We start from the raw sequence: 117,558 nt of genomic DNA, 5'->3' as shown, positions 1-117,558 counted from the left end.
TTTTCTCTTCTCTTTTTCCAACAAAATTTGAGTTATATCCTTTACAAATCACGTTTTTTTAATAATAAATTGAATAAGGTATTAAAAAAAATTATTTATTTATGTTATTATTGTTATAAATCTAAGATGCTAGACAATCATGAAGAAATATAAATTAAAATTATTAAAATAAAAAACAAGAAAAGACAGTAAATATTGATGATGATGAAGAAAATATTGATAAATTTTTTTTTACTAGATGACGAACTTAATAATAAAATTGGCTAAGATAAAGTTGATTATGTAGAATGATATATATGATAATAAAAATTTATTATTTTGGCTCATATGTGTCGTGTATTATCGCTTATGAGTTTAATCAATGTGAATTTAAATGTTATAAACATATGCTAATTTGATTTATTTAATTAATTTTGTTAAATATTATCACATAAGTGATATTAAATTAATTATTAGTTGAGTATGTTATAAATTTATAAATTTATAAATTTTATTAGATGTTTATATACTTATGATACACGATAAAAAAAAAAAAAAACTGATAGATGACAACTTTTCTAAAGGGTGCCAAGTTTTGTGGAAAAAATAGGGGACACGTTCTATGCGTGTTGATGACTATTTCTTCAGCTCTATGAGCAACTTGGATGACCTTTTTTAAGAAACATTGTAACATGCTCAGGTCAAAGAAGTTATGTATAAAAAAATACATATGCAAATAATTCCTGAAATGTAGCAAGTGTAAAAAAAAAACAAATAGATAATACAAAACAAAAAAAAAAGAAAAAAGAAGAAGAAGAGTTAGATAGTAGTCTTACTAGGGCAAGCTCCTTCTTCAATGTGAGAAAAACCTCACGCTTTCTCATCTGCCTCAAGTCGCTCATGTCCCCGGGCAGTAGAAGAGTTTACTCCAATGCGTCGGCCACGTAAACAACTATTCCGAGTAAGAATTTCTGATGGAGGCGTTGGCAGTTATAGCAGTTCCATCTAAGACCATGGTTGGAGACTAGATTGGAGCGAATATGGGAACCTGAACATCAACCCTCCTCTCCAGGGCTATTTGGGTTGTACAAGCCTGTTTGGCTCCTTGTTGGGGTTCGGCTTCTTTAGGAGGATGGCTTTTCCCCTTTCCACCACCTCCTTGCCCTTAGGTTGATCCCTTTTTCTTTTGTGATCAGCCGGGTTAGGGCGATGAGTTTGGGTGGGTGGAAAGGTGGGAAGTTTGGGTTGGGTGGCCTTCTCCAGCTCCTGACCTCCCACTTGAGACTCCATTAGATCTCGGAAGCTTTGTATGGTTTTGCGTTGGATTGGCATCACTTCCAAGATGGCAGGTTCTCCTTGTGGGTGGCTTGCTTGTTCTAGGGATGTGAGGTCGAGGTCACCGGCTGGACTTCCTGGGGAAGATGGTAGGTTGAAGACCTCAAAATCATCTTCAGAGTCTGAGATGTCAACTATTTCCTCATCTCCCTTGATGTTGGGTTGGGAGGAGGTAGCTTCACCAATCGTGTATCGAAGTGGAAGGGCTACTTTTGGAATGCCTTTTAGGATAGGATTGGTGGTGAGAGTGCCTTTTGGGATAGAATCGAGGAGGAGAAAACTCGGAACGGCAACGCTTATTCGGTGCAGGTGGGGGTCTTTGGCTTTTATAACGCACTTCGGCGCCTGGAAGCTTTTGGATATGGGGGTAAAGCCGAGAATTAAGTGCATTGCTAGGAGCTGATTGTCACTATGGACGAACACTTCGGCCTTCAATATCTTGTCTAAACTCGGTTGGTTGACGAGACTGAAGTTTGGAATAGTGGCATGTTTATTTGAAAAACCATTAAGAGAAAAAAAAAAAAGAATCATCATCAACAAAAATCAGTGTGAATCAAAGGAAAATTTATATATAGACAGAATAAAGAAAAAGAAAATGGGGTGATTTTGAAATAATCGACCTATACCTAAAGCCCCACCTGGTTCCCCTTCTCTCGTTGGGCAGGGGAGGCCATCGTGCCACTATCCTGATACGATCAAAAAGTCTTTTGTTAGGCCTTTGTTGGAACTAGAGAGGCATTGGATGAGCCTAACCTTGAGAAACCTAGACTTTCGGTAGTATCCCTGCCTTTTTAGGTGATGGAGGTTATAGATCCAGTTGACATCATGGTGGGTAAGCCCTAAACCCATTCTCTCATTAAGGGCATCTACGCAACCTAAAATTTTGAATATATTTAGGGCGCACTGGGTGGGAGCTAATCTATGAGCCCTAAGGTAATCCCTAGTGACTGTGCCATAGGAATTCTCATCCCTCTCTCTATGAAGGCAATCATTGGGATTACTACTTCTCCCTCTTGCCTTTTTTCGTGCCATTCCCCTTCCTTACAATATTTAATGGAGACTCCTGGTAGGATCCTATACAGGGCTTTAAAGCTCTCAATTCCCTCCTTGGAGTCTACTAAACAGGCGAATCTACCCATTCTTAAGAGAGGTTTAAAGGTACTAAGAAGATAGAGAGAAAGAAGAAGAGCCGAGGAGAAAAAGACTTAGAAAAATGAAAAGTGGATGAAAAAAATAAGTCAAAAGATTTATGAAGACTTACATGAAAAAGAAAACTCTTCTTGGACTGGCTTTTGGTAATTGTGAAGGCACGTATAGATTGGGTAAGTTTGCAGGTTCATTGTATGAGTGCTAAAAATGAGAGGAATGATTAATTTGGACAGTATTCATATCAAAGGGAAGTTACAAGCGAAAAATTCCCGCCTGGGTTCCAGCAAAATCCTTAGTTGTTGGATCCGCATTACGCTGTATAACGTGTGGAACATGGAGCTGTAAAAATTTAATGAAGACGTGTCTCATGTGTCAAAGCATCAAGAGCGTGCCTTGGGCAGTTAAAAAGGCACCTGCGTAGTTAGAGATGATGTATGACGAGTACGGAGTAATTATAGGGACATCGAAATCCTCCTTTCTTCCCGATGAGCCAAAAAGAAGAATCTTGAGGGCTATTGTGGGGGTGATAGGCCCAGGAGTACATATCTATGTATCTATTGGGCCAAAGGCCCAATCCAAGGACATTAAGTAGTTCGAGGACGGGAAAATATCTTCTTAAGAATTCGTGTTGGCAAGTAAAGAGGTAAAGTTTGATCAAGATCATCTGAGAAGGTGGTCCGAGGAGGAATACTTTCTTGGCTGAGCAAAGTTGAGGTAGGAAGGTGCAGTCTGCCACCCAGAAGCAACGTTTTAGGAAATCCTATAGGTAAGGATATATATTGTGAGAGCACAGGATAAGGAAAAGCTACGAAATATCTAAGAGAAAGCTACTACCACCATATTGAATGCTCTGCAGTTAACTCTCTGGCCTCATTAATGAGGAAGTGATGCCTGAACTGCAGTGTTTAGCCTTACAGCTACTTCCAAAGGTTTCAAGAATGTGCTGATGGGACAAGTATCCAAACGAACAATCTAATCCATACGTGGAGGCTAGAGAGAAGAGGAAGGATGGTATAAAAAGGAGAGGAGACACTTAGGATTGAGAATGGGGGAAGAAGGAGAGAAAAACACTATAGACTGAAGAACAATATTTGTAAGCTGTCATTAAGTAAGATATATAGAAGAACCAACTTCCTCGGATTGAGTCCAAGGACAATTTTCATTATATAAAACTACTTCATCTTTATTCTATGGTCATCTTAGCCCACAACAATTGACGTACAAACTCATTAGAACCTAAATTTTAAACTCATTCTCTCAAATTCATTGTATTAAGCTCTTTGGACCTATTCTCTTCCCTCTTTTGGGCTTAGGTACAAATTGTGTCACTACAATATAAATTTACTTGTATACGCTTGTTAAAAAATGACGGCCAATTAGAAGAAAAAAGTGACAAACAACCAAAAAAAAAAAAAAAGCAATCACCCAATTTGTTAAAAAAATATAAATCATGTTCCAAAAAAAAAAAATCAAGGTGTAAAATTCAAATTACTCGAATTATAAATCATGTTCCAAAAAAACTATCAATTCAAAATCCAATCATATCTACACAAATAAAATTTACTCAAACTATCAATTCAAAATCCAATCATATTTACTCAAATTACCTCAATTGTTATTTTTGGACAAAATCCAAATTATAATATTTCAGGGTGTAAAATTCAAAGACCCCAAACTTTAGGAGTGTTTTTCCTCCCATTTTAGCCTAAAAAATTTTAAATCAAAATTTTTTAGGAGATATATAGATGGTGGGGTAGGCATGATATTTGAACCTTAAACTTGGTACATCACAAAGGATGTCATTATAATTTGACTATTACTTGAATCTCAAACTCAATCATATCTTTACAAATATAATAAATAATTTTACTCAAATTACCTCAATTTGTCATTGAATAAGGGCTTGGGACCAAATCTGACCTGCCTACCCAACCAAAAAAAAAAAAAAAAACTGTTAATTGATTCCTTAACCTGATAACAAAGATTAATGATCATGGAGTGCATGCATATCATATATTCAAATTCTATTGTATTCTTAAAATAAATAATTTTGCTATAAAGGTCAGTTTTTTTTGTTTGAGAACCAATTTTTTGTTATAAAGGTAACATATACTTATCATCCTAGCTATAAGGCCTTTTTGTGTTTATATTTTTATCCGAATTGCATTCAGTTTTGGTTAGAAAAAATCCACTTAAATAAATTCAACCAGAATGGGTTTCGTATTATTTTGGCTGGAATAAGACTTAGGTACAGTACTTAGGTGTTATTTTTTAGGTTCTTCACTTAAGATTTTGCCATGTAGATTTTTTCTCATGAGATAAAAGTGTTTTAAAAGAAAAAAAAAATTAAGTAGTCACATGGTTGAATCTTAAGAGGGCAACCTAAGAAACGATACCTAAGGTATTATATCTAAATTTTGTCCTTTTTGCTTAGTCATCCAATTTTTATTCACAGATTACTTTAGCATAAATTTACAATAACTATTCATGGGAAATATAATAAATATTTTTAAAATAAAAGATTTGAAACTTTTTTTTTTTATGGATAATTTGATAATTGGTAAAGGGGGATTTAAACCTTTAACGTTTTCATCGAAAATACCAAAAAGTATTGGTTAGCTAATAATGTTTTCTCTATTCTACCAATAATGCAAACGTATAATGCAAATTAATTTAGTGCAAAGAAATCATTTCAGAGGCGCAATGTCATCTGGCCTGAGCTGTTTTTTTGGTTAATTGTTTGTTTGTTTGTTTTTTTTTTTTTTTCATTCCTAAATTTTTGTTCATGTAAACAAGTGTTTGAAATCATTAGCTAAAAATATGTGTTTCAAATCAACGGATTAAAAATGTGTACAGTTTCACAGCCAAATGTCCAAAACACATGCACTTCTATAACTTTTGTGCATTTCTTTCTTTTTGAAATGACTAGTGTGGGTTGCACGTGCAAGGCATGTGCTAGCCCTTTAGTGAGAGAATTAATATAAATTTTTTGTTGTTAAAGAAGTATGAAGTCATGTACTTAAATTTAAAATAGCTATTTGAATATCTATGTACTATGACAATTTCTTAGAACTTATTTATTAAATTTAATATCTACTCACCAAAAAATGCTACAAAGAATGATAATGAATCTCATCATTTTTCTACAATATTTAAATTTTCGCAATGAAAAATATTATATGCTACAAATTTTTGAAGATCTTCATTAATTTAAATATTTGCAATCATCTACAATAAAGATTTTGTTATTCATATTTCATTATTTATTATCTTATTTTATGAGTCTAACTACGGTGTTTAGCTTACTTTTTTTTTAATGAATATCCTTTTAAGTAGGAAAATAAATTAAAATAAGAACAAAATAATGAAACACATATGTCATCAAAGTTTTTATTAGATAAAATTATAAGTGTAGAAGATTTAAACCTAATAAATTAGTATTCTCTAGGTAACAAATAGAACACCATATATTATCATTCTAACTTTCCAAGCATGACTACTAGTCTACTATATAAAATTCAAAATATACAAAGAAATTTTTTGGGACATTAAAATTTAGTAGAAGTATATTAGACATTGCACAATGGAATATTTTAGGAATTATAAGATTTTGTTAGGGTTTAACTAAGAGAGAAACAATAGGAGTATATGCTAATTTACAAAATATAAATGATGAAATTATTCAACTTTACTTAAGGGGGGAATGCAACTACCCCGAACATAAAGGAGGAAAGTGTTACTTCGTCAATTTGTGTGTGTGTGTAAAACAATATGTGTGTGTGTGTGTGTGTGTGTGTGTGTGTGTGTGTGTGTGTTTTATTTTTATTTTTAAAAAAACTTGAAACAATGTGTAAAAAAAAATCAACCTAAAAAAATTATGCATTAAACAATGAATTTTAGTTCAACAAATTGAATAAACCAAAAAAGAAGTCTAGAAACATAACAACAAGTCACGATATTTTTACAATACCTTTATTTTTAGCTATTCTAGGTCCTAGTCTGATATTTTATTATTTTATTTTAAATTAATGTTATGTCCACAATATTTTCATAATAAATCTTAGGTGGTAAATTGCTATTGGTTTTAAATTAGGCTAACCACTTTTAACCGTGTATTTAAAATAAAATAAAATTCCAATTGAAGAAATCTATGCCTAAAACAATGAGTTTTGGCTTATTAAATTTGACTAAAAAAAGAAAAGAAAAAAAGCCTAGGAATACAACAAAATGTCGCACAAACAAGAAGTTTAGGAATATAACAAAACGTCACAACATTTTCGTAATATTTTTTATTTCCAGTTGTGGTGGGTCCCAGTTTGATATTTTATTATTTAATTTTTACATTCATAGCATTTTCACAACGAATCTTAGGTAAAAAATTATTACTTGCTTTAAAATTATGCATTAAAAAAAAGCAAAAAGACGATACAAGAAAATTGTGTGTGAAACGTATAGTGAATTTTGGCTCACCCAATTTGACTATATATACTAAAAAAGAAGTCTAAGAATATAACAAAATATTAAACATTTTTACAATACTTTTATTTTTAGGATCTGAATAGATATATTTTTATTTTATTTGAGAAAAATGCTATATCTACAACATTTTTAGAACAAATTATAAATGACAAGTTGTTATTGGTTTTAAATTGAACCCATTACTGATATCACTTTTTTATCCTTCAAAAATACCTTGTTACATAAAATTTGTTACAAAATTATTGTGAAAATGTTGTAGACATATCATTTCTTTTTATTTATTTTATTTTGATCTATAAGGAACTGAGATCTCGCGATCGTGAAAATATTGTAACAAAAAGAAGATGTTATAACATTTTCGTAATACATTTATTTTTAGTTGTGATTGTTCTCACTCTCTTATTTTATTATTTTATTTTGACCTTTAAAAATTTGGCACCTCAATAATTATGAAAATATTGTAAAAATTTGTTGCGTCAATGTAATTGTGTATGCATATATAATATTTAAAAGCACAAGCAAAACTAGCATATTGTGAAAAAAGGCCAATGAACCGTGCAAATTGTCAATAATTATAAAAATATTATAAGAATTGGTTAAATCAGTGTAACTGTATATACACATATAAATATTTAAAAGAAAAGACAAAAACAACATAACCAAAACTGGCGTACAATGGTTTGTGGGGAAAAAAAGAAGAAGCCTAATAAACAATGTTGTGAAAGTGTTACGAAAAATGTTGTGAATGTAACACTTCTTTTTTCTTAATACCTTTAGTTTTAGTTGTGGATGATTCTAGTATGATATTTTATTTTAACCTATAAGGAATTAATATATTAACAATTGCAAAAATATTGTGACAATTTACTGTGTTAGTTAACAATTTTATATATAAAAAAATAAAAAAGAGTGGACAGGATATTACCTGGGAAAAAGGCAGAGAAAAAAGAAAAGAAAGCAATGGAAAAAAAGAGAGCAATTGTTCAAAACTTGGGGAAAAAAAAGTGACTCACTAAACCAAAGCACTGTTATAGCTACAGTGTTACATTGCATGAGCGCATTTGCGCTTTTATTATAAAGAAATGGGCATTTAAGGTGTATAATCCAGCTTTTTCTCAAAAAGGAAAAAAAAGAAAAGAAGGTTTGTAATCCAGCACCATAGGTTTCTTAACTTTGTTATGACTTTATTGTTAATAATAAGGATAAATTATAAATTATACTCTATAATTTTGCCTATAAGTATTGCAATTTCAATTTCGTTCAATTTCATTCTCCGAATTTTATCTTTAATCAATTCAATTCTCCCATCCACTTTCATTAGAGAATTGTCATTAAGTGTCACAAAACCTTATAATTTTTCTTTTCTTCGAATTTTTTAAATTAAATATATCAATCTTTTTATTATCAAAAAATAGAAAACCTTGGAATCTGAACCAGTCATCAATAAAAATATGAATAATGAAGGATCAAGCAAAAACACAAATTAAATCAAAGACCACAACAAATATTATTGACAAAAGCTATAAAAAAAATGACCAAATTAAAACATAATTCCACCGTAAAATATTACAATAACTGTATTTTTACAATCGTATGCAACTAGTGGTAAAATCTTCAACGAATTTCGTCGCCATATATAATCGATTGTAGATGGCAATCTCAAACTCTACAACCAAACAAGTTCATAACACTTACAAGTGACATCAAACCTAATCCTAACTGTAACTAAGGGACAGGAAAATGTGGAATCCAGAGCTTCTCTCTACATGCAACTGAAATTTGCCCTTCCCCCTAAATGTCTGAATCTGTTTGCCTTTCCTTTGCTCTCAATTTGTTCTTAGTTTCCTCTCGCTTTCACTTGTAAGTCTTGCCTTCAAAACTTTAGTCTAGGTGGCGAGAGTCAATTGTGCACACTTTCATTTATTGACAAGCTACACGAATTTGAGTTTTTGTGGGTCTTTCGCTAGATTTTTAGCATTAGACTAGTTTAGCTAGTCTGATGCGAATGCTCTAATGGCTTGTAATAACGCTAGTTGAATTTATTTCTTTTGGAATTTGTCACTTTGGCTATACAAAGGATATCCTAAATGTGCTATCCTTGCGTCGGCTGGCACCCATACATGTTCCTTCTTTGATGTTGTCTCTTGCATACAAGCATGGATGAATTTTCAATTGTATCCACTATCTCATATTTATGGGGATAAAAGTATTATTTGACCCATAATCATCAAAATTTTATCGGGTTAATTATGAGATTTTTGTTTTTAAAATTAAATTAGGACTCTTTGCAATATAAAAAAGGGGAAATATTCTTTTCTAACATTTTTTTTTGAGAAACTATTCTTTTCTAACATGGGTCCCAAAACAAAACAAACGACTGCTTCTCTCTTTCTCTCTCTTAAATGTAGTCCTTTGTTCTAAAGGGTACGGCTTCTGTCCAGTGGCTAGTGTCCACTACTGGCCATTGGACTTGTTAGGATACAGACACATGTTCATGCCCGCATCACAATGTGTCTAGGGTCACTGACCACTGGACACAAGCTCCACCATATTCTAAATTATAATTTGTAACTTCTTTAGTTTGCACATTTTGGGTTTCGTTTAGTTCCAAAGCTTCAATTTTTTACTTATTAATTGAATTTCTCAATTTTCATCATGTTTCTAATGTAGTTCTTCATCCATTCGTCCAGTATACTCTACACTGTTAAATTCAATAAAACGACTCAACTTTGCAAATTTTTAACTTCCAAAACAATTTTATAAAAGCAAGAAACTAATTTTAAACATTTTGTGAAATACAAAAATTCATTTTCTGAAGAAAAGAAAAAAAAAAAAAAAAACCCAATGTCGGAACAAAAATTTATTTTGACGAAAAGAGACCCACTTCGGAATTTGATACTGGGGATTGCCCTGCCAGAGAGCAGAGAGCCCCTAATTCGAAACTAAGGAATACTATAGTTTTTCCATGGCTTCATTGAGAAATGATGCGTCCTCGCTGATTTCAATGGAGAAAGTAGAATAGGTTTTGTATTGGACAAGTCTAGCGAAATCGAAATTATCACCGATTTTTTCAACAAAACTGTGTTTGTGCTGTGGTGCGTCTCAGTAAGGTAAGTTTACGATAGAGTATATGAAATTTTTTGTAAAACTTTTGATGTCTAGCAGAATACACACACACACACATATATATATCGGCAGCCTTAGGAATTTTTATTAGAGTAGTCATTAAGAAATTTCAATTATAATTTATACATGATTTAGTAAAAACAAAAATTGTATATATTGACATTAACAAAAAAAAACACACAAATACATATAGTTTTACAATTTTCTTCTATAGTTCTACTAACAAAATGAAAAAACTAAAAGGTATTGATAAGAGATAAAATGAGAACTGAAAATGCTGAGATGAAAGTAATAAAGTTAAAAAGTCTGAAATAATAATAGAGAAAAAAATGAAGAAAGTGATAGAAAGAGTCAAAGGATAACGAATAATACCTACTACAATTATGAGCCAAGCCACTGAGGAGAGCAGAGCCGTTGTGACTGCAAAGTCAAGGAGAGTAGAGTTGTTGGCGTAACCAAGAAGAACACACAGCCATAATATCTCTTTTGGTGTTGTTTCTAAGGAAAAATGAAATTAGGGGTCATTTTTATGGAATGAGTCGACAAGTTACGAATTTGAATAATTATAAGTTTTTAATATTTTTTTTGAATGGGCATTTTGTTGAATATTTTGTTAATTTGTCGTTGTTTGAACTAATTTTGTTGTTATTTGGACAAATTTTTATTTTTGTTATTTGGGGTATTATTATTATTATTATTATTATTATTGTTTAAAGGGTTAAGGTTGGAGGACTAAATTGAATGAAAGTGAAGACAAATGGTTGAAATGAATTTTACAAAGTTAAATAATGTAATTTGTAATTTTGCTTAATTTTTACTAGGTTTTTGGATTTTTTTAATGTCAGGTCCAAAAACATTGTCTTTGTGGGAGTCACAAATAGGCAATTCTAACAGAGACTAACATGAAGATTGAATTGAATGAAGTTGAAACTGAGTCTACGAAGATGATTGAATTGAACAAAAGTGAAATCATAAAACTAAATTGAAATTTGTGTAAAGTTAGAGAATGTAATTTGCAATTTATCCTAAAAAAATTTTACAATTTGCATCATGAAATTTGGAAGCATTTTGATTTTCTCCCCTAAATATTACATATCGCTTTAATTCGAGCCTTTCCATTTAGTATTTATATCCTTTGATAAGGTGACCATTTAATACTATTTTAATTCACCTCATAATTCACCTCAAAATGAAGGAATTTTTTTTGAGAACGAAGATAGAAAAAAATGAAGGAAGGAATTTTAATGATCTAAAATTATGTCATTTTATTAATTAAAACCCCAGTCCATAATGTCAAAAACTTATAATGATGTCTCTTGAGTATGCTTTAACATAGATGTGAACTTTAGGGAATTGGAAACTCAACTGCCATTTTAGACAAGGAAGTCAATACCGTACCGGAGGCTGTACCGGTTTGGCCACCGGTACGATATATTTCGAATACCGGTCAATACCGGTGTACCGTTTCGGGTTTACCGCTATTTTATATATATATATATATAAACACACACACACACACACACGCCAAAATCTTTAGAACCATGTTTATAAACATATAATATTTCACTTATATTATAGTAAATATAAAAGTTTATTATAAAACATTACCTCAATTCAGAACAAATTATTCATAGTTTTAGACTTTAATATCAAATAAAAGAAAAAAAAAAACAATATAAAAAATAGAAAACTTAATTGTTCATTGCATACTAAGAAAACAAATAATACTAAGAAGTTAATGTAAATAAGTTACCATTATACCTTTACAAAAATTCAAAAATTACAAAACTAAAAAAAAAAGAAGCTTTTTTCTGTACCGGCCGGTACGCCCGGTACCGGCCGGTATTGCCCGAAATTGGCCGGTATGGCCGGTACGCGGCCGGTATGGCCGGTATTTTTTTCGGTACAATATAAAAGTGTACCGGTACCGATGCACTGGCCGGTACGGTATGTACCGGCTGGTACGGCCGGTACCGGTACGGTATCGACCACACTGATTTTAGATGGGTCAAATATTGGGTCTAATTGCTCTTAATATTGTCTTGCGTATGGTTTACATTGTGTCCAAGTGAGGTCGCTACCATTGTCAAATGCAAGTTTTAGATCTCTTTTACGAGTGCCAAGGCCCACGGTGACTGTAAGTGCACAATCGCACCTGGACCCAAAGACAATTACGGGCTCAGACCCAATGAGCCTTAAACAATGAAATTTGTAGAGTGTGGGCTTGAAATCTAGATCAAAAGTACTGAGAACTGAATGACAAGCTATGGTGTGCAAACACTTGTAAATAATGAATGATAATTGCTGATGGATCTCCTCGGACGTGAGCCGATGACTATTTTTGTATTATTTCTCTTTCTTTCTTAAAGATTACAATTCTTAATTTCTTTCTTGGTTACTGACTGATCCCCTTTTCTTTGGCCTTCACCCCCCTTAAATACTTCCTTTGCTGATGCTTTATCCACGTGTTGCTCAAACCCCCTCCCCTCTAGATATTTCTTCTCTTAGTGCCTTTGAATAGTGACCAGAAGTTTCAGTTCTACTGTTCAGGGGTCACTTCTCCATTAATGCGGCCAGGGAGGTAGGTGCAGAGTCTTTAATGCGGAGATGGCAGCCTTTGCTCTTGATATTTTTCTAACACCAGTGTATCTAGAAGGTTCAGGGTTTCTCCCTTTTAACCAACAGTCTTTCCAGAATTCTGCCTTGACCTTCGTAGTGAATCTCGGAGTTCTCTTGTGTCTGTCCGAGGAGAAACTCACCCTCGGATGTGTCCTCGGACCCTCGGCGTATGGGCCGATTCGCAGTGCTAACAAATTCTTAACTCAAGAACAGATCGGCCCTCCTTGCTAGAGCCCAAAGGCCCAAATGCCCACTTGGGTCCTTTTACTCCCCACAGTGACAATGTAGTTATCAGTGTCTAGTTACAAAAATATTTATTAGAACTATTTTTTTTTATATGTTTAAGATTTTATAGACATAACCATATTTAAATAATTCATTTAACCACAAATAGTTTAGATTTTAAGAATTTCCACATTGGAGTTACTAGCCTATTCTAACCTAAAATCAGTTATAATTCATTCTACGGTGAAATCAATTTTTAAATAACTCAACACCACTTCAGGCAAAAAATGAAATAAAAAACTTAAGCACTATATTCACTTTTAGATGTAGCGAATCTGAAATTTCATTATATAAATGAAGAAAATCTTTGAGAAGTTCGACACAGATTTCCACTAATCTCACTCAACTTTTAATTCAAACATTGAGGATTTTTTTATAATCCTCCAAATCACTAATCCTCAAAAGGATTTTACATAGATTTGTTACTAGCTCACTTTATTATATTACTATTACTCCATTAGCTACAACCACCAGGACGAAACCCAATCCTCCCTCCAACAACATCATATACCACCTCTAAACCTTTCTGTTGTTCATTCCCGAAAATGGCAATGTTGCTTGGCTTACTATTTCCAGCAAAGGCCAAACAAGCTTCCGTTTGGCTCAACATGACAAGTATTCCCACTTTGTCCAAATCCACGCTCACATCACCTTCGAAAAAAAAGCTTATGCTTGGAATTGAAACAGACTGGCTCTTGCTAAGGTCATAGCATGTATCGAATATTGGAACACTCGAGCTTGTCATTTGATAATTACGCATCATATCACGAAATTTCGTTCGCAATGCATTATAGGCTGCAGGTGGCAAACGTGTAATGACCGTCCCAGAGTCAATGATAGTACCCACAGTCGAAAAAACTGATGTGGGAATCGATAATCTTTGTCCGCCCACACTTATTCCAATCAAATTGAGGCCGTAGAATGATGGCCCTTGAGAAAGTGTTAACATAGGTGTGAATTTTATGGGACTCGAAACTTCATTTCCTTTTCCCAAAGTAAGGTATCCTGTTGAGCTAGTTGTGGAAGGTAGACAATAAGAGAAAAACTGACTGTACTTTTGAGCTGCCTGTTGCACAAGGGAAACTTGGCCGCGGCCGAGACCTAGCAACCCGGCAATGCCTTCGAAGAGGCCTTCATTGTCCTGGCCACAACCGAATATAAAATTGTCCACCACGTCTGATGTTATGGTTAGCCTTTCTTTGCTAAAGTATCCAGTTGTATTTGAATTATCCCCATATTGGACAAGGTATAAGCACTTCGAGTTGGAGCACTGCTGTGGGATTCCTATAGTACGAAATTCTCAAATTTACAATCGCTTAAAACAAGTGTATGTGTGATATCATCACTAGTATCATTTTCTTTTTCAATGACTGGGCAAGAACCTCTCCAATTTATTTTTAAAAAATGATTGGGAAACTACTAAATTCACTAGAGGAGTCTATATATCTTGCTACTTAATAATATTACATTAAATGAAGCAAAAAAAATCCATAAAAAGAAATTTCATCAAATTCATGTCTAAATCCCCAAACTTTGAAAATTCTAAATTCATCATTTTGTTACTATTATGTTAACCGGATAGAAAATACATTATGGGTAATTTATTTTAGACTAGATTGCAAACTACAGCTCTAAAGTTTGGAGGTGTTTGAATTTTACATCCTGAAATTATTTAAGAATTTGGATTTTACCCCATGAAATATGGGAGTGTTTGGATTTTATAGTAAAGTTTTAGAATTTTGATTTTATCCCTCAAAGTTTGGGAGTGTTTGAATTTTACCTCAAAAAATTTGGAGTTGTTTAGATTTTATACCTTAAAGTTTCAAAATTTGAATTTTATCCCATGAGGTTCCATTTTGTTTATATTAGCAGCTACTCCATCTATATTTTCTGTTAAGTGCCACATAAACTTGTTATACATATTTAGTTCATCTAATTAAATGATACCACATCATTTTTATTATGCCATGCCATGCCATTTTTAATTTTTTTAGGCTAGAAAAATGATGTGGCATCATTTTATTGAATAAACTAAACATGCATTGCAAGATTATGTGGCAATTAATGAAAAATATGGATGGAGGGACTGCTAATGCAAATGGAATAGAACTTTAAAGGTGAACCCAAATTCTAAAACTTTAGCTTGTAAAATCCAAGCCCCTTGAAATTTTGGGGAATAAAATTCAAATTCTGAAATATTAGGGTGTAAAATCTAAACTATCTAAACTTTAGAGAGTAAAATCAAATTCTAAAATTTCAGGAAGTAAAATCCAAACACTCCCAAACTTTAGAGATGTAGTTTATAAATTAGCCTTCACTCTAATAAGTAAACTTTATTAAACAAAGTAATTTATTTACTAAAATAGGTAGTAATAGCAATACCATTTCTATTTTGTTGAGTGAGATTGTGGTTTACCTGTGGCAGAAGTGAGTTGGGAGCACGAGGGTGTAGGACATGAAATGTTGGTGTAGGATGTAGATTTGGATGGATCAAAGATAGGGTCTACTTGGTTATAGCACTGTCCTGCACATGGTTCACACTGTGCCCAGGTGAGGTCGCTACCAGTGTCAAATGCGAGTGTTTGATCTGTTTTGGGAGTACCAAGGCCCACGGTGACAATGTAGTTACCTGTGCCGATGGTGAGACCAGAGTTAGCTGGAAGGGTGGTGGCTTGAGATTCTCTTAATTTGTTGCCATCTGAGTTCTTAGAAAACATGGAATGGATTGAGTTCACCCTGGATTGGTCTTGAAGGAGGATTTCAGTGTGATTAAGAATTTGTAATTGGTCTTTGTTGCTTTGAAAGCATGGGCCATATTTGTGTTTCACCGTTAAGGATGCCTCCCTGTTTGGACCTGAATACAACTTTAATAGGTTTTATAATACCTCAATCAAGATCACCTCTTAGCAAAGAGAGATTAATATAAACATTATAGCAAAAATAATATTAAAGTAAATAAGATCGACAACTAAGGGATTGTGACGAGAGATTGACAAACATGCTGAAGATCATTTAAATCAAGTAATTAGGATTAAGTACTAGTAAAGTGATGTAACTTACTTGAATCAAATTGAAGATCACAAATACGAGAGCCGAAATACAAATATTGAAGATGAACTACAAGGCTACACTAAGGAAATCGAATATAAGAATATTACTACTGCACTAATCCTACTTGTAGATGGAACTACAAACGTCCATAACTACCCAAGGAAGTAAGGAGTAGTTTTTTTTTTAATAATATTACAGCCTTCTTCTCAAAAAAAAAAAAAAAAAAATCTTTCTTTTTTTTTTTTGCTGAATAAAAAAAAAAACTCTTTCTTTTTTTTTTTTACTGAATAAAAAAAAAAAAAAACTCTCTCGTGCAATGAACAAGTGTCATTTCACATACATAGTAGCGTGGGATAACACACATACACAGAGGGCTCACTCAATTCATATGCATGGGTTGAAGTCAAAAAGCTATTGCTAGGCAGCCCTTTGTGGGATAAAGTAATGGCTGCCATTTAAATAAACATGGTGACAAATTTCAATTGTGATGGGCCACGCCTCAATAACCCAATGGACAAATTTCTCCTCCTGTCCAAACTTCTGTGAGGTTAGTGCTATTTTAAAGTTTTGAATCTAAAATCCATGGGTCTAATTTTTGTTAGGTTTCTACAATTGACTAAATTGCATCCCTCCTAAAATTATAGTTTTACAGGTGCTGTAACAATACAGGCCATAAAATCTTTTTTTTTTTTTTCTTTTTCTCATCTAGTTTTTTGCATTATAGGCATTGGCGGCTCCACATTAAAGGCAGAGTGGTCAAAAGACCACCCTAACCTAGAAAAATATAATTATTATATATAAATTTAAAATTTTACGATTTTTTATCTTTTAAAAAAAATTGTGACCACCTAAAGTTTTAGACTAAGGCTACAACTTCACTTAATTTTTTTTTTATTGGATATGAATTTTGACAAATCTACTGTGGGGAGTAAAAGGACCCAAATGGGCATATGGGCCTTTGGGCTGTAACATGGAGGGCCGACCTGCTCCAGGATTAACTCTATGAGTTGGCCCATACGTCGAGGGTCCGAGGATACGGCCGATGACGGACAAGCCCTAGAGAATTCAAAGTTTCATTATGAAGGTCAAAGCACAACTCTGGAAAGACCAGTGGTTAAAAGGGGACATCCTGAATCTTCTAGATGCACCAGTATTAAAGAAAATATCAAGAGTAAAGGCTGCCACCTCCGCATTAAAGGCTCTGCACCTACCTTCCTGGCCGCATTAATGGGGAGGTGACCCCTAAACAGTGAGGTGGAAACTTCTAGTCACTGTTCAAAATGTATTAGGGAAGGAAGTATAAAAGGGGGTAAAGGCCAAAGAAAAGGGGGGATCAGAAAACAAAGAAAGAAATTAAGAAATTGTAATATTAAAGGAAGAAAGAGAAATAACAAAGAAGTAGTCCTCAGCTTGAGTCCGAGGAGATCCATTTGTCATTGTCGTTCGTTATTTACTTGTGTTTATTTACAAAAGTCTGTTGTTAAGCTCCCAGTACTTCTAACCTAGGTTCTAAGCCCATACTCTACAAATTTTATTGTTTAAGGCTCATTGGGCCTGAGCCCGTAATTGTCTTTGGGTCCAGGTGCAATTGTGCACTTACATCTACCATTGGATTACATTTTCTTCTTATATCCTCTATGCTTGCGAAATTTCACTAAAATCAAAGATCAATGATTATGTCATCAATCAAATATTAAAATTTTGAGTTTTTGTAGCATAAAATTCTACATAAAAGATAAGTTTATGGACCGAATAGTAACATCCGATTGACATAAAATTTTATATGAGTTTTAAAAACATAAAGAACATGCAATTCAACGGTTAAATGTTCAAAATATATAGTTGTTTTAATTTATTTAGTAAGAGTTGTAGCCAAACTTTGTCCTTAAATTTTGATCCCTTAAAAATATTTTAGGTCCTTACAAACAAAAAGGAAAAGTATAAGAATAATTTTATTAAAGTAAAATTTTGAAAAAGATGTAACTTGCAACATTGAAAATAAGACTATCATGCAACAATTTCAAAATTAACTCGTACAAGAAAGTAATAAAACTTTATGTATTTTGGTTTTTTTTTTTGTCAATATATAAAGTTATATTTTTATTAAATTTTGTATAATTTAAATTTTATAATTACCTCTCTAAAAACAATTTCTAGAGTTGCCTTGATGATAGGAGGATCAACGATAATTACAATAATAGTAAAAAATGGCAATAATGACGACCGTGATGATGACAATGTTCGTATAATTATAATACAATTAGAGAGCTGAATTGCTGGAGAGAGAGAGAGAGAGAGAGAGAGAGAGAGAGAGAGAATTAAACCTTTGGCAGAAGCACTGCAAGTAGTTGATGGTAATAGAGAGGTGACTTGAACAGTATGAGTATGATGAAGGTGGTAGCTTTCTGTAGATTTTCTAACTTCATGGGCATAAAGGCAAAGAAAAGCAGAGAAACTATAGAGTATACATGTAAGGAAGGGGTAGATGCGACAAGCCATGATTTAGCCTTTTCGCTCAAAACCTTGTACTCCTTCAGTACCATTTATAGTGGTTTGGCCTGGAAATTAAGTGGATTCACATTCTGCCACTGCTAGGTTTGATTAGTCAATTGATTGAATTTAACTATATGGCTCTTAACTGATAGACTACTGATAGTGGCTCAAATGCCTCTTTTTTCTTTTGGTCTCGTTATTGTAATTATCACCGTGTAACCTGTTGAGAAAGGTAGGAAAAAATATTACAAGAGAAAGTCAGTACACGACATTCGTTTTCATACCACCCTTGTTTTGAGTTGTGTGGGACATCAAAGTAGCCTAAGTAGGTTGTTTTTTCATTTTAGTTTGACGAATGGTAACTGGTAAGTAATGGCGGGACCAAAGAGAGTGCGAAAGAGAGAAGATTGAGGCTTCTCTTTCACATCATATTAATATAAGACCCACACGTAACATTTTTTAAAGAGATGTCTTATGAGATAATTTTTGGGTGAAAGAGAGCAGTTGTTCCCTGAACTCCTCACAAATTCCAGTAAGAGAAAGAAAAGTCCATATTAAAGGTCTGTAGTACTATGAGGGTTGTGGACCTACTTAATTAGATAAGTGAGACCAATTCCAATGCACTAATCAGAAATCTTTTGCCCCAAGGTCTGGATGGAATTTTATTTATTTATTTTTTCCCGGCTAAGACAAACTTATCATTAAACTGTTTAAGGAAGTCAAGCTTATCTTTCCCCAAAACAGAGGGAGGCAAAGAAGAAATATTACAAGCAGGGGCAAAGTCAGAAATTTTTGTTTGAGGGGTCAAATTGTAGCACTAATATAAACCCCTCACACATATATACCTACTTTTTTATTTATTTTATTTATTTATTATATACACACACTTTTTTATTTGATAAGTTATATATATATATATATACTCACACCAACAAAAAAAAAAGAGCTAAGTATTTTCAATCAAACTTGGGTCGATCGGAGAGACAACCTTAGCCAAGGCATGGACAACATTTTTAGCTCCCTTTTAACCCAAGAGAAAGGTCATCTACAAGAAAACTCCTAAGATCGATATAATGCATTTTCAAGAAAGGTTTTAATGCCCTAGCAATTATTCTCATTGTCACCATTTAATGCATCTATACAAAGTTTCGAGTCACTTTCAATCATGAATGCAGCAACCTCTACCTAAGAAGCTAACTTTAACGCCCAAGTGAATGCAGCGACCTCTCTGCCTCAATAGCATCACATTATTCTTGTTGTTTAGCCCAAGCTTTTAAGATCTCATCCCTATCAACTTTTGCCACAGCATTAACAGTTGTATATGGTTGTGCAAGTCTGGAAGGAAATTAGAATTTAGAAACCTCCCATATTAATTACCGGCTCCACTTTAGTGTATCTTTGTTTCCCATAGATGACTCTTCTCACGGCAAGGAAAGGCAAGTCAAGGGTTATCATAATATGTTCCTATTTGTGTTTTTGTACTCCTGTTTATGTTTTTAACATGATATCAAAGCCACTTACCTGTGAACTCCTGTAGTATTTGTCACTTTTCATCACACATAGCAAACCTTAAGCTAACCTCAACGCATTAAAAATTTAAAATCACATAATACATATTATATTGAAGAAAATAATTTTTGTTGAAACTTGCAAACCACTAAAAATAAAATTAAAAAATTCACCTTTTCAATATTGTCTTACCCGATGATTCTTCTCAAGTCTCAACTCACATCCTTGAAGCCTTAGTTGAACGCAATAATCTTCTAAAAATATCATGGCATTTCATTTGCATTATGTAAATCATAAAATCAAGGTAGTCAGAATCTCGTCCTAACTAATCTAATGATTTGGAATAAGAAATTAATTAATTTTTACCAAAACGAAAAAATAAAGAAAGAAAGAAATATGTAAGGGTCGGCCAATCTTCATATTGTGGGCATATAATTTTCCCCGCAAAAAAATTTCACAGCTATCAAGATGTTAGATTATTATTGGTAAGTAAAAAAGTAACATTAATACTAAACCCATATGAAAACCATTAAAAACTTTGGCCAATTTCATATTGTGAGTATATAATTTGCAAGTTTAGAAGTACAAGATATTCACAACAAATTTCATAACTGTTAAGATAACAAATTATTATTGGCATGTAAAAAAATTATATCAATTATTAGACCATGTGAAAAACATTAAATACTTACTAATTTCACTGATATGAAAAATATTAAAAAAATTATTATGTCTTACTCACCAATAATAATTTTCGGGAAGAGGGTAATATTAATTTGACTTGTCAAAAGCTATTTTTTGTGACACAATGTGGAATGCACATTTTTTAAAATTTTTACAAGAATACCATTGAACACTGTTTTTAGAGGTTGAAAACAACTCTTGAGGTGCTTTTTTATTTTTTAATACATGTTTTAAATCTTCTAAAGTGAGAAGGGTTATCTAAATATTCTCCTGAGAGTTCTCTTACCAAACACACAATTCCAAAATAAGGCCTACGTATTTGAACATTTAAATCACACAAAACTGTATTTAAATTAACGGGAAATATTATATGATTGGGGGAGGAATGCAAAACACGATTTATACAAAAGAACGAGCTACCTCTGCGTTTTTTCAAACTTGTGGGGAAGGATGGCCCCCGCAGGCTTCACTAGTCCGCATGGTTCCGCCATTTGCGTTTGTGTAGGACATGGACATCCATTGACCCATAAGTCAGTCAAGTCATCCATTGACCCATTATGGTAAGTCAGTCAAGTCATCTGCAACCAACTCTTTTGCAAACACACACTGCTCAATTTCATTCTTCACACTCTCTTAAAGTTCTCTCTTGCATACCAGCATATGTATGAATGACTTTTCGGTGATTAATGACACACAAATGAGCCAAGATTTTAGGTTTGGGGAGGCCAAAACATGAAGAAAAAAAGAAGAAGACAGTTTAATTCAAGAATGAGAAAACATAATAACATTCATGATACTAGGCATTCATTCACACCCAACCACACAACAAAAAAAAAAAAAAAAAAATCAAACTAATTGTTTCTAAATAAATTTTAAATAAATAATTTGTTAGAATAGAATTTGACATTCATTCTCGAGGTAAATTAACATTGCATTTTTTTAACTCTAATTATTTGAGGAGTAATGTAAGAAAATAAAAATGTATACTGTAATGAAAGGCCTTGACACATGGTACGTACCTAATAGGCAATTAACTTTATCCATATCAAATATCAATGATGTGTACAAATTGTGAGTTGCCATGTGGCAATATTAATCCATATCAGCTTGAATTTATTGAGCAATCTGTCATATGTCAAGAATGGAAAGCTCCAAATATCAAACATGGCAAGATCTCAGGTTGAGCTTATATAATAAGTATACATATTTGATATATTTGACTAGATTAGCTACAACCACCAGGGCGAAACCCAATCCTCCCTCTAGCAACATCATACAACACCTCTAACCCTTTTTGTTGAACATTCCCAAAAATGGCAATGTTGCTTGGATCACTATTTCCTGCAAAGGCTAAACAAGCTTGCGTTGGGCTCAACATGTAAAATATTCCCACTTTGTCCAAATCTACGCTCACAGCACCACCGAACAAAAAGCTTATGTGTGGAATTGAAACAGACTTGCTCTTGCTAAGATCATAACATGTATCGAGTAGCGAAATTGGGCTTGTCATTGGATAATTACGCATCAGTTTTCGAAATGTTGTTCGCAATGCATTGTATGCTATAGGAGGCAAACGTGTTATGACCGTCCCTGAGTCAATGATAGTACCCACAGTCGAAAAAACTGATGTGGGAATTGATAATTTTTGCCCACCCACACTTATTCCAATCAAGTTAAGGCCATAGAATGATGGCCCTTGAGAAAGCTTTAACATAGGTGTGAACTTTGTGGTATTGGAAACTCCATTGCCTTTTCCAAAAGTAAGGTGTCCTGTTGAGCTAGTCGTGGAAGGTAGACAATATGAGAAGAATTGGCCATACTTTTGAGCTGTTTGTTTCACTAGGGAAACTTGGGCGCGACCAAGACTTAGCAACCCAGCAAAGCCATTGAAGAGGCCTTCATTGTCTTGGCCACAACCGAATATGAAATTGTCCATCACGTCTGATGTTATGGTTAGCCTTTCTTTGCTGAAATATCCAGTTGTTAGCGAACCATCACCATATTCTGCAAGGTATATGCACTTCTTAGAGGTAGAGCACTGTTGTGACCTTCCTACATTGTGGAGAAAAAAAAAAAGTTGACATTACTCTACCACATTATCAAATTTACAATTGCTTAAAAAAAGTTTGTGTGAAAGTATCCCTAATCTTTGAATTATATATATATATATATATATATATATATATATATATATATATATATATATATATATTTTCAATAATTGGGCTACAACTTCTCCAATTTATTTATTTTTCTAAAATACTTGGGATGCTACTAATTTCACTAGAGAAGTACTATCTAGCTAGTTAATAATATTATTTTTCTAACCTCTGAGTAAAAAAAAATTACATTAAATGCTGTGAAAAAAGAAAAACAAAATCCCATCAAATTTAGGTCAAAATCAAATTAATCCCAAATTTTGAAAAATGTCTAAGTTAATCGTCCCTTCACTACCATGTTTCATCTACATAAAAAATACACTTACGTGTGATCTATTGTAATAAGTAAAACCAATTAAGTAGGTAGTAGTAGTAGCAATTCCCTTTTCTATTTTGGTGAGTGAGATTGTATTAATATGGTTTACCTGTGGCAGAACTGAGTTGAAAGCACGAGGGTGTAGGACATGTAATGTTGGCATATGATGTTGATTTGGATGGGTCAAAGATTGGGTCTACTTGTTTATAGCATTGTCCTGTGCATGGTTTACACTGTGTCCAAGTAAGGTCGCTACCAGTGTCGAATGTGAGTTTTAGATCTCTTTTGGGAGTGCCAAGGCCAATGGTGACAATATAGTTACCAGTGCCAAGGATGAGACCAGATTTAACAGGAAGGATGGAGGCTTTAGATTCCCTTAACTTGTTGCCATTGGAGTAGTTGGAGAGCTTGGAGTGGATTGAGTTCACTCTTGATTGGTCTTGAAGAAGGATTTCAGTGTGACTGGGAACCTGTACTTGGCCTTCGTTGCTTTGAAAGCATGGACCATGCTTGTGTATCACTGTTAAGGATGCCTTCCTTTTAGGTCCTGAACTTAAAACAGATCATCAAGTGGAATTTGGAGTGCATACTTATGAATATATAATAATACAAAATTGGTCTTCTAAATTTCACAAAAATTTATTTTAGTCATCTAACTTTGCTTTTGGTTAATTTGGTCCTCAAGTTTCAAAAGTATTCAATTCTAGCCTTTTACTAACTTCCATTAATGCTCTACCGTTAAGGTTTTTTTATTTATTTTTTTATTTTTTTAATTTCACAAAAATTCATTTTAGTTCTTTAACTTTGCTTTTGGTCAATTTGGTCCTCAAGTTTCAAAAATATTCAATTCTGGCCTTTCACTAACTTCCGTTAATGCTCTACCGATAAGGGTTTTTTTTTTCCCAGATTTTTATATTAAAAGATGCAAAAAATCTAATTAAATTTATATAAAAAAAAAAAATCCTAGAACACACAACAAACCCTGCACCCAAACAACAAAAAATTTCTTTACATTGATCACAACCAAAAATGGCATCCAAATACAAAATTTCAATACACAAATTCAGAACAAAGCACAATAACTTGAACAAGATGATCAACATCAACCATCAAAACCACATACAATTTAAAGTTTCACTACCCACAAACAATGATTATTTATTCAACAATGAAAGTATGAAACAATGTTTATGAGTTTTTCTGTTTTGTGGTTTACAAATAAAATCGGAAGTAGAAATCAGATCAGAGAGAGGAAGAATCCAAGGAGACCTAGATTAGATTGGAGAGAAAGAATCCAGAGACCCAAAGCAAATCGGAGAGAGAGCTTAATCGGGTTGTTCACCAAATCCAAAAAACTCTGAAACCAACCGAAACAAACAACCAAACACAACAGCCCAGCTGTGGGTTGAAACTCCGATGAGGGTTTGATGTGAAAAGTGAAAACGTAGAGAGAGGGAGATTGGCCTAGTCGAATCGAGCTAAGAGAAAGACGACCACCACCAAGCAACGACAATTGACAGTGACCGGTGAGGAGTGGAGAGTGACTGACCTTGGTGGTCAGCCATGAATGAAGCTCACAAAGGCGCTCCTTGCAGCCTTTGACTCCTCGCATGTGAGAAGACAAGCTGATAAGTCTACACATGCCCTTGTAGCATATGCAAAAGACATTGATTTCCTTGTAACATGGATGGAAAAAAAATTGTCCGCCGTTCATTGAATCATTGGTGATTCAAGATGCTATGTTGTTTTCTAATATTTAATAAAGCTCACATATTTTTCATTAAAAAAAAAAAAAAAAAACTCCAATATTTTTTAACAACATGAAAATTCATACTTTTAAAGGGAAAATTTATAGCTTATTTAGTATAATAGCATTATTTAGTAATTTCAATGAAAGCTTTATGTGACAATTATGGCTTAGAAAATAAGCACTTCATCTGTCTAATGATTTTCAGAAGTATGACATTCTACCTACCGATCAATTATGTTTATGATTGTTGGTTGCATAATAACGTTTGACGCTAACATATAATAGACATTATTGAGGCTTACCTTAAGGATAAAGTGTCACCTTCAGATACACAAATGGGTAAAACGTACGGTTTATATGGGTAACATATAATATGTCTTAAAATGGTTTAATTAAAGCAATAAGGCAACAAGGTGGCCCATTAAAATGGTGAATTTCATATGTCATTATTAGTTGTCTTCACTGACATTAAAATGGTGGCCCATTAGATTTGTTTTACCATTAATATGTCACATTAGTCTTACCACTTTAATGTGCCACATTAATTAATAATGGTAGTATTAATAAGTCAATAATGGTAGTATTTAATTAATTATGTGAACATGTGACAAGTTTTTATTGGTAAAGTATAAAGTAGAGTAAGAAAAGTATGATAAAAGATTTGCACTCAAAACTGATAAGACAACATCACATAAAACTTTTATTATCTGACAGCTGTTTCTCTAATCATTGCATAAGAAGAAGAAAAAAAATATCATTTAGACTATTTCCTATAATAATGACTAATTAGACAATTTAAATAAAACAGATTCTGTTTATATCTTATTACACACGAAAGAGACAAAGGTTTTAATATATATGTAAAAAGAATAACAGATGAAAGGTTAAAAAGGGAAAAGAAAAGAAAAATCTAACAGAGGCTTCAATATTATATAATTAGAAAGACCGCATGAAACTTTTGATGGAAGATGTATTAGATATGTTTTTACAATATCTGACATTATGGAATTGATTTATTCTACATAATAATTTCAAATCATTCTATTTCATAATTGTGCACTTCTAATCTTATATAAAATGCTTATAATGAGTTTCTTCTTTTTTCTGATTATTCTTTTTTCGTGTTTCAATCTTATCCACTTAAATGTTATTTAGGCCATTGTTTTCAGTAATGATATGACAAAACATTTTTCACAACAGCTTTTTACAACCTGTGAAGTTGTTAATTTTTCTATGTTAAGACTTAAGAGTTGTGAAAAAAAAAATGTAAAAAATATTATATCCTTAGACTTATTGCATTATTTGGTAACATTTTTGTTTATGTTCTTATATGGGCAGGCTTCTCAAAATGATGAATTGCATAGATCTATAGTTTTACAGGTGCTGAAACAATAAAAGCAATTTTTTTTTTCTTATTTTTGCTTTCTACTTTTTTATGAGGATTAATGATAATGAAAATAATAGTAAAGATGACGAGAATAATGACGGTGATGATGATATAATTATGAAACAATCATGAGAACTGAATTTATTCTAAAGAGAGAGACAAAATAACCTTTGGTAGAAGCACTGCAAGTAGTTGATGGCATTAGAGAGCTGAGTTGAACAATATGAGTATGATGAAGGTGGTGGATTTCTGTAGTCTCTCTAACTTCATGGGCATGAAGGCATAGGAAAGCAGAGAAACAATAGATATAGAGGATGCACCTGATGAAGGAGGAGATGGGAATAGCCATGGATTAGCTTTTAGCTCAAAACCACGTACTCCTACAGCTAGTCCTATTTATTTTATTGTTGTTGGCCTGATGAATGGGTTCACATTCTGCTACCGCTCGGTTTCATTACTTCATCTCACTATTTGGCTCTTATAACTGATACTGGATTTTTTTCCTTTTTCTTTTTCTATTTCTTTTCTTGTTATTGTAATTATTCCTTTATAACATGTTTGCTTTGACAAGTGGGGATTACAAATGCGTACAGTCCGTCCGTACGTAAGATGAATTTCGACAAACGTTCAGATTTTGAGATGAAAACCAAAATTAGAAAATAAAATTCTCTATATATATAATTGGAATAATCTTCTGTATGTAAGTTTAATAATATTTTCAAAAGTGCTCTTATTGTTTAACTACAAGATGGTATCATTGGTCTGTCTGTTGATTTTTTAAAATCTTTCCTTGAGATCTTTCTCTTTAATATTAAGATCTATGAACCAATCAACAAAATCTCGAAACATAACAAACTCAAATGCTTAGATAATGAAATTTGGTTTTGATAGAACCAATCCAAACGTCGTCTAAGTAGTAAAGCCTGACTTTGAAGAACAAATCCAAATGCGTAGATAGTAAACCTTAGTTCTAAAGAACAAATCCAAACGCCTAAGTAGTAAACTCAACCAAGTGACATAGATCGTATAGAATTCGACTAAGTCATTGGGTTTAACTGAGTTTAATTTGGTCGCATGATTCAATTGAAAAAAAATAGTTTTCACTTCTGATACTTTAAAGCGACTATTAATGAAATCGCAGAGAGAGATAGGGGAAGATTTGTGATTACAATAAAGTTGGGATGAGACATGGTGTGTTTGTGAAATTTTTTTTGAGAAAGTGAGAGAGAGAGATTTGATGGGTTAATTGCTTATCATCATACAATTTAATATAGTTAATAAATAAATAAAAAAGGAGATACAATTTAATAGTACCAATCATGCATGACAGCTTGCATCTAATTCTCTTTGTGCTTGATTGACATTGATAAGGGAGTCTTCTAAAGCCCCATAGACTTAAGATTTTTCTTTATGCTCACGATCGTGGTCCCTCGGCCTTGTTTAACCTATTAATGTTTTATTGGATTAATATTTCAAAATTCTCACATTTAGATTCCATGTACACATCAATCAGCTCCTCAATAAAATGTACACATCAATCGTAAATGATTTTATTTTATTTTTAAAAATAGGAATCACTCAAGATTAATTCTGCATTAAATTCCACAATTTTTTTTTTTTTTTTTTATATACAAAGTTACAGAGTTTGTTTGAAAATTATCTTTCAATTTGTTGCAAAGCTTAATTGATAATATTCATAATTAGAACAGTCAACTTTAATAGTTAACTTTCTCATAATCTATAAATCAAATAAAAATAATAATTATGTTATATGATATATCTAATTTTGTCAAGTAAAAAATTTAAAAATAAAAATCTAACAGACAAGCAAAAATTCATAACTTCATAGCTTTAGTCACACTTTCTCAACACATCAACATGGAAAACACACATTCTCAACAACAACAAAAAAGTAAAAAACACACAAAAAAATTAATTGTTCAGGTAAAGCCAAACGTTAAAATGGACGCACCCAAATCTCAAAGTCTCAACATTTAAATTTTTGCCCCAAATAGAAAATAGCAAATAGTCAAAGAATGAAACACATAATCAGTAGAAATCGAAACACGCATTAAATAACAATAAAAAAAAAAAATTATACTAGTCGTACTTAAGGTATGTAAGAAGGATTTGTGTCTTGGGAGAGTAATGGCCATAGATATGAGAAGGATGACCGGTTTATCTTTTGTGGCCATAGAGCAATATTCATTTTTTATTTTGGGAATATTATAGCTTATGTATCGGAATATAATATTTTAAACAAATTTAAAGACTTAGGTGTGGGGCCATAGGCCCCTTTCTTTTTTTTTTTTTTTTTTTTTTGGTGAAAAGGAAATTTCATTAAAGACTAAAAAAGATTACAAAGGCAGGGGTAAACAATACCCCAAGAGTCTGCCATAAGTTGGTACTTAATAGAATTTGGGGGGTGGGGGTGGATAACAAAATATAAATGGGATCGATGCCCTTCTTTCGCCAAAAGATCCGCTCATTAGTTACCCTCATAGTGGATGTGCTTGAGATGTACTTTCTCAAAAAGTGGGAGGAGGAACCTGCAATCAATTATTATAGCACTAAAGGGGTGAGCGGTTTCCTGCATAGTGTAATCAGCGGAAAATAAATTTGCTACAACACTAGCGTCAACTTCTACTAATAGTTTACGAATATTAAGGTTTTTAGCAAGGGTAAGGCCATCACGAAGACCCCAAAGCTCTGCCACCATGGAGTGGGTGCGGCCAATCTTCCTGGTGCAGCTAATAATCCATCTGTCATGAGAGTCTCGAATGATTCTGCCAGCACAAGCATCACCTGGATTGTTTCGGACTGAACCATCGGTATTAAGCTTAAAGAAGCCATGGGGAAAGGGGGTCTAACCAATATGTATGGTGGTTTCAAGTAGCCTCCATGATCAATGTAATCATGTGTTTGGATAGCCTCCATGATCTCTAAGGGGCAGATCTGCCTTAATCGTCAAACCATTTGGAAGATCCCTCGAATTCAAGTACCTCGACCTCAAGATTAGAGCAATATGGAAACCGCAAGGAGACCTTCAGTGCATTGATCTTGGCCTGGATTATTTCCTCATCAAATTCAAACTCCAAGAGGACTACTGGAAAGTCATTAACGAAGGCCCTTGGTTCATCGACCAACAGTTCCTCTCCGTCCGAAAATGGACCCCAAGTTTCCACCCTTCGGAAGCTCGCTTCACAACCACCGCGGTCTGGGCCAGACTTCCCGAGCTCCCTATCGACCTCTACGACACTGCTATCCTATTCAGAATAGGAAACCAACTCAGCACACTTTTAAAAATTGATACTCACACCATTGATAACGTTCGAGGAAAATACGGCTGATTATGTATCCAGATTAACTTAAACTCCCCCTTCACTTCCAAGATTCATATCGGATCCCTTCTCCAACCGGTCCAATACGAAGGCATCTCGGCCATCTATTTTGAGTGCGTTGCATGGGCCACAGAAACTCCAGTTGTCCTTCGGTCATTCATCCCCCTTCGCCTCAAAATCCTCAACCTTTTTCCCATTCTCACCCCCTTCTTTTCCCCGACCCCACCCACAACCAAACTGACAACACCAACGACCATACTAACAACACTAGACCCTTCGGAGATTGGATGATCGTTAAAAGCAGTAAGCCCCACAAGCCCAGGTCCCCTCCCCGCTCCGATCAACAACCTCTCAAACCTCCTTGTTCCCTTTCTTTAGCCCACGCCCCATGCGCATCCTATGTGAGTCACTCCACACGCACCATGCCTACTTCACGTGAACAGGGACCTCAAACCCATGCAACCACGTCATCTTCTCTAAACTTTCACGCCCATGCTGATAGTGACTCCTCGAGGGTCCCTTATCAAAAGTCCCACCCTATACCCCCTACAGCCCTCTCTGCTGACGTTACAAGGACAACACACCCTACGTCTATCACCCCTACCATTTCAAATTTTGAAAAAACTTCCCTTTCTCATCCACAACCTCACCTCGACCTTACCTTTTTGTTTTCCAAGGAACTTGCCCCTTCCCCTTACATAGCTTCCTGCTATATTCCCTTAAGTGCTAACGTCTCCAATAACGTTCTTGCCAGTTCATTAGTCTGCCCCGAGCCCCACTCTTTCACTAATATGGAAAGCTCTTCTTCCCCGATGGAAAGTTTGCCAACCTCGTGCCCCCTTCTCCCTTTTAACCCCAACCAAAACCCATTTCCTCCCAACCTTTCTACTGCACCTCTTGCTCTTTCTACTCTCCTTGATGGACCCGTCTCTACCCCTTTCACTAAACCTCTTCAACTCAAGCACCTAGAACTACTGGGCTCTCCTTTCCCACGGTCGTCTGAGATCGATAGGGAACCATCTCCTACGATGGATCCAAACCTGTCCGAATCAGTTCTAGTCTCATATTGAAATGGAACTAGAGCAAACCTTGAGAACCCAAATAGCAACATTACCTTCAAACACCCCAGTCAGAAGGGTGATAATCCCTCTCTCCGAAGACCTAGCCCTTGTCTCTCCAATAATATCCTTTCTCCCTCCATTCCCGACCCACAAGTCCTCTTCTCATCTCCCTCTCCTCGCTCCTCAGACCCGCCCGAACCAACCTTCCAAAAGGAACACCGTCAGAGCCTGAGATCCTTTGACTGCCACTCTATCATCAGAGAGCACTCCCATTCTCCTCTCCTTCATGGAGAGATAAGAGGCAACTGCTACGATAATCGTAATCCACCAAGTCCTATGCTTCAGACTTTTAATCAACTCACCCATGAACACCCCTCATCACGACATGGTCCATCGTCTGCTTCTCAATCCACAACTTCAGAGTTTTCTAATGCCAGTGCCGCTGGAATAGAGGTCCAGTCATGTCCACATGACCAACCCCTTTAACAACCTCCTAATGAAGATCTTCGTCTGGAACTGCAAAGGAGCGGGGAGCTAAAACTTCCGAAGGAACTTCGCCGACCTTTGTCGTACTCACAGATCGGACATCGCAGTTGACATGGAGACTTGTATTTCTGGCCACAGTGCCGAGAAGGTCAGCTACTTTTTGGAATTTGACAATGTGTGCCGCTCCAACACCTCCGGCTTCCGAGGTAGCATATGGGTACTCTAGAACGAGGATAATGTCACACTCAATATCCTTTCGGTGACTGAGCAGACTATTAACGTGTTCGTCCAGGTTTGTCCTTCCAATCCCTTATCTTCTTGGCTTTTCTATGCCATTTACGCTAGCCTGGATTTAGATAAACGTATTATTCTCTAGAATGAGCTCTCTGCCATCAGTCCCAACCCTCCATCCGCGTGGCTCCTCGCCGGCAACTTCAACGAGATTCTTGCACAGCATGAAAGTCTCAACTACTCCCTTCCTAATTGCAGGTGTTTATCCATTTTTAATGATTTCATCAACTCTTGCAACCTTCTCGATCTTAGTTACAACGGCCCTCGCTTCACCTGGACTAACAAAAGAAAAACCAATCTAGTCATGAAACGACTTGACAAAGTCTTATCCAATCCCCAATGGAAACTCCTCTATGATGAAACCACCATCCTTCACCTCTCTCGTACATCCTCCAATCATCATCCTATCCTCATTGATACTCACCCTACTGCCTGCCACTTTGGTCCACGACCCTTCCGCCTGGAAACGAGTGGTTTAACGACCCTTCCTTCCCTAACCTCTTCAGAGACTCTTGAAATGCTCACCTGAATGACATTGCTCTGGCCCTCACGGATTTCACTTAGCGGATCAATGACATTGCTTTTGGCAACATTTTTCATAAAAGAAAAGACTCCTTGCTCGGCTAGGTGGCATCCAAAAAGCACTCTGCTTCAACCACAATGACTCCTTGCTTCATCTTAAATGAAAACTCTCAAGCGAATATTAGCAAGTCCTTCGCCTAGAAGAAGAATTTTGGGCTTTTAAGTCTAGAACCAATTGAACTTTACAGGGTGACCGAAATATGACCTTCTTCTACTTTTCCACAATTTGCCACAAGCACCACAACAAAATATGGTGCTTAAAAGATACAGTGGGCAATTGGTCATATAATTCGGCTGAGATTAAGTCCTCCATTTTTACCCACTTCTCTAAGCTTTACTCCTCAAAAGCAATTTCGGTTCCTTTCTTTGCCACCCCCCCTCCTAACTTCCATCCCATCCCGCCGCATGTCCTCCAAGCAATCTTGGGTGAGGTTATGGATAGTGAAATAAAAAGGGCTATCTTTTCTTTTCAACCGTATAAAGCTCCCGGACCGGATGACTTCCACCCCATCTTCTTCCAAAGGTTTTGGAACATTGTTGGACATTCCATCACTTCTCGCATTAAGGAAATTTTCTTGGCTAGGAAAATACCCCCTGACTTAAATACCTCTCTCTCATCTGCCTCATCCCGAAAGTTAGCAAACCCGAAACCATTCACCAATTTCGCCCCATCGGTCTTTGCAACACCATCAACAAGACAATCACTAAGATCTTGGTTTAGAGATTAAAACCTCACCTAGACAATCTCATAAATCCCTCCCAAGCCAGCTTCATCCCTGGACGAAAAGCAAGCGACAATGTCATCTTTGCTCAGGAACTCATTCACACTATGTCCATCTCATAGAGTAAGTAGGGCCTCATGACCCTCAAAATAGAGCTTGAAAAAGCCTTTGACAGACTTGAATGGGGTTTTATCAAGCATATCCTAAGCTTCTTCAATTTCCCTACGGACTGGATTAAGCTTATTATGTCCTACATTTCCTCCTCTAGCCTTTCGGTCTTAGTTAACGGGGAACACTTGAACTACTTCCTCCCTTCCAGAGGCATCAGACAAGGAGACCCCCTCTTGCCCTACATCTTCATTCTTTGTAAGGAGTACCTTGCCCGAATCATACTTTGTGAAGTTGACGCTCACTCATGGTCGGGGATTAGAACCTCGAGATATGGCCTAACCTTCTCTCACCTTTTCTTTGCGGACGACCTCGTTCTTTTTGCTAAAGCCACCAAACGAGACTGCCTGACCATCAAAAACACGCTTGACAAATGTTGCTCTCTTTTCGGGCATAAAATAAATCTCTTAAAATCCAAGATTTACTTCTCCCCCCATACCTCTCCGGACAATATCTCTATTGCCGAAAGAGAGCTTGGTATGAGAGCTTGCAGCGACTTCGAAAAATATCTCGGAGTCCCCATCCTCACCAGTAAACGGAACACAAGAGCCTTCAATTTCCTCATTGATAAGCTGCGCTCCAGACTAACTAATTGGAAGGCTTTGGCCCTCTATCTTGCTGGCCGCCTCACCCTTATCTCGACAATCACCACTGCCATTCCCACGCACATTATGCAGAACACCATGCTCCCCTCCAAGGTTTGCAAAGAGATCAAAAAAATTAACAAGAACTTCTTATGGGGAGACTCCACGACCAAGAGAAGGATCCACCTTTTAAACTGGAAATCTGTCACGCTCCCCAAAGCTGCAAGTGGTCTTGGCATCAAAATAAGCATCCACAGAAACAAGGCACTTCTTGCCAAACGCCTTTAGGACGTTCAGACCCATCCGGATAGCTTGCATGCCTAAATGTTAAGTGTACGGGCCTCACCCCTCGTCAAGCCCAATTGCCCTAAGGCCCATAAAGACTAATTCTTATAAGAGTCCCACACTGATCACACATGGTAACGCACGTGCCATCCGAGGGGTTTGAGCTCGGAATGCTCAAAGCAGCTTGTGACGTGCCCCTGCCGAGCACAGAACTTGCATGCGGGGCTGGTCCCAACGCCGCTATCATTTTCTCCTTCCCGTCACCAAACATCCACTTAGGTGAAACGGTATTGGACCTCCCTTCCATTGCCTAGGGGACGCCCCTGCCGAGCATCAAATCCAGCGGTGGAGCCAGTTCCAATGCCACTCTCATTTTCCTCCCACTCCCAACTAAACCCCCACTTATGGGTAATAGTATTGGACCCTTCCTTTCATCCACTAGGGGAATAATCATGACCGTTCCACTAAGTTTGGCTATAAATAGGCAGGGAAGATTCAGTTGAAAGGGTTGGCAATTCCAGAGTGAAGAGACTAGAGAAAGTAATACAAATCATCCCCAAGGAAGAAAGGGGAGTGTTAGTGGGAAAAGAGGGGAGACTCAGGAAACGGGCCTGCCAAGCATAGCGCCACCCGTGGTAGGAAATTCAAAAGCCCACTATACAAATAGATTGTGAGCCCAAACTCCTCTGAGGCCCAGCAGCCTTATTTTGGAACGCACATTAAGGAAAAAATATTCTCACCCAGTCCTCTCCAAACATACCTCTCCTACTTGGGCCAGCCTCTGTCAAGCCAAGAGCATTTGCGATAGTGGTTCAAGGTGGTTGCTTCGTAATGGTTCTTCCACTAGCTTCTAGCACGACAACTTGGACGGGAGATGGGCCTTTGAGATGCTTGATACATGGCCCACTCAACAGGGATGGCGACAACTTAAGGGTGAGAGAAGTATGGGACCACCAAGGACAATGGTCACTCCACACTCTTCCTTTCGTCCTATCTCACCACGTCATTGACTCTATCCATGCCACTCCCAAGCCACTCTCATCGGACCAGGATGATCTCCTCTCTTGGAACTACTCCGTGAATGGCACCTTCAATCCAAAATCAGCCTGCGCCATTTCTAGTAACTCCGCTGCCAGCCATGCAACCCGCTTGTGGAAATGGCTTTGGAAGGTTCCTACACTTCCCAGAATCATTACTTTTTTTTTGGCTGGCTTGCCATGATAGACTCCCCACCAAGGGCAATCTCCACTCCATCCACATTCTACACGATGGGCCATAGGCCCCTTTCACAGATGACGAGCTCCCGCCTAAAGGGATAGCACGTATCCACACGCTTCTTATCACTATCAAATGCAAAGACATGAAAATAGCTCGAGTAGTGATCATCGATTACAATTTAGCACTCAACCTTTATCCTCTATCTACATTGGACAAACTAAAGGTAGTTCGTACACACCTTAGACTAAGTTCTACGATAATTCGAGCATTTGATGGGACCAGAAGGGAAGTATTCGATGAGATCAATTTGACATTAATTAGAAATTGGACCTACCACAGCGAAAATCTGGGGCCCCTAGTTGACAACCCTTGCAAGCAATAATATTGCATCGTTAATGTCATACATGACTTGCAAACGTTATTTTATTTACTACCAATCTACGTGCCGTGGCAAATAACACTTCCATTAATTTGATCAATATATGGTCTATGTTAAACCTAAATCTGTAAGAAAGTAACATTTGTAAACAATAATAACGGAAAAAGTTTATGTTCAGTGTCTAATTATACTAGACATAATAGAATACGAATACATATTCAATAGAATTGGACACTAAATGCAAGCCATATCCAATTACATATACACGACTTTCAAACTTTCTTTTATTTACTGCACACAGGTCAAGTCATTACACCATACCAGTAACCAATATATATATATGCCATCGCAATTTATATACATTTTCATTGACCGACTTAATTTATCAAATGTTTCACAAAATGATTATCTTAAACCCCAATCCGTAACAAAGTAAACCTTTTTGTACATGACTTGCAATCATGATTTTATTTACTATAAACGTGCGTAAGAGCTAAGACAATAACCCTTTGCCAATCTACATTTGCTATGGCAGTAAACATTTCCACTGATTTTATCAATGGTTTATTACATAACTATTTCACCAAATGAACCATTTCAGGCACAACCAGCAGGACCAAACCCAACCCTCCCTCCTGCAAGATCATACACCACCTCCAACCTTTTCTGCTGCACATTCCCGTAAATCCCAACAGAACTATCATCACCGTTTCCAGCAAAAGCTAAACAAACCTGCGAGGTTTTCTGAGCGTAAAGTATACCCGCCGCATCCAAATCCACGTCAACACCACCACTGAACGAAAAGCTTATTTTTGGAATCGAAAATGTCGTGTATTTGCTAAGATCATAACATGTATCAAGTATCGAAAGCGCCCCCGTTGATGGATAGTTCTTCATTGCTTGCCTAAACGCCGCCTTCAAGGCACTATATGCTGTAGCCGGCAAGCGAGTTATTACAGTCCCCGAGTCGATAATGGTACCCGCATTTGAAAAAACCGACGTTGGAATCGATAACTTGCGTCCACCGAGACTGATTCCAACTATGTCAAGGCCGTAAAATGAAGTACCCTGTGTAGATTTTGACAAGGGAGTGAATTTGATAGCACTTGAAGTTCCAGCACTTTTTCCAAATGTGAGGTGTCCAGTAGAGCTAGAAGATGAAGGGAGGCAATAAGAAAAGACACGGTTGTATTTTGATGCCGTTTGTTGGACTAAGGAAAGTGCGTCGCGACCTAGGCCTAGTAATCCGGCTGCACCGCCGAAAAGGCCTTGGTTGTTTTGGCCACAGCCGAATAGGAAGTTGTTGAACACGTCTGTTGATGTTAGGGTTAGCTTCTCTTTGCTAAAATATCCCGCAGAAAACGATTGGTCGCCGTATTGTATACCATATATGCACGTTGAGCTGGTACTGCAGCCTGGTGAATTTCCTGCATCGTGACACGAGAGTTATTTCGTTTAGCTTTTAGCTTATTTTGTTTATTTATTTATTTTCTATTAAAAACTCGCCTATAAGTATAATGTACTTCATTTTCAGAAGAAAAAAAAAATCAGTACAAAGATAAATTAGTGGATGTCAAATGAATGGAACATATCTAATATGCCTATCTCCTTTTGTTAACTTGCATAAATTAACGAACCAATCTTTGAATTTACCCCCTCATCAATATTAATATTTTCGTGAAGCTTATTGTTTTTGAAATTGATACTAATTTTATTACATTCATGTAAATAAATATGTAAATAAAATTTACGCAAAACATTTTAATAGTTCCAGAGATCCCTCACAATCCTCTTTGAAGACATGTAATAAAAGTGGAACGATATAGAAATAACGAAAGTAAGAAATATGCACGCATATTTTCTCATTTTCTTAACTTGGAAATAGTACTTGTTATAGTATAACAAAAAAATTAGTGAAACTATCTCTAATTTTCTTATAATTAATTTTCTTGACTAAAAATCCTTAAATTGTCAATATAATTGACTATATATAAAGGTCTCAATTGTTACCTGTGGCAGAAGTGAGTTGAGAGCATACAGATGAACTACACGAAATATTCGAATAAGTTGTAGACTGAGATGGGTCAAAGGTTGGTTCCTTTTGTTGATAACAATATCGTGCGCAAGGTTGACATTGAGTCCAAGTGAGGTCACTACCTGTATCAAATATGAGTGACAAGTCCTTTTTTGGAGTGCCAAGTCCCACGGTCACAATGTAATTGCCTGAACCAATAGTGCTACCGGACTTGGCTGGGATGGTGGAGTCCTTTGATGCACTTAAATCATCACGGCTCAACTTCTTGGAGAGCCTAGAGTGGATTGAGTTGACCCTAGATTGGTCTTGTTCGAAGATTTCATCTACAGTGGGAGCTTTAGCTTTGTCTAGTTTAAGTGTGGAGCATGGGCCATGTTTGTGTACTACTGTCAAGGATGCCCTTTTATCAGAACCTGCATTTTAATTCAATATCAATTAGAATTTTTTGACAAGTAACATGGGGAGAACTTAATTACAATTCTTTGGGCACAATACATTATGTTATCAATTAAATCCAAACACATGATTACATTGATCAATAAAACATAAACAATATTATCTACTTCTAAATACAAATAAATTCAAATATGATATTGAAGGAACCTTATAACTAAGTTTTACTGTAAAATGATTGAAGTGTATCAAGTTATGAATTACAAACATCATATTGTATGATTACGAAACACACCAAAAATAAAGTTGCTTATTCAAAAAAGGCAATGGAAAAGGTACAAATAGTAAACCCAAACAATACATGCCAAACATCAAATGGATTGACCAATTTACAAGGTTATAGGTTTTTTTTTGTTTTTTTTGGGTAGCTTATGAAGAAAAAGCAAATAGGACAATTACTCAAGAACCCGTGAGTCCGTGACTGTCTTCTTGCATTCACTTTAATTATATATTTTAACATGCGGACGCAAGTATATTGGATTTGTCGATAGATATAATTATTAATGGTTGTCATCAAATTGACTGGTGGTGAGTGCTTGATCCATAGTCAAGCTACCCGACAATTGTCTGCCCATCAAGAAGTGCAGAGAACCTAATTTTTCAGATCTTTTTAGGGCCTTTCATTTGAAAGCACATATTTTACTTTTTTTTCTTCTCTTCCACCAAACCCCATAAAGAAAATGAAACCTGAATAGGGCAGGGTCCAGGGATGGTAAGGTTTTACTTAATGGAGGGGGGGAAAAAAGTTTGGTTCATCCCCCATAGTGAGAAAATCATACCTAGTTTATTGCAGGATTCTTGACTAATTAGTAATTAGGGGAAAGGTCAATAGTTTTACAAGTGAAATCCATCAAGTCTGGGAAAGAAAACAGCAACTCTATAGTTTTAGTGTTATTGATTTATTTATTTATTTTTATGTAAGAAGGTCTTTGCTAGCTACTTGCTACTTGCTTGCTCCATTTTAAAATATTAGAAGAAGAAAATTGGTTAAAAAGAAACTATTTATTGACTTTTCTTATTTAGCTTGATGTGAAAAAAAGATGTTCTCCGCTAATACTTCTAGAAAAGAACTCTATTTTATGCCAAATTAAATAAATAAATAAATGAAGAATTAATTTTTCAACCCATTTAAAATTGTTACCAAACAAAAGAATATAATAAAATTTTCATGAAAACATTTAAAAATAAATTATTTTTTTTTTCTGGTCGAAACAAACAATTAATTAGAAAAACTTCCCAAGGGGAGGAAAAGGAGATTGATGGGTCCAACCCAACATGGATATGGGAGAGAGAGGTAACGTACCATCCAGCTAGAAGCCCATGATAGCTACCCTTTAACTAATATAAAGTTCCAAACAAGGATGAAATAGACTATCCACCAAAACATACCCAAAAAAAAAAAAAATGATTCCGCTATGATCAGTTTGTGCTTGATTATTTGTTTTCTGGTCGCACCCTAAGCTAGAGTGCAGCTTGAGTTTTCCCAACTCGTTCATGAGCAAGTGCATGATGTTTTATAACCATAATTAGAGGACATGACCGGACCCTTAAGAACATATTTACAATGGTCACATCCACTTTGTAGGACCTACTAATTACACCACCAATTATAGCCTTAGGACACACCATAAAATGTCTGTCTCAAACCCATTAAGTAGGAATACATGTTCTTTTCTATATATCTTTATATATATATATATATATATATATCTATCTATCTATCTGTGTGTGTGTGGAAATGGTTCAATGAGGGCGAGAGGGCATTATTGGTTCTAGCACCTCTTGTAGTGTTTGGACACCAAGATTCGGATCCCATCAACCTGACCCCACTCACTTTTACCAAAGGAACAAATAAATAAAAATGACATTTTAAAACTTTTCGGAAATAAATATCAACTCTAATCCTATATTTATTTTGACAACTATTTTATGTTACATTTTATAACTATTATCTATCACTTTTACATTAATCTTTTACTTTTCTTTTTCTCTTTTTTTGGAAAAACTTACTATTAGTTTTGCCCAATGGCCATTTGTTTAATTGTTTCTAAACCTACCCATAATTATTTTGCTCGAGTAGGTTTCTCCAACTTGAGCTGGAGCAAATTACAAACTCCCCGGCCGGCAAAAAAAGAGTTTCAAGTTGCAGTATCAATTATATATAAAACCATAAACTCTATCAGTGACTGAAAAAATAAATTATAAGAGTTGTGATTACTATAATAAATAGTAGTATTACAAGAATCCAAAGAAGGAGAGAGAGAGAGATGAAAGTTGTATGATAAACCTTTGGTAGAAGAGCTGCAAGTAGTTGATGGTAGTAGAGAGCTGACTTCAAGGGTATGAATGTGAGTAAGATGGTTGTTTTCTAAAGTCTCTCTTCCTTCAAGGGCAAATCCCAGCTGATTCAGAGAGCAAAGAAATACAAGAAAGCTAAAGAGGAAAAACCCAAGGAAGGAGGAGGAGGTAGTGGGAGTCGCCATTATTGTTTATCCTTTCTCTCTCAACTCTCAACTATGTTGCTCTTACTATATGTGTGCGCTCTTATGGTATTTTTTGGCCTTAATATAAGCATTCTAAAAAAATAATTATTATATTATTTTTATTTTTATTGATGTGATAATATAAGCTAGCTAATTAAAGATACAATAGATTATCAATCTCACACGTCACCCACTTTAACAAGCGCATTTAGTTGAGGGCAATTTTGGATTTATCTATGTTAGTTAGCTATCTCTAATAATTGAGTTTGCTAGACATAACTTGGAGGAATTGCAATTTGCAAATCCTTAAAAAACGCCTAGCTGGATTAAGGTTATTCTTGTCCTTTCAAGGAATTGGTGGGTATCTGAAGTCTGAACTTACTTTTCTGCTAATTACTTCCTAATTTGGCTACATGAATTTTGTTTTCAATTTCATTTTCCAGTCCACCTTCGCGCAAGTGCCTTATAGTTATCGTCTACTATTTTGTAATACAGGCAATCTTCTTAAAACCCTTGATAATCCTGGGATTTTCATTCTCCTATCTTTTATGCCTAAAAGACGTTGTGCATTCCTTGTTTACAAATATGTTTGACACTTTTGATGGTTACAGCAAAAGAAAAAAAGATTTCAACTTACCTCAGAATTTTTCTCTTGAAAATATCAAAAGTTGTCGATCAATTGAACTACAAAACTTTAAGCATGTTTACAATATTTTAAATAAAATATCTTTTCCCCAACCTAATTTGTCTAGACAACATAATTAATAACATTTGTCGTCATAGAGGAAATCACAAATTGAATTTAACTCCGTTTTGCATATCAACTCAAATAGACTTTTTGAGGTAGGATAATTGTCCTACCTGATTTCTATTCAATGATCATAATTGGATTTTCATTATTTCACTTGAAATGTATTGAAATGGAAATAGCCAATTTCATAATTAAGGTTCTGTTTTAAAGTTTAACCGTGTGCTAAATATCACGTCATTTAAACTTTAAAAAAATTATGTGATATTGAATATTCCTTTCAAATTAATTAATAATATATAATTTAAATCAAAAAATAGATCTAGTTAAAATGGAGAGAATCTTAATACTTGAATAACCATACTTGCCCCAACAAATGAAGAGGTATGGGCTACTAAGCTTTTAACATTACTCATTTGTTTTCTTATTAAAATATATGTAATTAAGGCCTAAATATGTCTCCAAGAGCCTTGAAATTCAATTGATTTGCACATTTTGGTATTCAATTGATTTGCACATTTTGGTATTCAATTGATTTGCACATTTGTTTTCCTCCACCCCAAACTATTGATGTACAAAAAAGAAGACCTAAATATGTCACTATAGTTATTTTAACTTTCTTGTGCCACATGAACACTAATTTTATCTCAGATCCATTATACTGAGTTGGATTTTTTTTCCCAGTAATTTTATTTTGGATTGATCAAGAAAGCAAGTTAAACTTTTATTTTTCTAATAATGCTACAGATACAATAATTATGCTCACAATTTTTTTTACAATCTGCCAAGATAGCTCACAATAATTTGTTAATGATTTTCCATGATTTTAAAAACAGGTATAGTCAAAGAATCGGTTTTGGTCCCGATTCCTAGTTTTATTCGGTTTAAGGGCTTTTACCGGACTGGATTGGTGCCTAGTTGAACCGACCAGTCCAGACAGATTTTTAAAACTATTGATTTTCATATGACCAACCATTGACATCATTTTCTATAATTTACGACTTGCAGCCTCAGTATTTTTGTGAAAAAAATTATATAGAGAAGTTTTACATCAATTTTCATTTTCCCCCTAGAAGAAGGAGATGCTAGAGTTTCTGTGGATGGGCATAAAATGATATTTTTTGCCTTTGTCATTCATGAATATAACATCATTTCTATTGTCAGAACACATGTTCATTAGTGGCTCTCATAAGTAGAACAAAGAAAACTCTCATGTTAGCTCTACCCATAGTTGAGTATACGCTTTATTAGCGGTGAATGAAGTGATTATGCAAATCCACAGTTGCACAAAGAAGACTCCGTCTTTACTCCACCTATGGTTGAGTAAAGGCACCTTCTTGGTGAGTATTGTCACTTTGATTATTAAGAAAAAAAATGCTAACATTCCAAGGAGAGACTATTCAAGAGAGAGATTACCGTAAGTGTAATTACAAGTGGTTTCGTAGAAGGTTCATAGTCCACACGTGAAGAGACTTCCATTAATTTTAAGGGGAGAATAAAAGACTGTTTGATATCAATATCAAGCCTTTAGATTTTAGTTTTTATGTATAACTTTTTAAAACTTTATTTTATTTTTCCGCTTTTTTTCATTTCTTTTTAAATTTTTTCAAAGAACAAGTATACTTTAACACACTTTTAGCACAAAAAAAAAAAATTACCAAAAAGCTAGATAAGCTATTCCTAAACAAACATTAAAAGTGACTGTTTGGATTCAACTGAAATTGCGTTTTGCGTTTTGCATTTTTCTCTTTTTTTCTTTTTTTCTTTTTTTTCCTGCTGCCGCGTTTTAGAGGGGACAAAATTTATTGTTCACACACTGTTTTGCACTGTTTATGTACTGTTCACACACTGTTCAAGGGACCCACAACCACTTTATTCAAAGAAAATATTAAAAATGGGTCCCACGATACTATTCATACATTTAAAAATTATTTTGTAACAGTATTTTCAGTTCTTAGTTTTCATCTGTATCCAAATGGACCCTAAATGAAACAATTCTTCCATTTATCAAGTGGGAAATTACCTAACTACAAGTGCTTTGGTATAAGGGTATTCGACATATTCACACCCTTTATGTCACTATCCAATGTAAAGACATAAGAATAGCTCGAGTGCTCATCGATAATGGTTTAGCACTCAACCTTTATCATCTTGATACATTGGACAAACTAAAAGTAGTTCGTACACACCTTAAACTAAGCGCTACGATAATCCGAGCAATTGATGGAATTAGAAGGAAAGTATTCCATGAGATCAATTTGACAGTAGAAATTGGACCTAGCATGGCGAAAATCCAACAAAAGAAGACGAAAATCTAGGTCCCTAGTTTACAAATGAAGTAAATAACCCTTGCAAGCAATAATATTACATTGTTAACATGACTTACAAACTTTAATTTATTTACTATGCCATCGAAATCAACACTATGACATCGAAATCAACACCTTCATTGATTTTATCAACATATGATTTATAAAGTGATTATATTAAACCCAAAGTCCGCAACAAAGTAACCCTTGTTGTACATAACTTGCAAACATGGTTTTATTTAGATACACATGTGCCTAATTAAGTCACTAGTATAACCATTGCCAATCTATTTTGCTATGGCAATTAACATTTCCATTGATTTTTACCAATGGTTTATTATTACATGACTATTTGATCACCAAATCATTTCAGGTACAACCAGCAGGACCAAACCCAACTCTCGCTCCTGCAACATCATACACCACCTCCAACCTTCTCTGCTGCACATTCCCGAAAATCCCAACAGAATCATCATCACTGTTTCCAGCAAAAGCCAAACAAACCTGTGAGATTTTTTGAGCGACAATTATTCCCGACACATCCAAATCCACGTTCACATTGCCACTAAACGAAAAGCTTATCTTTGGAATCGAAACTGTCTCGTATTTGCTAAGATCATAACATGTATCAAGCAACGAAAGCCCACTTGTCAAAGGGTAACTCTTCATTGCATCCTTAAACGCCGCTTTCAAGGCGCTATAAGCATCGGGCGGCAAACGTGTTATGACAGTCCCTGAATCGATAATGGTGCCTGCATTTGAAAAAACTGAGGTTGCAATCGATAACTTATTTCCACCCACGGTGATCCCGAGTGTGTCGAGGCCGTAAAATGAGGTATCTTCAGTGAGTTTCGACAAGGGAGTGAATTTGATGGCACTCGAAGAGCTACCAGTTTTTCCAAACGTGAGGCTACCAGTAGCGCTAGAAGTTGAAGGAAGGCAATAAGAGAAGACACGGTTGTATTTTGTTGCAGTTTGTTGGATTAAGGAAAGTGGGTCACGGCCGAGACCAAGTAATCCAGCTGCACCACTGAAGAGACCTTGGTTGTTTTCGCCACAGCCGAATAAGAAATTGTTGAACACGTCTGTTGATGTCAAGGTTAGCTTCTCTTTGCCGAAAAATCCCACAGAAAATGATCGATCCCCGTATTGTATGCCGTACACGCATGTTGAGGAACTGCAGCCCGGTGAGTTCCCTGCATTATCACAAATTTTTTATGATAAAAATTGTTCTTCAACATTCGTTGATATACATTTTTTTAATTATTCTATTTATGTGAATCACATTGGAGTAAAAAGTATTATTAATTAATTTTAGGACTTTCATTAACAAAAATAAGTTCCAAATATACAATTTTCAATTTTCACTCTCATTAGCTTATTACAAAAAGAAAAGGTAAAATTAGTAGCGTGTTCTATGTATAAGAAATTATTTTACTTCTTATCAAAAAAAAAAATATATTTTACTTTTTTTCTTAGAATAATGTTTTAAAAGAAAATTTTGAAATATTTGAATTTTTAATTAATTATTATATGAATATTAAATAATAAAAATATTACTTAGAACTTAGAAGAGGTTAGTTAGCCTGTATGACTATTTTTAGATAAGATACCAATTAATTTTAGTGTAACATGAGATCAAATTCTAAATCTTTTATTCGACCATAAGTGTTGCTATGTATATGATTACCTATATATAAAGGTCTCAAACTATTAAATACCTGTGGCAGAAGAGAGTTGAGAGCACACTGATGAATTACACGAAATATTTGAATAAGTCGATGATTTAGATGGATCAAAGGTTGGGTCCTTTTGTTGGTAGCATGATTTTAAGCAAGGTTGACATTGAGTCCAAGTGAGGTCGCTGCCAGTATCAAATATGAGTGTTAAGTCCCTTTTTGGAGTGCCAAGGCCAATGGTCACAACGTAGTTTCCTGAGCCAATGGTACTACCAGACTTGGCTGGGATGGCAGTGGCCTTTGATGCTCGTAAACCATTAAGACCCAAATTTTTTGAGAGCTTGGCATGAATTGAATTGACCCTAGATTGGTCTTGTTCAAGGATTTCAGTCATAGTGGGTGATTTAACTTTGTCTTGGTTGAGTTGAGAGCATGGGCCACGTTTGTCTACCACTGTTAAGGATGCCCTTTTATTAGAACCTGCATTTTAATTCGGCATCAATTAGAATCGATTTGACATACAAACAAATTCATACAACTGTCGATTATTGTATGTTTTCACCAAACACAACTAAAATAAGATTGTTTATTCAGGAAAAGGTAACAATAAGTGGTTAACCAAAAGAATACATGCCAAATATCAATGAAATGGATTGACCAATTCACACGCCTATAGGATTTTTTTTGGGGGGGGGGGGGGGGGGGGTGGGGAGAGGGGTATGAAGAAAAAGATAATAGGACGATTATTCAAGAACCCGTGACAGCCAAAAAAATCCTAATTTGACAAAAAAATTTAGGGCCTATGATTTGTCAACACAAATTTTACTTACTTTTGTCCTTCCACCAAACCCCATTTAGAAAATGGCAATCTGAATTGGGCAAGCATAATTAGGTTCTACATAATTAAAAATAAATAAAAATAGTTAGGTTCATTCCCATAGTGATTAGATGGGTCATCAAAGGATTCTTGTCAGCAATCAGGTCAATAGTTTCAAAAGAAAAATCTATGAAGCGTGGAAAAGAATTCTTATCCTAAGATTACACCATTTATTATAATATTTGTCAAAATTGAACTATGAGGGATGGACAACCACTTTAATATAAATCAATTGTGTTTTTTTCCGCTAAGAAAAATTTTGTTTTTTTTCAATTATTATTTGGAAAGGGAAAGGGAGGGGTAGAAACTAGAAAGAAAATGAGGAGAATGACAGGTTGAACTTGTGGGAGATAGGGGAGATGTTAAGGGACAGTGGGTTAGAAGTCCATTGGCTCAACCACGCGTATATCACAGCTCTCCTTGAGTGTGTGCTTTTCTATTACTTTTTTTCTTTTATATTTTTTTGAGAGATGTGTTTACTTGATGGCTTAGCGCGTGTTGTGCTTGACATAACCGGACCCATGAAAGTGAACGTGAAATAACAAATGTGAAAAAGCAAAAAAATAAGATTATAAGGCCTGTTTGGTCTTACATTTTTACATGTTAAATAATATTACATATTTTTTCACATATTTTTTACATATATATTTTAAAAAATTACAAAAATTTCATCTCAAACTACCTTATTAAACACCTCCTAAAAGTCCTGTAGCAAAAATTGAGTTGGGTTGAGTGTTCCCGTAAACGGTAACATTGGACTTATTGAATCTTTTTTTTCTTTGGTAAACAAAAAAAAGCTTAAAGGGGTTGATTGACTTCTCTATTTAACAGTACTCCACTCACTTTAGGGCGTGACCCGATACTCTTGGTCTTTGTGAGCAACTTATTTATTTTTTAAGTCAGACTGTTTATGACGGATACAAGATACGAGAAGTATCAACATAAAGCTAATTGTTGAGGCGAACTCTATTTCTGAAACTTGTTGGTCCGATAGGAAACTCAGCACCCTTTCCCCTGTTGCAATAGTCACATCCACTTTGTAGGACCACCTACCAATCATAGCCTTTTATGACACACCATAAAATGCCATCTCATTATTAAATCATTACCTAGCTGTGACAAAAATATTTTGCTCTTTCCCAATTTCCCCATGAGAAGGATACTCCGGCACTTATTAATTCTTTTAGTGTTTGACTTCTGAGCTTCTACTCTCACTAGCCCTGTTCTCCTATTTTTACCTTTAAAAAATATAAATAAAAATCCCAAAACTTTATGGAAATAAATGCCAATCCTATTTACCAAATAATGTCCTCAAACATTTTTTCATCCAAAAAAAAAAAGTCCTCTTAACATTTTGTGAAAGAAAAAGTTCTACTATTAGTACTATTGCTCATTGGCAATTTGTTTCTAGACCGACCCACACTTCTTTTGCTCGAGTAAGTTTCTCTAACTTACAAGAACCTAATAAATTATACATTATAAGACTGAAAAAATAATAAATTATAAAAATAGTAATGAATATAATAAGTATATGAGTAATTAGTGAGAGAGAGAAAGAGAGAAAGAGAGATGAAAGTTGTATGAGAAACCTTTGGCAGAAAGGCTGCAAGTTGTTGATGGTATTAGAGAGCTGACATTAAGGGTATGCATATGACTAAGATCTTCACTTTCCATCTCTCTTGGTTGAAGGGCAAATCCCAGGTTGTCCAGAGTGCACAGAAATACAATAACGCTAAAGAAGAGAAACCTAAGGAAGGAAATGGTGGGAGCGGCCATTGTTCGTATCCTTTAGCTATTACGTTGCTATCTTACTAATATGTGCACTCTTAGTGTCTTTCTTGACCTTAATACTTATAGGCTTATTGGTGATAGATGCAAATCAAAATCATGCAATAGATCACCAACTTTTCCGACTCACCCACTTCAACATATACAGGCGTATTAACTTTACTTGAGGACTTCTTCTTCTTCTTCTTTTTTCATAAACAGGATTAATAGATTATTATTAACAGCAAATCTAGAAATCCACAAGAAAAAATCAAACAAACCGTGAGCTACACGAACACAAACAGCAAGTAATTTTTTATTTATGCTATTTGGCTACTTTATACAATTGTACTTGCAACGATATATTTGGCCACTTTAAAATTATTGCTCATTAAATTTCTTGTTAAAATTTATGTAATTTTATTGAAATACGTTTAATTAAATACCTAATAAATGGGTCATGCAAAGAACTTTTAACTTTCTTTTGTGCCAAGAGTAACCCTTTTGAATATATGTTACTGTTAGTTTCTTGAAGATCTTCTTCTTTCTTGTATGTATGTGTTAAGAATATTTAGTATTCTCAACCAAAAAAAAAAAAAAAAAACTTTCTTTTGTGCCACGTGAACATCATTTAAACAAAGAGAACTAAAAGTAGATGCCTAAAAAATTAGAAGTAAATACTACCTAATTTTAAAAAGAGTTTTGTTAACAGGTACCCTTAAAATAATAGTTAATAAACCATTTAAGAAAATTTTTTATACTACTTTTATGGAAAATTGAAAAAGTTGTCAATTTTTTTTTCTTTTCTCATAAATACTTTTTCTAAAATAGTTCATTAATAAATGCTCTAATTAGGACATTCGTTAACTTTTTCCTTTTAAAAATTACGTAATTTAATTGCATCATGGATATGATGTGAGTTATAGACTAATTTAATTTTTCTAGTAATGTTATAGACACAATGAATTTCACAATCTACTAAAATTGTAAGTTTTATAATTTTCACATAAATCCACTACTAACTCCAAATTATTATCTATCATTCAAAACTTGGCAATTGTGGAAAAAAAATTATGACTTAAAGCTCTGTTAATTTGGTAATTTCAACGTTAATGTTTTTTAGAAAATAAGTCATTTTTCATAATGTGTTTTCTATAAAAAAAAAAATCTCATTTGTCTATGATTAGTAGAAACCTTAAATGAGTTAAAATATGATCTTTTAATTTCCCTTATTTAGTTTACCAAAAAATGAAGTTCGTTTTCCAAAAAAAAAAAATTAGTTGAAAACAATTTCCAAAAAACAAGTTATACTTTTTATATTAGTTCAATTGATAAAATCTATTTTGATTGAATAAGAGATCTGAGGTTCAATCTCCGTCTATGCCAAAAACTGATTAATGTCTTGGTCTCATGATAGGAAAAAAATAATCATTTGATTCATTTTTTCTTATGCTGTCCAATATTAAAAAATATGAAAAATTATTTTTACACAAGATTTTTCATCAAAACAAACAAAATAAGCTGTGTACCAAATTTTTATTTTTTTATTATATTTTTTCCTTTCTAGAAGAAAGAAGGTGCTGTGTAAAATGACGCGTTCTAACTTAACAACCCACTTGCTTATGTAATTGTTTGATTTGTGGCACGACTGGCGCTGCAAATTGGGACTGAAAGGATTACTAAATTATATATATATTCTACGATAAACTTGATTTTATGATTTCCCTTTCACACATGAAAGAGATTGAAAGTGAAACCAATCAAGTTTCTTTCCGGACAATACCTAATTACCTTAATGGTACTTACTCAGAAAGAAAAACCTTATGTTATGAAGGTTTTTTTGGGACTTAGGAATTGGGATGGTGGTATGAAAACTACTTCTTTTACTGTTAAACACGAATGCAATGCATACCCTACAGCTGACAGCTGCTGAAACTTTTCTTATTGGAAGCCTCACACTAATTTTGGCTTATAGTATGATTAGTTTATGATATATATATAGGACTTAGAAATTGGGATGGTGGTATGAAAACTACTTCTTTTACTGTTAAACACGAATGCAATGCATACCCTACAGCTGACAGCTGCTGAAACTTTTCTTATTGGAAGCCTCACACTAATTTTGGCTTATAGAATGATTAGTTTATGATTTTTATATATATATAAATGCTAACGAATGCCCTAGGGTACTAGTTAATAATCTATTCAAAGAAATTTTTGATAGAAAAATAAAATAAAAATAATTAATATTTTGACAGTTTTTTTCATTTTCCATAAAAGTAGTGTCAGAATTTTTCTAAAATGAATTGCTAACTAACACCTTAAAGGCATTCGTTAGCATGACCCATATATATATAGTAGTTGTGGGGAGTAAAAGGGCCCAAATGGGCATGTGGGCCTTTGGGCTATAACATGGAGGGCCGACTTGCTACAGGGTTAAACTCTATGAGTCGGCCCATACGCCGAGGGTCTGAGAATACAGCCGAGGACTAGATTCTCCTCGGAAAAGCCCTAGAGAGTTCAAAGTTTCATTATGTAGGTCAAAGCACAACTCTGGAGAGACCCGTGGTTAAAAGGGGACATCCTGAATTTTCTAGATGCACCAGTATTAAAGAAAATATCAAGAATAAAGGCTGCCACCTCCGCATTAAAGGCTCTGTACCTACCTCCCTGGCCGCATTAATGGGGAGGTGACCCCTGAACAGTGAGGTGGAAACTTCTAGTCACAGTTCAAAAGGTATCAGGGAAGGTAGTATAAAAGGGGGATAAAGGCCAAAGAAAAGGGGATGGGAGAACTAAGAAAGAAATTAAGAACTTGTAATTTTGAAAGAAGAAAGAGAAATAATAAAGAAATAGTTCTTGGCTTGAGTCCGAGGAGACCCATTTGTCATTATCGTTCTTTATTTACTTGCGTTTGCTTATAAAAGCCTGTTATCAAGATCCCAACATTTCTAACATAGGTTTAAATCCCACACTCTACAAATCTTATTGTTTAAGGCTCATTGGGCCTGAGCCCGTGATTGTCTTTGGGTCCAGGTGCAATTGTGCACTTACAGTAGTTTAGTCCTTGTCTTGAAAACCAGGAATTATTGAGCAAAAAAAAAAAAAAACTAGGAATTGGTTATTTGAAAGGAATTGACATTCATTTACCCCAATTCTCGAGATAAAATTTTCAATTCATATGTTTGGAATCTAAATAATAGCCAATAAAAGTTATATTATGCTCTTTTCTTCACTATTTCTTCACTTGAATAGCAAAAATCACTAAACAATGTAATCATCCAACATTAAACTCAAAAAAAAAAAAAATTAAAAAATCTAAGGCATACAAGTATTTTAATTATTTAAAAAAATCTCAATTAATAAACTAACAATTTCATTACTTCAATTTCATTTTAAAACAGATTGTTGTCAACATAGTATTTCGTACCACCAAATTAGATTATCGATAAAAAAAATTCCTGTGCATACACTTGAATTACAATCTAGTTCAATTTGTATGTTTGAAATCCCTACTTCCTTACATAAAATGAGAACCAAATCGCTTTAAATTTGATCCGATTTACAATTCATTTCTAGACATGTGACACCCTTTTTTACTGACTACACTAAATAATATCCATTTTCTGTGGCATCTCCATATATCAAATACTAAAACAAGTTCCTACAAATATATATATATATATACTCACACACACACACAAGAAAAACAATAACACTAGTTGACCCAAATCCATAAATTTAAACTTTATTAAGTATTGTCTCTATATATATTATATTGAGATTTTTTTTTTATATACAAAATAGAATTTCTACTCTAGTCTAATCTAAGTGTATATGTGTGTGAAGCTCCCTCTTGGAGACTTGAACCCCGACTCTTGTCCCCCACACCCCACAAGCACTTACACTTATGGAATGACCACCATACCAAGGGTGCGCGGTGGTTTATATTGAGGTCTTAATTGAAGTCTCTCATCAAAATGTTATATTTCGAATATCTCATACTTATTCTAAACTACTAAATAAGATTGTAAAACCAACTAACCCATTCAAATTTGTATATTTGAATTCCATTTCATTTAGTTCTTATTGATTTGAATTGAGTTCGAATTGCAATTCATTCAAAGGGATGAATTAAATTTGAATTGATTAACTAATTTGATGGTTTCAAACCGAGTTAACCGAAATGGTTGAATGCCACGGTGTCGATTTACTTATCAAATTGGCACATCTTACAAGGGGCAAAGTGATTAATCAACTTCGTTAGAAAAGTCTATACAAAAAAAAAAAAATTTATTAGAAAAGTAAAGAATCGAACTTCATCCATACATCAATCTATGCACATGAACTTAGCCCAAAAGTTTGATTTCCAAGTCCTCCACTAGAATTTTTAGACTGGAAAGTTCAGTCTTAGATTAATGGGGGCCACCACTTCCATTGCAGAACACTGTCTGGGTAACTCAAAGTCTACTTATTGTATAATACATTAGTGGTCACCGAGTACATAATGTTTATTAATGTAAAAAACATTATGTACTCGGTGACCACTTTTGGCCATCCACTAATGGAACCAAATTTCCACATTAATCATTCATCGGACCAACGAAGATCTAATCTATCAAATACCACTCTCACCCTCTATTAAATCTCTTGCCCGGGCTCACCAAATAGTATTAGGCTTAAAAAGGTTACTACAATACAGGCTAAATTTACATTATTACTAAGGAACTTACTATGTAACCCATGGTACTACTCTTCTTTTTTTCTTTTTTTCTTTTTTTTTTGCCTATAACATATGTTCTTAATGATTGTTTTTTATTATCAAACCAAGATACCAATTAGCTTTTAGTGTAAGCATAAATTGAACTCCAAATTTATTTTTCAATTATATGAGACTTTAAGTAACCTAAGGTACTTAAAGCAAACACAAGTCTCAAAATGTTGGGTCAATTATGTATCATCAATAGACAAATTAAGGTTAGCTACATGAACTTTTTTTCCATTTTATTAATGTTATTTTAGGTCTTTCTCTATTTTTCCCCCTTTTTTTGGTTCTCTCAATTTGAATCAACTCACTATTTCTCATTGGTACATTAACCACTCTCATATGTACATGATCAAATCATCTCAAGCGACCCTTTCTCATCTTTCCATAAATAGACGTCACCCCTATCTTTAAGCAAATTTTCTCAGTAGAATTCTATCTTGTCTTGTATTATTTCCACTTAACCATTTTAACATTCTCATTTCAACTACACATTTTATGAACATGTTACATCTTAACAGTCCAACATTCAATACCATAGGGTATAGCTAGAGGTCTTATAGTAGTCTTATAGATAACATTCTCCATTTAACTTTATAGGTATTCAAAAATCACTCAATACTCTCGGATACTCTTCTCCATTTCATCTACTTTGCTTCTGTCCTTTAATTCATATCTTTTTTAATCTCTCAATTCTTATGAATTATTACTCCAAGACATTGAATGCTCTTACTCTATGGTATTTCTTAACCATCAAATCTTACAACCTCTTTGTTTCTGGTTTTACTAAAAGTACATTCATGTACTCTGTTTTAGTTCTACTTAGCTGAAAGTCTTTAAACTCCATCTCTTCAAATTTCTTACATTACATTAATTCCACGTCTAGTTTCATTCGCTAAAACCAATGGTCTAGATCTTGAATTGATCTAGTGAGCTTATCCATGATCACTAGTGTAAAGTGATACGGATTTAATATTGATCTTTTATGCAAATCTATAGTGATAACAAATATGCTTGTGATGTCTCCACTTGTTTTCATTCTAGTGATGCTTCAATTGAACATATTTTTAATCATCAACTTAATATACTTTATATAAACTCCCCGGGTTTCTAAAACCCCTCACATCACTTATGTAGGTATCCTATATATCATTGTTATTAATACCGTTTCGGACCCCGTTTCGGTTTGTCTAGTGGAATGGAATATTTCGGTACCGGCCGATTTCGGCGTACCGTTTTAAGGTGTTTCGGGTTCGTAAAAATTAAATTATATATATTCTTGTAAAACATAAAATTGTCAATTCTAATAAATAAATAACTAAATTTCAAATAATACAAATCATTTAGTCTTAACTCTTAAGTCTTAAACATCAATATAACATCTATTTAACATCACACAATAAGAAGATTTAGAAGACAATAATTAAATATCAAATAATACAAAACATTTAGTCTTAACTCTTATGTCTTAAACCTCAATAGAACATCAAATAATAAGAAGATTTATAACAAGTCATTACTCATTACATAAGCCCATAATAATTAATAACTAATAAGCCAACAAAATTTATAACATAATATTAGCCATCAAATAATAATATATTTTTTTTCCATAGGCCAAATCATGTACCGGCCGGAATTCACATCTTAGCCGGAATTGGCCGGAACGGCCGGAATGGACCGGAATGGCCCGAAATCTTGCCCGAGGTGGAACGATGGGTATCTTGGTACCAGTTTGCATACCGGAACGAAAAATTCCGGTCGTTCCGGCCGGAATGGAACGGAATCAATAACAATGCTATATATATATATCATATTTGCCTTCTTTGGGAATAATAATCAGATGGAGATCTATGTTGACTTTTCTATATTTTTTCATTAGATACCTAAGTAAGAAATTAACTTTCATATTGGATCACCTAATATAAAACCAAATTGATTCTCCATATCTAAATTAATGTTGAATCACTCTCTCCCAAAATATCTTTCAAATGCAACAACTTAATTGATATTATCATCTAAGTTCACTTTATCACTTGCCAAATTACTTAAATTAGGTATCATAATTATTTTATGAAAACTCAAAATTTTTATTTTTTTTATACAAGATAGAATTTCTACTCTAACCTAATCTAAGTGTATATGTATGTGAAGCTCTCTCTTAGAAACTTGAACCCCGACCCTTGCCCCCCACACCCTGCAAGTACTTATACTTGTGGAGTGACCACCACACCAAGGGTGCGCAGTGGTATGAAAACTCAAAGTTAAAATAGTAAGTGAGGTCTAATTTAAATGATATTTTCTCTCTCATAAACGCGGGGTGGAAATATTGTAAATTCAAGATCTGTGTAATTTACCAATAAAAAGATGGACTCAGGTCAAGACATCATTGTCATGGAGGTAAGGAAATTTTTATCGATGGCCAACTTATGGTCAAAACTCAAGTGGAGATCTAGTGGCCCTTATAATTAAGCACTAATTCAGAGTTCTCATTATGCTTACAATCTTGTTTTGTCGTGGGCCATAAAACACGTTACTTGTGGGCATACAATAGCTGGACTCTTTTGAAGGGACAGAGAGAGAGAGAGGGGAATAGATGGATTATCAATTATGATTGGAATCTTCTTTGGCAGTAGGCCAGAATCCACTTCTAGTTAGTGGTGGAAAAAAGATGGAACATGTCCCAAAATATCAAATATGAGAGTGAGAGAGAGAGATTTTTGATAGGTTAAGTGTCTACTATCAATATCATCGAACATTGTCAACAATTTTTACCCTTTTTTTCACTTCAGGGACCAATTTCTTCTTCCATGTCCCATTCCCATCCCTTTTTTAATTTCCCACTTATTTAGAACAAGAGTTAAATGTATCTTTGGTTTCATAACAACCAATTAACAAATTTAATTTTCATAGGTCTCAATACCTAAGAACTCTCCCAAGTTTTAATGCATAAGAACCACACCATCCCAATAAGGTAATGTGGTAGAAATTATTAGGAGTACTCTCTCCTCTTACATGAGTGTGTGAGTGTGGATTTTACCATAAGTTGTATACATGGGCCCACATTTGTTATGAGAGAACGAGGACTCTTATTATAAGAGTGAATAATTTCTTGTATAATTTGTAAAATGAAAAACAATGCGTTTTCGCCATATCTTTCAAAGATCAAATAAAATCAATTGACAACAAATTAGATAGCCATATATCACTTAAAATGGGCAAGATCTATTTTGTTTTTTTTTTTTTTCAAGTGCGGATGAGACAAAAATATTGCTTTCATAGCAGCTTGCAATTTTCATTATTTTTCTTTTGCTTGATATTTATGGAGTACATGATCAGCTTCAGATTTTTCTTTTTGTTCACACTCTTAGGTATAGCTTTAGTACCAATGATGGTGGAGTCCACTGTCCATCACCTTTACATTTTGATAATCTCCTTTACATTCTGATAATCACCTTTACATTCTTTTTTATGTTCATATTATCAGGTCTGCCAGATTCTGCTGTATCTTCTAGCTGTCTCAAAAAGGAAGCTCATTCTCATCAAGGATTAGTCTTATCATTTATTTAATCGGGTGATGTAGGAGAAATTATAAGAGCTAGCCCTCATTTCACATTAGATTTGGGATTCGTTTTCCTGAACTTTGCTGAGGGGATCTTCAATGCTTTACATTTCTTTTCTTTACAATTTCTTTCTCGTCAATAATTTTCCTTTAAATTATTAGGGTACGGTACCAAAAAAATTTTGGGAAAACAATAAAGAAAAATCTCATTTACCTTAATTAGAAAACAAAACAGTGACTTTTTTTATCACACCAAACAAAAAAAACAAAAAATCAAATAGACAATTGTAAGGACATAAATTGGTTTACGGCCCAATAAATTTGGACAATGGTCCAACAAGCCCACAACAATAAATTTGTTAGAGAGTGGGTTTAATATTGATTGTTTAACGAGTCAAGTAAGAATCACTATGGGCTAGTTTAGTGTTGGAATGAACAAGAATAACAAGTTGAAAAGGAAAACACTCATCGGTCAAGTCTGAGGATGGTATGTTCTTGTATTTAGCTTTCAGACTTATACAAATATTCAAGTTGATCAAATAACTCATCTTCTTGATACTTGTCCCATCAGAACTTTCTTGAAGTCTTTGTGGGCAACTGTAAGGCTAGAGGTCACTGTTCAGACATCACCTCCACATTAATACGGCCAGTTGGTTAGGTGCAGAGCATTCAATATGGTGGCAGCAGCTTTATCCCTAGATATTTTTCAATTCTTTGTTGACTCTCCTCTCTCCAAAGTTTATCATCCTTCCAAGCATTGTTTTCCACTTCCTAATACTTGTTGGATGGTCGAACTTCAGGCTTCCACTTTGTTTCCCGAGAAGATTTGTCTCCTCGGACAACATCACCAACTTATCGTGACTAGCTCTTGTCCTCAGCCCGATAATCTACTTACCTTTACTAATACTTATTTGTCATCGGGCTATTTGGCGTCCTCGAGTGCGGCCCACGACCCAATACCCTTATCCGAGCTATTTATCCCCACAACAATAAACAATTACTAAATATAATGACAATTAATTCCCTGGTCCAATATTTTATGTCCATTAACCTATTCAAAACTTATCTTCTTAATCACATAATCTAAAATATAAAAGGATAAAGTATTCTCCATGTAACATACCATAAAGCATCTTTGAGCAAATTGGTCCATTATTATGATGACCTTTGCTTCATGATCTCCATGTACATAACAGGATTTTTAAAATTTATGACGTATACTTCGTAATAGAGATAGATTTTTTGAGTATATGTACGATTCTAAACCAAATTCCTTATTAAAAAATAAATGATTTTACAGTTGAGGTAATTAGAATGCATAACAATCAAACTATTTTTTAAAATAATTTTCATTTAAACCATATAGTTTTGAATAAGTTTTATTTCAACCTTATTGTGAGAACTCGAGGACCCGAAAATCTAAAGACTCGAAGATCTAAAGACCCGAAGACATACTGGGAAGCGTAAGGAGTAGAGGAGAATAAAAGTCAAGGGCTCGAGGATGAAGTGGGATGGTCTGGGAAAGTACGATAGGTAGATTGGTGATGCATGGGGTATATTGAAAATATCTGGGTTAGGGTAGATAACTATGAACGTTGCATTGAATGTTCTGCACCAAGCTTTCTGGCTGCATTGAATAGGGAGTATTAGTTTTATCCGTTGCATTAATGTGAAAATGACCTGAACAATACAAAGCACAGAGCCAAGGCTTTTCTCTATTACCGACTACAAGGGAATGGATAAGTGTCAGTAAATGGGGTTGAGTAGATGAGAGATGTATGGCTGAGATAGTAAGGGCAAGGGGGTATAAATAAGAGAGGAGAGAAGCAAGGAAGAGGGAAGAAAGGCCAGAAAAACTTTGTTGTTGATACCCTCTCTACAAAATTCATTGCTTTGGGCCTTGAATCATTAAAGACTATTATTGTTAGGCTTGTGTATGATTTTTGGTCCTTACACTTATAATTTCATATAGTTTTTTTATGGTATTGTGGTGGGCATTTTTTATGACTGCGGGCTGGGCTACCTTCTGCCTTGCTACAGCCTAAAGGTTATAGGTCAAAGAGTCAAGACCGGTTTGATCACAACTTGCCTTAAACTGGCTTGTGCGCAAACTAAAGCCCCTTTTATTGTTGTTATATTACACATGCCTACCTCAAACCTTGGCTGACAACAAACATACTTCCTTTTACTATTACAAGAAAATTATGGCAAGCAGGTGTAATATAACAACAATAAAAGGAAGTATGTTTACTGTCAACCAAAAAACAGAGAATAATACTAAGTGAAATAAGGAAGAAACAGTGCAGCGATATAAATACAATATAAATACGATGATAATAATAAACAAAGGGAAATAACACTAATACTTAATCAGTAAAATGAAAGAAAGGATGGTCAGTTTGTCTTGCTTGGTTGCCTTACGGAGTTAAGTCCAAGAAGGGAACCACTTCTTCAATGTTAGTAATCTCAAGGAGAGATCTTGCCACGGAAATTACCCACTTTGAGAGAATGGGTCTAAATGGCTTGTGCTCAAATTCATTAATCCTCACCAGAGGGTAGGCTTTTGGAGGGAGAGAAGGGATTAACCTATTGGTGCATGCTTGCTACCACACTCTTGCCTACTCTTTGTTTTTTCTTTCTCTTTCTTTCTAAGTTTTCTACTTTATTTTTACCCTCTTGTTTCGTGTTCTCATAGTACTTCCGTTGTTGTTTACAGTGCACGATAGAGTACCCTTTTATACTGCTTGCCGTGATAGGTTTATACTATTTTACTTTTTAACCGCTTTTGTCTGGATGTGGGTGTCCTTCCAGACCACCAACCAGTCTGTTAGCTGCCCAACCAACACCACTTACCTACGCTGGCCATGCCACGTCCCATTACCGGACAAAGTTTTATTTTGTTTGCTTGCTCACCGTGGCATTCCCATCCGGATGGGGGTAGGCATTCTCTCTCAGTATCTCTCATGGCATGCACCTAGTGATTCCAACTCATTTTTCCCTCTTTTAGGTGGTATATCATCCTAGAAGGACATTTCCCCCAAAAGAGTTTAAGCGGGAACTCCAAAATAGGCTCTCCCCTTCTCCCCACCGCTAGACCATATCCTTTCTTACTTTTGCCCATGGCCCACCACTCCTGTATTAGCTAGGTACAAGTTGGCGGTGCCTGAACCTTATGCTTACTCCACTTCTTTGTGTGTTCATTGCTTGTTTGTTGCTCATGCGTTTGCCATGACCTAAAGGCTCGTCTGCGCATTTTGCTACTTATTCTTGACTTCTTGTGGCATGAATGGATCTCTGAGCCTTTGTTCTTTATAGCTTACTTCCTTTTTGGGCTAGGTTTTACTTGATTGTGGGCTTTTCTTTCTCTAATTCATTCTTTATCTCTTTAGCGAGTCTGTTGGTACTTCTGCCACCCAATTCTGTCATTCTTGTTGTGTCATTGTTTGCTTCGTGCTTGTTGGGCCTTTTTTGGGTCTACTCTATGTTTTCCCTTTACTAGATTCCAGTGGCCGAACGGTATCATTGGGCTAGCATTCATTCTACTTTGGGCTTCCTTGGCCCATCCCATTGCTTCTAGGTTTCATTGGCCCATTTCATCCTTTTAGGCATCCCTGGCCCATTTTTTTTCCTTAGGCATCCTCGGCCCATTTCTTTTCCTTAGGCATCCTCAGCCCATTCTAATTCTTTATTCTCATGGGCCTTTACTAAGTCTTTTGGGCTTCCTCGGCCCAAATTACCATATTCTTCACATTTGGGGTCTATGGGCTTTTCATCAACCCCTTACTTACTTAATTCATTACTTCGGGCCTCTTTGGCCCATTCTTGCCTGCTTTCGATTTCTCATAACGCCCATGAGTTTACTACTTCTTCTTTAGGCTCCTTTAGGCCCGCTTGCTTTTCTTTAAGGCCCATTTACTATTTCCTAGCCCTGTGATCCATTATTCCCGCCACGTGGGCCTAATGGTTTTCTTCCCACTTTACTAACTCTTTTCCTCCTATATTGTTGGATTTCTTCTTGCTATTGGGCCTCCTTGTCAAAATGAGCATCAACAAGTATATATGCTCATATGGTTTTATTTAAACTTTATAGTTCACATATTTTCATTTAAAATTTCATAATTTCAAACTATTTCATTTAAACCTTATAGTATTTGTATCATTAAATTTTATTTAAAGCAGTTGTCCCAGGAGCTTCTAATGGCATTACATGAATTCGTGACAAAAGTTTTCGACGAAAGGTTTTGAAAGTTTCAGTTTAAAAGATTTTAAATTATCATTTTGATTAAAATTATATTCTGAAAAGTTCTAAAATTTTATCATTTATTTTAAATTATTTTATTCATCTCTCATGATTTTAGTTTTTTTTCAAATAAGAAAAGTCAATAAAAAAATTAAACCATGCATAATAAAATCAATCATAAATGCTTATTATTTTGATTTGTTTTAAGTAATTATTTTTCATTTTTGTAATATTTTTTAAATCTGTTTCTTGCTTTATATATAAGTTTTAAAATATATTATTAGTCCAAAACCTCTCTCTCTCTCTCTCTCTCTCTCTCTCTCTCTCTCTCTATGTGTGTGTGTGTGTGTGTGCACGCGCGCGTGCGCTCTCTCTCTCTCTCTCTATGTGTGTGTGTGTGTGTGTGCACGCGCGCGTGCGTGTGCACAATAGTATAGCAACGGTGACAAACAAATCAAAGTCTATATGTGAGATAAATTGGTGTTTTGATCATCATTATGGGAAAAATATGAGAGTTTGGAGGGATAAAACAAATCCAACCAATAATTATAAGGTCTACAAACTAGCTGATTAAACCAAAGGCCAAACTTTTTTTTTTCTTTTTGGGTTTTAAACCCCAAATTAGTGACTAATTCCCAATTAACTTGAATCAACCAATCATTTTAGTATGATTTTTAAAACCATGGCAATCACCTTTAATCTTTACTATATCTAATAAAGTGATGACATACATGTTTTGTTAGACTACATCAACTAAGTAATTAACAATGATCACTTTAAACTTTAAGAATTAAAATCTAGAGACAAATAACCTTTTTTTTTTAGAGAGTTTCAACCTATGGCGTCCGCTCTTAATGATAGCTCTTAATCATCTGAACAAAACACCAATTGGTATTTGGTGTAAGCAAGGATTGAACTCCAGATCTTTTATTCAACCATCAAAGACTTTACTAATTGAGCTAACTGGAATCCAAAACCTAAATTTTATTAGATAGCGTACTTAGAAATTACAATAAAAATTGTCTAAAAACTTTATTCTAGTTAAATTTCCTACCAAAACGTAAGGAACCTTTAATTCCACCAAAATACAATAAGGAAACTTGTAATACCACGTACCCTCAATCAATTACAATAATTAGACTTAACAAAAAAAATTACACTAATTAGAGAAGAGATTAAACCCATAGCCTAGTATACATTGTGTAAAGTTATGATTTACAATTATGTTTTATGTTGGCTTTATTCCATGACAAAAAGTGTTTTATTTGCTTTAATTTGTTCCTTGTATTTTGTGGGATTTTATTGCATTAAGTGTAGTATTAAGTTGGTGAAGAGTCGAGCATGATTGAAAAACAAGTGAATTTCGCAAAAAGCTCTCGAAAAGCTAACCCGCGAAAGAGCCACGTAAGAAGCACATGCTAGAAGCTAAAGAGTCGTGCTAGCCTGGAAGATTTCATGAGTGTCTCGCGGGTAAAGTCTTCCCTCAAGATACTCGAAAAACTCTCTGCTTGAAGGATTTTTAAGTATGACTTTTTTACCGTTCACCCATATTATATATACTCTCATTACCCACAAAAGTAAAAGAGGTCATTAAGAGAGAAAAAGAACCCTAGATAAGTTTTCTACAACACAACACACTCATCTTTGAGAGAGAGAGCTACTCATCCTTAGTGAGAAATCATTCTAGCCTCTTCTCCTTCCATCTCTCATTGTCATACCTTGAGAGGAGATTTATACTTAAACACATTTTCAGAGTGTAGAGACTGTTTTGGAGCTTAGGAAGTTTTAGGGATTTGCCAAAAGAAGCCGGTGAGGCTTGGCGGATGCAATCAAGTGTATTGCAAGATCTAAAAAGCTAAACAAGACATAGTTCCGAGAAGTCTTGTTGGAGTAGGAGCTTGAAGGGCTTAGGTGCATTGGGTAGATTAGGCTTGGAAGGTCTCTTGCTATTCGTGTATCCTAACTTATTGTCTAGTAGATCGATTTACTGCCTGTAGGGCGGCAGAAAGGTTTTTCGTCAAGTTCTTTGGTTTCCTCTTCAATAACACATCTTGGTGTTATCTTGTGGTTGCATCTCTCTTCCGTTACTCTTGTGCTTTACTTTTATTGTTTGTTATTCATGTTTATGCACTAGAGTAATTATCGGTTTATTGCGCTTCATTTACTCTTGTTCCGCACTTAGATAAGTTAGAGTAAAAGCAATCTAGCTGTAATTTCTTAATTGAAAGTCTAAACAAGCTCTTGTGTTTTTAGCACAAATCCGAGCTTTCACATTGAAACATTCAAAATAGATTTATATCTTAGCTATTACCCCATGTAATTACCATCTGATTGTGAATTGTAAAAGATAGTTATTTTACATCTCACAATCAAATGGTAATTGCATGGTGCAATGGCTATTCCACCAAATCCAAATCCAAAACCAAAAAAACTGCCATTACAGAAGACAATGATGGTACCTCCAAGAATGGAATTGCAATCTTTATTGCCCTATTTTCAGTTTTCTCCCCTCACCCATCCCCATGCTTTATATTTCTAACAGGCTCTATATTTCGACAGGCTTGGAAGATGAAATTTTTCTTCGAAAAATATATCCCAAGCCTACCTTTCAACCATTTTTGGTGTCAATTGTACATTAATGTAAAAATTGGAATTCCCAAAATAAAAAAATTAATTATACTTTTCCACTCTAAATTATCATCTCAATTACACTAAATCCCTAGAACTATCAAAACGCCCCATTGACCCCCTACTATTTGTTTTGGTGTTAAGCTAATAAAATTTAACATTGAATATCAATTGAACCCCCTCCAAATAGACATTTAAGGAGTAAATTAGTCTTTCAATACTAAATTTTGTTAAAGTTAACAACAAACAAACAATAGGAGATTAACTATAATGTATTTTTAAAAATTTGCGAGGCTCAACTATGTGTTTTCGCTACAATCCTTCTTCTTCTTCTTCTTCTTCTTCTTCTTCTTTACTTTGAGTAGTGCTCTAATCTTCATTGCTACTATTCTGAATTATGGCTGCTTAATACTCCCCCTCAAGATGAAGTTTATTGTGCATATTGATAAGATTCATCTTGGACAAAAGAAAACTAAATTGGTGAGCACTAAGTGCTTTGGTAAGCAAGTCTACAAGTTGTGACTTTGTTCTAACATGATGCAACTTTACAATTCCTTCCATCACATTATCCTTGACAACATGGCAATCAATCTCAATGTGCTTAGTTCTCTCATGAAACACAAGATTAGCTCTCATGTGCAGAGCTACTTGACTGTCACAAAACAATAAGACTGCTCTAGGATATTCTACTTGAAAATCTTGAAAAAGATAGAGTAACCAAACCACTTCACACACTGCCACTGCATGGGTCTATATTCATCTTCAGCAGAAGACCTAGAAACAATTTGTTGTTTCTTGGATTTCCATGAAATCAAGGAATCTCCAAGAAAAACACAAAAACTTGTCACTGATCTTCTTGTATCAGGGCATGATGCCCAATCTGCATCTGCAAAGGCTTTGACATGCAACTCTGAAGTAGTTGAGAACAGGATTCCTTGACCTGGAGTAACTTTCAAGTATTGCAGAATTCTATTTGCTACAAGAAGGTGAGGCTTTCTTGGTGGAGACATGAATTGGCGTAACCTATGTACAACATAGGTAATATCTGGTCTGGTGATGATAAAATATAGTACCAATCAACCTCCTATATGAGTTGGGATCTTTTAATTTCTACCCTTCATATTTGCTAAGTTTTAGATTCTACTTCATAGGAGTCTTCACAAGCTTGCTGCCAAGCATACCAATGTCACTTAACGGCTCTAGTGTGTACTTCCTTTGACAAAGATTAATGCATTGAGCAAATCTAGCCACCTCTAATCCCAAGAAGTACTTCAACTTTCCAAGGTCTTTCAATTTAAACTTCTGGTCTAGCATCACTTTCAACTCTTCCACAACTGCCTTATCATCATATGTTATGAGAATGTCATCTACATAGACTAATAAGGCAACGAAAGCAACTTTGGTATTCTTAGTGAAGAGTGAGTAGTCAGATTTAAATTGCTGAAACCCCAATTGAAAAACCAAGGTTATGGATAATTTAGAAAACCATTGCCTAGAAGCTTGCTTCTGCCCATAAAGTGACTTATTGAGCTTATAAACCAACTCCCCCATGTTGTGAAAGCATAGGGGAAGAGCCATGTAAACCTCTTCCTTGAGATCACCATGCAAAAATGCATTGTTCACATCCAACTGGCACAAAAACCTGTCTTTCACAGCAGCCACATCAAGTATACACGTAACTGAAACCATCTTGGCAACTGGAGAAAAGGTTTCATTGTAGTCCAAACCTTCCTTTTAAGTGAAACCCTTGGCTACCAACCTTCCTTTATACCTTTCCATTGAACCATTAGACCTATGCTTGATTTTATAGACCCATTTACAACCAATGAGCTTCTTTTGAGAAGGCAAAGGTGTCAAAGACCAAGTGTGGTTGGCCTGCAAAGCTGCAATCTCAACAGCCATGGCATCACTCCACTCCACCTAGGATCTAGAATAGCCTGGCCATATGATTTAGGTTCAACAGTAGTAGAGATCATATTGCAAAAATGCTTATGACTAGGTGACAGCTTGTCATAAGATAAGAAAGAAGAAAGGGGATAAGGAGTACTTGAGGTGGATGAAGAAGGAAGTGAATGCACAAGGACTTGATTACAATGGTAAGAAGTATGGTATGAAGGCTTGTGGGTAGGTCTAGAGGAGCAAGGTCAACTGGGACAAATACAGGTTCAGGATATGAGGTGGAAGGTGGTTCGAGGGGCAATCAAGACTTAGGAATGGCATCAACAGAAATAGTAGTTTCGGCAGAAGTGGGCAGATCAACAGGAGTTGTAGTTGTGTTAGTAGAGATGGGCATGAAATAGTCATAAAAATCAAAAGTACTAGAAGGCAAAGGAATGGAAGAAGGCAGAGAATCAGATTTCAAAAAAGAGGAAGAGAAAGGGAAAATTTGTTCATAAAAAATGGCATCCCTAGATACAAAAATGGTTCTAGACAAACACAATGAGAGGATCTAGAGGAAAATTTTGGTCTATTAGGAGCTATAGTGGATGTATAACAAAGGCAACTAAAAACCTTGAGATGATTGTTGGTAGGTGGTTCGTTGAAAATGATTTCAAAATGAGTCAAATTATTGAGTAAAGGAGATGGAAGCCTATTAATGAGGTGAATTGTAGTGAGGATGCATTCACCCCAGCATGCAATTAGAATGTAAGATTGAATCTTGAGGGCTCTGGCAACAGCGAAAATGTGTTGGTGCTTTCTCTCCACAATAAAATTTTGTTGTGGAGTGTAAGCACAACTCTTTTGATGAATTATACCATGAGCACTAAAGAAATCAACCATACCAAACTCAAAAGTATTATCAGAATGAAGAGCTTTAAAACTAACATCAATTTGTGTTTGAATCATCTTATGAAAAGAAATAATGAGAGGTCTAACTTCGGACTTAGACTTCATTAAGAAAGCCCAAATGGACCTGGTTGCATCATCCACAATAGTTAAGACGTACTTATAGCCATCATGAGTAGGAATAGAATATGGTCCCCAAACATTCACAAGAATCAAATCAAATGCAGAAGAACACACATTATCATTGAAAGGAAAAGATAAATTTTTCTGTTCTGCCAAAGGACAAACAGTACAAACATCTATGCATACACCAGAGAAGGAAGGTAAAACATTATTAAGGGGTAAGATTTTATTCAATGAAGGGTGGTCTAACCTAAAAGGCCAAATAGTAGACATATCTAGAGTAAATGCTTTAGCCGAAAGAACATTGGAATATCTAGACTGAGGAAGACAATCATGAAGGGAAAGGGGCAGCCTTGTTGATGCAGATGAAGAGTGCTGCAGCAAGTAGAGTCCATTGTTCATTTCACCCACTCCAATCATCCTCCAACAGGTAAGGCCCTAGATAAAGCAACATTGAGCCAAGAAAACAAGACAATAAGGCAACTTTTAGGTTAGTTTGTTAACAGACAATAGGTTGAAAGAAAAGGAAGGAACGCATAGGACATTATGAATGGTTAAAGTGGCTAATAGATGGACAAATCCAATGTGTGTTACTTAAGCAGACTCTCCATTGGGCAATTCAACAATGTAATTGGTAATAGAAGTAATAGAATATAACAAAGTCATTGAACACACAATATGATCACTAGCTCCTGTATCAAAAACCCAGGTTTTATGACTAAAAGCAGTTCTATTCACAATCTTGGTAGCAAAAACAAAATGTTTAAGACCAAAATTAGATTGAGACAAGATACATACCAAAGGAGTAGTTTGATGTGCAGGCAGAGAGACATTATTTGCCATTCCCAAAGAGGTTAAAGGTGCTTCTTATCCACCAATCATTGCAAGTAGCTTATGACACTATTTTGGTGTGAAAGGAAACTGGATTGGAGTATTGAATTGATTCCTTATAGGAGTTTGAGGTTGAATCCCAAAGTGAAATTAAGGAAATTATGGTTGAGATCCAAACTGAGCTTGGGATTGTGCACAAGAATCAAGTTCAAGATCAATGCCTAACACTTGATTAGCCAAAGCATTCTTTGATTTGGATTTATACCCTGGTGGATAGCCATGAATTTTATGGCATTTATCCACAGTGTGCCCAATCACACTACAGTGACTACAAACAGGTCTCTCCTTGCCCTTCTTGTGATTCTAGACCAATTGAGGAAGATCCAGTGTTGACCTTTGCTGCAAGAGTAGTAGACTCGACAAAAGGTCCATTAGAATTGCTAGTGCTAATTGATCTTTGTCTCTCCTCTTAAATCAACAAAGAATAAGCCTTGTTAAGAGGAGGTAATGGATCCATTAGTATAATCTGGCCCCGAACTTGGGCAAAGGACTCATTCAATCCCATTAATTGGCAATTGCATGACTGAATCCTTGTGCTGAAGATTTGCAATCTTTCCATTGACATTATATGTGCATTTACCACTTGAGCAACAAAGAAAATGACTAAAATTCTGGATCTCATCCCTAAGAATTGTCAGCTGAGTGAAATAATCACTGACAGGGATATCACCTTGTGAAATGCTAGCAAGATCTTTTTGCAACTGAAAAACTCTAGGTCCATTGCCTTGAGAGAAGCTTTCTCTAAGATTATTTCATGAGAAAATATTCTATGAGATCAATTTGACAGTAGAAATTGGACCTACCATAGCTAAAATCCAACAAAAGAAGGCGAAAAACTGGGTCCCTAGTTTACAAATGAAGGAAATAACCCTTGCAAGCAATTTAATATTACATTGTTATACATGACTTACAAACTTTAATTTATTTACTATGCCATCGCAATCAACACCTTCATTGATTTTATCAACATATGATTTATAAAGTGATTATATTAAACCCAAAATCCATAACAAAGTAACCCTTGTTGTCTTTCTCAAAAAAAAAAGTAACCCATTTTGTACATAACATGCAAACATGTGCCTAATTAAGTCACTAATATTAACCATTGCCAATCTATTTTGCTATGGCAATCAACATTTCCATTGATTTTTATCAATGGTTTATTATTACATACTATTTGATTACCAAACCATTTCAAGTACAACCAGCAGAACCAAACCCAACTCTCCCCCCTGCAACATCATACACCACCTCCAACCTTCTCTGCTGCACATTCCCGAAAATCCCAACAGAATCATCTTCACTGTTTCCAGCAAAAGCCAAACAAACCTGTGAGATTTTTGGAACCAAAATTATTCCCGACACATCCAAATCCACGTTCACATTGCCACTAAACGAAAAGCTTATCTTTGGAATCGAAACTGTCTTGTATTTGCTAAGATCATAACATGTATCAAGCAACGAATATCCACTTGTCAAAGGGTAACTCTTCATTGCAACCTTAAACGCTGCCTTCAAGGCGCTATAAGCATCGGGCGGCAAACGTGTTATGACAGTCCCTGAGTCAATAACGGCGCCTGCATTCGAAAAAACTGAGGTTGCAATCGATAACTTCTTTCCACCTACGGTGATCCCGAGTATGTCGAGGCCGTAAAATGAGGTACCTTCAGTGAGTTTCGACAAGGGAGTGAATTTGATGGCACCTGAAGAGCTAGCAGTTTTTCCAAATGTCAGGTGACCAGTAGCGCTAGAAGTTGAAGGAAGGCAATAAGAGAAGACACGGTTGTATTTTGTTGCAGTTTGTTGGATTAAGGAAAGTGGGTCACGGCCGAGACCAAGTAATCCAGCTGCACCACTGAAGAGACCTTGGTTGTTTTCGCCACAGCCGAATAAGAAATTGTTGAACACGTCTGTTGATGTCAAGGTTAGCTTCTCTTTGCCGAAAAATCCCACAGAAAATGATTGATCGCCGTATTGTATGGCGTACACGCATGTCGAGGAACTGCAGCGCGGTGAGTTCCCTGCGTTATCACAATTTTTTGTGGTAAAGATTATTCTTTCACGTTTGTTTGTTTGTTGATGTACATTTTTATTTTTAATTATTCTATTTATGTGAATCACATCGGATACAAAAGTAGTTTTAATTTATTTTAGGACTTTCATTAACAAAAATACTTTCCAAATTTACAATTTTCAGTTTTCACTCTCATTAGCTTATTACAAAAAGAAAAAATAAAATTAGTAGCCTGTTCTATATTTAAGAAATTATTTTACTTTATTTCTTAGAATAATATTTTCAAAGAAAATTTTGAAATATTTGAATTATTAATTAATTATTATGCAACATACTTTTCAAGTTTTTAAAATTTTAATATTTAATAATATAAATATTAAACAACAAAATATTACTTAGAAGTTAAAAGAGAATAATAGTTAGCATGTATGACTATTTTTAGATAATGCCTATAAACTATTTTTAGTAATAAATCTAAAAATTACTATTAAAAGTCTATGGTTACCTATACATAAAGGTCTCAAACTATTAAATACCTGTGGCAGAAGAGAGTTTAGAGCACACTGATGAACTACACGAAATATTTGAATAAGTCGATGATTTAGATGGATCAAAGGTTGGTTCCTTCTGTTGGTAGCAAGATTTTAAGCAAGGTTGGCATTGAGTCCAAGTGAGGTCGCTACCAGTATCAAACATAAGTGTTAAGTCTCTTTTTGGAGTGCCAAGGCCAATGGTCACAACGTAGTTGCCCGAGCCAATGGTGCTACCAGACTTGGCTGGGATGGTAGTGGCCTTTGATGCATGAAAACCATTAAGACCCAACTTTTTTGAGAGCCTGGCATGAATCGAATTGACCCTAGATTGGTCTTGTTCGAGGATTTCAGTCATAGTGGGCGCTTTAACTTTGTCATGATTGAGTTGAGAGCATGGGCCATGTTTGTCTACCACTGTTAAGGATGCCCTTTTATTAGAACCTGCATTTTAATTCGACATCAATTAGAATTGTTTTGACATATAAACAAATTCATACAACTGTCAATTATTGTATGTTTTCACCAAACACAACTAAAATAAAATTGTTTATTCAGGAAAAGGTAACAATAAGTGGCTAACCAAAAGAATACATGCCAAATATCAATGAAATGGATTGACCAATTGACACGCTTATAGGATTTTTTTTTTTTTTTTTTTAACGTTATGAAGAAAAAGATAATCGGACGACTATTCAAGAACCCGTGACAGCCAAAAAAATACCTAATTTGACAACAACAACAACAAAAAAATTAGGGCCTATGATTTGTCAACACAAATTTTACTTACTTTAATTTGTCCTTCCACCAAACCCCATCCAGAAAAATGAAATCTGAATAGGGCAGGCATAGTTAGGTTCTACTTAATTAAAAATAAATAAAAATAGTTAGGTTCATTCCCAAAATGATTAGATTGGTGGAAAAGAATTATTATCCTAAGATTACACCATTTATTATAATATTTATCAAAATTGTCTTTTGTGAGTGATGGACAATCACTTTTATATAAACTAGCCGCGAACCTGCGCGTTGCGCATGATAATTATTTTATGGTGATTTTATTAATTATTTTTATACTATTTAAACTAATTTAATAAAGAGTGATGTATTGTGTAATTATATTCAAGGGCGGAGCCACGTAGTGGCTTGGGGGGCCCAGGCCCCTGAAAAAAAAAATCCACTAAAGTATATATAAAAAATAATTGGGCTCCCTCAATTTTGGACATTTGGCCCCCATAGCCCATATACTCACTGTTCTCCCAAGTCCAGCTGAAGTTTTAGGCCTACTCCAAATAAAAAAAAAATTTGGCCCACTTACATCAAGTCCAATTGTCCAAACACTAGTAACAAAATTACACTCTCTCCATCTCAAAAAACTCACCCACCTGACCCATGGAATTCCATTTTTCCCTTTACATATATTCTTTTTTCTTTTTTCTTTTTGTCTTCTTTGACACACTTCCTGACTTCCACTTTTCAGTCCCACTCCCACTCCACTGCCTACCAGCCCCCAAACCCAGCTCTCTGCATCAGTCCTCTCCTCTGTCCTCACAGTCCGAAAGAAAAGAAAAAAAAAATTCCTGGTGAGTTCGGTGTTTCATGTTTGTGTTTTCAGCCTGTGAGCATGTCACTTGCTATCAGGTAAAAAAAAAAATGATTGAGACCCAGTTGGGTTTTTAAGTTTTTACTTTGAAAAAAATGTGATTTTCATATGGAAATTTGGTTAAAGTTGTGATTTTTTTGCTTAATTTTGTTGTTGTAGGTTGTGGTGAATAATTTGGAAGATGCATAGGACTACATGAGTTGATTGATACAACCAAAACTTAGCTCTCAACCTCTCAGCATCAGTCCTCTACTCCTCTGTCCTCACAGTCCGAAAAATTAAAAAAAATAAAAAAAATAAAATAATAATAATAATAATCCTGGTGAGTTCGGTGACTGCCTGGTTGGTGAGTTCGGTCATCGGTGTTTGTGTTTTCAATCTGTCACTTGCTATCAGGTAAAAAAAAAAAATAGATTGAGACCCAAGTGGGTTTTTTAGTTTTTACTATGAAAAAATGTGATTTTCATATGGAAATTTGGTTAAAATTGTGATTTTTTTGCTTAATTTTGTTGTTGTAGGTTGTGGTGAATAATTTGGAAGATGCACATGAGTTGATTGATTTAGGAATTTCGACTTCATTGAAGGAAAGCAAGCCTATTTACAGTTTATATTAGTATAAGCTGTAACTAGTGGTGAGTTTTCTTCTCTTTAATTGATATTGTGGTGTTGTTAAATTGATTGGTTTATGTTGTGTAATAATACTTGTGTGTTTAATTTTTGATTTTGTTTGAGGGGTTATTATTAATTAAAGTTGTATTAAAAATAGGTTGACTGTTTAAATTATAGTGGAAATTTTGTTTTTTCTTAAGTATGAATAACATCCATATAACGAGGTAAAAATTTCTAATTAAAATTTTATTTTTAAAGTTCTTTTCAGGTTAATTTTTGAGTCATATTCTTAAAGCTAAAAGAATTATGAGCAAATGAAAAACAATTGATGCATTCTTTAAGAAAAAAGATGTTAACAATTCAGAAATTAGGACACCTGTGGCAGATAATATGATAGTTTATATAGAAAAGGAAATTGCTGAGAATTTCACCATGGAAATAATTATGGATAAATTCTATTCCATGAAAAATCGTCGTCAGACATGATTTTGATGTGAAATGTTTTTTTTTTTTTGTGGATATTTTTCTATATGTCTATAGTGAACTAGACAGTTTTTGTATATTCATTAATGTTTAAGATATATCAAAATTGAAATTTCATATTCAATAGACTTGTGATTTATGTTGTTTTATATCAATACTTCTAATCGCCCCCCTTGTAAAAATTCCTGGCTACGCCCCTGATTATATTTTTATTTATTATAAGAATAATCATAAATGTAATATAGGAATAATAATAAATCATAAATTTAATAATTTTTGTCGTACTAAAATGAAAAAAATACAATTTTTCTCATAAATTCAAAGGGCAAGTCAACGAAAATATTTATTTTTTAATAAAACTTATTTATAACATTTTGTGAATCATTAAAAAGAATATAAATTTTGGAAATTATTCTTTTAGTTTTAAACAAACTTTCTCAAACATATTTTTTCTGCTTACAATCCAAAACACTGAAAAAAGTAACTAAAAAAATTAATAAAACTTAACTATGATTAATTGGACCAATTAGGAAAACAATTTGTTGTTTATAATCTACTAAGGTTATTTTCTTTGCAAAAATTGTAATTTTATCCACCCAAAACATATTATCAAATAAAAAATTATTAGCAAAATCTAAGAATCAAATTTCTATATATGCATTGTTATAAAATAATAATAATAATAATAATAATAATAATAATAATAATTAAAGTAAAATTGTGAAAGATAAAATTTGTCTTTCATCCAATAATTTTTGTTTAGCCAACCTTTGCTTTTCTCTAAATAAATGGCATTATAGAGTACTTCTAATACAATTATTAAGAGTACTTTATCCACCACAAAGGATTAAAAAATAAACAAAAATGATAAAAGTTTCATAGTTTAACATCTAAATTGAACACTATAAAAATCATGCTATCAAATTACAATAACTACCAAATTAAATTATCCAAATCATGCTATGTAGTAGAATAATATTATATTTTTATATTTAATCCCTTATAACGCAATATAGGATAACATTTAACAATCAAAAGAGAGAGAGAGAGAGAGAGAGAGAGAGAGAGAGAGAGAAATACACAACAATTAAAAAAAATAAAACTGAATTGCATTAACCTAAAGTAGATCAAAGAATATAAAAAATTATCAACCTAAAGCGAAGATGCAAGAAAAAAAAATCCACCCAAAAATTTTGTGTGTGTGTGTGTGTGAGAGAGAGAGAGAGAGAGAGAGAGAACTTTTTTTTGTAAGGGAAAACTATGTATAGAATGAAAGAGATAGTGACAAATTTATAGTAAGAGTGTGTGAATAAGAAGAGACAAAAAATAAATAAAGATGAAGGGAAAGATGAAGAATGATATTAATGTAGAGGGTAGTGGGGGGATGAGAAGGTGAGGGATGGAAAAAGGTTGGAGAAGTAGTGAGGAGATGAAAAAGTAAGGGTGGGAGAAAGGTTGGAGAAGTGTAAATATAAAATAAAAAAATATTAAAAATAATTATAAGAAAATGGAAAGAAAAAAGATAATGACATGGATGCTGACGTGGCTCAACGTGAGTGCAGCACTATCAAACGCAATATTATATTTTTATATTTAATCCTTTATAACGCAATATAGGATAACATTTAACAATCAAAGAGAGAGGAAAAAAAAACACAACAATTAAAAAAAGAAACTGAATCGCATTAACCTAAAGTAGATTAAAGAATATAAAAAAATTATCAACCTAAAGTGAAGATGCAAGAAAAAGAAAAAATAAAAATCCACCCAAAAATTGTGTGTGTGTGTGTGTGTGAGAGAGAGAGAGAGAGAGAGAGAGAGAGAGAGAGAGCCTTTTTTTTGTAAGGGAAAACTATACATAGAATGAAAGAGATAGTGACAAATTTATAGTAAAAATGTGTGAATAAGAAGAGACAAAAATAGAGAAAGATGAAGGGAAAGATGAATAATGATATTAATGTAGAGGGTAATGGAGAGATAAGAATGTGAGAGAAGGAAAAAGGTTGGAGAAGTAATGGGGAGATAAAAAGGTAAGGGAGGGAGAAAGGTTGGAGAAGTGTAAATATGAAATAAAAAAATATTAAAAATAATTATAAGAAAATAGTAAAGAAAAAAGATAATGACGTGGACCTTGACATGGCTCAATGTGAATGTAGCAGCACTAAATGTTACGCTTCAGCTTTTAGTAATATATAAATAGATTAAATGTATTTTTTCACTAACAAAAAATTTTGTTCTTTCAATTATTATTTGGAAAGGGAAAGGGAGAGGAAGAAACAAGAAAGAAAAGGAGGAGAATGACAGGTTGAACTTGTGGGAGATAGGGGAGATGTTAAGGTACAGTAGGCTAGAAGCCCATTGGCTCAACCACGCTTATATCTGTTAACTGCTCATGACAGCTCTCCTTGAGGGTGTGCTTTTTCTTAACTTTTTTTTTTAAATATTTTTCTATGGAGAGATGTGTTTACTTGGTGGCTTAGTGCGTGTTGTGCTTGACATAACCGGACCCGTGAAAGTGAATGTGAAATAACAAATGTAAAAAAGCAAAAAAATAAAATTATAAAAGTTCTGTAGCAGGAATTGCTTAGGTCGAGTACTCTCGTGAATGGTAACATTGGACCTATTGAAATTTTTTTTGGTAAACAAAAAATGGGGAAAGAGGGACAATTAGCGTGGCTTTTTTATTTCAGCGTGGTCATAATAACATCCTACCCGCTCTCAAATAATACCCTATACTTTTAATCTATGTGAGGTCAACCAGTTAGGATGAAAATTAAATAAAAAAAGTACCAATACAAAATTAGTTATTAAGACCCGAACCTAAAACTTGTTGGCAGTACGAAAGCCACGTTAATTGCCCCTCTTATCTATTATCAAGCCTTGCCCCATTGCAATAGTCACATCCACTTTGTAAGACCACCTACCAATCATTACCTTTTATTACAAACCATAAAATGCCATCTCAAAGCCGCCAAGTGATTATCAAATCATCACCTAGCTGTGACAAAAATATTTTGCTCTTTCCCAATTGCCCCATGAGAAGGATACTCCATCACCTCTTAGTTCTTATAGTGTTTGACTACTGAGCTTCTATTCTCACCAGCCCTGTTCTCCTATTTTTACCTTTAAAAAATATAAATAACAATCCCAAAACTTTATGGAAATAAATGTCAATCCTATTTACCAAATAATGTCCTCTAACATTTTGTGAAAGAAAAAGCTTTACTATTAGTATTGCTCATTGGCAATTTGTTCTAAACCTACCCACACTTCTTTTGCTCTAGTAGGTTTCTCCAACTTACAAGAATCTAATAATTTATAAATTATAAGGCATTAAGACTGAAAAAATAATAAATTATAAGAGTTAGAATGACTATAATAATTGTAGCATTACGAGAATCTAGAGAGTGAGAGGGAGAGAGAGATATGAAAGTCGTATGACAAACCTTTGGTAGAAGGGCTGCAAGTAGTTGATGGTATTAGAGAGCTGACATCAAGGGTATGCATATGAGTAAGATGTTCGCTTTCCAACTCTCTTGGCTGAAGGGCAAATCCCAGGTTGTCCAGAGTGCAAAGAAAAACAAGAATGCTAAAGAAGAGAAACCTAAGGAAGGAAGTGGTGGGAGTGGCCATTGTTTATATCCTTTAGCTATTACGTTGCTATCTTACTAATATGTGCACTATTAGTGTCCTTCATGACCTTTATATTTATAGGCTTATTGGTGATAGGTGCAAATCAAAATCATGCAATAGATCACCAATTTTACCGTGTCACCCACTTCAACATATACAAGCGTATTAACTTTACTTGAGGACTTCTTTTTTTCATTTCATAAACGGGATTAATGGATTATTATTAACAGCAAATCTAGAAGTCCACAAGAAAAAATCAAACAAACCGTGAGCTACACGAACACAAACAGCAAGTAATTTTTTTATTTACGCTATTTGGCTACTTTATACAATTGTACTTGCAACGATATATTTGGCTACTTTAAAATTATTGCTCATCTAATTTCTTGTTAAAATTTATGTAATTTTATTGAAATATGTGTAATTAAATACCTAATAAATATGTCATTTTAAGTACTTTTAACTTTCTTTTGTGTCAAGAGTTAGACCTTTTTAAATATATACTACTATCAGTTTCTTTAAAATTTTCTCCCCTCTCCCCTTATGTATGTTAAAAATATTTAATCATCTCCAAAAAAAAAAAACCTTTCTTTTGTGCCACGTGAACATCATTTAAACAAATAGAACTAAAAGTAGATGCCTAAAAAATTAGAAGTAAATACTACCTAATTTTAAAAAGGGTTTTGTTAACGGGTACTTTTAAAGCAATGATTAATAAACTATTTTTAAAAAGTTTTTATACCACTTTTATGGGAAATTGAAAAAGTTGTTTATCTCAACAACAAAAAAAGTTGTCAAAAATTTTTTCATAATGTATTTTCTATAAAAATATCACATTTGTCTATGTTTAGTAGAAATGTTAAATGAGTTAGAATATGATCTTTTAACTTCCTTTATTTAGTTTACTAAGAAATGAAGTTCGTTTTCCAAAAAAAAAATAGTTGAAAACAATCTCTAAAAAACAAGCTATACTTTTTATATTAACTCAACTAATAAAGTCTCTTATGGTTGAATAAGAGATCTGGGGTTCAATCTCTACCTATACCAAAAACCGATTGATGTCTTGGTATCATGATAAGGAAAAAATAATCATTTGAATCGTTTTTTCTTATGTTACCCAACATTGAAAAATATGAAAAACTATTTTTATACAAAATTTTTCATCAAAACAAACCGAATAAGCTGTGTACCAATTTTTTTTTTTTTTTTTTTTTTCTAGAAGTAAGGAGGTGCTGTGTAAAATGACGCGTTCTAACTTAACAACCCACTTGCTCGTGTAATTGTTTGATTTGAGGCACGACTGGCGCTGCAAATTGGGACCGAAAGGATTACTAAATTTTATATATATATATATATATATATATATATATATATATATATATATATATATATTCTACGATAAACTTGATTTTATGATTTCCCTTTCACACATGAAAGAGATTGAAAGTGAAACCAATCAAGTTTCTTTCCGGACAAGACCTAATTACCTTACTGGTACTTACTCAGAAAGAAAAACCTTATGTTATGGAGGATTTTTTGGGACTTGGAAATTGGGATGGTGGTATGAAAACTACTTCTTTTACTGTTAAACATGAATGCAATGCATACCCTACAGCTGACAGCTGCTGAAACTTTTCTTATTAGAAGCCTCACACTAATTTTGGTTTATAGTATGATTAGTTTAATTTTGGCACATGTGTTTAATAAATGGACATTTATATTTTGTAGTTTAGTCCTTTTTTCTGGAAACCCAGGTATTGGTCATTTGAAAGGAATTGACATTCATTTACCCCAATTCTTGAAATAAAATTTACAGGGAATTCTAGTCTTTTGCCCTTAATTTTTAAAAAATTTAGCAATATGGCCCTATTTCGAAACTATAAAGGGATATACCCCTGTTTCGATACTTGATTACCTTAAAATTGAGTTTCAATGAAATACTCGATTCGTAGAAAATAAAGTTATGCCTGATCAAACTTAAATATATATATATATATATATATATATATATATATATATATATATATATATATTGCATGGAACTCGAGTTTATGGAGCTCGAGTTCCAAAACGTCACTATAGGGCATAAAAACGCCACTATAGAGCTTCCTGAACCTGGTATCGGGCAATCACACTTATAAAAAAAAAATTGCAAGAAAACGCCGCTATAGGGCTTTAAAACGTCACTATAGGGCATAAAAATGCCACTATAAGGCTCCCCTAGTATGGAGCGATCACACTTATAAAAAAAATTTGCAAGAAAACGCCGCTATAAGGCTTTAAAACGTCACTATAGGGCATAAAAAGCCACTATAGGGCTCCCTGAACTGGTATGGGGCGATCACATTTGCAAGAAAACGTCACTATAGGGCTTAAAAACGCCACTATAGGGCTCCCTTATGGGGCGGTCACACTAAAAAAAAAATTTGCATGGAACTCGATTTTCTAGAACTCGAGTTCCATGCAAATTTTTTTTTTTTTTTTTTAAGTTTGATAGGACATAACTCAATTTTCTACGAATCGAGTATTTAATTGAAACTCAATTTTAAGGTAATCGAGTATCGAAATAGGGGCACGCCCCTATATAGTTTGCAAGGGCATATTGCCAAATTTTTTAAAAATTAAGGGTAAAATGCCAGAATTTCCAAAATTTACAATTCATATGTTTGGAATCTAAATACTAGCCAATAAAAAACATATTATGCTCTTTTCTTCACTACTTATTCAATTGAATAGAAAAAAATACTGAACAACGTAATCATCATAACATTAAACTCATCACCAAAAAAAAAAAAAACAAAGGCATACAAGTATTATTTTGTACACGATCCTGGTATTAACAAAACCCGAAGTACTAAGATTTTAAATTTGATTTTTTTTAATCTCAATTAATAAACAAACAATTTTAGTTTCTTTTTAAAACAAATTGTTGACAACATAGTGTTTCGTGCCACCAAATTTGATTATTGATAAAATTCGTTTCTGTGCCTATGCTTGAGTTACAATTTAATTCAATTTATATATTTGAAATCCCAACTTCCTTATGTAAAATGAGGGTGAAAATGGGCTTTTGTCCTTTTCGCGAAAAAAAAAAATCAGCATATTGTTATCTTTCCCAAACTAATTAGAAAAATGTCCTTTTTTTTTAAACTCGATTTTCTCAAAATCGAATTAAACCATATAACGGCATTTTAAGAAGCCTATAGTGGTGTTTTGGAACTCAATCTCCATGAAATCAAGTTATAGAAGAAAAAAAAAAGAAAAAAAAAAAAAAAAAAAAAAAAAAACTTGCATGGAACTCGAGTTCATGGAGCTCGAGTTACAAAATGCCACTATAGGTCCTTAAAACGTTACTATAAGCTCCTTAAAATGCCGCTATAGGGTTTCAAAATTTTTTTTTTTTTAAACTCAATTTTGAGAAATCGAGTTTCAAAAAAAAGACATTTTCTTAATTAGTTTGAAAAATAGGACAAAACGCTGATTTTTTTTTTTTCTCGAAAAGGGCAAAAGCCCATTTTCCTCGTAAAATGAGGGCCAAATCATTTTAAAATTTGATCTGATTTCCAATTTATTTCTTCATATGTGATACCCTTTTTTACCAACTACACTAAATTAATATCCATTATTCTTTAGCATCTCCGTATATCAAATACCAAAATAAGTTCCTATAAATAAATAAAATAAATACGAAGACAAGAAAAATAGTACCACTAGTTGACCCAAATTCATAGATTTAAACTTTTAAATTAAGTAGTATTGTCTCTATATATTATATTGAGGTTTTAATTGGAGTCTTTCCAAAGTCTTATATTTCCAATAATTCAAGCTTATTCCAAACTAATAGATAAGATTGTAAAACCAACAAACCTATTCAAATTTGCATTTTTTTTTACACAAGATAGAAATTATATTCTAACTTAATCTAAGTGCATATTTGAATTCCATTTCATTTAGTTCTTAATGAATTGAATTGAATTCAAATTGCAATTCATTCAAACTAATATATAGATTTACACCTATATATATGCATTTTATAATATCTTAGTTTCACACAATATACATTCATTATATAACTTAAAAGTAAAATATTCGTTTATTTTTATTATCTAATTTTAAGTAAATTAATAAAAAAAAATATTTACACATAAATTTTGACTTAAGTTGTTCATCGCAATAATGTTAGTTTATTAGAAAAGTAAAGAATTGAACTTCACCCGTACATCAACCTATGCATATGAACTCAGCCCAAAAGTTTGATTTCCAAGTCCTCCACTGTAATTTTTAGACTGGAAAGTTCAGTCTTAGATTAATGGGGGCCACCACTTCCATTGCAGAACACGGTCAAGGTAACCCAAGGTCTACTTTTATTGTATAAAGCATTAGTGGTCACCGAGTACATAATGTTTTTTAATGTAAAAAACATTATGTACTCGGTGACCACATCTGGCCATCCACAATGGAACCAAACTTCCACATTAATCATTCATCGGACCAACCAAGATCTAATCTATCAAATACCACTCTTACCCCTCTTAATTAATGTCTTACCCGTGCTCACCAAATAGTATTAGGCTTAGAAAGGTTACTAGAATACAGGCTAAATTTACATTATTACTATGCAGCCCATTGTACTATTTTTTTTTTTTCTTATGATATTTGCTCTTAATGATTGTTTTTTATCATCAGACCAAGATACCAATTAGTTTTTAGTGTAAACAAAAATTGAACTCCAGATTTATTTTTCAATTTTACAAGACTTTAAGTAACCCACGGTACTTAAAGCAACCCACGGTACTTAAAGCAACCACAAGTCTCAAAATGTTGGGTCGATTATGCATTATCAATAGACAAATCAAGGTTAGCTACATGAATTTTTTTTTCTATTTTATTAATGTTATTTTAGGTCTTTCTCTATTTTTTTCCTCTTTTTTTTTTTTTTTGTTCTCTCAATTTGAATCAACTCACTATTTCTCAATGGTACATTAATTGCTCTCATATGTACATAATCAAATCATTTCAAGCGACTCTCCCTTATCTTTCCATAAATAGGCGTCTTTAAGCAAATTTTCTCCTTTAGAATTCTATCTTGTCTTGTATTAATTCCACTTAACTATCTTAACATTCTCATTTCAACTACACATTTTATGAACATGTTACATCTTAACAGTCCTACATTCAATACCATAGGGTGTAGCTAGAGGTCTTATAGTTGTCTTATAGATAACATTCTCCATTTACTTTATAGGTATTCAAGAAGCACTCAATACTCTCGATACTCTTCTCCATTTCATCTACTTTGCATCTATCCTCTAATTCACATCACTTTTAACCTCTCAATTCTTACGAATTATTAATCCAAGATATTGAATGCTCTTACTCTATGGTATTTCTTAACCATCAAAGTTTACAACCTCTTTGTTTCTACTTTTACTAAAAGTACATTCATGTACTCAGGTTTAGTTCTACTTAGCTGAAAGTCTTTAAACTCCATCTCTTCAAATTTCTTACATTACATTAACTCCAGATCTAGTTTCATATATATGCTAAAACTAATGGTCTATCTTGAATTGATCTAGTGAGCTTATCCATGATCACTAGTATAAAGTGATACGGATTTAATATTGATCTTTTATGCAAATCTATAGTGATAACAAATATGATTGTTCTCTCTCAAAAAAAAAAACAAATATGATTGTGATGTCTCCACTTGTTTTCATTCTAGTGATGCTTCAATTGAACATATTTATAATCATCAACTTAATATACTTTATAATTTATACAAACTCCTGTTTCTAAAACCCATCACATCACTTATGTAGGTATCCTATCATATTTGTCTTCTCTGGGAATAATAATCGGATGGAGATCTATGTTGGCTTTTATATATTTTTTCATTAGATATTAAGTAAGAAAATAACTTTCATATTGGATCACCTAATATAAAACCAAATTGATTCTCAATATCTAAACTAATGTTGAATCACTCTCTCCCAAAATATCTTCCAGATGCAACAACTTAATTGATATTATCCTCTTAAGTTCATTTTATCACTTGCCAAAGTACTTATATTAGGTATCATAATTGCTTTATGAAAATTCAAAGTTTAATCGTAAGTGAGGTCTAATTTAAATGATATTTTCTCTCTCATAAACGTGGGGTGGAAAGATTGTAAATTCAAGATCTGTGTAATTTACCAATGAAAAGATGGACTCAGGTCAAGACATCATTGTCACGGGGGTAAGGAAATTTTTATCGATGGCCACCAACTAATGGTCAAGACTCAAGTGGAGATCTAGTGGCCTTTATAAGCACTAATTCAGAGTTCTCATTACGATTACAATCTTGTTCTGTGGTGGGCCATCATACACGTTACTTGTGGGCATACAATAGCTGGATTTTTTAGAAGAGAGAGAGAGAGAAAGAAGGGAAGAGATGGTTTATCAATTATGATTGGAATCTTCTTTGGCAGTAGGCCGAAATCCACTTCTAGTTAGTGGTGGAAAAAAGATGGAATATGTCCCAAAATATCATCGAACTTTGGCAACAATTTTTACCCTTTTTTTTTTCAAATAAGGGACCGATTTCTTCTTCCATGTCCCATTCCCATCCCTTTTTTTAATTTCCCACTTATTTTTAGAAAGAGTGACCCAGAAAAAGCAAAATAATAGAAAAAGAGTAAAGTGTATCTTTGGTTTCATAACAACCGATTAACAAAGTTAACTTTCCCAAGTCTCAATACCTAAGAAGTCTCTTAAGTTTTATTAGGTGTACTCTCTCCTCTTACATGAGTGTGCGAGTGTAGATTTTACTATAAGTTGTATATATGGGCCCATATTTATTATGAGAGAATGATGATTTTTACTATAGGAGTAAATAATTTCTTGTATAATTTATAAAATGAAACAACGTGTTTTCGCTGTACCTTTCGAAGATCAAATAAAATCAATTGATAGCGGATTAGATAACCATATATCACTTAAAATGGGCAAGATTTTTTTTTTTTTTTTTCAAGTGTGGATGAGACCAAAATATTGCTTTCATGGCAGCTTGCATTTTTATTATTTTTCTTTTGCTTGATGTTTATGATGGAGTACATGATCAGCTTCAGATTTTTCTCTTTGTTCACACTCTTAGGTCTAGCTTTAGTACCAATGATGGTGGAGTCCACTGTCCATCACCTTTACATTTTGGTAATCACCTTTACATTCTTTTTTATGTTCATATTATTAGGTCTTTCAGATTCTGCTGTATCTTCTATCTGTCTCAAAAGGAAGCCCATTCTCACCAAGGATTAGCCTTATTATTTATTTAATCCGGTGACGTAGGAGAAGTTATAAGAGCCCTCATTTCACATTAGATTTGGGATACCTTTTCCTGAACTTTGCTGAGGGGATCTTCAATGCTTTATCATTTTTTTTTATTTACAATTTCTTTCTCGTCAATAATTTTCCTTTCAATTATTAGGGTACAGTACCAAAAAAATATTAGGGAAAACAATAAAGAAAAATCTCATTTATCTTCGTTAAAGAACAAAAAAGTGATTTTTTTTTATCACACCAAAAGAAATCAAGTATGACAATAAACAATTACTAATTATAATGAAAATTAATTCCCCGGTCCATTATTTTATGACCATTAATCTATTTAAAACTTATCTTCTTAAGTAGGTTCCAGCTAGCTCAACCAATAAAGTTTCTGATGGTTTGAATAAGAGATCTAGGATTCAATCTCCGCCTATACCAAAAACTAATTGGTATCTTAGTCTAATGATAAAGAGTTATAATCAAGAGCGGACGCTATAAGTTGAAACTCTCTCTTTTAAAAATAAAAATAAATAAAATAAAAACCTTATCTTCTTAATCACATAATCTAAAATATAAAAGGATGAAGTATTCTCCATGTAACATACCATAAAGTATTTTCGAGCAAATTTGTTCATTATTATAATGAAGTCTGCTATAAGTTCTATCCATATATATTCTGATTGCTAATTCATACTAGATTTAGTTGCATTTTATTGAAATTGAGAGAATAACTCAAATTAATTTGACATTTTGTGTGTGTCCGAAATAACTCTTATCAACTAGCACTATTTTGATGTGAACTTTTATTTTAGGAGTAATTCATCGAATTGGTTAGATATCTACTTCATGATCTCCATGTATACAACAAGATTTTTGAAATTTATGATGACCGCTTCATAATAGAGATAGATTGTTTTTGGTATATGTAGGATTTTAAACCAAATCCCTGATTCAAAAATAAATGACTTTATAGTTGAGGTAATTAAAAATTTAAAATGCACAACAGTCCAACTATTTTTTATTAAATAATTTTCATTTAAACCTTATAGTTTTGAATAAGTTTTATTTCAACCTTATAATTTCATATAGTTTTTATTTATTTCTTGGTATATATACTCATATAGTTTTATTTAAACTTTATAGTTCACATAGTTTCATTTAAACTTTCATAATTTCAAAGAATTTCATTTAAACATTATAGTATTAGTATGATTAAATTTTATTTAAAGCAGTTGTCACGTGAGCTTCTAATGGCATACATGAATTCGTGACAAAAGTTTTAAGCGAAAGATTTTGAAAGTTTAAGTTTAAAAGATTTTATATTATCATTTTGATTAAAATTATATTCCGAAAAGTTCTAAAATTTTATCATTTATTTTAAATTATTTTATTCATCTCTAACGATTTTAGTTTTTTTTAAAATAAAAAAAATTAATAAAAAAAATTAAACCATGCATAATAAAATCAATCATAAATACTTATTATTATATTTTTTTTGTTTAGTAATTATTCTTCATTTTTGTAAAATTTGTAAAATCTGTTTCTTAATTTATTTATAAATTTTAGGCCAAAATATATTATTAGTCCCAAAGCTCTCTCTCTCTCTCTCTCTCTCTCTCTCTCTCTCTCTCTCTCAAGCCAAGATTTGAGTGTCTGAAATAGTATAGCAATAGTGATAAACAAATCAAAGTCTACATGTGAGACAAATTGGTGTTTTGATCATCATTACGGGAAAAAAATATAAGAGTCGGGGGATAAAACAAATCCGACCAATAATTACAAGGTCTACAAACCAGCTATTTAAACCACACAAATTGGTGTTTCAATCATCATTAAGGGAAATATATGGGAGTTGGGGGGATAAAGCAAATCCAACCAATAATGAAAATGTCTACAAACCGGCCAATTAAACCACAAATCAAGAGGTTCAAAGGCCTTTTTTTTTTTGGTTTTTAAAGCCCAAACTAGTGACTGATTCCCAATTAACCCAATCTGACCGATCATTCTAGCGTGGTTTTTAAAACCATGGTGATCACTTTTAATATCTACCATCTAATAAAGTGATGACATAAAATGTTTTGTTTGACTATATCAACCAAGTAATTTACAATGACCAATTTAACCTTCAAGGATTAAAATCACTCGTTAAAATCTAGGGACAAATAACCTAAATTTTATTAAATAGCGTAAACTTGTCTAAAAACTTTAGTCTTGTTAAATTTCCTACCAAAACATAAGGAACCTTTAATACCACCAAAATATAATAAGGAAACTTTGTATACCACGTATCCTCAATCAATTACACTAACTAGAGAAGAGATTAAACCCATAGCCTAGTATACATTGAAACATTCAAAACAGATTTATATCTTAGCTATTACACCATGCAATTACCATTTGATTGCGAATTGTAAAAGATAGCTATTACATCTCACAATCGAATGGTAATTGCATGGTACAATGGCTATGGTTAATTGTAAAAGATAGTTTTAGTAATTATCATGCAATTACTATTTGATTGTGAATCGTAAAAGATAGCTATATCTTAGCTATTTCATCTCACAATCAAATAGTAATGTCTTTTACATCTCACCATCAAATGCTAATTGCATGGTGCAATTGAACCAAATCCAAAATCAAAACATCAGCCATTACAGAACACAAACACAATGATGGTGCCTCCAAGAAAGGAATTGCAATCTTTATTGCCCAATTTTCAATTTTCTCCCCTCACCCATCCTCTCGCTTTATATTTTGACAGGTTTTAAGTCCGTTTGATACATATATTTAAAAACTGAAAATTATTGTTTGAAAATATTTATGAAGATACATGTAGGTAAAAAAAATGTGTAAAAATACATAAAATGTTATTTAAAAACAAAAAATAATCGTTTAAAAACACAAACTAAACACCACTTTATATTTCTTTTCTTTGAAATACATCCCAATTCCCAAGCCTACCTTTCAACCATTGTTGCTGTCAATTGTACATTAACGTACAAGTCAGAATTCCCAAAAGAAAAAAATAAATTATACTTTTCCACATTTCCCAAGCCTACCTTTCAACCATTTTTGGTGTCAATTGTACATTAATGTACAGGTCAGAATTCCCAAAACAAAAAAATATAAAATAAACTATACTTTTCTACTTTCTCGGTTATGCTCAATCCTCTGAAGTATCGAAACCAGGGTGGTCGATACCGTACCGGTACCGGCCGTACCGGCCGGTACGTACCGTACCGGTCAGTGCACCGGTACCGGTACACTTCTATTTTGTACCAGAAAAAATACCGGCTGTACCGGTCGCGTACCGGCCATACCGGCCAATTTCGGGCAATACTGGGCGTACCGGCCGGTACAGAAAAAAAAACTTTTTTTTTTTTTTTAGTTTTGTAATTTTTGAATTTTTATAAGGACATAATAATAACTTATTTACACTAACTTATTAGTATTATTTGTTTTTTTAGTATGCAATGAACAACTAAGCTTTCTATTTTTTATATTGTGTTTTTTTTTCCTTTTAATTAATACTAAAGTTTAAAACTATGAATAATTTTTTCTGAATTGAGGTAATATTTTATGATAAACTTTTATATTTACTATAATATAAGTGAAATATTATATGCTTATAACCATGGTTCTAGAGATTTTAGTGTGTGTATATAATATATATATATATATATATATATATATATAAAATAGCGGTAAACCCGAAACGGTACGCCGGTATTGACCGGTATCCGAAATATATCGTACCGGTGGTCAAACCGGTACAGCCTCCGGTACGGTATTGACTTCCTTGATCGAAACATAACCCATTACATTAATAAGTCAATAATAATAGCATTTAATTAATTAAATGAACACATAACAAATTTTTATTGGTAAAATATAAAGTAGAACAGAAAAAATGAAACAGAATATTTAAACTCTTATTTGTTGTGGAGTTAAGCTAATAGAATTTAACATTAAATATCAATTAAACTCTCTCCAAATAGACATTTAAGGGGTAAATTAGTATTTCAATACTACATTTCGTTATAGCTAACAACAAAACAGACAACAGAAGGTTAACTATAATATATTTTTTTAAATTTGTGGGGGTCAGTTTCAATGGTTTAGGGGGTTAAGTGTAATCAATGTGACAATCTATAGTGAAACGGTGTAATTTGCCTAGTGCACGAGCCAGATTCTGCTGTTCAGACTAACAAAACTGTAGTCAATAATTATATTAAAACAAAAAACAAAAAATTACAAAGAAACATAACATTAGCTCACCAGATGACGCTATGAAAAATTTAAGGGGTGAAAAACCAAGAAAAAAAAAAGAAAAAGAAGAACCTCAAAATATTAGTCCAAACGCTCTTTATCTGGAAGAGCGCCGTTGGTGAGTAGTGCTCTAAATATAGGGATCTAAAAGCTCTCAAAAATTATCACTGATATCACTCCTCAAACGAAAGGACCTCCTCTGAAACATCCAATATCTCCTCAACTTCAACTTCTTTTGCCTCGTACTCTTCCTCTTCATCGCTGGCTTCTCCATCCCTGAGTTTCTCCCTCTCGAGTTTTTCTACTTCATGCAAATGCTTCCACTCATTGACCCACTTCTCCCATTCATCCTTCAACATTTTCCGCTTCTCACGATCTTGCTCACTCAATAGCATTGATACATCCTGGTCCTCTGCCTCGTACTTCTTACTGTACTTCTTTAAGTTCTTTGCTATCTCTTCCTCTTTCTCAGGACTCAAGAATGATGGTGGTCTTGGGCGCCACAAGTACTGTCACAAACAGTATGAGAACAAGTATACAGCAAATAATTTCACAGGTAATAGAGAAAACAGAAATTGAGTTAGTGCGTATACAAGACAAAATCTAAATCACGAAATATTAGTGAGATTACCTGAAAGAAATGATCCTTCAGGATCCTATAAAGTAGCTTGCCATTGAAGGACCATATGTTGAAACCATTTTCCATCTCATGCACGGAAGTCACTGCAGTTGCAACATACCTATAGATGCAAAAAGGCCAAATATGACAACCAAGATAATAAGTAAAAGAAAAAAGCTAACTCAGTGCAGATATATTCTATCCATGAAATAAATATAACAGTTTTGTGCAGTGCATTTTAAATTGAATAAGAACAAAATTTCTCTCCAAACTAGTTTGGAGAAAAACCCTTCAAATTTATTATATATCTTTTTTTTAGATGTGAATTTTGAAAATCTAACCGTTGAATTTCATGTTCCTTATGTTCTTAACATGCATATCAAATTTCGTTCAAATCGAATTTTATTTACTATTTGATCAATGAACTTATTTTTTATACACAATTTTATATTACAAAAAATTGAAATTTTAACATTTGTTTGATGACATATCAATTGATTTTTGATTTTCTTAAAATTTTACAAGCATGAATAATATAATAAGAACATGCAATCCAACGGTTAGATTTTCAAATTTCACACTCAATATAAAAATATTTGATAAATTTGAAGGGTTTCTCTCCAAACTAGTTTGGAGAGAAACTTTTCCGATTGAATAAATCCCAACAAAACACCCCTAATATTGACATGACCAAGAAGATTCTCAAAATTACCTTCCAGTCGGATCCCATTCAATATCTGTTGCCATAAAATGCTCAGCTGTTGCCATGGTTTCAAGCTCATCAACATTGTAAAACTCCAGCTGTCCATTGAAACCCTTTAATCCTGCGAGTATAATGAAGCGCCCAGTAGATGACCAGAAAAGAGCATTTGCCTGCTTCCCTTTCAGAGTAATGAGCTTTTTAACCTTCTCTGTATTGTTTGCAGAGCGCATTGAGTAGAAACTTATATCAGGTCTTGGGTTATCACCATGGATAACGGCAAACCTGTGGCCTTTTGGCTCCCAAGCGAAGGCAATGATCTTGTCATTCTTATTCTCAAGCTCAAAAACCTCAATGGGAATATCTCGCTCTCTTATACGGAAAAGCTCAAAGCCTGTGTATGTGCTTTTTTTCGTTTTTGTATAGCGATCAACCTTAACAGCGAGATAATCCCCATTGCTTTGCCAGTACATTTTGCAATCACTAACACTGAAAAGATTCTTCTGCCTTAACTCATCTTTACTTGGGATTTGCATTAGACTCACCTGAGAATTAATTGAATGAAGTAACATTAATTTACCTTAATACAGAAATTAGAGAGAGAGAGAGAGAGAGAGCAAAACTTGTGAATAAAAATAAATAAATAAATAAAACATATCCATATCCATATTAAAAAATACAGTGCTCACCCTAGCAGGATGGTCCCCCAATTCAGGAACAAAGAGTGCAAGAATTGGATCTGTAGGTGACCAACTAAAATCCACTACATTTTCTACCTTCAGGGATTTCTTGTCAATAAGTGAAAAGGTCTCTGTTTCATAGACAGAGATAATATTTTTCCCAATTCTAGCAAAATATTTGTCTTCTTTACCTCCTGCCCATCTGGAAAAATAATATTAATCCATTAGATTAATGAAAAATATTGAATATAGTAATATGCGGAAAGGGGAGCAAGAGCTATCACCGGGTTTATGTAGATTAAAAGCAAAGAAACTCACCTGAAAACAGGCCATGACACCCCTGTAACACCACCAGTTCCTCCAATAGCAAAGTCATCAGCACTTCCCTTGAAATCTCTCATCACTTTTCCAGTTCTCACATCAAAAATATTTATCACAACCCTCTAAAATATAAATTCACATTATCAATGGTTCTGAGCCCAATAAATTTACAGTTTTAAGTAATAACTGACAAAGTAGAAAAACTCACATTCGCATCACGAGGATTACTTGGTTCGTGGCTGCTATAGGTCACTAAATATTTCTCACCAGGGGAAAAATCAATCAGTTTAACCTGCAGTTGATAAATCAATTAAATTATTATCAAGGATAAATGGTACCAATGTGAAACTGAAAAAAAAATTTAAATAAATAAACCTGAGGATGAGCATAACGCATAAGGCGATTAAAGGTGCTGGCACCACCCCAAACAGCGGCACCTTGCCTGTGAACTGTCGCCAAGTAGGTCCCCAGTGGGGACCACTGCACAAAACTTTCAGTCCAGAACTGTAAAGAAAACAAGTAGGACCATTCATCAAAGAGATATTTTTAGAATAAAAAACGTATAAATTGGTCAATTTATTAACGTCAATTATTATGTTGCAGCAGTGAGCAGAAGTTCATTAAAGTAGAAGCATGCGACACTAAGCTTTAGTATCAAACTATGTAATAGTAAAAAGAGAGAGAGAGACTCCCAACAACACATAATTAACAGTCTTATGTGATAGTAAATAGACAATCAGAAATACATTCTACTCACAGCACGCTTATAAACTGGCTCAGGCTTCAGATGCCGTGCATCATTCCATAAAACCTCAGTATCTGAACCAGCACGAATCACAAACTGATCACGAGCTTTTTCATCAGTCAGCCATTGTTGAAGATTTTCCTGCAATGAAACAACAGCATATTTAACATAATAGAAATTTTAAAGGGAAAATAAATAAATAAATACTGCAGATAGAGAGGGAGTTTGTTTGCAGGCAATTTGATGACAACATAAACCGTCTACTTGGCCAACAATGAAGAATTCTAAAACTGCACATATTGCATTTTAAAATGGGCAAAGAAGCCTTCACGCATTTTTAATATATTTTAATTTATATAAGATATAATTTATATTAGTTGTAGAAATATGAGCTACAAACAAAATGCTAGATAATTTATAGAAAAAGGTTCTTTAGCATTAAACAAGCTATGACATTTTTCTTTCACCATTGAAAAAAAAAAACATTACACTAAAGAACTTTACAACATTCACAAATTTTCTCTAGTTGCATCAAAAATACTAGTGATAAAATGGAAATTTAAATACACAATACAGTTTTGGCTTGATATGGGGTGTGTAACATATTAATAAAAAATATATATTGCTTTCAATAGCCAAGGACAAAGATACTTCTATGTTATTCTAATTTTAATTCTTGGGAGGATGGGGGAATCATCTGACAGAATCTCATGTTTATTCAAACCTTCTAAGTTCTGAGTGTTCACCATCATGAACACTGCAGTGGCTAGAGAGCAGTGTGAATGATCAATTGAGATTGGAACCTAAACCATAATGGTAAATTCACTGTCCACTCTTTCTATGAATGTTTAAAAGGACCTAAGGGCAGTTTCCAAGAAAGAGTATTTAATTAAAAGCTAAAAAGTTGGCTTTTGTTGTTCTTTTTCTGTTATGCATATAGAGTCATAACTTCGGAAAACCATATTGAACACGTCACCCTAGTAGATTGGTTTTGCATGTGTGAACATAGCGGTGAATATGTTGATCATCTGTTGCCCATTGCCCTTTTGCAAGGAATTATTGTCCTTTGCTTTTATGTTTTTTGGGTCCAAAAGGTGATGTCAAGGGTGGTGTTTGATATGTATTTTCAGCATTGTTTAGTATAAAGGATGGAAACGAGAGGAAAGGAAAGGTGAGAATGATGTAGAAAATACGGGAAAAAATAAATCATCACTTTTCCTTGTATGTGTTAGGTAAGAGGGATGGAAAAGCAAAGAATTGAAAAGGCATCATTTATTAATTTTTTCATCTTGTGTAGAATTTTTTTCAACAAACTAGAGAGTGAAATCATCAATTCACCCATGCATTACATTTTGTAAAATCGTCATGGGTGTGGTTTGTGGAGAGGTATTCGCATGGGATGAGAGGATTTCAGCAAAAATTGTCAGTTTGTTGTTGGATTGGGGAATAGAGTGAGGTTTTGGCAGGATGGGTGATATGGGGATCAACCTTTTCAATTGGTTTTTCCAAGGCTGTATGGTATTGCCATTGATAAGGAGGTTTCTGTTGAAGCTTCTTTGCCTAGGCAGGGGGCGAAGGAGAGAAGAATTTGGGATGTTCGTTTTAGTAGATTTTTTAATGATTGGAAGATGGATGAAGGGCTGCATTTTCTTCGTATATTGGGTGCCAATACTCCTCCTATGGATGTTGGAGACTGGATGAGTTGGAAATTGAAGCCTAATGGGGCTTTTGACATCCGGTCATATTATAACAAATTAAGGGATTCTCCCTCAACGGTCTTTCCTTGGAAAGCTATTTGGAGAGTAAAGGCCCCTAGGCGAGTTTCTTTTTTTGTTTGGTGTATAGCTTGGAATAAGATCCTAACGGGAGATAACTTGAGATTGAGGAGATTGGATTTTGTGGATTGGTGCATTATGTGCCGTCTTTGTGGAGAGACGGTAGACCACTTACTTCTTCATTGTAAGATGGCTTATCGGTTATGGAGCTTTGTTTTTAAACCTTTTGGCTTGTCTTGGGTTATTCCTACATCGATCCCAGATTTGCTTTTTGGTTGGTGGAATTGGTTGGGGAAGCATTCATCTCAGATCTGGAACTTAGTCCCGTTGTGCATCCTATGGTGTATTTGGAAGGAAAGGAATCGTAGGACTTTTGAGGATTTGGATAGCTCCAGTGATCAATTGCTTGCTTCTTTTAGTGGAACTCTTTTTGATTGGTCTCGAGCATGGGGACTCACGTCTAGTGATTCCCTCCCTTCTTTTCTTTGCTCCCTTTTTCTTTTGTAATTTTTCTGTTGTTTAGTTTTCTCTTATGTTTCTCTCTGTTTTCTTCTTCTTATATTTTCTGGGTTTAATCTATTTTTTCATGCATAGAGTAGCCTTTCGTATATATATCATTCTTACTTATCAAAAAAAAACTAAAACCCAAATAAACACTACATTTGACAGGCTGACATATTTCCAATAAACAAGTTAATGAAATATCAAAACACTTAAAAGAAATCTAATGCTGAATTTACAAAGTGACTAAGCTGGGGGAAAAAAATATCTCCACAACAAACCAATTCAGTAAAGCAGAAATCTATAAAATGAATTTCATAAGCCACTATGCAAAAGATGATAAGTAAATAAATAATTTCACACATGTTTACACAAATACAATGACTAAATTTAAAATGGACAATCTATATATCATTAAAAATCATAAAAAAGATAACTTCAAAAAACTCAAAATGCATGAAACATTTTTGCTCTTATATGATAAGTAATATTTTTAATAAAAAGATCATGGCATCAGAGAATAGTGGAAACATACCAAAAGAAAAGGAGCAAGAGAGTTAAATTACCCCCAAATATATAGTGAACGGTGAAAATTCAAATCATGGCTTTTAAAGGGTAGTAAATTTTAAAGGGAATAGTAAGCAGCTCACAATAACATTTCGAGTGGATTTCAAGGACAATGAGTCAATGACAGAAAACATGAAGCAAACTGAGAGAAGAAATTACCCCTGGAGTATACGGCTTAAATTCAGGAGGGGCCCACTCATCTGGAACTTTCATGAACCTATCAAAATCATCAAACATGTTCACTGCAAAAATGTGAGCCTTGTCCAACTTGTACCCATTTGTCTTCTCCTTTGCAAGCTCAGCTTCCTACAATAGTGATAAAAAAATATAACCAAATAAAAGTAAATGAATTAAACCACAATGTATGACAGAACATTATACCCCTAGCAAGGGCTTAAAAATGTTTTCCTACACAGTAACAAAAACTAGCAACAGGGATATAAAACAGAAACTTTAACTAATCCAATTGCCTTGTATATAAGTATCCAAAGGTTATCAGTACACAACTCATTTTTCAGTCAAGCTTTTGTCCCTCCACAGGACAATGGACAAACAAAGTTTAGAATAAATGAAGCAAATTCCCAAAAATGTCTAACGATGTAGGAATGTGAAACATTGATCACGAAGTTTACCGGCAGTCAAATTCAATCCATAGACTTTCAGACTTGAATCAGATATTCTATAACCCATCAAATCTAAATATCATGGATCAATTTTTACACCCATTAATTCCTTGGCCGTGAGATGCAGATCGTTCAATTCTCTTTAACATTAAAAAAAAAAAATAAAAAAATAAAAAAATAAAAAAAAACCCTTCCAATAACTATATAAATAAAGAACTACCAGATATGTTATATGTAATCTCTTTGAAACAAAGCCCTGAATGGGTGCGCAATTGTTTAGAGTTGATGGACACATATATTAGTGAAACTATGAGTACTAAGGCACTTTCAACAGGTTCAACCCAAGAATGGGTCAGGTTGGATTGGTAAGGTTGATGGGGGAGGGGAGATTTGAACCCTGGTTCTCCTAGTAAACAAGAGCAGACTATGCCACTAAGCTACAAGACTATTAGCAGACATAACAGGATAAACCATTGTCTTAAATATCATAGTACAAATATTTGGAAGGCCTTTAAGCAAACAAAGAATTCTTTTTCTAAATCACAGCAATGACTAGAGAGTGTGTGTGTGAGAGAGAGAGAGAGAGGGTGGTACCAGAGGAGTATTAAACTCAATAAAGCAATAGCCTAAGGTTTTCTCAGACTTAGACTCGGGCTCGTATTCAACAGGCATCCAAAGGCCATCCTCCTTGATCATACCAATCTGACTGTAGATTTTACGAACAACAGTTTCAAGCTTCCCAAATTTTTCCCGAGTAACGACAGGGAGATTATCAACAATGATAACATTGCCAAACCCAGTGTTCAACTCCAGATTATCCCCTTGATAAACATCTTCATCATCACTACAAGACATTGCAATCAGTAATCAGAATCAAAACAATCATATACATCATTAACTGGAACAGGAAAAAAAAAAAAAAAAAAACCACATGTAATTGACAAAAATAAATTGAGTAAAAAAAGAAAAATCTGGCTTTAAATATACAACACTAAACAAAGTGGAAGTTTAGGCACCATGCACCAAACAGAGCATTAGGTTTTCTTGGGAAACAAACAGAAGGCGAAGTATTCTCAGTTTTTTTTTGGTTAGGTTTTGAAATCGTTACCTTAGGATGCCGAAGTCTTCGCCGGGAGGGAGGCGAATGGAGTCGAGGTCGAGTTTGTCGAGATCGATTCCGAGGTGTGCCGCCGTGGCCTCGATCTCTTTCATCACCATCACGTCCGCCATGTTTGCGTTTCTTGTTCTATTTAGGCTCTCTCAAACTCCGTTGAGAGCGCCAGAAATTGGAGCTGTGTGAGAACTATTGCGGGTGAGAGAGAGAGAGAGAGAGAGAGAGAGAGAGAGTACAATGCGAGAGAGATAAGAGTTTCTAGGGTTTTTGGTTGGAAGAAGATAATGAGTTCAGTTAAGGCTGTGAAATACGGAAAAACCCAATAGTAGAAAACTGGGCCCGGATTTTATGTGGTTTAAAAGTTGGGCCTGATCAACATGAGATAAATTGTAAGCGATGTCTGAACCTGAGATCTATTATAAAGCTTGGATCCGATCCACGTTCGGACTCCTTCTATAATCTTATCATAGAATTTTAAAATGTACCCACACAAATCTTAGCCGTACATTTTAAAATTTTCAATCCTGACCATTTATTTAAATTATTAAGTAAACTTGTTACCGGTAGAATAGGTAGTGTATAAAACGAAAAAGAATACCCAAAAGAAAAAGAAACAGAGAACGAAAGAGGCTGAACGAGAGAGAGAGACCTGGCAAGCTCTGTGTCACTGCCACCGCTGCAGCCGCCGCGCACCATCCGTCCACGTCAGATCGTCCGCTACTGCCACCGGTGAGAATTTTTGTGGGAGAAGCTGTGTATATATATATATATATTTGATTTGGCTATTACTTTTAGGTTAGATTTGATTTAGGTATTTTAGTGTTGAGAAGATAGATCTTGCGTAAGAATTGTTTTCTTTTTCTTCCTGATTTTGGGTTAATTTGGTTTGGGTATTTTGGGTTATATGATTGCTAGTTTAGTTATCTGTGATGATTTGGGGGCAAAGATCCAAGCTCGGAAATTATATCAGCCAAAACAGGATGTCCCCCAAAGTCTTCTCAAATTAATAAGTAAAATTAAAACGAAATTAACATAATGTATGATTAAGAATACAAAAATATTGAACATTTGAAACTTTTTTCATGCATGATTAAGCATTTTGTAATGTCATCTTCTCCCCTTACCATGATAATCATGCCTAGGAGGGTTGAATTTGCCTACTTTGGATGGTGTGTTTGTGTTGTTATTGTGGTGTGTAATGCAGATTTCTACTAAGTCAGCTGCTGGTTTAGAGTCTTTGGGGCTCGTACTGTATACTTATTTTACTTTGAATAAAATTCTTTACTGTATTATCCAAAAAAATAACTTTATTGACTCATAAAATAATAATAATAATTATTCAAGTTTTTAAGTATTGGTCATTTGGAAGTTTTGGATAATTTATAATTATGTTAATGACACAGTTCATTGAGTTATTTAGATGTGAAAATCTGCATGCTTGGAAGTCACCAACTTTAAAATGTGGCAAATGCCACTTATTCAACACTCTGCCTTCATAATCAAGGTTTCTTTGATTGTGTTCTCCACCGAAGGGAACCATTTTGTGTATTCCATCGATTTCAGGTTTATACTTCTATTACAACATGGTTGGCATCCCGCACGCTTATTCAAAGTACGACTCTTTTAAACATCATTATTTTCTAGATACAGCAGCCCATTTTCTAACGACTTGAAAATAAGCTGTACAGAATGAGCAGGCTTGGTGAGCTGCAACATTAATGACTTCCTAATCATATCTGATAACGCCTCCTATAGTACCTTATTTGACTTTATTGGCACTTGACCTGGTGATTACAAGTGGCCCCATTCTATCACTGAATGCAATCCTTGATGGTCGTTGCTTGTTGAAATTCTTTGCAGAATTTAAAGGTCTATGTGAATTATAGAGGTTGAGTTTCTTCTCACTAATTTTGATCCTCTAAATTTCCTTGAAAAGTATGTTGGCCTTTTTCAGTTCCATTATTACTGCATAAAAAAAAATGAATGTGCAAGTGTGAGGTACTGGAAATCTTTCACTAGACTTATGCTTGGATGTCTAGGGGGATTGCAAGCTTGAAAGCATGATAGACAAATGTAAGGATGATAGCCAAATGCCTTGCTGAATAGCTGACCTGCAAATAAATTTACTTTGATTAGCTTATAATTTTTCATATTGATATTTTTTAAGGAACAGTTTGATATACCTAACTAAAATAATCTTTGAAAGTGTCATTTTTAAGTATCATTATAACAGCCAACTCCTCCTTTCCTTTCTTTTTGGTTGAGCAGAAAAAAAGAGAGTAGTTAGGACAAAAGTGGTATTAATGTTTGTTACTTGCATTTAAACTGCATAGGCTTGACAGATTGCGGTTGTCTGCACCATTTTATTAAATGAATGTGTGAAGAAAATGTTTAAGACCATTTATATACTTTCTTACTTTTAGAGATAGCTATTTATGGTATTTGCTTGTCTATATAGAGTACTTGCTCTCTTCCAATGGAGGCTGGGATGGAATTGAATAAAGAAAGTGAGAAATCTACTTCCATGGACTCTCATTTACAGTGGAGTCAGTGGCAATTGCTTGATTCCATCCTTCCTACAGGTGGGTTTGCTCATTCTTTTGGTCTTGAGGCAGCAATCCAAACTCGTATAGTATCAGGTCCTGAGGATCTTCAAACTTTTGTGATCCATGTGTTAGAGAATACTGGAAGCTTACTCCTTCCTTTTGTTTATTCTGCAACCTTGTCACCTAATTTGGAAACCTGGCATAAACTTGACAGAACATTAGGTGCAATGCTCACAAATGAAGTGGGTCGAAAGGCATCAATTGCACAAGGATCAGCACTTATAAGAGTGGCTGCTGCTGTCTTTTCAGAAATCCCCTCTCTTAAATCCATGAGAGATACCTTTCTGGGTTCTGGGGTTGTTTCTTTCCACCATGCTCCTATATTTGGGCTTATATGTGGACTTCTTGGGTTGGATAGTAGAACCTCTCAGAGAGCTTACTTGTTTATTACAATGAGGGATGTTATCTCTGCTGCAACAAGGCTGAATATTGTAGGACCTATGGGTGCGGCTGTATTGCAGCATCAAATTGTTCTTCTTGCTGAAGCTATCTTGGAAAAGTGGATGGACCGTAATGCTGAGGAAGCATGCCAAACAATTCCTTTGCTTGATACCGTGCAGGGTTGCCGTGATTACCTGTTTTCTAGACTGTTCTGCTCTTGAAACCCAAAAAAAATTGCATCAATTTGATGTCTTTGTTGTTCTACACTGATGACTGATGCTACAACCTCTGTGGGATAGGCTTATACTGGCCAGTTGTAAAATCACTAGTCACTCATACTTCCACCAATTTTTCCTTGCCTTCAGAAAATTATAATCACCAGCTATATTTCAAAAACTGATGCAATAGACATATTCTGTTAGCAAAAAGAGAGCAATTCTAAAGATTGTATTCACGCAAACTTTTATTTGTTTACTTCAGTCTTTACTACTTTGAGGTGCTCTGCTTTTAGATAGCTTCTAGAGGAGAAACTTACCTGAGTCATGTTGAATCTATCAATACATAAGTCAAGCCCCTTTCTCAGAGATATCCTAAAGAGCGTTTTCTTCTTGTTTTGGGCATAAAATGCTCTTAATTTGTAGAAAGAGATCAATTGTAAACTTTTAATGCTGGCTTTATTAGTTCGTACCCAAAACAACATTATCAAAGAGTCACCGCAGTGGACCCGATGCCCATCTTTGCATGAAGATTGATGTCAATATCCTTGAAACTAAGCTTTACAAAAACCCACTTACATTCTTAGGAAAATGCTGAAGACAAAATATTTTACAATTTTTTTAAAAAATTGTTAATGTGGTGAGTGGTTATTGGTAAGTAAAAAAGTGTGTTAGTAGTAGACACAAATAAAATAAAAAACAAGTAAGAATTTGACACATCAATAATTTGTAAAAATATTGTAAAATAGTTTGTAATTATAGTATTACTCTTTAAATAGTTTGATTCTTAAGAGTACTACAAGGGTCCGGCTCAATGGGATGGCAATCTTTGGGTTTAATGTGATATTGGTACTACATAATGTGAAAAAAAAAAAAAAAAAAAAAAGAACTACCGAATGTGACAAAAGTATAGTCACATGTGATGTTGGTACTGGACAATATGAGGATGATATCACTGAATGTGAGAAAAAATAAGAAAACTACCGAATGTGATCAAAGTATAATCACATGTAATGTTAGTACTACACAATTTGAGGATGGTACCATCAAATGTAATGTTTTGGTAATCTTGTATGGTAGGTTGCCTACTAGTAGGTATTGTACCCCCCCAAAAAAAGAGGGGGTACGGTAGAATTACCCTTGAATTTAATCTGTTATTTAAGGTAAAGTTCCATAAAAACTCTCGCCTTCTTCGAAATATCATGAACAGCTCTAGTAAGTTAAGCATCCCTTTCAAGGAAATATAGAATAGTAGGAACATTTAAAAGTTTGAATCCTTATCGGATCATAAAAGCCCACTTTCCAAAGAGTTCTTCCCTCTCTTTGACATCGAGCATTAATTGCAACAATTCAATAAACCACCCATTGGGATAGATGGAGATGAATAATACCCCTTAGAAATGTATAAGAGGTTTTCTCCTCATACGGCTCAAGAAATTGGCAAAGTATCTAATTATTAAATAAGAGATTTTATGTTCAATCCCCACCTACACTAAAAACCAATTAGTGTCTTGGTTTGATGATAAAGAACTATTATTAGAAGTAGACGTCATAGGTTGAAACTCTCTCAAAACAAATGATGATGCGAAGAAAATCAGTAGACTGGATGCTTCGGGCTTCAAAGGGCTGGTGACTGTTTTGAAGGCTTGAAAAAGAAAGAACAGATGATCAAAGGTGACCGGGATGGACCAGCTAAGAAGTAAGAACCCTCCGAAGCCAAAGTTAGTTTCTCTCTTAAGTTTTGGAATTCCAACTTTTCAAGAGTTGTAAAAAACGTACATTTATCTGGTCTGAATGTGTGTTTATGTAGTACGCCCCAGAAACGGTTATTAGATTTGTAACTTCCCCTATATTTGAAGAGGTCAGAGGGTTCAATGATAACTTTCACAACCGCTATAAGAGTTATGCTTTTTTTATATAACTATCATTGGAAGTTAAGTATTTAACAAGAAGTTGTAACAATGAGTCTGGATCTCACTCATGTCTTGGAACAATAGCATGTGGTTCCGTCGCCAACTCTTGTAGGCAAATGCACACTTGGGAATTTCCTAAATGTCAAGGGGTCATCCAGGAGCCTTCCTGATGGACAACCCTCATTCCCATGGACGGTTGTTTTGCTATGGACAACCTTCTTATGTGAGATGTCTTTTCTACTCTGGTTGCCTCTTATGGACGAATTAGAGTTGGTTCAATTTTTTAGTTCACCATCAACAAGTATATAGTTATAGTTAATTATTTATTTGTTACTTTTATTCCCAAAATACGTGTTTTATGCTTCCATTAAAAATAATTAAAATAAAATAAAATGCTTATATGATTGAAATTGTTATTGATTTTATAATAGTGAATCTATTAGAAATTTGTCTTGCAGTTTTTCCCTTCAAGAATATAAAGAGTGTTTTTTTTTTAATGTAATGTGAAATTTAGGTACACTTAGATTAGGTTAAAGTAGAATTTCTATCTTGTATTAAAAAAAAATAAATAAACAAAAACCTGGGATTTTCTCCAAACGGGAATTCAACTTGTAATAGGATTCCTTGACCTATTTAAAGGCTCTTTAGGGCAAAATTCAGAGGAGAGCTGCCGTAAATCATAATTTAGGTTTTCTAAAAGTTTATTTACAGTTTTTAGAGTTTATTTGTGTTATAGCTTGCTAGAAGCCTTGCTAAAGCAAAGAGTGAAACTCAACTGTTTATTAGCGTGTTCTTAACAATTATTTATTGTTTTTAATCCTTATGTTATTATGTTTTTGATTAATTTACTTATCTAGAAAAGTGTTTAGCTCTGTATAATTCTTTGATTTATCGTAGACTCTGGGCACATTAAATGCTTAGTCTTCCCTGCGAACTAATCCACTAGTTTTATTTTGCCTAAAATCAATCAATTTCATAAAATTACCTTAGACAATTAATTCTTGAGTTCTTTTTGTTAAATCATTCGACTATGATCATCATTCATATGAATTTTAATTGAGTTATAAAATAAATATTGTTAAGATTAATAATAGATGTGTTGTGTGTGGATCTGTTAAGGCTCATTTTTGAAAAGCCTAGTAGCCGGAAGAAGCCCAACAATATGGGCAAAAAGAGAGTTAGTGGAATGATAAGAAGGAACCATTAATGGCAGGAATAATGGATCATAGGCCCATAAAATGAACAAATGGGTCTTGAGAAAAGCATATGGGACCATAGGAGCCCAAAGGAGGAAATAGTAAACACATGAGCATTATATAATGAAGAAAAGTAAGAATGAGTCATAGCAGGCCTGATGTAACGAAGTAATAAAGAAAGGGGTTGATAGAAAACCCATGAGTCCCAAAGATAAAGGATAAAGTAATTAGGCCAAGGAAGCCCAAAAGAGTTAGCAATGTGCCAATGGGAATGCAGAATTAGGAAATGGGCCAAGGATGACCAAGGAAAGCAAATAAGCCAAGGATGCCCAAGGAGAAAGAAATAGGACAAAGGAGCCCACAAGCAACGTAACAGATTGGGAATGCCCAAAGTAGCATGAATGACCATGAGGAGTCATTGAAAGAAGGACAGGCAATAGGGCCAAAAATGCCCAATAAACACTGGTCCAATAACACCATGGCAAGAGTAGCAGAATGGTGTGGCAAGAATGGCAACATGACTATGGGTGAAGCAAGGAATGGACTAAAAGGAGAAACCCAAGCAAGGCCCAACCCTTGAAAAGAAGCAAGCCAATAAGGAATGAAAGACCAGAAGACGGTTCACGCCATAAGAGGTCAAGGATGGGCGGCAGAACTCACAGACGAGCCCCAAACCATGACAAACGCGTGAGCAGCAGACAGGTTTTGGATGTACGCAGGAAGTGGAGCACGTGCAAGACCCAAGCACTACTAGCCTGTACCCAGCCAATACAGGAGTGGTGGGGCATGGTCTGGCGGTGGGGAGAAAAGAAAGCCTATTCTAGGGTTTCCACTCAAACTCTTTTAGGGGAGATGTCTTGCTGGGATGACATACCACCCAAAAGAGAGAGGATGAGCTGGAACCACTAGGTGCATGCCATGAGGGATAGGAAGAGAGAATACCCACACTGTGGCAGATGAAAAGGTCATGGTGAGCAAATAAACAAACAAAACAACCTTCTTTGTCTGGTAATGAGAAGTGGCACAGCCAGCACAGGTAAGTGATGGTGGTTGGGCACTGACAGGCCAGTGGTGGTCGGCAAGGACACCCAGACCAAACAAAGGTTGTTAAGGGGTAAAATGGTAAAAAAACAGTCGCTGTAGGTAGTATATAAAGAGCCTTTACCGTGCACAGTAGGGGGGAGGCAACTGCGGCAATCACCACAAAAATGATCACCATTACCCTACACAAGAAAGCACTAAAGAAGAGAGAGAAAACAAAAGGAAAAATTGAAATAGTAAAAACAGGGGAAAGAAATAGAGAGTTAGAAAAAAAGAAAGAGAGAGATTAGAATGGCAGGCATGCACCAATAGGTTTTCTCCTTTTCTCCCTCTTAAATCCTACCCTCTGCTAAAAAATCCTTTTGGGCACAAAGCCATTCAGATCCGCTCCCTAAAAGTGTGTAATTTCCGCAGCAGGAACTTCTTGCGAGGTTACCTACATTGAGGAAAATGGTTCCCTCCTTAGCCATAGCCCCATGACTAAACTGAATGTGGCAAGCTAGTTATGTTCTTTTCTTTTTTTTTCTTTTTTAACTTCACTGATTATTACTATAGTTTCTCCTTCAACCTTTATTATTACTCTTACAATTTGTTCTTTTCTTTTATTTTAGCGAAAGATTGTTTACTTAGTTTGCCTAACAATAATGCATCTCGCTTATCGTTGTTTTGTTGCACCAATTCCGCCACAACTTTCTTCTGCGGTAGCTTCGCCTGCCGTGGGCATGTGAAAATAATTTCGGCAAACATAGGCATAGTTTGTGTGCAAGCCGGACCAAAGTGAGTTGCAATTAGGTTGGTCCCCACTCTTTTATCCAGAATACTTGGGCCCAGTACAGCAAGAGGCAGTCCAGCCCAAAATCACAAAAAGGCCCACCATAGGAACCCTAAACCTTAGCACCTTAATATATTGTTATTTTCTCTCAATTTAAATTACTTTTACTAAACTATCAAAAATCTCTTCAATTAAACTTTATTATTTTAGTCTTGTACTCTTGTGGTTTGCTAATCAATTCCCTTTCCTTGTGGATTTGATCTCGGACTTACGGAGTTATTACTTCGCGACAATTTTGCACTTAGGAACATTATTTAAGTCGCAGCAGCTTGGCTTAACAATTATATTGTCTAAATTAGTAAATCATTAGTTGCTGAAGTGGGTCCTAGTAACCACCCAATTAAAAAAACTTTTATAATTTTACCCATAAATCCATTACTATTATTTCATTTTAACATTCCCTCGTAGTGTCTACCGTTTATCCTTTAAAAAAAAACATTTCTCGTAGTGTGTACAAGACTACAAGTGTGAAGTTCATATAAAAATTAAAAAAAGACTATCACTTATCTATTTGACAAAGATTATTTTTACCAACTTATTTTACTATTCAATTTATTTTTGCTACTATTCATAGGTCTCACTGCACTTTTTAATATTATTTATTGGTTTCACTGTAATATTTCAGCTAACTTTTTTCTTTATCTATAATACTTTCAGTAAAAAGTTTTCACTTTTAGTGAAAAGTTTTCATTTTCAGCAAAACCAGTGGATCTCAAATAGACCCTACAAGTGTGAAAATATGAATTGTGTATGCCACCAATTGAGTCTTCTTCTTTTAGTGTTTAAACTCCACGCTTTATTTCTCCTTACCATCATTACAAGTTTTTCCTCAAAATTGATCTTTGCATTTAAGTTATATAATTATTTCTCACCATCATCATTTTTTTTTATCATTTTTTTCCTTTTGGGCTTGAATTTAGGTACCAAATAAGTTGTTCTAACATTTTTTTTGTTTATAGGAGATAATTTGGATTGCCATATAGGTAATGTACTACTTAAGTTTTCCCTTCTTTTTAAACTAGAATATGCTCTTGAGTTTAGAAAGATTATAATATATTAAATTTGATAATTTTATATACAATATATTTATGAATTACAACTAACAGATAAATGCATAATTCTTATTCGGCCTTCCCAACTTAAAATTCTTGGCTACTCTTAGAGCTGTAAACAAGCCGAGCTTTGTCGAGTAATGCATGTTCAAGCTTAGCTTATCAGAAAAAATTAAAAACTCGAGCTTGGCTGAGCTTGAGCTTGAGCTTGTGACAAGTCTAAAAATAGTGTTTGGGCTTGAGTTTGTGGGAAAGCCAAAAAACTTGAGCTTGACTTGGCTTGGCTTAATTAATATCAAGCTTAATATCAAGCTCAAACTCAAGCTTAGGTCAAGTTTTTGAGCTTGAGATCTAAAATAATTACATCATTAAATGCTTAAATCTCAAAAATTAAAGAAAAAAAATAGTGTACTCATTTTATCATGCATCTAGTCTTACTTATGATTAACTATTATTCAAATTAATAATTTACATAAATTAAATTCATTTATTTATCATTCATTGTCTAATAGCTTCAGCAATTGTTCAAAACACAATTTTTACATTCACGTTAGATGGTGGACTAGAAAAATACATGTTTGTAACTATTATAAATGAGAAAATACTAACATATTTCATAACTTTACTTTAGATGATTGATAGGGAAGGATCATATGTGGCATACTTAATTATTTATTTATTTTTAAATGTAACTATAGTCTAAAGTGGCTCTTGATCTATTTAAAGGGGATGAAAAAATTAAGGTAATATAGGTAATGGTCTCATGTTGGCCATACCATTATTAAGATATGTGCAATGAGTATATTTAACTAACACATATAAACTTATAAATGAGTCTATGCTTGAATTGTTGTGTATCAAGCATAATAGCTCACGAGTTTGTTTGTGAACAAATTTTTTTGCTTGGGCTCAGCTTGTTTATTAAACAAGTTTAAAAATAAGGCTCAAGCTTGGCTTATTTATAAACAAACAAACATGAAAAAGTTTTTTATCGAGCCGAGCCTTAACTGTTCATGATCGGCTTGATTCATTTACAACCCTTACTCCCTTGGTTGATTCATCCCCATTGTAGAGCCCCATCACTTACCCAATCACTTCTTTTTCTTCTTTTGCTACTCTAGCAACCATTGTTCTTAAAAATGAAGACATTTTTTGTGCTAACTTGGGTAAATTGGCCACATGGAATGATTTAATTAAGGATTTTAACAAACAACACATAAAATACTTTACTTAAGTTTTGCCATTCTTTGTAAATTTTTGTATTTTTGTGTGTGATTAACATATTGACTTAATAATTTTGGTGATTAATTAAAATTCTTACTTGATTTTCTTAATTCACATCAGCTTAGAATGTGACCAATAATTCCCATTATGGATGCACCATTCTTGATGTTTTGAAGCCGATCTGAAAGGTAATAAGTTGGGTTTTGCGACTGCTGCAGGAAGAGTGTTTCAAGAGCACCCCAAACCTGTTTTGACTTTTGAGGTGTGAACGCCAAGTACGTGGGCACTGGTTCTGGGTGAAAGTGTGGCCTTCAATTTTCATCCATCTTTTATAATTATGACTAAAGGTCTTTTCCTGTGACAGGATCAAGTCACGTTTTTTGCTGGAGGAGGCAATGAGCCATCCATATATATAACTGATCAAATCATTGCAAACAAGAAGTGGGATAAATTGATGATACCATAGAAGATAATTTTTAAGGAAAATTGAAGACACATATGAAGACATATAAGAATGAGGTGACAAAAGAAAAGAAAGAGTTGGAAAAACTTCTTGTTGTGGATGTGTTCCAAACCCTTAATCTTTATTGTGAGGCCTATATTGGTTAGGAGTGTGCTCTTTCTTATGTTTATAAAATATTATGGACCTCTTTTAAGATACGAGACCTAGTGTGGGCAAGAGCCCCATCTATATCACATGCTCGCTCCGCCCCATCTCGCGCATATTAATCCATATTGTTTGGGTCATATTTTCTATGTAATTGGCTAATCCTTTGACAAAAAACATATTTTACTTGTAATTAGGTAGATCTAAGTTAGGTTTAATATATCATGAAAAAGTTTGACACAAGCTCGATCTATCGAAATCTATGACTTCAGAATTTTCAAATCTTAAATTCGGCCCATAATGACTTGTTTGATTAGGGTTTCATTTCTCACAACTATAGTCATATATAAGGCTTATTTTAAAAGTCACAAAACACAAAAATAGAGACCAAGAACTCTATAAACTCTGTGTGAAGCTATTGTGTTTGTACACATGGACGGAGCCATGTTTGGACTTGGGGGGGCAATGGCCCCCCTCCCTTTTTAAAAAAAAAAAATATTATTATTATATATATTAGGTACTAATTTTAGCAATTTTGTTTTAGAAAATTACACTTTTGCTCCCTTAAAAATATCATTGATTCTTTTAAGAGTATTGTTATAGTCACAAATTTTTCTATAACATTTTTACAGACGGTTAAGGTAACAAATTCTTATTGATTCGCATTTGGGCTTATCATTTACATTATTAGCAATTTGTAAAAAGGTTTGCAGTTCAAACATTTTCCACATTTTAAAGACCATTAAAAAATATTTATATGTCAAAAATTTTAAAAAGAAATATACAAGTCCAAAAAAATTAGTACAACAACAAAAATTATCAATAGTAAAACTAAAAAAAATAAAAAATTAAGCCTAATCAGCCAATTTTATTTAAAACAAAAAATCTAACCCTTTAAAAAATTTTAAACAACTAGTAACTAAGCGACTAAGTAGCAACAAAGTCGAAGGCCAAAATTATTGTACACAACCAACAGCAGAGCCGCCCCCCCTAACTCTAAGTTCTGGCTCCGTCCCTGTTTGTACACCTTAGGGTTTTGTAACCAAGCACTTCATGATCTTCATCGTTTATGAAGTAAAGAACTTTGCAGCCAACAACAATCAATCAAGTTATTAGAGTTAGTCACGTATTGGAATCCATGCAAAGGAGTTAGTCATAAATTGGAGATTTGTGCAATAAAGGAAAGAAGGCTTCTACAATATCAAGTTCAATTAGGTATTGAAATTAAGGTTCAACTGTAGGTTGATATTTTGGGATAGGCTAGGGTAGTGATAAGATTCTTTATACTTGTAATCGCTTGATTATTGATTAGTGGATTCTTGGGAGTACTAGCCTTAAATTCACCCGGTGGAATTTTTGCCTTACAAGAGGTTTTCTCCATTTGTCAACAAATCATCATGTCAAATTAATTTCTGCGGCATTTAATTTATTTGGTGGTTTGTTGATGCCTCCACGATTTGTATGTAATTTGACCTAATTAATCAACTTGAGTAATTAAATTAATTAACCGGAGTCAATCTATCTTAACTCAACACATACTACCTAGGGCCTTTTGTTTTTTTCTCTTTTCCAAATTAACTTTTTGGGCTTTTTATATCCATGTGTAATAGTTTGGTTCAGCCTATTTGAGAAATCTATTATCTTATTATTATTCATATTAATTGCTTTCTTGATCGTAACAGTGGTGTATTGTTCTTTTTTTCTCCTAAAAGTTTTCTAGCTCTCCAACATAGTTTTCTCTTGCTTGACCAATTGAAGGAAAGATACTATTAGAAACTTATTCTTAAACCTCTATGTGTGGAAGCGTGTTTAGCATAAAGGTCACTATAGTATGATCTTGAGGGGTTATTCCGCCAAAGAACTGATTCATATAGAGTTTTACTCATGGTGGGCAAGGATCAATCTTTAAGGACAATGCATTTGCGTGATTTTATAGTAATGTGAGATCATTCCTAAACTTATCTCTTCTTTTTGTTCCTGTTGATTATTTGGATTACACTTGTTTTTGGTGAAGAGTTCGATTGGTCACTAAAATATTTTCAACAAAACTTAATGCAAGGAGTAAGGACCCTCTCCATTTAAAATTGATCTATTCACAATTCAAATTTAAAAATGTACTAAGTACCATGTAAGACGTGACACTCAATACAAATGAAATAAATTCATTTTATGGTTCAGATTAAATATTACAAATCTAAAGATGTGTGTTAGTGCAAACACAACGATAATGGAAATAATACAAAGAGAAACTGAATAATACTTTTGAATTTTTTTTAATTTAAAGAAAGAAATTACACAACACTATTTGGACTGAGGCGCAACACTCGCTCTCTTTAAGGAGATTCAAGCCCTTAGTTGGCTAAACTTTGTAACCAATGCAAATCGTCTCTGGCTTGTCTCCCCTAGGATACAACAACCTAACAAGTGTCGTATGGCTAGAACAACCTCTGCATAAAGTGTTCAAGCCCAAAACTCCACCAAAAAGAACACCATTCCTTGCCAAGAACCTCTCTATTTTTTTTTAGTGTATATTGCAGTCACTTAGATTAGGTCTGAATGAGTCTATTAATGGTGAGATTAGGTCTAAATGAGTCTATTGTAATGGGTGTTACAAGATAAATTGTTAGATATTATTTTGATGAGCTGGAGTTACACAATTAATGGTGAGATAAAGAGTTTCTGAAGAATGAAAGTACCCAAATGGATAGTTCATTAAGTGGGTTAATGACTCTTCATTTTCCATAATAAAAATAGAATATTAATTCAGGTCATTTACTCATCAACACATATGATAATTACTTTGAATGGGCTGTCAAGTAGGAGGATCCAAGAGGTTGATACCTCCACCCTTCACCTCCCCCTTGCGCACGTATCTAGCCCAATATCTGAGACAATTCATGTTAGCCCACTAATCACCACAATTAAAAAGAACAAAATAATCTCTCTCCTTTTCAATATGAAATTAAACATTTTCACTAACTCCTCATCTTCTATATTTACTCCCACATCTTAACATTTATATTATAACATTATTCATTTTAATTATTTAATATTAAAATGCTCCAACAATATATTTACCACATAAGTGACATGGCACTCAATACACATGAAATAGACCCTCTGTGTTTTAAGTCAAATGGAAAGAATCTTGTTCCATCTTTTAACCACGAAGAATTGATGTGTGGTCGTGCAACCCCTACCCAAAGCAGGGCGGGATGTGTCTTATTATAGCTGAGTTTGGATACAGCTTATGCGTCCGCGTTGCTGCGTTTTGCGTTTTTTTTTTTTTCTTCTTCTTCTGCTGCTGTACGGGTCAGGGGACAAAGGCTACTGTTCATGCACACTGTTCATGCACTGTGCATGAACAGTAGCCAGCCTTTGCTGACTTTTCAGCACATTTGTGGGTCCCGTGTACTGTTCACGGGACCTACAAACTTCACTTTACAGAATTTTTTTTATTAAAAATGGGTCCCACGACACTATTCACACATTTAAAAATTATTTTGGTACAGTGTTTTCAGTTTTCAGCAATAAGCTCTATGATAATAGTACAAACCAATGCAAGGAAAAGTATATACACAATGTCAACAGTAACAAAAGCTTACAAACTATTTCCATAAATACAACACAGTATGCCCTAATGAAAGTTGAAAAACATAACCAAAATCCGGACACAGAAACAAAAAATGAGACAACTACAACTGAAAATATAAACTTTACTGGGTTTGTATATGCATGTAAAAGCTGTTCTAATTAAGCATCTTGTAGGCATTATTTGAGTAATACTTTGGAAGTACCATTTTGTTTCAGTGTAATTCCCTCGAAAGGATAGGCAGTTCTTTACTCATTCGTTGTTGAACAAGATTTTCTAATTTCTCCTTCATCACCTGTTTTTACATCAATGCTAGTAAGCTTTAAAAATGACTGACCCCAACTCTCAAAAAAGTCAACTTGGTCATTTGCGAAATCCACTACTTGTTTCTGCGTTCTGTTATCATCTAACAGAACGGAATCTGATTGGAATAGCCCCTTGTGGGCTAAAAGATTTCGGTAGTACTGGTTGTCAAACATGAAAGATGTTTCAGGATCATTATTAACAGTTACAGAGGGGCTTGCTTTTGCAGGACACTGTTTCATGAGCTCTCCAGCATAAGTACTGTTAAGGGATGTGTCAATGAGTGTGAGATTCCCATTGGAGTTTTCTTGAAAACGATCGTTGAATGCGCGGCAGTGAGCTGCTCCAATGGTGTGAGCTCCTGCAGAGAGCAACACTATCTTGTAATGCAACAGGTAATAGTAGCCAACTAGCTAGCCATAAACTCAGGATATTAGTTGCCCTCATTGCAAGACAACCAAAAAGTCCTATGCATGAAATTCTCAATGTGCACTACTCAAGAAAGAGAGACCACATTTTTGAATGTTCCTATGGTCTCCTACAATCGTTCATACTATAGACAATACAAATTTTACTACATGGATGACCTAAAATATAGATTTGTCAATTTTTAAAACACTAGCAAAAAAAAAAAATCAATAATTTATTTATTATATTTTTAATGTGAAACCGATCTCATTTATTGATACATCACTTTGTAAGGTTTTTATTGTAAAATTGGTGATAATTTTAGTATTTTTTTTTTTTTTAAGACTAAACTAAACATCAAGGTACAATCATAATAACAGTAGATTGTAGGAGGTACAATTATAATAGGAGTAGATTGTAGGATGCAGAGGATGTGGACCCGAAATTATACAAAATGACCAGACATCACAAAAGCAATGAGACAAAGACATTAAAGCAAATTGTGCTGGAAACCTTCATTAAATCATACATATATGTCAAGTTAATTTTATGAACTATTTGAGATCAGACTAAATCCATGGCCATTTGATAGGGAAAGAAGAAAAAAATTGTGTACTCACCTACCACAATTTAAAAATACTAATAAATAAACCATTTATGACAACTTCGTTGTAAGATTTGTGATCAAGATCTTATCAAGTGTGTTAAGTTCACTGATGTAATATTACCTGAAAGGGTGACAAGGTCATCCAAGGACAATCCTTTAGAAGAGAAGAGCTTTTTCATGTCATCCACTGAAAAAATCGTGTCTGCAATATTAGGCCTAACATTAGAAGCTGCTGAAACCATCCCATCTCTTCTACCTGTTGGAATCTGAATTGCTGGTCCGCCAGCCTGTTTCCAAATTCCAAGCCTTCATGAATGGTACACCAAACCGAAATAGATATGGGAAATTAACTAAAGAAGATGAAGATGAACACAAGTACTTGATGAGAGATGTCTCTCACCATTTCAACAGCGTCTCTGGCAGCCAAAGCAACAATATCAGCACAAGAAACAGTTCCTGGACAGAAGATTTCTAGTACTCTTTTAGCTGAATCTATTACTGAAAATCCTCCAAGAGATTTGTTTGCTGGATCATCTCGCTCCGTCCCATTTCCTTGTAGCAGGACAGATGCATCACAACCCTATAAATCATGACATTTGAGAGTGTGGGGAACATTTCTAATAGTTCTTGATTGGGTTGCATTGTGAGACTACAAATGCAGAAAGCACTTTTTTAAAAAACAAAAAGGCTTTGGCATATCCAAACTTTAAGAACGATCCTGTTTTAAGAAATAAACTAAGAAGGGAAGAAAGTTGAAATGAGATGAAAATAGAAGTTACATTCATAAAGAAGTATAGATATATAAATTTTCTTGCAAAGAAATTTTTTGCATTTCAATTGCTAGATGTCCATTACATTCCTAATTTGTGACTACTCATACAATTTCAGGCTTTCAAGTTGCAAATGTTGGGAGCTGCGGCGTGGGCTTATGTCTTCCATTAATCCATTCACTCTACTCACTTGTCCAAATGCTTCTACCTATGTCTTTTGGGACTTTGCCCACCCCATTGAAAGAGCTTATAGAATAGTTGTCTCTGATATACCCAGCAAAAAACTTCATAGTTTCTTTTGAAGCAATGAGATATATTTTTTCAAATTATTAATAGCATGGGGCTAGGTTGCTTTGCTTAGTTTCTAAATTTTGCCAACCTGAATCCAACCCAACTCAGTTTTCAAATAAATAAATAAACACAACCCAAACTGTAAACTCCAAAAAAAAAAAAAAAAAGGCTAAAATCTGTTGCGCACACACTTTTACACGTCCATAGGACAAAAAACAACTGAAATTGTTGAAGACACGGTGTCTTCAATGCATGGTTTTATTATTTTTCGCATGTGTGTATAATTAACACTGCCCAAAAAATAAATCCGAGAGGTATCAAGTTGGTTTGGGTTGGGGCCGTTGGGCTAAGTTCATTAAGTTGTGTGGGATTAGGAAGTTAGTCCTGAAAGCCTCTCCTCTAACCAGGAGAAAAGAATCAAAGATTGATTGGATAAAGAATGACAATGCAAAATTTAGCCAAACATCTTGTTAAGTGACAGTGATATCCATATGTGGTATCCACCATTTGAATACAGATAAACATGAACAGTGACAGTTTGTACTGACGATGTACAGTAGTGAATGTGGGATACCATGAGCCTACCACGCATTTACTCGTAGTCCATCCCTTTTTTTTTTAAGGTGACTAACCACATTTAGCTAAACCAAAAGACTCACTTACCTCCACGAAGCAGTCATGGAACAGCAAGCGAAGAAGCTTCCCAGGAACAGTTGGATCAACAGAGGAAGCCGATCTCACTGTGTTTCTTACCATAAACTCAGCTGGTGGGCATGAAGCTGCATAGAAGTTAAATGATAGGTTGGCACTAGAAGGAAAAGCAGCAATGAAGAAAACAACAACAGTAGTGAAGAGTACTGTTGCAGAAAAAGGTACTGGTCTTTTCTCCATAAGGGTTTCTAGCCTTCTATTGTAGAAGTTCCAACCAAGTAATAATTGTTACGTGTGCTACTTCAGTCTCTTTCTTCATAGATTGAGCCATTGAGAGTCTGAGACCATATGAGAAAAAAAAAAGGTGCACAACCGGCCATGTATTTAATGTATGTCTCTTTTTAAGGCAACATTAATGTTTTTGGTGCGATGTCAGGAGGTAGATGGGTTCTGATTTCAGTAATGCAATGTAAGAGAAGAGTCAACAGAAGATCGATGAGCTCAATCACTGCAAGCATTTAAGATCATTTTAACCTTCCCTTATGTTCAAGCAACCTATGTAAGCGGTAGATGTAAACAATTTCTTATGGTAAGAAAATTCTTGTAGCTAATAAATGAATTTATTAAAAATTCTAGCAACCCAATGATGGACAGGCTTTGTAGATAAACAATAGAATCTTTCAAATGGATGTCCATAATAGTTGATTTTGTGTCCTCCAAAATCCTTGACTCGGTGTGAACAGTTCTGTTAACACAACCAGACAACCTTCTGAAATAAGACTATTGAATTCAAAGTTACAAGAGAGAATTATTAAACAAGGCAACTAGACATACGTTGCACAATTTAGACCTATATCTAAATATATCAACCCCAAAAGACCCCATACATGAATAAAACCAAGAAAGAATTCATTCCTAATCAATAAATGGAACTGAAAGAATTCAAGGAAGACCAGCGTTTATAATACAATAATAGTAAATTGGTGCAATAATGCTAGGACCCCAATTATGCCAGAACTCGTCTAATTGGTGAGTTGTGAACCTATATGACCGCCACTTTTATTTCACTAAAAAAAATTGTAAATTTTGCTGTGGTCTTAGTAATTTTGAAATGGGTTTTACTAATACATACCCTTCGAGTAGGGATGGCAATTTTGTCCCGTCCCTCCCTGCTTTGGCCTACGCAGGTTTTTCCCATCCCGCAAAGGTGGTAGAACAGGGATGAGTTTAGACTTTTTAGATCCACCCCTCCCCATTCCCACCCCGTCCCGTGTTGCTAAGAGATTATAATTGTAAAATTTTTCATACCTTAAAACCCTACTATTTAAAAAAATATATTTACCCAATATGGTTTTCTGCCTTTATTTTGGTATATGTTATACTATGAGTTTTTTTTTTTTTTTTGGTGATTGTCTTGTTAAACATTTAGATATATTATTCAATTTTTTTAAAAAAATTGATTTGATTTGATAGGATAAGTTCAGTTGTAATTTCAAGTATATTTTAATTAATGAAATAAGTTTCATTAAAAAAATTATACTAGTTGTAGGGCAAATTAACAAAAAATAGAGTTTTACGGGGTGGAGCGGGGCTTCGCTGGGCCCCAAGAGGCAAGTATGGGGTGAGAAAGTTTTTCCCAAAATGTGGGGTGGGGCAGGAATGAGACAAGACAAAACTATGCGGGACGGAGATGAAGACTCTATCCTTCGGCCCCACCCCATTGCCATTCCTACCTTCTGGGGCATATATTAGTAAACTATTTTAGAAAGATTTTTATGAAAAAAAGAAAAATGAAAAAGTGGCTAACTTTTTTTATTGCCTTTTCAATTGTAAAAAATTTCCTAAAATGAATGATTAAGGGCATGAATAATGCTAGAAATACAAACTATTTTACAAAAAAAAAATTACAAACTGCTAATGTGGTGAGTGATTATTAGTAAATGAAAAAGTGATATTAATGGTACGTCTAGCTAGATAAAAACTAATAAAAGGTAGGACACATTAACATTTTGTAAAAATATTGTAAAACAGTTTGTCTATAGCATTACTCTTAAGGGCATACATTAACCAAATTGTTTTGAAATTGGTGGTGAAGTTTTTGGCAGTGATATTCAAGTTCGGCTTAAACTTATTACACACTTTTGTACTTGTGTGTAACAACACACTCCTCTTCAAATTCACCCACTAATGATTCAGATGTACTGATCTATGCCGACTTTATCCCCCTTAAGATTTTGTACCATCTCAAGTTTTCAACAAGGAAAATGCCAAGATCACTATTTTTGCCATAACTTATTCTTGTGTCAAGTTGTGAGTGGTGGAGTAAAATTAGTAGATCCATGTGGATTCACAATTCCTCCAATTACGATTTACCACGTGAACAAGTTGTGACCCTAGCATTATTCTCTCAACAATCATCACATATACAATAGGTAAGATAATGAAGTTGTTAATTATTTCTTTTTTTACCAGCTGCTATTAACTGAGAAGCAGACTTGATTGACCATCGATACAGCTTTTATGTCTTATACTCAAATTCTGAATATCCGAGGTAGATTCTCAACAATATAAATAATAATAATAACAATCCGAGGTCATGCAAGATTTGAATCTGGTAGATGAATATCCACAAGTGGCATTGTAAGGCCCGATAATCTAATATAATCCGTTTAGCTTTGGGTGCTAAGTAACCCCAAGATCAATCTCTATGAACTTATATACCTGGGATTAATACCTCCTCACTGAGTGTTGTAAGAAGTGGCTTTGAATTAGTATCTAGTTTTTAGAAATCTATCTTTTTTTTATAAAAAAAATGGACCATTTAATCATTATTTAAAAGGCAATCAGTTCTCAAAGGCAAAAACTACTTTCTTAAATTTAAACTCAAATAAAATAATGAAAAGAAGGCATTGATTTTTCCAATTGCATCAATATTGTATCTACAGACTTTTTTTAATGGCATTTCAAAATGAAATAGATGACTAATTTTCAACTTATTGTTTCATGAGTGTGTATATATATATATATATATAACTAGAGTCAGAAGAAAATGTTTCTCCGGCCTCTTCAGAAGCCTCAGTCAATCGATATCCTTTTGACCCATTACAAGACTCCCAAGATCCCTATGATGGTTACAATTTAGATAGCAATTAATTCTGGATAGCACCCGTCACTATTCGAAACAATTCCAGACAAGCTACTATTCATCCACAACACCAATCATTGTTGATGAACAGTTAATATTCCGGACAAGTCACTATTCATCTACATCACTAATCACTGTTTGATAAACAGTTCTGGACAAAAGAAGCCGCATAAAGACAAGACAAGCCACTATATATAAAATTTCAAAACGTACAATACTACATCTGCTAGCCCAATCTTAGAGCGTGCTCAAAACTAGCTGAAAGTTGGTTGGTTACATGGGTCCTGCCCAGATCCAGATCCACTCTCAAGCCATTCAAACCATCACCAGCAATAAATAGTTGCATGATTTTTTTCTTATAGCCTTTGCTCTTTCAAATACATTTCATCCAGTCTGTACAATCATGGAGCACAAAAGTAATTAAACCATGTTGGCAAATGGCAATGAAAATAGTTCATCATCTGAGACATCTGGCCAAGGGACCCATCTTATCTTAAGTTTACAACATACATGGTGAATCTGATTGTTGATCAAGCATAAAGAAATTTTTATTTCAGCTCATTTTTACTTTTGATTGCATCTTGACTCTCCACTGGCAATTGTAAGATTCAGCACCGACATTGAATGGTGAAGCATTTTGCATGTGCTATTAAGTTTTTATGTTAGTATGATTTGTTTCGCATGTGTTGTCATATATATTTGCTATTAGGAAAAGAGTAATGATTATTACACGCTCGTACACACTTTCTTAAAATTGTGTTTAAATTATTTGAAATCATATTTTAAACATGATTTCAAATGATACATGTACAATGTTTGTTGCAATAGCGAGTATATTATTTTCCCTTAAAGATAATTGCTTAGTATAGGTGAAGAGGAGTTCAAGATACAAATGCGTTGCCTTTCTTGACTTTTCTTTTGCCATGTTTTTCACTTTTTAAACTATGAATTTTAGATGTTGTCTTCTTTAGTGTAGTCTTGTTTTATATATAAAGGTAAATGTATCAAATTATCTAAAAGTATTGAACAATTAAGATAGCAAATAAGTATAAGAGAAATAAGAAGCAAGAGTAGTGTGTAGAAAAGTATGTAATGTTTTTTTTAAGTATCAATAAAATTATATTTCATTGAAAACTCCTTTGTGTGTTCTACTTGAGTATGGTGAAATTTATTACAAGTATTTGAGTTGAAAAATACTTTATTTCTAAGTGTTAATTATTACTCTAAGTAACAAATCTCAAAAGTAATTTATGTTTACATTATATCAGTTTGGGTTTTGGACATGTACTAAATGCTATTGTAATTAGAAATATTAGTTGAGCTCTCGCACGATGTGCAGTGCAACTTATTATTAGTTTTTACTAGTATTTCAATAAGATTTAGCTTAACTAGTTGGCACCTCAATTTCCAATAGAAACATTTAGAATTAAGATCTCCACCCTTAACTATCGATGTATAAAAAAGTTTTAAATAAAATTCCTTATAAAAAATGGTAATATTTAATTATTTTATAGACAAAATAGAAAGACACTAAGAATAGTATAGTGATTTGATCATACTATACATATGTGTTTATAAATTAAAATTTTCATGATATAATGGCTCATATAAATACGCATACTTCATGCCTACTAAAAAATGCAAATATCATTTTTTTTTTTTTTTACGTTCTTAATTTTATGTTACTAAATTTATTTTTTCCTTTTTGTTGGACATTATTTCAGTTGTTGCCAAAATAAATAAATTTGAGTAAGAATACCATTTTTCAAATCAATTAGTCCTCACATTAAAAATAAAAAATCAATTGTTTCGCATATAAATCTTAGAAAAATGATATTAAAATTTTAT

At 34.1% G+C, this 117,558-nt stretch overlaps 8 protein-coding genes and 1 long non-coding RNA gene across 12 annotated transcripts in view; 2 read left to right on the top strand and 7 right to left on the bottom strand.

Annotated features, from left to right (window-relative positions):
* Positions 1–13,286: 13,286 nt before the first annotated feature.
* LOC142607850 (aspartyl protease family protein At5g10770-like) lies at positions 13,287–18,601 on the bottom strand. 2 transcript variants are annotated; one of them, XM_075779507.1, is made up of 3 exons: positions 18,348–18,452; positions 15,389–15,836; positions 13,287–14,256 (listed from the first exon to the last, which is right to left on the bottom strand). In XM_075779507.1, exons 1-3 carry the CDS (start codon positions 18,447–18,449, stop codon positions 13,430–13,432), a joined length of 1,377 nt encoding a protein of 458 aa, XP_075635622.1. In that variant the 5' UTR covers positions 18,450–18,452; the 3' UTR covers positions 13,287–13,429. The 2 variants fall into 2 exon arrangements, with proteins under 2 accessions (XP_075635622.1, XP_075635614.1); XM_075779499.1 differs by having other exon boundaries at positions 13,288–14,256; positions 15,389–15,826; positions 18,348–18,601.
* Positions 18,602–21,781: 3,180 nt separating this feature from the next.
* LOC142632081 (aspartyl protease family protein At5g10770-like) lies at positions 21,782–26,832 on the bottom strand. Its single transcript, XM_075806532.1, has 3 exons — positions 26,490–26,832; positions 23,294–23,731; positions 21,782–22,761 (listed from the first exon to the last, which is right to left on the bottom strand). Exons 1-3 carry the CDS (start codon positions 26,668–26,670, stop codon positions 21,935–21,937), a joined length of 1,446 nt encoding a protein of 481 aa, XP_075662647.1. The 5' UTR covers positions 26,671–26,832; the 3' UTR covers positions 21,782–21,934.
* An 8,876-nt stretch (positions 26,833–35,708) lies between these two features.
* On the bottom strand, positions 35,709–40,492 carry LOC142631970 (aspartyl protease family protein At5g10770-like). Of its 2 annotated transcripts, XR_012843718.1 has the most exons (4): positions 40,214–40,492; positions 37,449–37,886; positions 35,855–36,865; positions 35,709–35,814 (listed from the first exon to the last, which is right to left on the bottom strand). XR_012843718.1 is itself a non-coding variant. In XM_075806402.1 (3 exons), exons 1-3 carry the CDS (start codon positions 40,407–40,409, stop codon positions 36,036–36,038), a joined length of 1,464 nt encoding a protein of 487 aa, XP_075662517.1. In that variant the 5' UTR covers positions 40,410–40,492; the 3' UTR covers positions 35,709–36,035. The 2 variants fall into 2 exon arrangements, 1 of the variants encoding a protein (XP_075662517.1); XM_075806402.1 differs by having other exon boundaries at positions 35,709–36,865.
* A 3,128-nt stretch (positions 40,493–43,620) lies between these two features.
* Positions 43,621–47,897, bottom strand: LOC142622304 (aspartyl protease family protein At5g10770-like). Its single transcript, XM_075795755.1, has 3 exons — positions 47,612–47,897; positions 45,188–45,625; positions 43,621–44,662 (listed from the first exon to the last, which is right to left on the bottom strand). The coding sequence occupies exons 1-3, from the start codon at positions 47,796–47,798 to the stop codon at positions 43,836–43,838; spliced, it is 1,452 nt and encodes a 483-aa protein (XP_075651870.1). The 5' UTR covers positions 47,799–47,897; the 3' UTR covers positions 43,621–43,835.
* A 19,874-nt stretch (positions 47,898–67,771) lies between these two features.
* Positions 67,772–75,706, bottom strand: LOC142617220 (aspartyl protease family protein At5g10770-like). The gene is made up of 3 exons (XM_075789994.1): positions 75,471–75,706; positions 69,336–69,773; positions 67,772–68,806 (listed from the first exon to the last, which is right to left on the bottom strand). Exons 1-3 carry the CDS (start codon positions 75,655–75,657, stop codon positions 67,980–67,982), a joined length of 1,452 nt encoding a protein of 483 aa, XP_075646109.1. The 5' UTR covers positions 75,658–75,706; the 3' UTR covers positions 67,772–67,979.
* LOC142617231 (uncharacterized) lies at positions 70,913–75,454 on the top strand. The gene is made up of 3 exons (XR_012840941.1): positions 70,913–71,328; positions 71,451–71,564; positions 74,283–75,454. It is a non-coding gene; the product is annotated as an uncharacterized LOC142617231 (long non-coding RNA).
* Positions 75,707–87,167: 11,461 nt separating the features above from the next.
* Positions 87,168–95,267, bottom strand: LOC142617213 (eukaryotic translation initiation factor 3 subunit B-like). Its single transcript, XM_075789982.1, has 11 exons — positions 94,871–95,267; positions 94,357–94,606; positions 93,299–93,445; positions 90,309–90,437; positions 89,927–90,055; positions 89,760–89,843; positions 89,549–89,673; positions 89,240–89,432; positions 88,563–89,095; positions 87,863–87,971; positions 87,168–87,740 (listed from the first exon to the last, which is right to left on the bottom strand). Exons 1-11 carry the CDS (start codon positions 94,990–94,992, stop codon positions 87,405–87,407), a joined length of 2,157 nt encoding a protein of 718 aa, XP_075646097.1. The 5' UTR covers positions 94,993–95,267; the 3' UTR covers positions 87,168–87,404.
* A 186-nt stretch (positions 95,268–95,453) lies between these two features.
* On the top strand, positions 95,454–98,451 carry LOC142644030 (urease accessory protein F-like). Of its 2 annotated transcripts, none has more exons than XM_075818720.1 (2): positions 95,454–95,605; positions 97,335–98,451. In XM_075818720.1, the coding sequence occupies exon 2, from the start codon at positions 97,353–97,355 to the stop codon at positions 98,082–98,084; it is 732 nt and encodes a 243-aa protein (XP_075674835.1). In that variant the 5' UTR covers positions 95,454–95,605; positions 97,335–97,352; the 3' UTR covers positions 98,085–98,451. The 2 variants fall into 2 exon arrangements, with proteins under 2 accessions (XP_075674835.1, XP_075674839.1); XM_075818724.1 differs by lacking the exon at positions 95,454–95,605 and adding an exon at positions 95,615–96,764.
* Positions 98,452–109,650: 11,199 nt separating this feature from the next.
* LOC142621875 (lariat debranching enzyme-like) overlaps positions 109,651–117,558 on the bottom strand; it is an 18,324-nt gene continuing 10,416 nt past the window's right edge. Inside the window, exons 10-13 of the mRNA XM_075795248.1 lie at positions 112,578–112,845; positions 111,254–111,433; positions 110,975–111,140; positions 109,651–110,199 (exon numbers count right to left, since the gene is read on the bottom strand). Of these exons, the coding sequence (XP_075651363.1) occupies positions 109,784–110,199; positions 110,975–111,140; positions 111,254–111,433; positions 112,578–112,845 (1,030 nt within the window). The 3' untranslated portion in view covers positions 109,651–109,783. The remainder of the gene's footprint in view (positions 110,200–110,974; positions 111,141–111,253; positions 111,434–112,577; positions 112,846–117,558) is intronic.

Source organism: Castanea sativa, chromosome 1, assembly GCF_040712315.1.
Source record: "Castanea sativa cultivar Marrone di Chiusa Pesio chromosome 1, ASM4071231v1".
NCBI lineage: Eukaryota > Viridiplantae > Streptophyta > Magnoliopsida > Fagales > Fagaceae > Castanea > Castanea sativa.
The sequence above is the reverse complement of the archived record's forward strand: the minus strand, read 5'-3'. Positions and strand labels throughout refer to the sequence as shown.

Excerpts from the sequence above, each read along its gene's own strand:
- LOC142644030 (XM_075818720.1), top strand. The coding sequence starts at position 97,353 with ATGGAGGCTGGGATGGAATTGAATAAAGAAAGTGAGAAATCTACTTCC.
- LOC142631970 (XM_075806402.1), bottom strand. The coding sequence starts at position 40,409 with ATGGCGACTCCCACTACCTCCTCCTCCTTCCTTGGGTTTTTCCTCTTT. Across the intron at positions 37,887-40,213 it reads TTGCAGCTCTTCTACCAAAG|GTTCTGATAAAAGGGCATCC; the intron begins GTTTATCATACA and ends ATTAAAATGCAG. Across the intron at positions 36,866-37,448 it reads TCAACTCACTTCTGCCACAG|GAAATTCACCAGGCTGCAGT; the intron begins GTAACAATTGAG and ends GTCACGATGCAG.
- LOC142617220 (XM_075789994.1), bottom strand. The coding sequence starts at position 75,657 with ATGGCCACTCCCACCACTTCCTTCCTTAGGTTTCTCTTCTTTAGCATT. Across the intron at positions 69,774-75,470 it reads TTGCAGCCCTTCTACCAAAG|GTTCTAATAAAAGGGCATCC; the intron begins GTTTGTCATACG and ends ATTAAAATGCAG. Across the intron at positions 68,807-69,335 it reads TAAACTCTCTTCTGCCACAG|GGAACTCACCGCGCTGCAGT; the intron begins GTATTTAATAGT and ends GTGATAACGCAG.
- LOC142632081 (XM_075806532.1), bottom strand. The coding sequence starts at position 26,670 with ATGGCTATTCCCATCTCCTCCTTCATCAGGTGCATCCTCTATATCTAT. Across the intron at positions 23,732-26,489 it reads TTGCAGTGCTTCTACCAAAG|GACCTAAAAGGAAGGCATCC; the intron begins GTTATTTTGTCT and ends TTTTAAGTTCAG. Across the intron at positions 22,762-23,293 it reads TCAACTCAGTTCTGCCACAG|GAAGGTCACAACAGTGCTCT; the intron begins GTAAACCATATT and ends TCCACAATGTAG.
- LOC142617213 (XM_075789982.1), bottom strand. The coding sequence starts at position 94,992 with ATGGCGGACGTGATGGTGATGAAAGAGATCGAGGCCACGGCGGCACAC. Across the intron at positions 90,438-93,298 it reads TTAAGCCGTATACTCCAGGG|GAAAATCTTCAACAATGGCT; the intron begins GTAATTTCTTCT and ends GTTTCATTGCAG. Across the intron at positions 87,741-87,862 it reads TGAAGGATCATTTCTTTCAG|TACTTGTGGCGCCCAAGACC; the intron begins GTAATCTCACTA and ends TGTTTGTGACAG.
- LOC142607850 (XM_075779499.1), bottom strand. The coding sequence starts at position 18,522 with ATGGCTTGTCGCATCTACCCCTTCCTTACATGTATACTCTATAGTTTC. Across the intron at positions 15,827-18,347 it reads TTGCAGTGCTTCTGCCAAAG|GTCCAAACAGGGAGGCATCC; the intron begins GTTTAATTCTCT and ends AGTTGTATTCAG. Across the intron at positions 14,257-15,388 it reads CCAACTCACTTCTGCCACAG|GAATCCCACAGCAGTGCTCC; the intron begins GTAAACCACAAT and ends TTCGTACTATAG.
- LOC142622304 (XM_075795755.1), bottom strand. The coding sequence starts at position 47,798 with ATGGCCGCTCCCACCATTTCCTTCCTTAGGTTTCTCTTCTTTAGCGTT. Across the intron at positions 45,626-47,611 it reads TTGCAGCCTTTCTGCCAAAG|GTTCTAATAAAAGGGCATCC; the intron begins GTTTCTCATACA and ends ATTAAAATGCAG. Across the intron at positions 44,663-45,187 it reads TCAACTCTCTTCTGCCACAG|GGAACTCACCGGGCTGCAGT; the intron begins GTATTTAATAGT and ends GTGATAATGCAG.